The 144,179-nt window shown below is 35.3% G+C and overlaps 1 protein-coding gene across 2 annotated transcripts; it reads left to right on the top strand.

The window, feature by feature from the left end:
• The first annotated feature begins 32,410 nt into the window (after positions 1-32,410).
• On the top strand, positions 32,411-120,545 carry LOC129270881 (uncharacterized). Of its 2 annotated transcripts, XM_064106861.1 has the most exons (82): positions 32,411-33,511; positions 36,907-37,125; positions 40,004-40,132; positions 40,735-40,847; positions 41,209-41,330; positions 41,797-41,982; positions 42,819-43,055; positions 44,777-45,019; positions 46,415-46,651; positions 47,179-47,421; positions 47,673-47,912; positions 48,160-48,399; positions 48,978-49,217; positions 49,429-49,668; positions 50,256-50,495; positions 51,547-51,786; positions 52,855-53,094; positions 53,305-53,544; positions 54,604-54,843; positions 55,428-55,667; positions 56,720-56,959; positions 58,027-58,266; positions 58,477-58,716; positions 59,776-60,015; positions 60,227-60,466; positions 60,664-60,903; positions 61,482-61,721; positions 61,930-62,169; positions 63,209-63,448; positions 63,655-63,894; positions 64,474-64,713; positions 64,920-65,159; positions 65,739-65,978; positions 66,183-66,422; positions 66,604-66,843; positions 68,255-68,494; positions 71,205-71,396; positions 72,307-72,552; positions 73,135-73,359; positions 74,237-74,437; positions 74,872-75,063; positions 75,388-75,579; positions 77,270-77,461; positions 77,980-78,159; positions 78,604-78,795; positions 79,283-79,474; positions 79,947-80,129; positions 80,612-80,809; positions 81,291-81,482; positions 82,052-82,249; positions 82,737-82,928; positions 83,195-83,395; positions 83,872-84,063; positions 84,881-85,078; positions 85,329-85,520; positions 86,149-86,334; positions 86,568-86,753; positions 87,525-87,716; positions 87,925-88,107; positions 88,623-88,811; positions 89,033-89,224; positions 89,591-89,773; positions 90,270-90,458; positions 91,152-91,343; positions 91,536-91,718; positions 92,221-92,412; positions 93,359-93,550; positions 94,386-94,652; positions 95,623-95,757; positions 96,308-96,562; positions 97,499-97,611; positions 97,949-98,165; positions 101,702-101,821; positions 103,264-103,382; positions 103,958-104,104; positions 104,723-104,905; positions 105,343-105,726; positions 106,610-106,750; positions 108,066-108,190; positions 110,044-110,327; positions 113,642-113,708; positions 114,496-120,545. In XM_064106861.1, exons 1-82 carry the CDS (start codon positions 32,486-32,488, stop codon positions 115,082-115,084), a joined length of 18,150 nt encoding a protein of 6,049 aa, XP_063962931.1. In that variant the 5' UTR covers positions 32,411-32,485; the 3' UTR covers positions 115,085-120,545. The 2 variants fall into 2 exon arrangements, with proteins under 2 accessions (XP_063962931.1, XP_063962932.1); XM_064106862.1 differs by lacking the exon at positions 89,591-89,773.
• Positions 120,546-144,179: the final 23,634 nt, after the last annotated feature.

The following is a 144,179-nucleotide window of genomic DNA, read 5'->3' as shown; positions in this document are numbered from 1 at the left end:
TACAATCAGGAAGTATTTCATAAGACTTTTCTTGACTAATATTGTCTTTGAAATGATGCTTGAAAAGATGTGATATAGACTTCGAAAAAAAGATGAGAGTATTGTCATTTTTTTTAAAGAAATCTCTGTAAAGACGCGCAAGCGTATTTTGCAAGAGTATTTGAAGTCAATAAATTGACGCAATCTCACTCCTTTGCCACACCTCCTGGCGGAATGGATTTTCATTGGTTGAGTGATATGAGAGAGCTATAAAAGCGCATTTCTAATTGGATATTGATTAAAAAATAGGTGTGTCTTACAGAGATAAAATGAAGATAAAATTGTTCTCAGAATACCAATTCGGAGAGATTTTAAGGGTATTTTATCTCACTGATTTTAACGGAGATAAAATATTTTATGGAGTCAGAATACCACCCCTGCTCATATTGTACACTGCGCGCTGACGTCACAATGGATGAACAGGTGATTAATCAGCTGTAGGTATGAGCTGATTTTTCTCCTTATCTGCACTAACTGCAGATCCGATGTGTTATTTTATGAAGCTAATAAACTGGAATTATTCCATATGGACCATTTTTTTTCTTCAAATTCCTCTACAATTTCTAAATACTTTACTCTGTAGTGCTGCAAAGTATGATGAATATGACCCCCGAGTTTGAATGAATGGAAGAGTGGTTTGGAATTTTTCCTCACATAAAAAGCTTTTTGTGCTTTTTTGGGTGTTTTAAAAAGCACCATTGCTCTAATAAAAGTGCTGATAGTTTGAAAACGAGCACATGAACCCATATTTGTTAATGTTTGCACCCCTTGGGTATACCTTTCTCTACCACTTTGCAAAGTTTGGTGAAAATGACTTGGATTTTTAATAAAGTGCATCATTATTTTCTCCTACTTCTGAAGTTTATTGAAATTTCACATCTTTTAGGTTTAGTTTTTGTTATCTTTCGCGCAATTTCTAAGAACTGCGAGTGCTGTTAGACTTAAAAGAGCAAACGATAATAGCAATATAAATAGATTATACATCTTAAGGATACAATTATTAACTATATTGCAAAATTTAATGAAATTTTCATGAATTTTGACTGAGTAATAGAGCTTTAAACTTATTGTTGTGCTTTCGTGAGGTCTAAAAATGCCAAATTCTTTTGAATGCTCAATTCTTAAGAACATCCATTTGGGTGAACTTTGAAGCTCTATAGCAAAAAATCAAGCACATGGACCAATGTTAATTTTTGCACATTTGGAATATTCAGGTCCTTAAGTATCTATGCGCAAAGTATGATGAAAATGACATGGATTTTCAATGTTTGGAAGCATGACTTTTGCACGTTTGTACGTTTTCGGCGCATTTTGGGCTGTTCCAAGCCAACTCGCAACACTTTGCACATGGACCCCATATTTTTAACTTCCCTACACCTTTGCAATGCATTCCTCTACAAATTTGCCGAGTTTGATGAAAATGACATGGATTTTGAATAAAGTGCAGCTTAAACTATACTTGTTAATTTTCGAGTAGATTCACGTCTTTTGAAGATTTGTATTTTGGAAGTTTATGCACGATTCTTGTCAAATGAGGGCACTGCTGACTCTAAATATGGTTTTGCCCATTAAAAGATATTCTCCTACTTTGGTATCTACTAAGTTACATATCCTGAAAGTTTGATGAAGTTTGATGCGATATCGACAGAGTAAATGTGATTTGAACTCATTTGGTGAATTCATGAGGTCTGAGAGAGGCATAATTCTCTTGATTGCGCAACATTTCATACCATTCAAATACGGCGACTTTGAAGTCCCGTAGAAAAAAATAAGCACATGAACCTATATTATTTTTTTGCATTTTCATAATGCATACATACCAAAGTAATTCTCTGCAAAATTTGGTGAAAATGACATGGACTTCAATTTAAATGTGGAACGTCCTTAAACAATGTGGTATTTTTATTTATCTGTGTATGCACATGATTTCTTGGGAGTATTCCAGCTAGGCGGCCATTGAGGCACACTGAAAATTGACAACAAAGTCAACAATATAATTATTTCACATCCTACCAGGTACCCATTTAACACCTGGTTGGAAAATGGCAAAGAGTGGCTGACGCCTGAAAGGATCTGACGCTAGTCCACAGGGGCCTCGAACACAGTACACGACCCTGCCTTACAAGGCGAGTGTCAGAACCACTACACCACTGCTCTTCCGTGCATGATAAGAGTTGTATTTCTTCATGTCCTTCAAAATATCACAAAAACTATCATTATTCATATTATCATTATCATTAGTAGTAGTAGTATTATCATTGATATTATTGTTATTGTTATTATTATTATTATTATGATTATCATTTATCATAAGTACTATTATCATATTATTATCATTATCGTCATTATTATTATTATCTTTACAAACGTTTATAAAATAACTAATAAACGTGGCCTATACACAGTAGAAATGTTGTTAAATTTGTAATACAACGCTGTTTAATATAATCATACAATAGTTGTATTCAACGTCTTAAACAAAGTTTGATTTTAATGTTTGACAACTACACAACGGTCCATTTAGTAGACAGCGTTTTTATTATGTATGAAAAAGATTCCCCTTTAAGCTCTATATACAGTGTGTATAAAAAAACAGGACAGTTTTGAAAAGTCTATAAAAAATTCTTTCAAATTATGATATCTATATTTTGATGTTAATACATGCTCTGAAATCTTACATGTATCTTTGAAATGCCATTAAAAAAAATTAACTTTGTTCATGCTTGAGCGAACACGAGACAGTTTTGTCGGGGGTTCAAACAGAGGCTTGTGCCAAAATGGCAGAAATGAGAAATTTGATGATCAGACTTCTTGCTAATCAGCAGACTTCCTTTTCATTATTTTTGCTATGATTTTTGAATTATGCTGTCAAATTTCATTTACAAATTTATTTATATACTTGAATTATTTTGTTTTTTCATTAAAACTTTTTAATCTTTGAATTTTCCTTCATAAGTAAAAAAAGAAGACTTTTTTCAACCCAAGAAAGAAGATTTGCATTATTAATTGATTAATTAATCATTCAAATCGTATCTTATTATGTGAAACAAATTATGTTATGGTCCCTTTAAAAAAAACATGAATCCTATTTTCAAGGGGTTATTGATTCCTTGACCAAGTTTAATTATGTGCTTGACAGGGCAAACAGGAAAGGATTCATGTCTTTCAATGGCAATGGTGTATTGAGTCAATTTTGAAGGAGCTAGATATTGCAGATCGGATAAAATGTATTTAAAGTATAGATCCGAAGAATCAAAAGTATTTTATAATGACTTTATGTGGTCATCATTGTAAATAGTCCGGTCTGTTAGCGTCAAAAACACCCTACTTGTGGACACAGTGGACAAAAGCATGATTTTTTCTCCAGACCTTTGTTTATGTATAAGAATTAAAAATGGGGTATGCTCCAAAAAATCTGGCTGCAGGAACAGTGAAAAAATGGGTGAAAATGTCAGAATTTATGAGTTTAGATTGGTCTGATATATAGACTAGCGCTAGTGCAAAACTCAATAGCAGTGCATTATTTTGCATTGGTTTAGTTCTTGAATTCAAACCCTTTTTGAACAGATATTTTGTTTGTCCTCGCATCTCAATGCACTAAATATCTGAATGCAGATGCTAAACAAGCCGAAGGGTGGCGGTGGAGGGGGTTGAATGTTGGTGTGTATGTACATATTTTGGTCTTGGTGTAAAGATGTGCAAGACACATTTTTTGCATGTGTTGCCATGGTAACAGTGTATTATGGCAAAATAAGGTTACAAATCTTGCAGTTAGAACTTCTTCCTCTGTTTTCACCCGATTCTCATGAAATTTGGCACACACATTGGTCTTGAGGTGTAGATGTCTAAGACACATTTTGTGTGTCTTTCGGAAATTTTGTTGCCATGGTAACAACATAACATTTGGTGAAAATTGGAGAAAAAACCTTACAATTCAAACTGCTTCATCAGTTTTAAATCAATTCTCATGAAATTTGGCACACACATTGGTATTAAAGTAAAGATGTACAAGGCACTTTTTGTGATTGTTTCAGAAATTGTGTTGCCATGGTAACAACATATTATATGGCAAAATTTAGGTAAAAACCTTGCAATTTGAACTACTTCATCAGTTTCAAACCAATTCTCATGCATGATATGGCTCACACATTGGCCTTGAGATAAAGATGTGCAAGAACCTTTTTTTTTCATTTGTCAGAGAGTGCATTGCCTTGATAACCACATATAGCCAGAAATGCAGGGAAACCTCATCAATTGTGGATCAATCTACTTCTCAGTTTTCAGCCTGTGCTCAGAAAAGTTTACACAAATATTCATTTTGGGTAAAGATTCACATTCAGTGTTAAAGGGGAATCCAGCCTTGGTCATAAAATGTTGTGTGGAAAAGGAGAAAAATAAGAATGGTGAAAGTTTGAAAGCAATCGGACAAGCAAAATAAAGTTATGGCTGCTTTAAAATTAAGATCCCTAAGGCTACTAGTATGTAGATTTCAAATTGATAATGGGTAAGTAAATTATGACAAGGGGTGAGGCCGCAAGGACAACTTTCCCATTGGCCTTGTACTTTGATTTTTGGTTTTCTCCTAAATTTCGTTGGGGCCGTAATATAAACCTGTTAGTATAATGCTTTATGTCCTCATGAAAGAAAGATACAATTTGAATTAAAACTTTTGAAAAAGACATTTTAGTCAATTAATTATTTCTGTACATGGAAGAGTGGTCCTTCCCTTACATCATTATGACATCACATGTGCGGCCAATTTGAAGTCTTCATGGGTATATAGTGATTACCAATGTTTACAACTTTTATATATTCACAACTTTCTTATGGTTTGTCCGATATTGTTCAAACTTTGACCGTTTGTCTGATTTTTTCTTTTCCACATTAAAAAACAAGTGTTTATTTGGTTTGGATTCCCCTTTAACATCATAAAACAGCGCAGGGTATTCATGGTATTAATCACCTTCAATAATATTTATAGGTTCTTTTTTTTTTTTTGGGGGGGGCGGATGAGGTCCTTAAAAACTGACAACATAAAAATATAGAAGGTTAAAGGACATGGCCATTAGGAACTTAAACACTCTTAAAGAAAGCACCCCTTCCATTCTTTTTTTTTTTTTTTTTTTTTGGGGGGGGGGCCTTTAGAAAATTGCCACATAAAGAGTAAAAGGAAATAATTACAACTAGGAACTGACCCCCCCCCCCCCAAAAAAAAAAAAAAAAAGGGGGGAAGAAAAATCCTTTACACTTCAGCGTATTAATTTAAAGCCTAAAACATTCTGGTTTGATAAAAGATCATTTCCGGTGCCCAATTAATCAACGTTTTATTTATCTCCTTCTACTCAGTCTTTGTTCATTTCAGTGTTTACTCTGACTTTCTTACATCACTTTTTGCACTTTTTGCACTTTAGAGCTTTACCATACCTTCTTGTTTTGTTTCCTCCCCCCCCCCTTTTTCTCCCTCTCTAAGTACTTTTTTTTTGCTATTTTAATTCATTATTATCTAGCAACAATTATTCCATTTTGAATGCTTACACCTACACTGAAATATTATACCATGACATTTATTCTTTTCTTCATAATCTTCTAAACTCTATTTTGGCTACACTGTCCTAAATAATACTATTAGCTATATTTAATGTCTAGTTTAAAGAATTGAAGAAATGGCTGTCATGATATTATATTTCGGTAAAGGTGCATTAAATTCATAGTTGCAGCATTCAGAATGGAATAACTGTTGCTTGAAAAAAAATGGATTTAGTTGTTTTCCGAAAATCCTCTGTGAAAATTTTAGTTATATCACTGAGTTTTCCCATTCCTGCAGTTACCACCATCTGAAAGGGATATGACTAGAATATATGTAGAGAAATAAAAGTCATCATTTGCTCAATGAACAGTGAATACGTTCGTCCTTACTCCAATGCCAAATTATTTGCATTTTTTGTGACAGTCAGATCTTGCATCCAACAATTTTGCTACTGAAACATAATATTCATTTTTTGACAATTATACTGAAAAAATTAAATGAAATAAAATTGAAGGCAAAAAACTATTGTGCACATATGCATATTTTTGATATGGTATGCTATTGAGTCATGGATTTGCAAGTGAATTTCTAAAACAAGTGCAGAGATTTTTGTATATATATATATATATTTCTATAATTAGTTGCATGATTAAAGGTTCACTTTATAATATGTCAGAAAAAGTATAATTGGAGAGAAGAGAGGGTAAAAAAAGGAGAGAGGAAACATAAGATGGTATGGTGAAGCTCAAAATCAAGAGTGATGTGATATAGTTAAAAAGAAAGAGTAGGAATGGAATATGAATAAAAGACTGAGTATGAGAATATAAATAAACAATGATTAATTGGCTACTGTAAACAATTTTTTACCAAAGCAGAATGCATTAAACATCAAATGAATGGTCTGAACTCTGAAGTGCAAATGAATCTTCTTACCTTTTAATGGGGGGGGGGGGCATTTTTCTGCAAATATATCAGCCCCATTTGTTTGCGGGGGGGGGGGTTAAGTTCTTAGTCATAATCCTTTAACTTTTACTTTTATGAGGTCATTTTCTAAAGACCCCCCCCCAAAAAAAAGGGAGTAATGTCTCGCTTTAAAATACAAAGACCCCTGAGGGGCAAAGGCGTAGACTGGTTGAGCATAGGGAGATAGAAGTGGTATGGGGAGGGGTGCACATCTTGGGAAGGTGGAACTAAGGTTTGGAAAATCAGCCGTTGAAAGTAGAAGGGGTACACATTTTGTTTTGCTTGCCAGTGTTGGAACTCCTTTGCCAGAGCGGAAGGTTTCACATTCACCCAGTGTACCCCCAGCCTATGCCCTTGAGGGGATGCTTATTTCAAGAGTGTTAATTGACACCGCCTTTAACCTTTATTTTGAAGTCAGATTTTAAGGACCAATCCCGCTCCTCCCCCAAAACCTAGAAATATTACTGAAGGTGATTAATACCCCCACACTCATATATTTTAATGCAGTTTAGAATTTAATATGAATCTTTACCCAAAGATGTATATTTCTACCAACTTTAATTTATGAGCACTGACTAAAAAAAGGGGAAGTTGTTTGATCCACAATGGGTTTTCCTGCATTTCTGGCTATCATATGTGGTTACCATGGCAATATACTCTGACAAATGCACACATAAAATGGTTCTTGCACATCTTTTCCTCAAAGCAAATGTATGAGCCAAATTTCATGAGAAATGGTTCAAAACTGATGAAGTTGTTCAAATTGCAAGGTTTTTACCTAAATTTTGCCATATAATATGTTGTTACCATGGCAACACAATTTATGAAACACATACAAAAAGTGCCTTGTACATCTTTACTCTAATACCAATGTGTGTGTCAAATTTCATGAGAATTGATTTAAAACTGATGAAGCAGTTTGAATTGTAATTTTCCCCCCAATTTTCACCAAATAATATGTTGTTACCATGGTAACAAGATTTTTGAAAGACACACAAAATGTGTCTTAGACATCTTCACCTCAAGACCAATGAGTGTGCCAAATTTCATGAGAATCGGGTGAAAACAGAGGAAGTAGTTCTAACTGCAAGATTTGTACCTTATTTTTGCCATAATACACTGTTACCATGGCAACACAATTTCCAACACATGCAAAAAAATGTGTCTTGCACATCTTTACCCCAAGACCAAAATATGTACATACACACCAACATTCAACCCCCTCCATCACCACCCTTCGGCTTGTTTAGCATCTGCAATCAGATATTTAGTGCATTGAGATGTGAGGACAAACAGAATATCTGTTCAAAAAGGGTCTGAATTCAAGAACTAAACCAATGCAAAATAATGCACTGCTATTGAGTTTTGCACTAGCGCTAGTCTATATATCAGACCAATCTAAACTCATAAATTCTGACATTTTCACCCATTTTTTCACTGTTCCTGCAGCCAGATTTTTTGGAGCATACCCCATTTTTAATTCTCATACATAAACAAAGGTCTGGAGAAAAAATCATGCTTTTGTCCACCGTGTCCACATAATTCCGCTAACAGACCAGACTAAAAGGGGAAGTATTACTAATCAGATATATAACTTCACTTTTCAAAATAGTGATCAGAGATTGCAGAAATCAGCTCTCAAAAATGGTTTATTTTCATGCCATATTCTGCCTTCCACCGGTCCTCTTGCGAGCTCCAGCTGAGTGACGTCACACAATGAGCAGTGAGCAGCTGAGCTGACAGCAGCCCATTGGAGACGATCTTTCCAATCAGCGTTTTTTGCTCTTAGAATTGTTTATTCCTATTAAGATTGGTCTTGTTATATAGATAAAAGCTTGAATTTACTGAACAGTGAAAAAAAGTGCACATTTAACGTAATTTGGTAACCGATATTTAGCTTAGTTTTTTTTTTTTTCAAGAAATATATGTGAATAAACAAAGCATATTTTCACGTAGAAATCACACTTGCGTCACATTAATGTTATAATCAATATAAAGCATAGACATTCTTCTTTATGACTGAACAAAAATTATGAAATTTCATTAAGTAGCAAAGTCAGGAACCACAAAAAAAACACGGCAATATCTATCGCGAAATGACTGAAATTGCAGTTGAATTACCGAAGCATTATTAGGAAACAGCGGCGAGCGGACTTTCTTTCATATATCTTAAAAATGCCTTTCCGTAATGGTCTGTGGCCAAATGCGTTGGCCATTGTTTTGTCATGTGCGAGGATCCTGGTTCGAAACTCGGATTTTTTTTCTGGGTATTTTTTTTTTATTCCTTCCCCGTCCCTACCAATCTTTTTTTCTATTTTTATTTTCTTGTGAAATTCTATTCAGACCTGTATTTATCAAATCTTGCTTCTTAATTGCTGCTTTTGATTTTCAAGTTCTTGATTAGATTATTTCTACTCTTATTTGGGATGGGAGGGGTAGAGTTAAAAGTCAAGTCCACATCAACTAAAAATTATTTGAATAGAGTAATTTCCCTTGTTGTTTTTACTCAAAACAGTCATATACACAAAACAATGATATGCAAATTAGAGTTGTCACTCACATCACATTCGTTTCTATTTTTTGTGGCATTTTGTTTTTTATTCTTTGCAGATTTGACGATAGGAAACTCTTCATCTGATCACAATAGGTTATATTTACGGAACTGTTAAAATAGTAATTATATAAATTTGAATCAAAGTTCTTATGAAATTTCCTGCAATATCTTATTATTTTTCTTTAAATTCAAATGAATTTTTGATTGCGTGGACTTCTCCTTTACTCTTAATGTAGGGAATGCATAGCAAAATTTATCCAGAAACAAAATTGTCTTAGAATATGCAAATCAGTAATTGGACACATGTTCACTTTTCTTTCATCCAGGCCACTTCCTCACATCCACCAGGCTTTCAGTCTTATAACAAAAATGATGAACCATCACACAACAGCTCACAACATTCACAGTGCTTCACAATAAATATTTCACTTCTGTTCATACATGCAATAAATATTGTGGAAAACAAATAAAAGGCGTACCCATATTCAAATACCGTTTAAAAGGACAAATATATTATACCTTTCGAGAAAAATCAGCACGTTAAATATCTGATAACAAAACATAATTATGGGGCACTGCAAGAAACTTATGTTCAATTGCAAATCAAGCGTAAGTCTTAAATTCAAATTCAAGCGTAATAAGGTCGAGTTTCAATCGCAATTCAACTACATGTTTAATCAAAGGACTTACCCTTGATTTGGGACGTGTGATTGAGTATAACATTTCTCGCAAAATGCCCTAGTAACATTAAATTGTTCTTTCGTTTAAATTGTGTGTTATTATTTTTGACACGCTGTATTCCTGTCCAAGTCAAATTTCTTAGTTTTCTCCAAAACTGTGCTCAAAATTGTTTCCAAGATTGATAAAGAAATTTTTTCTTTTGTATCATTATCAGTCCACAACTTGCAAACCGTAGGTCCTGGAAAGAGTGAAGAAAAAAATGGCTATATCCAAATCATAGTAAAAGGACATGATGGAATCTCCCAGATTGAGGTAGCAAGCAGAGACCAGAAGTCACCAGAGTCAGTAAGTGTGCAGATCTGTGTGTAAAGGAGAGAAAAAAAAAATAGTTTAAATAATCAAATCAAAGTATGAATTTAATCATCGTGATGATTGATGACGTGCGGTGGCATGTAATTCCCGGTCAACAACAAATGATAGTAGGTTTAGACACCTGAAAAGTTCCACTCAGAACACTGGTGCTCTACCTCAAGTGATGTTTGTGTAGGCCCCACTCCACTTCACTACCGCTACACTTCCGTACATGTACGCCACACCTACCCGGGTAGGTGTGTAGCGTAGTGTAGGCTGTAGCAGTAGTGAAGTGGAGACTACACGAACATCACTTGAGGTACGGTGCTCTCTGAGTCTCTGTGTCATTACAAAGATTGCATTTATCTTCATTGTTGAAGGCATTACGCATACATATATGCAGCAACACTCTAATCAGAAAGAAACACCAGACTCTAATTTTGGCCCACCCAAGGGTTCATTACATGCCGCCGCGCACAGAAAATTCAAGCCATAGAAGTCGTGGACCCAAGAAGTGAGATCCCAGCACGCGCGACCCACTAGTTAGAAATCCACTGCCAAACGCGGTTCGTGGTGCGAGGTTAGTATACTAATACTAACCTCGCAATACGTGTGAGTGATTTTGGCCAGGAATCAGGGTAATCACTGCTGAAAATTTGTCTGGCTTCATGACATCGGCATCATGGTGATATAATTCTGTGTATAATAAAAACTTAAACATTCCTCTGAAACAGCAGATTTTCAGCCATGGTCCATACCAGTGCTCCTAAATAATTTAATCGCCTGCCTGAGTCCTGACCAGTTTTAGAAATCTGAAGAAAAAATCTGCTGGAATTGTGCAAAAACATTATTTCAAAAATAAAAACTTTTTAATTTTAATAGTAGTTATGCCAAAATGCATGATTCTAAACTTATATCAGATCTGTATCTGTCATCTGACCTGAATGCATCGTCAGAACAAGTACAGTTTCCAAACATGCTTACCTTGACTTTTGACTGGATCAAACAGCGTAGCCTGCAACATGCATCGGGAGCAAGTGAATGGGACCGTGCAGCTTGGAGTTTTTCAATAGTTAGTAGAGCAACACAACGAAGACTGTCGAGTGGACAAAATCGATCTTTCCAGTTCACAATTCAATAAAAAACGGGCAAAATAACACAGTTCTGGTTCCCTTATAGTCTGAAGTTGTCGAAAACAGAATTCGGATATCACAATACATGAAGAAAACGGTAAATTCGAAGAAAAATAGAGACCAGGAAGGTGAATCAGCTATTAGTGTAATGCTGGCTTGCACAGAGTGAGTCGATCATGTGACGTCATTATTCTCGACTGTTTTTGATCGCGTGACTGTCTGTCTGGGGGCGGCTGGGGGGCTGAGAAGGGTCTCTAATAATTTCATTTCTTGCATTTCCACGACATCAATAAGACTTTTTAGTGACATATTTGTGTATAAAAAGACAAGACCTTTCCATTCATATATAATTTGTCTATAATCATCACTTTCGTGAATTTTCTTTGGATGTATACTTTAAAAATGTATTTAAAATGTATTTGTGAGCGAGCGAAGAGAGCAAGCAAAAATTCCCACTTTTTTTAGATTAAAATATCAAATTTTGTGATAGATTTTGACATAATATTCAGAAAACAAATTATATTTCACTTTTTATCTTTTATTTTCTTTCCTTTTCCCTTTTTCTTTTATGGGGGGGGGGTACCCCGAGCCCCCGTCCATCTGTATGCCACTGTTCCAAGGCACCATTAACTTTGTAACACACAATGAAAGGATTTGAAAAAAAATACACGCTCTCCCATACTTCGGTTGAAATTGTTTTTGTTTTTGCTTGAAGAAGAAATATTGAAAGCTAAAAGAGAAAATAAGAAACAACAACAGAACAATTCAAGCAAATAAACAGATTTGAAAATGAATTTTGACCTCATAATTCGAAAATTATTGCAAAGAAAATGATAAGGTTATAAGAGGAAGTCTGCTGATTAGCAAGAAGTCCGATCATCATATTTATCATTTTATGCCATTTTGGCGCAACCCTCCTTTTTAACCCCAGACAAAAACATTCCGTGTTCGCTCAAGCTTGAACGAAACTAAATTGTTTAATGGAATTTGAAAGATAAGACTTCAGATCACCTGTTAACACCAAAATATAGATATCATAATTTGAAAAAAACAATTTATAGACTTATAAAATCTGTCCCGTTTTTTTTTTACGCACTGTATAGTCATGATAAATCTCGGCATATTTCAGTTAACCCGAATGTTTGCAAAAAGAATATATAACCCCTCATTCAAAAGACAGGAATTGTATAAAGCAGTGTCAGTGACTGGTAGAGCGTACCAGGATGGTTTGTCATCGGCTGATCGTGAAAGGGGGAATTGGAAGTAGAATTGGTAATCGTTGGGGCGTGATATGAATAGAACAATAATACATGATATACAACCTCATGAGAGTCGCACATGGGACTAGGGGGATTACTGGTATAAATCTGAACGCTTCAGTTCAAAACAGGCTTAAGAGTACATACGCCTGTCAGAGTGATCGCAAGAAAGTTGGATCACAACCTTAAACCATTTTCGAAGTATTGTTACCACATCAGTTTACTTTTGCTTCTCGAGAGAATATTTAGCCATAGTTATTTAGAGAGCTAGAGAGCACAATGACGGAGCAGTGACAATTAAAGTGGTCCTGAAAGATTCTTGAGGGCATGACTGAAGGCAATATTATAACCTTTGTTATTTTGGAATAAATGATGATGGTGTGCTAGAGATGAAGCCTTCTAAATGGTAAGTTTATATCGAATATTGACCAGGGACTCGTTCCCCAAAAAAACTTGTTTAGGATAACAAATTGACATGAATAGATATTTAGCTACGAAACCTGAAATAATTCAATTTGATTGGCTGATAGTATATAGGCCTATTTGTTACAAACATTAAGCACTTGGTATTAAAACAATCAAGCCTCTGTAGAAGAGGATCGTGTTGATTTTGATTAAGTTTTCAAATACTTGCCTAAAAACATAGACGTTTCTTAAAAATATATAATACATAGAGCTATTCAGAAGCTTGAATTTCAGGATATATTTCAAGATTTCATCAATATCTGATGGGGATGATACTTAATTCTCGGGAAAGAAATACCATATAGTCCGGGCACATAGTTTTCATTAATAAGCCTACCGGTACTCTATTTTTAATAGATTTACTGTCTGTTATTATTAATTCTTTGTTTTATTTTATCTATATTTCATTTATGATATTTATTATTATTAATATATAACTACTATATTGTTTTTATTTTTATCATTGTTCTTTTGATTACTATTTCGACTGTTATTACTCACTGTCGATATCATAATCAGTATTCATTAATTTATTCATCAATTTTTATGCATTTTTCCTTATAGGGAGGGGGCGGTGAAGCAAACAACTTTTATATATAAAAAAAAAACCTTGCAGGGGAAGACTAATGGGGAAAATTAAGGGGGAGGAGAGGATAAGAGTTTAATCTGATGAACATGCATACAATGATGGCTTCAAAAGCTGAGGCTCAGTTTTAATGCTCGCCCATTACATGACGTGAGACTTTGAAGGGAGCAAATGCTACTGCATGACTCTAGATCTGCTTTTGTCGTATTTTGTTCGACTAATATCTAATATTATTTGTGTAGAATGTTTTCCTCAGAACTACCCCTGGGCGATTCAGTGCTTTTGCTGCTATTCTCTGTTATTTGTGTGCCCCGTACGACACGATACACTTTTTCATTTCATTTTCATTTCAATTGTTTTTCATTTCATTGTTTTTCATTTCAAGTTAAATCTTGGTTCTTATGGCTACTTGAGGGTCACCATCAATCAAGACAATAATTTTTTTTCATGTTAAAAGGTGCAGAATTGCCTCTTTATGATACAGACTTCTTACAGTTTTTTATCAAACAAAACTCTTGTTATAACTTTCTTTCCATATCCACCTCACTTTCAGTTTCTTAAACGTCATCGTCGTCATCGTCGCCTTCATAATTTTTTCCTTATTGTTATTATTATTTTCATTATTATCATCATTATTAGTATCATTAATATTAGTATAGTAGAAGTATAAGTAGTATATATTGAAAGTAGGAGTAGTATACGCTAGTTTGAATGGTATACCATTGGGGCTTGAATGGTATACCGTTGGTGTATGGTGGGTGCTGTGCGAATGGTATTCCAATGGTATATCAATGGTGTATATTAAATGGTAGTCAATGGTATACCATTCAATTTTTTTTTATAAGGGTAGTAGTAGTAGTAACAGTGGTGGTTGTAGAAGTAGTAGTAGTTGTAGTAGTAGTAGTAGTAGTAGTAGTAGTAGTAGTAGTAGTATAAGTAGTTGCATTCTTTTTGCTTTTTTTTTCGACTCCTTCCCTTTTCTAATTCAGATTCTGAATAAAGACCAAGAAAAAAAAAAGAAATGGAAAGAAAATAAACATGGAATTCACAAAATTATCAATAACAATTATGCTCACTTGGTAAAAAAAAACTATTTAAAAGATAAAAACAAAGCAAGCAATATTTTTTCCAAAGGAAAATTTCCGATATGAAACAGCTCTCTATTGGAGTGTCGCAGGCAATGTTCTGCCCCCTATTTTGTTTTTAATATTCATAAACGATATATATGAATGTATAGCTGAAGGTGTTTGCAGCATATTTGCTGATAATGCAGTGTTTTTTGGTTTGCCTCAGACTGTAAATTGGAAAATGTTACCAAGAAATAAACAGAGAGGTGTAAAGGCATTAGATGACTGGTATAAACAAAATCGATTACGCATTAACACAAGCAAACCCCCAAAATACTAAATTACATCAAGCTCATCCGATAGATTAAATACATTTTCATGTAAAAGCGGCGTGGATTGCCCCTCCCCGAAATCGAAATGTATTTCTATCGCGATGACATGAATACAAGGAACGCGAACTATCTAAATGTCGTTTTCCCCAAACCCAACGTTCGTTTAGATATGCATTGATATGCGGCATTACTTTGGAATAAACTCCCTAATGATATCCGACTGCCTGTTCAGTCGTGAAGTTTCAAATATCATTGGTAAAAAATCTCGCTTAAATCAATAATCATTTTCTCTCACAGTAATGCACTAACTTTTATCATGAGGAAATATGCCAAAAAAATAATTATCGATTATCCCGATTTCCCTGCATGACACTGCTTACTAATGTTAATGTCGATAATTCGAAAATTTGAGGCCAATTTCTGTTTAATCTTGATTTCACATCGATGTATGAAATCTATTTTTGTCACTCCACATCTTTATCTCACACCATGAACACTGAGCTAAATCTTATCGTTTGATTAGTTTTGGTTTTCTTCCTGATATGTTCATTTCTAGTATGTGCTATCCTTTGTTGTGTTTTGTAATTTTACTTTTATTTTACTTTTTAACCTGTATATTTCCCTCTTTATGAAGGAACAGTTTGTGAAACGAGTTGATTAATGTTTAATCTTGTTGAAAGATGTTTTTAAAAGTAAACAAATAATAAATGAATAAATAGATAAATAAGTAAGAAAATAGATAAATACAATATTATTTTCTGCATGTCATGCCTAGGACTATCAGAAAAATTTGATTATTGTCCTGAAAGGTCAAAATTTTCCTCGCTCGCTTTGCTCGCTCACATCTTGTTTGCCCCATGTTCCATGATTAGCCCCTCGTTTTTTTCGGAGGGGGGGGGGGTCATTTTGTGCGTGTTAATAACGGATAACCAATGTTATCAATGTCCGACGGAACATCATAATGTCAGGATTTCCTTGGAATTAATTTTAAAAAGATTTCAAAGTATGCTGGCAAGAGGCTATTTTTTGCTAACCGCATGAGATCAAGAAAATATCACAATTTTATCACGCCATACTGGTTTAGACCAGGATACAGCATGGGTTAATATTCCAAAAGAATTGGCAAAGATGTACCTCTATTTAGGCTGATAAAGGCTTTTAATCATGCAGTTCCGTCAACGCCCATGGAATGTTTCTTCTTATTCATGTTTTTGAACAATGCTGTGCCCCTCCAATGCTTTGTCTCCTCCGGGTCACGGTCCGCCACTGATGATCACATAGATAAGAATAAAAATTGGTACGTTGTGAGCCATTCTTCATTGTTAAAAAATGATAAATGTATGTGATTCACATGATATTGGGTATTGTGTTTATTCTTGGCGGGGGGGGGGGGGGTGTTAACGCGGATAAATTATTTTCTTCAAAGAGATGTTGATGTACGGTCAAACTTCGACCTTTCAGCCATTGTATGCCGAGGCGTATTGACAGCCATTTACTTATTCAATATTTTTTAATTGAATAATTACATTCTTGATATCAAAAGTATGCTTTTTGTTAATTACACACAAAATTGACAAAAGCAGTATATTATAAAACAAGTGGAACGCCTCTGGCAGTCTCGCCTGCATTACGCGATTTAATATAGCAGCAGTGCTAACTTTGAAAACTACTATAAAATAATCATTCACAAAAACACCATTCATATAATGACATAATACCACGTTCATTGACCATAGATGACATTTGAACGGTGACTTATGTCCAAGTTTCATGAACTAGATCCATAAATTTTCAAAGTTATGATAGTAATTCAAAAAATATCCCCCAACTTGACCAAAGTTCATTGACCCTAAATGACCTTTGACCTTGGTCATGTGACCTGAAACTGGTGCAGGATGTTCACTAATACTTGATTAACTTAATGCCCAAGTTTCATGAACTAGGTCCATATACTTTTTAAGTTATGATGTCATTTCAAAAACTTAACCTTCGGTTAAGATTTTGAAAATAATTCTCCCAACATGGTCTAAGTTCATTGACCCTAAATGACCTTTGACATTAGTCATGTGACCTGAAACTCAGGCAAGATGTTCAATAATACTTGATTGACCTTATGTCCAAGTTTTATGAACTAGGTCCATATACTTTCTAAGTTATGATGTCATTTCAAAAACTTAACCTTAGGTTAAGATTTGATGTTGACGCCGCCGCCGCCGTCGCCGTCGGAAAAGCGGTGCCTATGGTCTTGCTCTGATATGCAGGCGAGACAAAAAACATTATGCTTTAAAAAAAAAGACAAAAAAATGTGAAAACTGCCTTTTATACTTACGTCAGCGTAATTTTTCTGGATGATACGTCCAGGTGCGACTATAGGGGGGCGGGCTCCAGGACATTTTGATAAGGGGGAGGGGGGCACCTAGCTAAAGGTGATATATTTTTTGTCAATCGAATCACAGGGTGATATAATGTAACCCAGCACATACGTCTTCTTTTGAAACACTTCTTCAATCTTTCACCCTTTTTCAAGTCATATATTTGATTATTTTTCTTGTAGGGTTAATTCTTCAAAAATTCATGGGGAGAGGGCCGCCCCCTGCCACCTCCCGTAGCGCCGCCCCGTGTGTGACAGTCCCCTTGAGTGTTTCGATGGTGTTTTTGTTATTAGTTTATTTCAGTGTCGGATTATCATGATTATGGTACACTGTAAATACGCTACTTGAATTCTTTTTTTTTTTTTTTACCCTGATGCCCTTAACCATGTTTACAGTCGTTGCTTATCATTTTAAACAAGTGTTTAAAATCTTAAACAACGTCTATTTTTTTTATAATTAATCTTCAATGAATTAATAATGATTGTTTAAACTGTTCAATAAGTACTACCTGTAATGTTCATATAGTCTACAGAGTTGTACTTTTTTTAAACAGCGTTTTTACTGTGTAACCCATGTGTTTTTTGAAATGATTTTGTTGGCCTTCTGTCGCTTTCATTTTAAGGACGTTCCACAGTTAAAGTGAAATCCATGTCATTTTCACCAAACTTTGCACATAGATACTTTAGAACCTTAATATTCGAAATATGTTAAAATTAACACAGGTCCATGTGCTTGATTTTTTGCTATAGAGCTTCAAAGTTCACCCAAATTGATGTTCTTAAGAATTGCGCATTCAAAAGAATTTGGCATTTTTAGACCGCCCAAGATTACTACAATGAGTTTAAACCTCTATTACTCAGTCAAAATACATGAAAAAGTCATAAAATTTCGCAAGAGAGTTAATAATTGTATCGTTAGAATGGAGAATCTATTTATAGTGCTATTTGTTTGCAATTTTAAGTTTAACAGCACTGTCAGTTCTTAAAAATGGCGTAAAAGATAACAAAATCCCAATCTAAAAAATGTGAAATTTCTGTAACAAACTACAAAAGTACAATAAATGCTGCACTTTATTCAAAATCCATGTCATTTCCACTAAAATTTGCAGAGTTGTAGAGGAAGGTATACCTAAGAGGTACAAACATTAAAAAATAGGGGTTCATGTGCTTGTTTTTAAACTATCAGCATTTTTATTAGAGCAAATGTGCTTTTTAAAACATCAAAAATGCGCCGAATGCATTGTATCTATGTGAAGAAAAAATCAAAACCACTCTACCATTTATTCAAACTCGGGGTAATATTCGTGATTCTTGGCAGCACTGCAGAGTAAAGTATTTTGAAATTGTAGATAATTTTTTTTGAATGGTCCATGGAATAATTCCATTTTTAGCTTCATGAAATAACGCATCGGATCTGCAGTTAAAGTGCAGAAGATGAGAAAAATCAGCTCATACCCGCAGCTAATTAATCACCTGTTCATCCATTGTGACGTCAGCGCGCAGAGTGTAAACTATGCGCAGATCATAATGCGCACAAACATAACTGTGGAACGTCCTTAACACCAATCAATTAATTTTTACGAGCTCACATTCCTTGACGTACGATTTTAATTTCGAGCATTGATCTTACAAAAAAAGTTCACACTGTTGATATTCCGCGAGATAAGCTCATTTTCAGATTGAAAAACACATTAGGGTCCCGTCTTACAAAGAGTTACGATAATTGTTCAAATCAACTCTATGGAAATCCATCAATGTCATAATTGTTTCTACAGGAAATTTGCACATTGTCCTTTGGAAACAAAAACAAGCACATTGAATTTTCAAGAAAACAATGAATGTATGAATATGTATCATAGTTAGAAAATATTTTGAACAAACGTGCATAATTATGTTGACGTTGCAGTTGCTGGCTTTCTATACACAACAAAAAAAAGTATGTCCCCCCTAAATCAAATTGCTGTAACTTTTGAACGGAATTATTTTGAGATATGATATTGTGTAGGTAGTTTTCTACACCCATTGAGCAACTCCTAGGGAAAAATGAGATTGATCGGTTGAGTCATGCATGAGTAATTAAATAATTAAATATTGAATTGAAAATGACCATTTTTGAAATTCACAAGAGTCGTTTTTCAGATTTTGCAAATACAAAGTTGGGCAAAAGTTATTGTTAGGTGAATTTTATGGTGTTAATGCCGTTTTACTATCCATCATTTAGCCACTCCACACACAATTTTGATATCGTATGTTCATGGTTGAGTGAGCACAATATTGCAGGGACCGCAGAAGCGGGGTAGGGCGGGGGGGGGGGGGGGGGGGGCTGGGGACCCCCCACTCTTTTCCAAACGCATGTACAAAAATTAAAAAATGGCCATACGATTGTGCTTTTTGCATGGTCAGCCCCCCCCCACTTTTGGCTAAGTCCCTCCCCCACACTTTGAAAACCGTTCCGCGGCCCCTGTATTGTGACGTATCATCATAGGGGGTTTGGTAGTATCCTCTACAACTTGTTAGGTCATATTAACATTTGAAAATGTTGGTGGCTCCCCCGATTATAGGCCCCTCCCCCATTTTTAAATTCTGGATCCACCCCTGATTTGTCCATAAATTAAACTCATCATGGGAAATTGTTAGGAAAGGAATACATTTATGCAATATAAAAAGTAATCATTCCTAAGTTTTCGAATGTGCCCGCTCAACCATGAAAATGTTAGAAGTTCGGAAAGTGTGTGGTGATAGAAATGATGGATGATAAAAACAACAGCAATTAAAGTCACATTTGAAACCGAATTTGCCCCCCAATATTCACCTTATTACCCTTTAAAATGAGTCTGTGACATTGAAAATACCAATTTTCCCACTTTGATGCGTGCTCACTCATCCATAAATAAACAAATCGATTTTATTTTTGCACAGAATTCTGCCCATAGGTTGATAAACATTACTGCCAAATGACATTGCTAAAGACAGCCTTGAAAAAAAGTTCCACCATATTGAATAAGGGGTTACTTATTCTTAAACATATGCATCCATAATGTACACAAGTCTATGAGAGATGAAGTCAAAATTTTAACAAATATGAAATAAGGGCTTGTTTCATGGACGGTTTTTTGTTACTTCTGCCGACAATTATTTCATGAAACTTCGGATATGGCTTCAGAGTAGGCAGTTTATAATCACTCGCGTCGCGTGCGGGTTCGTAATCACTCGCGTTTTGAATTTTTGGCGATTTTTTTTTTATTTCGGTGCGATTTTTTTTAACGGTGTCTTCAATAGGACAGACATGCACAGGGAAAATAAAATGAAATTGAAATTCGAGTTTCATTTTAAGCCGGCAATTAAGTGCCTTAAAATAAAATGTACTCGACTACTGTTTTAACATAACAAACAAGCAAATCAGCCATGTGGCTCAACTAACTTAGAATAGATCCGGACTTCTACTGTGTCTTATACGAGGACTCCGAGTCGGAACTTGCCATATCTGCCACATCGATATTACATCGTATCATTCCCATATGCGGACATGCCTGCATGCAATGGCCCCAAGGCGGCCGGACCCGGTCGCGGTCGGACACGACGTGCATCGGTAGCATGGAGCAAGCTAACGTGAGTCGAGCTGAGTTAGATCCCACGTTATATATGAGGCGCCGATTGTACCAATATCATATAGAACAATTATTTGTTATATAATGCATTATTCATTAAATAATAACTATTATTTATATATAATTTACATTCTATTTGTAAATAATTACTATTATATAAAATAACATTTCTAATTATTTATATATAATTCCAAGTAATACTTCATTACTTGTAAATAATAATAGTTCGACATTCCATTATTTATGAATAATGATTATTTGTTTTTCATTATCTATAAATAATAATTTGTGTGTTTCATTATTTATAAATAATGACACTGCATACTTCATTATTTATGAATAATTGCAATTCGTTTTTTTATTATTTATAAATAAGTTTGTCGAGTTTTCTATTATTTGTAAATGATAATTATCTACTAACAATGCCAGTGCACATTTCTTTATTTATAAATAATTTGTTGAGTTTCCCATTATTTATAAATAATGAAAATTCATCGTGTTTCCTTATTTATAAATAACATTTTTGTTTGAATATCCCATTATTTATAAATAATCATTATTTATAAACGATTTTTACAGTTTGCCATTATATACAAATAATCGTTATTTATATACAAATAACCATTATTTATAAATAATGAAAAACAAATAATCATTATTTATAAATAATGAAAAATAAATAATCAGTATTTATAAATAGTGAAAAACAAATAATCATTATTTATAAATAATAGAATGTCGAACTATTATTATTTACAAAAAATGAAGTATTACTTGGAATTATATATAGATAATTAGAAATGTTATTTTATATAATAGTAATTATTTACAAATAGAATGTAAATTATATATAAATAATAGTTATTATTTAATGAATAATGATTATGTAACAAATAATTGTTCTATATAATATTGGTACAATCGGCGTCTCATATGTAACGTGGGATCTAACTCAGCTCGACTCACGTTAGCTTGCTCCATGCTACCGATGCACGTCGTGTCCGGCCGCCTTGGGCCATTGCATGCAGGCATGTCCGCATATGGGAATGATACGATGCAGGGGCCGCGGAAGCGGGGGGGGGGGGCTGGGGGGGGGGGGGGCTTCAGCCCCCCCACTTTTTTCCAAAACCGTATACAAAAACGTAAAAATGACCATATGATTGTGATTTTTAGTATGGTCAGCCCCCCCCCCCACTTTTGGCTCAGCCCCCCCACTTTGAAAACCGTTCCGCGGCCCCTGCGATGTAATATCGATGTGGCAGATATGGCAAGTTCCGACTCGGAGTCCTCGTATAAGACACAGTAGAAGTCCTGATCTATTCTAAGTTAGTTGAGCCACATGGCTGATTTGCTTGTTTGTTATGTTAAAACAGTAGTCGAGTACATCTTATTTAAGGCACTTGCCGGCTTAAAACGAAACTCGAATTTCAATTTCATTTTATTTTCCCAGCGTGTTTGTCCCATTGAAGACACCGTTAGAAAAAAAAATCGCACCGAAATGAAAAAAAATCGCCACAAATCAAAAACGCGTGTGATTACCAACGCGACGCGAGTGATTACGAACGCGAGTGAATATAATAAGCCTCAGAGTAACACTATCCAAAAGGCGCGCACACCAAAATTCCAATTCGATACGGCACAAAGTGGGGCCAAGGCCTTGAACTTTCTTCTCATTTGCATAATTTTCGAATATTGTGTGCTCACTGATGCATTAAACATAGGGATTTTCATAAAAATCAAATCAAATGAATCATACAAGGAGGTTTGTGACAGATATCCATAGTTACAAATTGCATTTTTTCCAATAACGTAAAAAAGAGCTAATCACATTCCACATGTTCATTCAAGCGTGTATGTTTAATTAAACGCCTTTGAATAATTGAAGCATGTTAATTGGTCATGAACATAAAGAAAAAGTTGATGAAAGATCAATTTCAGTTCCCAAAATGAAACAATACTTGCCTATGATATTTGAAAATCGTATTTTTTGTTTTCAATAAATGTTCATTGAACCGTGAAATGATGAATATTGTTGAAGATACTCTTCCCAAAAATAATTGTCATCATATTCTATCATTTTTATTGATAAAAATGTGTAAAAACTCAAATTACAGCAAATTTGGACTTGTGTTTATTCAACCGTGAAATTTAGCCAAAAAAGTTGTATCGTCTTTTAGAAAGTACCTTTTACAAGCCTTCTGACTATTTTTCATGATGAGAATGCGGAATCAGTTCCATTAAAATGGAATCAAAGTCATGACATTTGGCTTGTGACTTTTGAAAAGTGACACTTTTGCCTTCTGACGGTGCTCACTGGAGCATGACGTAAAATATGTCCACAACATTTACTCAGATGGTAGCTTATAAAATTTCCTACACGCTCATGTAAAAATATATATAAAACTCGCATTGGTTCGGAAATTATTGATGTTTGTTCAAGGGGGGAATTACTTTTTTTGTTGTGTATATATGGTTGTGGTTGACAGGATCAATCGCAAGTCTTTGTAAGACGGGGCCCTGGTAACTCAACATGTTTAAAGGGCAAGTCCAGCCCAACAACATGTTGCTTTGAAGAAAAATAGAAAAAAATCAAACCTGCATAGCACTATAAATTTCATCGGTTGGTTGGTTGGTGTTGGAGTTAAGTTGGCGCTCTTCAATCTGGTAGATTATCTGCGCCATCGAAATCAGATGTAAAATAAGAACGTTATGACAATTCCAAGTTTCACAGTTATCTATGCACATGCTGGTCAGTATGCAAGTGAGAGGACTGGTGACGTCACCCACTCACTGTTTCTTCTGTATTTTATATGTGCAATATTTTCAATTCTCGCATCATTGTCCTGTGAAACAGGTTTATTCCTCCCTGGAATTAAGACTATGGTTCAGTTATGTTGGTCCTTAATGTAAAATCAGTAAAAACTGATATTTTTTATAATTCAAACAATAAAAAATTAATGTACTCTTTTATTTATTTTACTGAGTTGTGCGTATAATAAATTGCTTCAATGAAAAATAAGCGAAGATTTAAAATGTCATAACTTTCTTATTTTACATCCGATTTCGATGAAACTTTCAGCGCTACGCTTGCTTGATTTTCTCTGAGATGGATTTGACCTTTAAGAAAAAAAAACAATGGGTGGAACCACGAGCGAAACTATTATAATGAAGCATTTATAGAAGATGACATATATCCATCAAAATAGAAACCGTTTGACATAACATCAGACCAGGGACGTCACGTCCCTGATCAGACAGTGCACTCTTACAAATTTCGATCCCTTTTTTTATGTCCCGTAAAAGTTCTTCAAAGAAGCAGAAAATGGTTCTAACATCGTTCTTTAGAACCGTTTTTGGTCGTACAAGAAACCTTTGGGTTCTTTTTACAACCAATGGGACTCTTCATAGTGTTAAAATTAGTTGGGTTCTTCGCATCATTAAAAAAATACGACGTCAGTGTATCCTGACCAGTAGCGTACCTAGGATTTTCCACAGGGGGGGGGGGGGACAAAATCGTCCGCCCAAAAATTTGACAAGCAAAAAAAAAAGGTCTTCAACCACAAATAAAGGACTTCGTATCAGAAAAAAAAGTCCTCAACAGGATATAAAGGATATTTTGCAACAGAAAAAAAATTGACAAGCAAAAAAAATAAAAAAAAAGGTCCTCAACAGGATATAAAGGATATTTTGCAACATAGTTTTTTTTTACAATTTTAACTTCAAAGGAGGGGGGCTCTGATGGCTCGTCAGGGATCACTTGTGACTCGTCAGGGGGGGGGGCAGGGATACGTCCCTTGCATGGGTTGTGACTCGTCAGGGGGGCAGTCTGCCCCCCTGCCCCCCCCCCATAGGTACGCTAGTGATCCTGACTCAATCCCTTTCTTTCTCGGTTTAATGTCTCCTTCCCTACCATGGACCTAATATGTAATTCAAACACTGTACTCATAATGTTGTATATTCAATCCAATTCATCTGTTTACTTATATGAAATAAAAAACAATTGGAAGATAAACCTTACTGGAAAAAACACAGTGTCCCACAGTGTGGAACACAATAAAAGATCACCTTCAAAATGCTAAATTTGAGAATTTTAACAGTGTGAATCACACATATTCACATACATGGAGTCGACCATTGTGAACACGCTGTGAACACGTACACTATCAGACTATCGAGTTGTCCACAGTGTGAAGATATCTTCACACTGTTGAATCTGAGCATTTTAACATTGTGGATAATATTTTCCCATAGTCCACTATGAGAACACACTGTGTTGTTTCCAGCAGGGAGTTAATGTTTACTTGAAATGGAATTGAAGAACCGTGAAAGGGTTCCTAACCAAAAACACGGTTCCGATCGAGAACCTTTTCATTCTTAGCTTCCTTGAAAAACCTTAACAAGTAAACCAAATACCATGAATAAGGAACAAAGAAAGGTTCTGATCAACACCATTTTCTGGTGTGTGTATTTATTGAAATTGAAATTGAAGTGGTTTATTAAGAAAACTTAATCGCAGCTAATGGCTGAACTGCGAAAGTTTTTACAAAGGAAAAAGACAAAATACATACAATATCAATAATCATAACAAAGTGACATGTGAAAGTAATGAAATCATTGTTATATGGTGAAAAAAAAATAGAACAGAATAATTGTATATATATGGGATAACAATAACCTTGGATATTTGTAACCACAATATGATTCTATTGGAATAAAGTAAGTAGATAATTTATGTGCTTGCATGAGTAAAATAAACAAATGAAACGCCTCTGGCAGTCTCGCCTGCATTGCGCAATTCGATATAGCAGCAGTGCTGCCTTTTAAAACAGCTAATGAATAATTATTCACAGAAGAATACACTAATATGACAATAAAGTATTATGTCCATTGACCCAAAATGACCTTTGACCATGATCATGTGACCTAAGACATTGTGCAAAACAATAATTCATACTTGATTACCCTTATGTCGATGTTTCATGAGCTAGATCCATAACATTTCTAAGTTATGATGCCAATTCAACTCATACTCCCAACACGGCCAGAGTTCATTGACCTTTTTATGACTTTTGATCTTGGCCATGTTCCTGAAATGCGCACAGGGTATTCAGGGATACATTGCTACTCTTATGTCCACGTTTCATGAACTAGATCCATATTTAAACTTTTAAAGTTATGATGACTATTCCTCAAATAACCCCAACATGGCCAAAGTTCGTTGACCCTAAGTGACCTTTGACCTCGATCATGTGACCTGAAACTCAGGCAGGATCTTACAGTGTTACACTATTATCCTTATTTCTAAGTTTTATGAACTAGGTCCATATATTTTCGAAGTTATGATGACATTTCAAAAACTTAACCTTGGTTAAGATTTCAGTGTTGACGACGCCACCGTCACCGCCGCCGCCGTCGGAAAAGCAGCGCCTATAGTCTTGCTCTGCTATGCAGGCGAGTTAAAAACAGAATGGGTATTTCTTTAAATAATCGAAGATAATATTTAACTGTGCCGGAATAAGGTAAAAGAAGAATGAAAAGGATGTCGATAAGGTTGGTTGAACTACATAATGGGATTTTTTTAATGAGGTAAGCGAAATTAATCAGGTATACCTGACTTAAACGGAAATAACAAAACACATAAAGGTAATGATTGATTACAAAGTTTCCGGCTATATAAAAATGGAACTAGCATCTACATTTATACCAAGATGGATTGATGTGTGAACGCAACTAATCGAATGTGTGTTTTTCCGTTCCACATTGATGAGCGTGTATTATGCAAAGGTATTTACACAAATATATATATATATACAGTGCGTATAAAAAAAAAACGGGACAGATTTGAAAAGTCTATAAAATTTTAGTTTCAAATTATTATGTCTATATGTTGGTGTTAATAGGTGCTCTAAGGTCTTGTCTTTCAAATGCTATTAAAAAAAATTAGTTTCGTTCATGCTTGAGCGAACACGGGACGTTTTTGATGGGGGTTCAAAAAGAGGCTTGCGCCAGAATTGCAGAATATGAGTAATATGATGATCGGACTTCTTTCTAATTAGCAGACTTCCTCTTAACCTTTTCATTATCTTTGCCATAATTTTCAAATCATGCGGTCAAAATTCATTTTCAGATCTATTTATTTGCTTGAATTATTCTGTTATTTCTTTTTAATATGCTCTCTGTTAGCTTTGAATATTCCTTCTTCAAGCTAAAATTTTTCTTTACAACCGAATTATGGGAGAGCATGGATTTTTTTATTCAAATCCTTTCATTATGTGCTACAAAGGTTATGGTTCCTTTTGAACAAAGCCACACAGATGGGCGGGCGCTCGGGTTGCTCCCCCCCCTTAATTAAAAAAATCATGACCAAGAAAAAAGTGGACAGGAAATAAAAGGAAAGATAGAAAGTAAAATATGATATTATTTTCTGAATATTATGTCAAAATCTATCACAAACTTTGATATTGTAATTTAAAAAAGTGGGAATATTTGCGTGCTCACTTCGCTCGCTCACAACTTTTTAATACATTTTACTCGATCTGCCATATCTAGCTCCTTCAAAATTCACTCAATACATCATGGTCATTGAAAGACATGAATCCCTTCCTGTGTTTCCTGTCAAGCAATTAAACTTGGTCAAGGAATTAATGACCCATTGAAAAATCCTCAGTTACTTATGAAGGAAAATTAAAAGGTAAGAGAAGTTTAAATGAAAAAACAAAATAATTCAATTAAATAAATAACTTTGTAAATGAAATTTGACAGCATAATTTGAAAATTGTGGCACAGATAATGAAAAGGTCAAGAGGAAGTCTCCTGATTAGCAAAAAGTCTGATCACTGTATTACACATATTCTGCAATTCTGGCGCAAGCCTCTTTTTGAACCCCCAACAAAAACGTCATGTGTTCGCTCAAGCATGAATAAAATTTATTTTTTTAAATTGCATTTCAAAGATAAGACCTTAGAGCATCTATTAACACTAAAATATAGACATCATTATTTGAAACAAAAATTTGATAGACTTTTCAAATCTGTCCCGTTTTTTTTGATACGCACTGTATATATATATATATATATATATATATATATATATATATATATATATATATATATATATATATATATATATATATATACCTATAGACATAAGAAAAAGTTCCTCCTTGCTGGATATGGATAGCCCCACCAGCCCCCCCCTCACATGTAACCATGTAGTAATGACCCCTAAGTACCCCTGATGTAATAAACAATACACATGTACCCCTTCAGTAAGCCCTTTCATCTCTGTCAACCCAATGTTATACCCTAATGCACATGCTCTGTATACTTTATTCTGTCCCAAAATTGTGTTCTTCATACTAATCAGTCGCTGATGAGCCTTAGGGTGAAACAGTCTGTACGACTAGCTTAGTTAAGCAATCCAACCAATAAATTATTAATATATAAATATATATATATATATATATATATATATATATATATATATATATATACGATGAAATAACGAAGTATGTCCCCCGTCACGGAAAGAAAATAATAATCAAACTAAATGAAGAATAGTCAAAGAATGCTCAAATATTCCACTTTAACTATTTTCGTCTTTAATTCTTCAGAAAGTGAAATATTGATTCACAACAAATTCATACAAAAATTGCGCTCTAGCGCAATATACTAAGCATGTATACGCTGATGAGATGCGTTGCGTAGCAACGGAATCATTATGTTATCATCATTACGTAATTTACGTCATAATCTAAAACGCTATGCTCAAAAGACGTAATTTACGTCATAATCTGAAGCGCTATGATCAAAAGATATTTCATTATTATTTACACCCATTAAAAGAATTAATGGTTAGTCCATTTCCATTTTTATTCTTTACGAATAATATAATGTTAAGGCCTATTCAACTCCGGCTGAAATATGTCAATGAAATGTTTCTTTTATTTTACCTTCGTTTTCATTGTCTGTTTTTAATTTGTAAAAAGGTATAACTTAAATTCTGGAGTTATTCCTTTTGCACATATTGATATGTGTTTACTTACATTGAGAATTTGATATTTTTTCTCTCTCATGTGTTGACGGTGGAGGGTCGTTCTATTCCTCAAAATACCTCCTATTTCTCCAATATATTTTTTCCACATCCGTTACAGGTCATGCAATATATCAAATTCCGAGATGTGCATGAAAATGAATCTTTCAATTTGAATGTTTTTTTATTATCATTGTTTTTAAATTCTAACTTATCCGTAGTAGGCATATATGGGCACGTTTTACATAGTTTATTATCACATTTTTTCGTCCCTCCTTGTGATTTGTCTAACGATGCTTTTGTCAAAATTTTCTTCAAGTTAGGAACTTGTCTTTTGCTTGCAACATAATTAGTTTTATCAAATAAGAAAAGGCGTACATCATATTAAACTTTGAGTACAAAACAAGTTATTTATATAGAATGAACCTCCACCGTCAACACATAAGAGAGAAAAAAACGTAAATTACGTGATGATGATAACATAATGATTCCGTTGCTACGCAACGCATCTCATCAGCGTATACATGCTTAGTATATGGCGCTAGAGCGCAATTTTTGTATGAATTTGTTGTGAATCAATATTTCACTTTCTGAAGAATTAAAGACGAAACTAGTTAAAGTGGAATATTTGAGCATTCTTTGACTATTCTTCATCTAGTTTGATTATTATATATATATATATATATATAGGCAAATCACCTTGTATGATTATTCTTATTCATTTCCCCCTTTTTCCAAATCACCTCGCAAACCATAATCGATTTTGAATCGGATGCATGAACCCAATTGCATCATGTACTCCTATGATGATTTTTTAAAGGTATAATTTGATTTGTATTATTTTAATGATCAATCAAATCCGAAGAGGATGGCTAATGCAACTCCCTAAGTTGTTTATCAAAATCCCCCGTTTTTAACACTAAAACAAACTAGTACATTATTCATATCATTATTTAGGAAAAGTATAGTATTGACAAAATCGTCTGAAAGAAAAGCATATCAAATATTTAAAACCAAGGCATTAAATCACTAAGATGAAATGTATGCAAACGATCGTTAACATACTAAACATATATTGTTCAATGAATAATGTTGTTTGTATGAACTATATTTACACAAAAACCAATGATCAACATTGCAACCACATTAATCATCAATAAATATGCTTATACTACATGGATTCTGTGCAAACCATATTCAAATTTTGATCGAGTTCTCGCTACTAAAGCAATCGGTTGACTAAAGCCGTTGTTTCTTGTATCGCTCTCTTCAGTGTGATTGTTATTCTATTGTTATCAGTCACTTGCTTCAATCATATATCCTAACCAGGAACAAAATAATGTTAGAAGCTCATTTTAAGAAAAGAAGATGAGGAAGCGGAATTCATCAAAAACTTACATTTACAAGTAAACAATAGCATATATATTTTTTCCATATTTTATATTATTGTATTATCATTATTATTAGTAGTAGTAGTCGAAGTAATAGTAGAAGTAGTAGTAATAGTAGTAGTAGTAGTAGTTGTAGTAGTAGTTGTAGAGTAGTAGTAGTAGTAGTAGTAGTACTAGTAGTAGTAGTAATCATGGTAATAGCAGTATCTTTTCTACAGTATTTCTATTCCATTTTTTTTTGGGGGGGGGTAGGTGAATATTAAAACCATCTATAAAAATCACATCATTTGTAAACTCACAATATAGAGTCATATCTGCTAATATTTGTTCTGTTACATGAAATAGAATCTCATTCAAAGTCCACTTTACATCGTTTACACATGATAAACACACTCAATTAACACATTGCATTCTTGTGACGAAATCCTATAAACATAATCACAATTAAAAGATATATGCAAAATAGTGTCATGATAATCCTGAATACAGCAATAGTTGGTAAATATTTGAATAATACATGCCAAATGGTAAATAAATCGTATCTCTGAACACTGCAAAACACCGGTGTAAATTACACATCAGCCTGGTATCTATATCGGTCCACACCAGAGAGGTTTTGAAGCAACACCAGTCTGGCGTTAGGCTAACACCAATGTGTCATTTAAGCAACACCAATTAGTGTTATACCAATATCGGTTTGATTCTTATCTGGTGTTGTTTCAACGCATCTCTGGTGTTGACCGAAATAGATACCGGGCTGGTGTTTAATTAACACCGACGTGGATAACTCACTAAAGAAAATTAGGTTATTCGTGGTATAAACATACTATGAGGAGAATAAAAACCCGTCTTTTGGATCTCCAAAGGAACATTTTGCTCATCATGATATACATGTTATGAAAAGTTTGCATATTATCATGGACATAAAGGTTACAAATAGAAGTATTCCAAGCAACATAATATTGTGTTCTGTCAAACGGATTTTGCATGAAGGAATATGGGTACACGGTGAATACCGGTTGTCGAGCTTCTTCATTCACAAAAAAGTGTTACAAATGCCAGGATTTTTCTGAAGTACAAATGTTTGATCCGGTCAACACACTATCACAAAAGTTTTTCTCTCAAAAGGAATGTATGCAAATACTCAATTGGCTGCAAGAAAATAGAAGAATACTTTGTTATGGACCGAAAGAAAACATCCTGTATAATGGCAAAGGGGGAAAAAGAGATAATTATGCAGGGGCTACCTTGTCGGATTATTGACCGACTTTACTTTTCTCTAGCGTTTATGCATATTGTCACATTGGCCTAATTAACAATCTTAGATATCTTAAAATAACCATGTTTGTATCCGACCTGTACACGCTAACTATGGAGAATATGTTCATTTGTGAAAGAAGGGATCACACGAAATATTTTGAATGTTGTATACACATGTAGGCATACCTCAATGGTCTTGAACGCTGAGAGTGAGCTATTTATACCATTGTAATTAACATAATTAATGTTATATAATTAATATTACTTTCATTAATGTGTAGGGGCCTGTTGCATAAAACTTTTTACCTGAGAAAACTCTGGTAAAAACTGAAAACTAAGGTTAGTCTGATTTTTCCCATTGACTTTAACACAGGGCAAAAACTTAGGTAAAAACAACCTGAGTTTTCTCAGGTAAAAAGTTTTATGCAACGGGCTCCAGGTGTATTAGCGTGTAGTTTTTCTTAAAAAGACGAAAAAATCAATTAAAACGATAATGAAAAACGTATCATATAATTACCATACCTTTTAGTTGGTTAGGAAAAAAACAATATTTTCAAACCACACGATTTTTATCATGTATAAAGATGAATGTCTATTTCGGTTCGGGTAACTTCTTTTGATATTGTTCTTATTGCAGGAAATATTTGGTAGGCCTAATGGTCAATTAAAAGTTCTGCTTGGTCAGATACAGGCCTGTAGGGAGTATGATATATGGGCATTACGATGTCGCGATGGAACAGCCGGAAATCTGTAACCGAATTTTCCAAATTATTTATACGTTTAACTGTTGCAGGTCTGTCGTATCGTGGTGATAGACCAAAAAGGGACCCTCCTTCACCAGGGAACTAGGGCAGCTGAACCAGAGACATGGCTGTTGAGCAGAGGCCGAGATGGAGATGCTGCTTCAGAGCCTTGGTGATCACCATAGTGTTTCTAGTGGAAGGCATCCATGGTATCAGGCATGGCCCACTATCATCGTACCTAAGAGGGGTGTTCATGGTTGGACCAGACCTGGAACTCAATCAGATGGTGGTCGGTAATGACAGCGGAACTGCCTTCGTCTACCTCGGTGGACTATCAAGGCTATATCAGCTTGACTTGGATCTGAGCCTGCAACGACAGGAAAGCACGCTACCAAACGATACGGTCCTATGTGAAAACCCTGAATGCTCCTTTGAGACCAAGATTCTGGAAATAGCACCATCACCTATCGGAAAGCTCATCCAGTGTGGTGGACCAGAAGGAAGATGTGAACTGAGAAACTTGATGGATATATCAAGAGAACTGGGCTATATTAACATATCGGTTGTGAATGATGGTCGTTCAGTCGGGGTTGTTGCAATCACACCATTCGGTCCGCCAGACCAAGAGATATTTGTGGTTGCCACATCGATTGATTCAAACAACCCTGGACCAGTTGGTTTACCAATTTCACAGAGGATACTACAAGATAATATCTTTCAAATGTTATTTGAACAAAATAGGGCTATATCGGGAATCATTTCCACTGTCGATTACATCCAAGCACTTTCATGGACCCGAAATTCTGCACCCGACTACAACTTCTTCATTGTACACAGTGACTCGGAGTCGAGACGACTCGGCAGACTCTGTGTTGAAAATCTCCAGTTTGAGCTGAACTCATATTCTGAAATCATTTTGTCCTGTCAATTATATACTATTTTACAGTCAGCATATATCGATTCTAATGATACACTTTATGGGGTGTTCACGAATGGAACCCACTCTGCACTCTGTTCTTACGCCATGGATGATATTCAGGAGAAGTTTATAGATGCCGCATGTGGCTGTGTTACAAGCGACTATCCAAGCTGCAATGGAACAGCAATATCCTACCTGGCAACGAATGCGCTTTGTTCTCCTTCTCCTTCGGTGAGTATCCCTTCCTTATGAGCCTTCATGAAGATTAAAGAAGAAAAAAAAGACCAGAAAGAAAATTAGACCATAAATGATGTAGGATAAATGATGAAATAAAAATGAAGAAATCAGTAAAGCAATATACAATATATATTATAGGCCGTCTTCTACTACTACTACCACCACTACTACTACTACTACTACTACTACTACTACTACTACTACTACTACTACTACTACTACTACTACTACTACTTCTACTACTACCGCTGCTGCTGCTAGTACTACTACTTCTAATGATAATATTATTAATAATTACTTCTTATGATGGACGTTCCACAGTTAAAGTAAAATCCATGTAATTTTCACCAACTTTGCACATATATACTTTAGCACGTGAATATTACAAATATGCAAAAATTAACAAGGGTCAATGTGCTTGATTTTTTGCTAGTATAGAGCTTCAAAGTTCACCTAAATTGACGTTCTTAAGAATTGCGCATTCAAAAGAGTTTGAAATTTTTAGACCTCACGCGATCCCAAATTCGGGGTCATATTCGTCAAACTTTGCAGTAATGCAGAGTAAAGTATTTTTAAATTGTAGAGGTATTAAGAAAATGGTCCATGGAATCAGTGGCGTAGCTAGGATTTTTTTCCTGGGGGGGCACTGGGGGGTCCTTGCTTTTTCAGGGGGGGCACCATTTTTTCGGTGTGTGTGTATGTGTCACAAGGGCGGATCCGACTTTCGCCAATAGGGGACGGTGCCCGAAATTATCTTCACCTATATTTTCCCCGATCAGTCACTTCTTAGTTTTATTCTTATAAAACAACATTAACATGAAATAATCTCATAAGCCTTATAAAAAGTGCGAGCGCGAAGCGCGAGCGATTTTTTTTTTACTTTCATGTATTTTGTCCTGAAAATGTAATATTCTGGGCAATGTTATGTGTGATCCTGAACAAGATTCGTATGTAACTAGATGGTTACTGCGAACGCCAAGCGCGAGCAGAAATTTTTATTAACTGTTCTAGCATTATCGAAAAGGGACCTGTTAAGGACTGCTTACAGTTACCCACGAAGACGGTATATATTTCAATAATGCGAGCGCGAAGCGCGAGCAAATTTTTTTGACATTCCGACCTAAAAATGGTCATTCTAAGCACTTTTTGTATTAATAAATGGGATAGGTATGTAACTAAACAATTGATGCGAGCGCGAAGCGCGAGAGGTAGAAAATTGAGATTTCAGACCTAAAAGCGGGACACTCTGTTCATATTTTGTAAATCATAAATAGGATATAGTTAATTGGGTATCATTAATAATGCGATCATGAAGCGTGAGCAGACAATTATTGATATCCTGATGTGATACTAGATAATTTAAGTACATTTTAAATAAAGAACACGCAGGCTATCGCGCATGTTTTAGATTTAGACCTAGAATCTGGGCATTCTGAATACATTTGTTTATTGGAACATTATGGAATCCACCTAGACAATATGAACTTGGCAAATCAAACAATGTGACCACGCAGCGTGAGCTTAAAATGCTGATATGTAGACCATAAAAACGGACATTTTACATTTGTAAATGAAAAAAAAATAATGAAAGCTCGATGTCCGAGCTAATATATGTTTTGTATATAGACTTCAAAACTTGCTCCATATCAGCCTATTGAGCAAGATATGAATCTCATCGAACAGGCAATTCTGGCGCGAAGCGCAAGCAAAAATTTTATATGGTAACATGAAAGATTTTTTTTGCAAGTCTTCCCCTAATTATTTCATTCACTCGTCTTCCTCCTCTTATTTTCCTCTTCTTTGTTTTTCTTCTGTCTTTCTTCTTCTTTTCTTTTCTTCTTTCTCCCTTTTTTTTTTTGCTCTGCCAATTTTTCTCAGGGGGGGCACCTGGGGGGGCACACCAAATCTCAGGGGGGGCACGTGCCCCCCCATGCCCCCCCGTAGCTACGCCACTGCATGGAATAATTCCAGTTTATTAGCTTCATAAAATAAAACATCGGATGTGCAGTTAGAGTGCAGAAAATGAGAAAAATCAGCCTATACCTACAGCTGATTAATCACCTGTCCATCCATTGTGACGAAAGTGCGCAGAGTGTAAAATGTGCGCAGATCATGATGCGCACAAACATGACTGTGGAACGTCCTTAAGCGCTTTTTCAAAAGTTACAAAGTGCTGTACAATTGACAAAACATATACAATCGGTAAAAACGTAAATAAAACAACCCAAAATGAAACACTACTTGCAATACATATAAACAAATGAGATTTAAGCATCTAAACACGTCAATAAAATACTACTACTACTACTACTACTACTACTACTACTACTACTACTACTACTACTACTACTACTACTACTACTACTCTTACTACTACTACTACTACTACTACTACTACTACTACTACTACTACTACTACTACTACTACTACTTCTACTACCTCTTCTACTTCTGCTCAAACTATTACTACTACTACTACTACTACTACTACTACTACTACTACTACTACTACTACTACTACCACCACCACTACTACTACTATTACTACTGTACTAATGTGTGATATTTGTGCATAAAAGTATAATTCTTCCGTAATGGAAAATAAGTAATTTAAATCAATTTAGCTTACTTTTGTTCGGTCCCTCGTTGTCAGCAGGTCAAGTAAAGATATAGACAGAATATTTACAGACAGGGTAATTGAACTTTGCTTATAATGTTGACGTTTTAAGGCATAATGATGCATAATTGCCATTGTAAGTGACACCAAGCCAATTTCAAACTATAGAAAATTAACACACATACATGCACAACCACACAAATCATTATACCAATTTGGATGCCTAGAATCAGTAAATTTCTCAACTTTTCAATCTCGATCTTGATCTCCAGATTAATACGCATTAAATACCCAGCCTTGAAATTACAATTTTACGTTTTCTTCAAAGAGAAATCCCCCGTCATTACTGTAATTATTTGCTATGCTCCCCGTCAATTACAATAATTATTTTTATGCTCCATCTTCAAATCACGGAAAAGGTGATGATCTAAAAAGTTATTATTTTGTTTAGACCATGTTGACTTGCAAATTAATAATTAATAGATATTTTCTATCAATCTGTGGCAGACTTCAACACCGTAGAAACGCAGTTTAAAATTTTACCAAACGCTGTTTACCATATAAAGCTTACAGTAGTTGTTTAAAAGTTTAAACACTTGTTTAAAGCCATTTAAAATCTACAGTAAGTTTCATATAGTAAACAATGCTGTATAAACATTTTAAACAGCGTTTATACTCTGCACATCTTTATTATATATTCTTTCGCACTTTTTACTTCTGATTTATTTGAGTGCCATTAATAGTTTGTTATTTGTTTTCGTTTTATGAATAGAGTAACGAAACAAGGGAATCTATTTCAGGACAGCACCAGTGTGGGGATGACGACCTTCCACTCTTATTCAGTTATGCACAGGGTACTATACCCATTGAAGGAAATCTTCTTGAAGAAGCTTTGCCCGGGGTAGATTCTTCTATTGTTACCTTGGAGAAAGAGAATATCACCGTTGCCTTGGTGACTACTTCATCTGTTTTAAATACGACTCTCAACAAGGTAGTATATTTTATGCACTTTATAGTTATTAAGTGGTTTTGAATAAATGATTTTTTTTCCTTCAAAATTATATCTTAATCCCAACTGGAAAAAACACAGTGTCCAACAGTGTGTTCACAGTATGAACCCCAATCTGAAATCACTTTCACACTGTCAAATTTGAGCATTTCAATAGTGGGAATGACATATTCACATTGTCGGCCATGTGAACACGATGTGAACAGTCACACTGTCGAGGTGTCCACAGTGGGAAAATATCTCCACACTGTTGAAATAGAGCATTATAGGAGTGTGAATAATATCTTCACATTGTCCACTATGTGAATACACTACGATCACACTGTGTGATACTGTGTGCTTTCCAGCAGGGAATGATAGGTATCTCCCTTTCATTGACAACCATCAACTCCATCATTAAAAATGGTAAAGTTCAAAGAATCTTTTTCAATTTCAACGAATAGGAAAAATATGATGACTCCTATTCGAAAAAAAATAATTCACTGGAAATCTCGTAAAAGCATGAAACAAGAAACATACGGTATGTCAAACCACTTTCACGTCTTCTGTTTTCTTTATATATATATAAAGAAAGAAAGGCTTTGAGAAAGTATAGAGGGAATTATTTACCCGAGGTTGGACTGGCATTGTATTTATTGTATCCCTGAAGAAGACGTATGTTTAACGTCGAAAATTTGGAATTCAAAATAAACTGTTGGAACTAAGTACAATGCATTACCACTTTGCCTCATTAATATCTTCTATGTCCAACACGCGGAATGTAATATCGTTTTATATATAAATACATATATAAATACATATATATATATATATATATATATATATAAATAAATGTGTAAAGTTAAACATGTACAACAGCTTTGGCAACTCTTTTATTTAAATATTGTAAAGAAATGGATGAAGAGAACAATGGTAGGCGTAGCTTAAATCAAGGTTCCCCAGAGCTATCTACCCTTTGGAAAAATTGGTGATGCCGAAAAAATGTCTCTGCCGGGAATCGAACCCGGGCCCCGTACTTTGAACGCCGGTGCCTTAACCACTAGACCACAGAGACGGGTTAGTGGCTAGGGCGACCCCGATCCGATTGACCGTCAGATAGACAGATTTTCGACACTATACCAATTATAATTTCCTTTGTCGGGTGAAGGTGGGTTTCGAACAATGACAAGCCGCCATGCTTCAGCTGGATCAAAGCTATTGCTTTGATACAGTACACGAGAAAGTATACAAGTGTGTAAAGTTATACATGTACAACAGCTTTGGCAACTCTTTTATCTAAATATTGTAAAGAAATGGATGAAGAGAACAATGGTAGGCGTAGCCTTTTCCAAAGGGTAGATAGCTCTGGGGAACCTTGATTTAAGCTACGCCTACCATTGTTCTCTTCATCCATTTCTTTACAATATATATATATATATATATATATATATATATTTATATATACATTATATACCAGGAGGTCGGGGGTCCAAACCTCGGCCGCGTCAGACCAAAAGACGTTAAAAGATGGGAGTTGCTGCTATTGCTACCCTGTTTGGCGTTCAACGATTAAAGGGATAGAGCCTCGTCGTCGATCTGCCGCTGCACAGCGGCTGCCGGGCCCACGATCAATTGGGCAAAGCAAATTTTCGGAGTATTGAATTTCATCTCCATTTCGAACAATAAAATATGGATTTTCCTCATTTTTTCATATATACAGTGCGTCCCAGAAAAAAACGAAACCGATATTTATCAATGATTTATCATAACTTGATTATAAATACAATAGACAAATGACCTACCATTGTAAAGCTTAGATTCTCCTCTTTCATCTAAAATTACTTAGATTATTTCTCATTCACGCATGAGTGAGCAAAAACAATTTGAAGAGGGGATGCCAAAAAGTCATTTGGCGGGCTGTATCTGGGTTTTAAAAAAAAAACCACGTTTAAAAAAAAATTCAATGTCTGCTTTTTAATTTGATACCTCAATTACAGAAAATGGTCAAGAAATAACAAAGTTCTGGTAATTTGAAATAAGGCTTGAATTTCAATAATTTCATAAAATAAAGAGGTTTTACAGGCTAGCGTTCAAACTCACTCGACACTTCGTTTTGTTGACGACCAGCCATGCATTAAGTCTTTTGTTAACCATGCGATAGCTTCTGTGGGAAACCGGTCAAAACACGTTTATTTAATGAAATTATGGAAATACAAGCATTGTTTCGAGGAAAATAACTTTTTTACTTCTTGATCAATTTTTGTGATTAAGGTATCAAATAAAAGAGCAGATATTGAACTTTTTGGGCATGTGATTATCTTTTTGAAATTCAGATACCCCTCGCCAAATTAGTTTTTGGTATCCTTTCTTCAAATTGTTTTTGCTCACTCATGCGTGAATGAGGAATAATTTAAGTAATATCAGATGAAAGAGGAGATTCTATAAGCTTTACAATGGTAGGTCATTTGTCTATTGCATTTGTGATTAAGTTATGATAAATCATCGCTTAATCTAGGTTTCGTTTTTTCTGGGACGCACTGTATATATATATATACATACACACATTAGCAACATACACACCAGTACACATATTATTAAAATATCAGGCTTTGAGAAAGTATAGAGGGAACTATTTACCCGAGGTTGGACTGTCAATACATGTTTAACTATTTTTCCATCTTAGAAAATAGTAATACATGAGAGGGATAATTATTTGGGGGCATAATAATTGATTCATAGTATATCACTCAATGTTATCTTCGCCCTATTATCTACTTCTCTGATTAAAAATGTGAATATTATACAAAACATGGTAACTAAAAATGATGAAAATGGTAATAACTAATTCGAATAAAGTAAGTACAATATGGTTGCATTGTAGATCCACGTGATCTCGGACAACACAGGACGATTGTACGAGAGAGTAAGCTTAAATACGACAGGGAGTGTACTCACCGATGTCCATATTGATCAGGAGAAAGAAGAACTCTTCATACTTACCAACTATGAGGTACATATTACCCCCCCCCCACAAAAAAATCATCCTTAAAACCTCTGTTTACTTGAAATCCATCAAGTTTCACAATTTCCTCTTTCACTCTTGTCATTATTTGCTTCCTTGTCATAATTAGGCCTTGTATAATTGTTTTAATTATCATTGTCATCACAATTTTCATCATCTTCATTAGAGTTATTATTATTATCATTATTATTATCATTATTACTACTACTACTACTACTACTACTACTACTACTACTACTACTACTACTACTACTACTACCATCACTACTACTACTACTACTACTACTATCACTATAAATTTGATCATTTTCATCAAAATCATCATTTTTATTTTTATTAATGTCATCATTATTACTATTTTGGAGGTTCCGTGGCCGAGTGGTCTAAGGATTTTGACTAGACACGTGAAAGTCCGGGGTTTCTCGTTTACGAACAATTCATGTCCGTCAGCAATGCATTTAATCAACAGTGCTCTTTTATTTCTACATTCACATAAGTGCAAATACGCATTCTTGCTAATTATGTGGAAACTTGTTGAAAATATCATTATTTTGATTGTTTTGACTTGTCTAAAATCATTATTTGTTCAGGTAATGAAAGTGGCTGCCCTCAATTGTAGCCAATACTATACATTCCGTATGTGCATCGATCTACAAAACTCTGGTGGGGATCCTTTCTGCGGCTGGTGTACAGAAGAATATAAGTAAGTGATTTTTTCACATCAAATCCATCAGGATTATCTCAAAACAATCGAATAATCGTGTATGTGATCACGTAATCCTACTATTCGTTCATTTGTATTGCTATTTGGAGGGTGGGGGCGGAAGAAAAGCCGTTTTTCATGATATACTTTCGAGAATAAAAGTCACCCATATCGACTATTTCTGCCCCCACTTTAATAGCAACCCTGACCCCCTTGATTTCTTATAAACATTGAAATGGAGAAAGGGAATGATTAATATGAATATCATATATGGTTGGGCATGTATGCCTTTTTTAAAAGAGACCAAAGAAATGCCCAATTAAAGAACCACCATTAAGATTTATTTTCTATTGTCTTACAGGTGCAGTAGACTGACCGAGTGTACTAACAACGGTTCTGAATGGAGACAATACCATCAAATATGTACTTCCCAGGATAATGAAGTCTCCTGTCTTGACATAGCAGACCCTGGCGACGGTATAGGTGAGTCTTTAAAGTCAATAGCTTAAAAATGTTCCAAGATCAGCAGGGGGCAGGGGGAGGGGTAGCCAAAGAAGAAATCTTATGTTTATTCGATTTCAAGAACATTTGCCTTAATAAAATGATCAAACCAATGCTGACCATCACTAGGACAACCACTATCATCACAATCACCACCACCATCACCATCATCACCACCACCACCACAGTCACGATCACCACCATCATCATCATAATTATCATCATCATCATCATGATGATCATTATCATCATCATTTTCATCATCATCATAATCTTTATTAGCACCACGGCCACCATCACCACCACCATCATCACCGTCATCATGGTCATTATTTCATTATTGCGATACAATGAGCATCTCCCACATCATACTGGTATCACTTCTCGATGCATCGTGCTTCTAACCAGAGCATAATTCATGGTTTCGATTTTCATTTACGACGGTCAGATTGTACGGTGCCAACTTTTCCAGCCCGCCTGCTTACATCCTCAATGGGGTGTCTACCTGGAAGTGTCGTACCGTTTGGGACAGTTTGCAGTTTCTTTTGTGATCCTGGATACAATTTAACAGGGGCCGAGGATACTATAACCTGCATAATATACACTTCAGAATTCGTACTCCCAACTTGCCAAGGTAAGGGTAAAATGATTATTGTATATTAAGAAAATGATTAACATATACATGTTAGCACACAAATGTCATCTTTATTAGAATTAGATCAATAATATAAGAGAAGAACTCGGAAATCAGCTGGAAATATTTATAGTTTTTATTCAACGCAAAGTCTATATCCAACGAAATATCAGTATGAATGACAAAAACAAACAAAACCGCTTGAAACAAAGCAAGATATTATTGTACAGAAATGATGTTCCGTTTTACCAACTCCTATATGGGAAAGATACACATTTATTACAAATTGTAAAAGTTTTATAAAAGTACAAAAGACACTTGTATTTCAGTGTATTGACATCGATGCCAAACTTGCAAGTAGAGGAAGGGCTGGACTCTAAGGTAGGGAAAGTCTCTGTACGGCAAACACATCAAGATGTAGTTTCCTGAAATAAAAATTATTAGATCCTGAAGGTGTATCTCTTTTCAAATTCCAGAAAAGAATAGTGCAATGTTCCACACCCACACGATGCGCACACACACCTGTCCAAGAACACATACTCTCTCACACACTACACTCAAGCAAATACCCAAACACATACACATGGGCATCCACCTACAAGGCAGGCACATACACACCCTCACACACACACACACACACACACACACACACACACCCTACTTCGCACCCTCCATCTCCTCCCGCACACGCGCGCGCATCTCAAAATAGTTTACTGGATGTCGGTAACATTTTATTTTCCAGCGTATTTGTCGAAGCAAGTATTGCCTCATATTTATCTTTTTCATACCTTTTCTTCTTTTACTTCTTCTTTCTTCTATTGACTTGGATCATGCAGATGTAACTCCACCTAACATCATGTGTGCACCAAACATCACCCTACCAACATTACCCGGACTTAACTATTCCACAGTAACTATCCCCCAGCCTAACGTTTCAGATGAAGTCGGGACTATAGAATTTACTAACGCCACTTTAGAAGCTGACCTGATCATTGGACTTCATGAAATCATCTTTCAGGCCACAGATGACGCTGGAAATGCAGCTTTCTGTAGTCTGTTTGTATTGGTAGAAGGTAACAAAAGCTAAGATGGATGAGAGTGGTTTTATCAAACTATATTAGTCATCTTAAATCTTGGAAAAAAAATCTGCGAAAAGGATTACTTTAAATCGCGTCAAGTGCAATGCCCACTCGCATCATTGAAATGAGAAAACTTCCATGGATGGTCATACCTGAATAATTGTGAAGCACTTTGAGCAGTCGTAAATTAATAAAGCGCTAAATGAATGTCAATTATTATTATTATTATTCTCATACCATTGCGAATGTGTCGTGGTCTAGTAGTTCTGTCTCTTGTCTTTCAAGCAGAAGGGTCGCTGGTTCGAATTCAATTAAGCCACCTCGTGTTTTCCGAGCAAGAGAATTTCCTACATTGCGCTTTTTTTAAGATAGCACAACTATTTTCACAAATTCATGGTTTTATTATTTTTTTTTTCTTTCATAGAAAGATTTTATTCAAAATCAAACACGAAAGCAATTCAATTTACAAAAAAATCATGAAGCGAACATGTTTACAACAACTGTACATGCGTACTATTATCTATTGATAAAACAAAATAATGATGTTTTTGACTAAGAACCCTTTCAATTTCACAATAGCGTTTCAATACGTTCTTAAAAGAACTAAAACACAACCGATCTCCCTTACAACGTGTCGAAAAAATAAAATATAGAATATAACGGTTTACAGTAGAGTATTGAGCGTCAGGGCAACCAAAAATAAATTCTTATTCAAATACACGTCATTGTTCAAATAAGAGGTTTGGAAGTTTTGAATGAATTGTTGAGTTACAGGGCAGTCCCAAAACAGATGTGAAATGCTTTCAACAGAGGAAGAACAAAATGTACATAAATTAGATTTAGACAAGCCAATATCGTAAAGTTGTTTGTTCACCCCCATTATCCGATTGAAAAGTTTATATTGAAAGTAGCGGAGTTTTGTTGGTTTTATGTTAGCATGACGAATTATGGCATCACTGAGATCGCACAACCCGAAGCCTGTATTATTCAAACAATTAAAAAAAAAAGGGTCTGTATGTTTTTATGATACCCTCTACCAACTTTGATGGATTTAATTATGTTAAATGGACTATTCAAGATATCCTCTGTTACCTGAATACACTCGCATTCATGTAAGTTCGGGCACCATAGTTTCCAAACAGTTCCTTTCTCGACCATGTCAACCGTACACCTACAAAGGCTTATTTGTACATTGGTTAAAAATACCTTGGGTTTCATTTATGGTGATGATTAACATTATTTTTGTATAGCGCTTATCACAAAACATGTCTCTAAGTGCTTAACTTTTATGTATTGAAGAAGTGATTACCTCCCAATGACTTAAGACTATCTGAAATACATTTCTTTATTTTGCAACATCATATTCATACCATCATTGCAGTTCCTAGTACCACAGGATATGGGCTTTTGTGCGTGAATGTGCGTGTTCGTAAGAGTGTGGGGTTGGGTATGTGCCCCGGGTATGTGCGCAACTTTTTGTCCGATATGGTATCGCATAGAACTGCATGAATTAAACAAAAAACAAAAAAATGCCTAAAATACCTATCGAAATCAATCTCAAGTTAAGATAAGGAATAAAGCGAAATATGTTTCATGTAATTGTACATTCATTCCTAGAAACGCTGAACCTGCTGAACGATATTTTAAGTCGGTTACATCATTCCACTTTACATTTTCTTAATCATTTTTTCAAATACTTACTTTCGCGTTAACAGATCGGGAGTTACCGAATATCACCTGCCCAGATAACATCACTGTACCTAACGAACCTGGTAAATACAATGCTAATGTGACCTGGGATGAACCGATCATTAGTGACAATTCTGGTCAGTTCTCTTCATTTGGAACTCACGACTCGGGCACAGTATTTTCTGCAGAAATCACGTTAGAGGTGTACTACTATGTCACTGATTTCAGTGGTAACCTCGCCGAGTGCTCGTTCTTTGTGACAGTTGAAGGCAAGTTGTGATTTTCTTTTGCTCCTGGTATGACAAATTGTAGTCAAAGTTCCCCTCTATCTACCATCTTGGTACCTTTGCCGATAACACTATCATACCTACACCACATTGCTTCCAATTAATGCTTCATTCATGTATCCACAACTTTCAAATTGAGCTTCCGTGCATTCAATATCTGTATTTTAGAAGATACTGGGTATTAGTTTAAAATCCATCCATTCCTTGTTCTTATTTGATTTTCTTACTTTCTCACTCTCTTAATAGGCCCCATGTATTATCATGTATTGAAAAGGGACCCTTTGGTAATCAGTTTCTACATCACTGTCAATAGTTTATAAGACATTAATGAGAAAATTAAACAATTGATTTAATAAATATCATTTTCGACATTTCTAGACGAGTTTGTATAAAATTGTCAAACCTTAAGGCAATTAAGGACCCCGACTGGACATCAAATTGAATCTGACAAATCATATATAAATCAAAAGCTTATAAACTGCTAAACACAGTGATGCAATGTTTACCATGTTTACTCATTTTCACCGCTTATTGGCTGAGTATTTCTCTAAAGAAAATTTCCTTCGAAAGTATGCTTTATGTTTTTTTCACCGGCCTCAGATCCGTGATGTCATTCTGTGTAAAAAGTGTTGTGATTCCTTAGGGATGTACACACAATAATCGGCGAGATTTTTTCTTTCAAGATTTCATTTGGTTTTCTTTACTTCTTTCACATGTTTGAAATATCATATGTCTTTTCCTGCAATGTCAAATTGATGAAATGTACAGTTTTTGCCACATTCTATTTCCCGCTTATTTGGTGCAGCTTTCCAATTCTATTTACATTCAGATTGTGTGTAGATTTCTTTCTCAATAAGGGCCAAAGAAAGAAAGAAGTAAAGAGTTTCATGTTTCCATCCTTAAGATTACTGAATAATTATTGACAGAGCAAATTGAAAAAAAAAAACGAATTCATAATCTGTAAATTTGTTTTAAAAATCCTTTCTACAAACCTAAGGAGTCACAACCCTCCTGAGAGACCTGGCACAATGTGGCGCCACTCTATTCATGCAGGTTTCGTCAAGGAGCTCAATGAAGCCTATTAGAAACCTGTTTTGTTTTTCCTTAGCAAATTATTCAGCGGTCAAGTGGTAATATGCATAAAGATTACCATGCCGCTTATGCAAATTTAACTATCAACTCTCGTCTTGGTCCTTAATAAAAAGAAAAATATTGGCATTTTTAGTAGCGGGTTTTATAGTCCTTGTTTACGATTCACTTCATTGTTCGCTTTTGTGCACAAATTAAATTAGCTTTCTTCTTATACAGCAACCCTTATCCTAACCCCTACTCTCTATGGATATCCCATGGCTTCATTCTTATTGCTTGTTTTAATAGATGTAGAAGATCCGGTGCTAACTTGCCCCACAAATATAGCTGCTTTCACCCTTCCTAGCTTGCCCTATGCAGTGATTGTGGTCCCTTCACCAAACGTAACAGATAACTCCATTCCTGGAGTTCAATCTACCAATGATAGTGCATACACGTTAAGCATAGGAAGTTACTTCTTAACGTTTTTGGCTGAGGATCTTGCCGGGAACCAAGATACATGTAATGTCACAATTACAGTCATAGGTATGTAGGTTACAGCCTGAAATTACCAAGACTTTTTGGGTGTGCTTGGTCGTGATGTGCATTTGACAATGAATTTTCTGTATTCTTGAATCTGTCTTGCATCGTGGAAGCGAGAACTCCCTACTATTCACTAGGGACCTAGGGGTTCAGCTTTACGATCTTAGTATGTAATCATTATGTCCTGCTTTCATTGTGTTCAGTAATAGCTTTCTTCATCAATGTTTTGTCATTATAAATGTTGTTTTAGTTTTAGTTAGAATTCGCCAGACATCATTCTTTAAATACACTTCACCCATAAGGACTTGTAACATAAATATGCATCCATGGAATCTTGAGTTGATTGAACCAAAATGTAAGGCATTTAATTAATTTTATTTAAAAAGAATAGTTAGACGGATAATTACATTTATATGAAACCATGGATTTGACAATGTTTTTATATACGATTTGTGATACTGGCGGTTTATGGTACTGGCGTTCAGTATAACTGATCCCAAATCTGATCAATAAGTTATTATTGTTTGAAGATGCTGAACCTCCAAATATCACTTGTCCTGATGATATCATTCGGAATCAGACCAACGGCAGTCAAGTCACCAACGTGTCGTGGTCGACCCCGACAGCGGTGGATAATTCAGGAAGTACAACAAGCCCAGTAGCCAATCCCATGTCAGGATCCATGTTTCCAATTGGTACAACAGTGGTGAACATTACAACGAGTGATCTGAATGAAAACAATGCAACATGCCAATTCACAGTGACAATATTAGGTAACATCTTCAGAAATGAAAACTGTTTTAACAATATATGCAGTCATAGTCCTACATTTTATGATTTTAAATCCTCCCCAAAATCCTTTTAGATTGTAAAGCACTTGTTGTGATGTTGTCCTAGTGGAAGCATCTTGACCTTTGGAAAACAGAGGACAGAGGATTAATCCAGAAATCAGATGTTTTCAGGTAGCTCAAGGAAAATATAAGCATTGATCTGTAATTTTTCAAATATTTATTTTTCATTACAGATAATGAAGCCCCTATTCTTAACTGTCCAAATATATCTTCGACCACGGAGGCTGGATTCAATTTTTCAACTTCCGTTATGCTGCATTCAACTGCAGCTGACAACGTTGATGGTAATGTCTCTGCGGATTGCATTCCTTCATCATTCAATAATTTCCTAGTAGGGGACACCATCGTAAATTGTACTTCGACAGATACTGCAGGAAACACCGGAAGCTGTAGTTTGGTAGTGACAGTAAAAGGTGAGAATTGTCTTATTTATAAGAATCTTTTCAAAAAATAATATTTTCGTTCAACGTGGGAGTGTTTATTGTTCTAAATTTGGAGTAATAATGAGATTACCTTTTGTACATAAGAATATCATTTTAAAATCAGATGTTTACATCTGATTTACGAAATCATTTATTTTTCCAGATAACGAAACTTCTGAACTTCACTGCCCAAATATATCTTCGACCAAGAATATCATAATCCAATTTTTTTTTCCAGATGACAAAGCTCCTATACTCAACTGTCCAAATATTACTTCGACTACCGATACTGGATTCAATTTTTCATCGTCTGTCATCTTGAATTCAACTGCAACTGACAACGTCGACACTGACGTCTCTGCGTATTGCATTCCTTCATCTGAAGATGACTTCGTAGTAGGGGACACCATTGTAAATTGTACTTCGACAGATACTGCAGGAAACACTGGAAGCTGTAGTTTGATCGTAACAGTATTAGGTGAGAATTGTCTTATACGTAAAACTCTTCTCTATCGTTCTTTTCTTTTCATCAAGAGCTTTATTTCTCAATTTTCATTAATATTGAGATAACATGAAAAAAAATATCATATTGAATAAAAGCACATTACAAATTTTTACAATGATCTTATTGGAAATCTGTCTTGATGAAAACCTGATCATGTAAATGTAATTTACCAAAAAATATTTTAAGCTATTTGTGTTATTTGAATAAGCGACTTTAAACCATGTCAAATTTTATATATTTATAATGCAACAATTTTACCACATTTATCTTCCTGCACAATGACTTGGGGGAAACTGTGCTCATGCACATTTAAATAGAGTCTTTGTTCTATATAAAAGAACATTAGGAGCAATAAATAACTCCCATCAAAGAACATTTTCTTTGGTTTTCTGTATCTTCAGCTATATACATTGTTTTCTTTCTATTCAAATTGTACGTTGTATGTTTTTATATGAGAATTCGAAATAAATGAATGAAATGATATATTTACAGGTAGCTGAAGTTTTAATATGGAATTATCCTAAATTGTCCCAATCCTCTTTTTTTTCCAGATGACGAAGCTCCTATACTCAACTGTCCGAATATTACTTCGACTACCGATACTGGATTCAATTTTTCATCTTCCGTCATCTTGAATTCAACTGCAACTGACAACGTTGACACTGAAGTCTCTGCGGATTGCATTCCTTTATCTGAAGATGATTTCGTAGTAGGGGACACCATCGTAAATTGTACTTCGACAGATACTGCAGGAAACACCGGAAGCTGTATTTTGATCGTGACAGTAATAGGTGAGAATTGTCTTATTTGTAAACCTTTTTTCGAAATTAAGCATTGTTTATTTTTTCTCTGCAGCATCTTTTCATTCTTTATTTTTTTTTTACAAATATTGATATATCGTTCAAACTCAGAGTATGTCATATTTTAATCATACGTTTAAAGGTAACAAATTTTTGAATATTCAAATTATGCAAAATTTACACAAACATTCTTTTTTTTCAGATGACGAAGCTCCTATACTTAACTGTCCAAATATTACTTTGACAACCGATACTGGATTCAATTTTTCATCTTCCGTCATCTTGAATTCGACTGGAACTGACAACGTTGACACTGAAGTCTCTACGTATTGCATTCCTTCATCTGAAGATGACTTCGTAGTAGGGAACACCATTGTAAATTGTACTTCGACAGATACTGCAGGAAATACTGGAAGCTGTAGTTTGATCGTGACAGTATTAGGTGAGATTTTTCTTATTAGTAAACATCTTCTCGAACGTACTTTTCTTCTCATCAATAGTTTTAATTTATTCTCAATTTCCAATGATATTGAGATAACATGAAAATAAAAAATATCATATTGAATAAAAGCACATTACAAATATCTGCAATGATCTTATTGGAAATCAGTCTTGATGAAAACCTGTTCATGTAAGCGTAATTCTACAAAAAATATTTTGTGCTATTGGTGTTATATTTTGAATAAGCGATTTTAAACCACGTCAAATTTTATACATTTATAATGCAACAATTTTACCACATTCATCTACCTGCACAATGACCTAGGGGAAACTGTGCTCATACACATTCAAATATAGTCTTTGTCCTATAGAAAAGAACATTAGGAGCAATAAATAACCCCCATCAAAGAACATTTTCTTTGGTTTTCTGTATCTTCAGCTGTATACATTGTTTTCTTTCTATTCAAATTGTACATTGTATGTTTTTATATGAGAATTCGAAATAAATGAATGAAATGATATATTAACAGGTAGGTGAAGTTTTAATATGGAATTATCCTAAATTGTCCCAATCCTCTTTTTTTCCAGATGACGAGGCTCCTATACTCAACTGTCCGAATATTACTTCGACTACCGATACTGGATTCAATTTTTCATCTTCCGTCATCTTGAATTCAACTGCAACTGACAACGTTGACACTGAAGTCTCTGCGGATTGCATTCCTTCATCTGTAGATGATTTCGTAGTAGGGGACACCATTGTAAATTGTACTTCGACAGATACTGCAGGAAACACTGGAAGCTGTAGTTTGATCGTAACCGTAATAGGTGAGAATTGTCTTATTCGTAAACCTCTTCTCTATCGTTCTTTTCTTCTCATCAATAGCTTTAATTTCTTTTTTTTATAATGATTTTGAGAGAACATGAAAATAAAATATATTATATTGAGTAAAATAACACTACAAATTTTTACAATGATCTTATTGGAAATCTGTCTTGATGAAAACCTGATCATGTAAATGTAATTGTACAAAAAATATTTTGTGCTATTGGCGTTTTTGTTTCAACAAGCGATTTTAAACCACGTCAAATTTTATATATTTATAATGCAACACTTTTACCACATTTATCTTCCTGCACAATGACTTGGGGGAAACTGTGCTCATACACATTCAAATAGAGTCTTTGTTCTATAGAAAAGAACATTAGGAGCTATAAATAACTCCCATCAAAGAACATTTTCTGGACCACTATACCACAAATTTAACGTTCTTAAAATCTTTGACATTTACAATTTACAAATAACATGTTTTATGTATTTGTTTGAGCACCAGTTGCTTCTTTTAAATCAACTTAAAAAGTCCATTCATATTTAACGAGACAATCTAGCGATTTATATTTGCCTTGTTAAACGATGAATCTTCCAGAAAATCTGTACAATATGCTGAAGTTATTTTATGGAACAAAATACCTAAAAGAAATAAAAACATGGCCATCTCTCACTTTTTTGAAAAAAAGTTAAAACAAAATACCATATGCTTATGAAATAAATAAGAAAAAAAAACTTCAACTGCCTAACCACCAAGCCACATAGTATACTTAGATTTTTATAGTTAATTCTCTCTATGGTTTCGGGAGCCCAGCCTTAGAAAGGCCGTCGGCCTATATGCTGGCTCCCTCATATTCTCACTTATTCTCTATTGTCAATGCCTTTGTTTTTTCGTATCTTCAGCTATATACATTGTTTTATTTCTATTTAAATTGTATGTTGTATGTTTTATATGAGAATTTGAAATACATGAATGAAATGATATATTTACAGGTAGCTGAAGTTTTAATATGGAATTATCCAAAATTGTCCCAATCCTCTTTTTTCCAGATGACGAAGCTCCTATACTCAACTGTCCGAATATTACTTCGACTACCGATACTGGATTCAATTATTCATCTTCCGTCATCTTGAATTCAACTGCAACTGACAACGTTGACACTGAAGTCTCTGCGGATTGCATTCCTTCATTTGAAGATGATTTCGTAGTAGGGAACACCATTGTAAATTGTACTTCGACAGATACTGCAGGAAACACTGGAAGCTGTAGTTTGATCGTAACGGTATTAGGTGAGAATTTTCTTATTCGTAAACCTCTTCTCTATCGTTCTTATTTTTTCATCAAGAACTTTAATTTATTCTCAATTTATCATTAATATTTAGATAACATGAACAAAAATATGATATTTAATAAAAGCACATTGCAAATTTCTACAATGATCTTATAGGAAATCTGTCTTAATGAAAACCTGATCATGTAAATGTAATTCTCCAAAAAATATTTTGTGCTATTGGTGTTTTTTTTTAATAAGCGATTTTAAACCACGTCAAATTTCATATATTTATAATGCAACAATTTTACCACATTTATCTTCCTGCACAATGACTTGTGGGAAACTGTGCTCATACACATTTAAATAGAGTCCTTGTTCTATTGAAAAGAACATTAGGAGCAATAAATATCTCCCATCAAAGAATATTTTCTGGACCACTATACTACAAATTTAACGTTCTTAAAACCTTTGATATTTACAATTTACAAATAACATGTTTTATGTATATGTTTGAGCACCATTTGCTTCCTCCTCTATTTAGAAAATATCTTAAATCGACTTAAAAAGTCCATTCATATTCAACAAGACAATCTAGCGATTTATATTTGCCTCGTTAACGATGAATCTTCGAGAAAATCTGTACAATATGCTGGAGTTATTTTATGGAACAAAATACCTAAAGAAATAAAAACATGGCCATCTCTCGCCTCTTAAAAAAACAACCTAACAAACTACCTCATGCTTATAAATAAATAAGAGAAATAAGTTGCAATTGCCTTACCACCAAGCCACATACTTAGATTTGTAAAGTTAATTCTCTCTCTTTATGGTTTCGGAAGCCCAGCCTGAGAAAGGCAATTGGCCTATATGCTGGCTCCCCCATATCCTCACTTATTCTCTATTGTCAATGCCTTTGCTTTTCTGTATCTTCAGCTATATACATTGTATTCTTTCTATTTAAATTGAACGTTGTATGTTTTTTTATATGAGAATTCGAAAGAAATGAATGAAATGATATATTTACAGGTAGCTGAAGTTTTAATATGGAATTATCCAAAATTGTCCCAATCCTCTTTTTTTCCAGATGATGAAGCTCCTGTACTCAACTGTCCGAATATTACTTCGACTACCGACACTGGATTCAATTTTTCATCTTCCGTCATCTTGAATTCAACTGCAACTGACAACGTTGACACCGAAGTCTCTGCGGATTGCATTCCTTCATCTGAAGATGATTTCGTAGTAGGGGACACCATCGTAAATTGTACTTCGACAGATACTGCAGGAAACACCGGAAGTTGTATTTTGATCGTGACAGTAATAGGTGAGAATTGTCTTATTCGTAAACCTTTTTCGAAGTTAAGAATTGTTCATTTTTTCTTTGCAGCATCTATTTATTCTTTTTTTTTTTAAAACAAATATTGAGATTTCGTTGAAACTCAAAGTATGTCATATTTTAATTATGCGTTTAAAGGTAACAACTTTTTGAATATTCAAATTATGCAAAATTTACACAATCTTTTTTATATTTCAGATGACGAGGCTCCTATACTTAACTGTCCAAATATTACTTCGACTACCGATACTGGATTCAATTTTTCATCTTCCGTCATCTTGAATTCAACTGCAACTGACAACGTTGACACTGAAGTCTCTGCGTATTGCATTCCTTCATCTGAAGATGACTTCGTAGTAGGGGACACCACTGTAAATTGTCATTCGACAGATACTGCAGGAAACACTGGAAGCTGTATTTTGATCGTGACAGTATTAGGTGAGAATTGTCTTATTCGTAAACCTCTTCTTTATCGTTCTTTTCTTTTCATCAAGAGCTTTAATTCTCAATTTTCATTAATATTGTGATAACATGAAAAAAATATCAAATTGAATAAAAGCACATTACAAATTTCTACAATGATCTTATTGGAAATCAGTCTTGATGAAAACCTGTTCATGTAAATGTAGTTCTCCAAAAAATATTATGTGCTATTGGTGTTTTTTGAATTAGCGATTTTAAACCACGTCAAATTTTATATATTTATTATGCAACAATTTTACCACATTTATCTTCCTGCACAATGACTTGGGGGAAACTGTGCTCATACACATTTAAATAGAGTCTTTGTTCTATATAAAAGAACATTAGGAGCAATAAATAACTCCCATCAAAGAACATTTTATGGACCACTATACTACAAATTTAACGTTCTTAAAATCTTTGATATTTACAATTTACAAATAATATGTTTTATGTATATGTTTGAGCACCAATTGCTTTCTCCTATATTAATAAATTATTTCAAATTGACTTAAAAAGTCCATTCTTATTCAACGAGACAATCTACCGATTTCTATTTGCCTTCTTAAATTACGAATTTTCCAGAAAATATGTACAATATGCTGGAGTTATTTTATGGAACAAAATACCTAAAGAAATAAAAACATAGAAATCTCTTGCCTCTTAAAAAAAAGCTAAACAAAATACCTTATGCTTATAAATAAATAAGAAAAATAAGTTGCAACTGCCTAACCACCAAGCCACATACTTAGATTTTTATAGTTAACTCTCTCTCTTTATGGTTTCAGGAGCCCAGCCTGAGAAAGGCCATTGGCCTATATGCTGGCTCCCCCATATTCTCACTTATTCTCTATTGTCAATGCCTTTGTTTTTTCGTATCTTCAGCTATATACATTGTTTTATTTCCATTCAAATTGTACGTTGTATGTTTTTATATGATAATTCGAAATAAATGAATGAAATTATATATTTACAGGTAGCTGAAGTTTTAATATGGAATTATCCAAAATTGTCCCAATCCTCTTTTTTTTCCAGATGACGAAGCTCCTATACTCAACTGTCCGAATATTACTTCGACTACCGATACTGGATTCAATTATTCATCTTCCGTCATCTTGAATTCAACTGCAACTGACAACGTTGACACTGAAGTCTCTGCGGACTGCATTCCTTCATCTGAAGATGATTTCGTAGTAGGGAACACCATTGTAAATTGTACTTCGACAGATACTGCAGGAAACACTGGAAGCTGTAGTTTGATCGTAACGGTATTAGGTGAGAATTTTCTTATTCGTAAACCTCTTCTCTATCGTTCTTATTTTTTCATCAAGAACTTTAATTTATTCTCAATTTATCATTAATATTTAGATAACATGAACAAAAATATGATATTTAATAAAAGCACATTGCAAATTTCTACAATGATCTTATAGGAAATCTGTCTTAATGAAAACCTGATCATGTAAATGTAATTCTCCAAAAAATATTTTGTGCTATTGGTGTTTTTTTTTAATAAGCGATTTTAAACCACGTCAAATTTTATATATTTATAATGCAACAATTTTACCACATTCATCTTCCTGCACAATGACCTAGGGGAAACTGTGCTCATACACATTCAAATATAGTCTTTGTCCTATAGAAAAGAACATTAGGAGCAATAAATAACCCCCATCAAAGAACATTTTCTTTGGTTTTCTGTATCTTCAGCTGTATACATTGTTTTCTTTCTATTCAAATTGTACATTGTATGTTTTTATATGAGAATTCGAAATAAATGAATGAAATGATATATTAACAGGTAGGTGAAGTATTAATATGGAATTATCCTAAATTGTCCCAATCCTCTTTTTTTCCAGATGACGAGGCTCCTATACTCAACTGTCCGAATATTACTTCGACTACCGATACTGGATTCAATTTTTCATCTTCCGTCATCTTGAATTCAACTGCAACTGACAACGTTGACACTGAAGTCTCTGCGGATTGCATTCCTTCATCTGAAGATGATTTCGTAGTAGGGGACACCATTGTAAATTGTACTTCGACAGATACTGCAGGAAACACTGGAAGCTGTAGTTTGATCGTAACCGTAATAGGTGAGAATTGTCTTATTCGTAAACCTCTTCTCTATCGTTCTTTTCTTCTCATCAATAGCTTTAATTTCTTTTTTTTATAAAGATTTTGAGAGAACATGAAAATAAAATATATTATATTGAGTAAAATAGCACTACAAATTTTTACAATGATCTTATTGGAAATCTGTCTTGATGAAAACCTGATCATGTAAATGTAATTGTACAAAAAATATTTTGTGCTATTGGCGATTTTGTTTCAACAAGCGATTTTAAACCACGTCAAATTTTATATATTTATAATGCAACACTTTTACCACATTTATCTTCCTGCACAATGACTTGGGGGAAACTGTGCTCATACACATTCAAATAGAGTCTTTGTTCTATAGAAAAGAACATTAGGAGCTATAAATAACTCCCATCAAAGAACATTTTCTGGACCACTATACCACAAATTTAACGTTCTTAAAATCTTTGACATTTACAATTTACAAATAACATGTTTTATGTATTTGTTTGAGCACCAGTTGCTTCTTTTAAATCAACTTAAAAAGTCCATTCATATTTAACGAGACAATCTAGCGATTTATATTTGCCTTGTTAAACGATGAATCTTCCAGAAAATCTGTACAATATGCTGAAGTTATTTTATGGAACAAAATACCTAAAAGAAATAAAAACATGGCCATCTCTCACTTTTTTGAAAAAAAGTTAAAACAAAATACCATATGCTTATGAAATAAATAAGAAAAAAAAGCTTCAACTGCCTAACCACCAAGCCACATAGTATACTTAGATTTTTATAGTTAATTCTCTCTATGGTTTCGGGAGCCCAGCCTTAGAAAGGCCGTCGGCCTATATGCTGGCTCCCTCATATTCTCACTTATTCTCTATTGTCAATGCCTTTGTTTTTTCGTATCTTCAGCTATATACATTGTTTTATTTCTATTTAAATTGTATGTTGTATGTTTTTATATGAGAATTTGAAATACATGAATGAAATTATATATTTACAGGTAGCTGAAGTTTTAATATGGAATTATCCAAAATTGTCCCAATCCTCTTTTTTCCAGATGACGAAGCTCCTATACTCAACTGTCCGAATATTACTTCGACTACCGATACTGGATTCAATTATTCATCTTCCGTCATCTTGAATTCAACTGCAACTGACAACGTTGACACTGAAGTCTCTGCGGATTGCATTCCTTCATCTGAAGATGATTTCGTAGTAGGGAACACCATTGTAAATTGTACTTCGACAGATACTGCAGGAAACACTGGAAGCTGTAGTTTGATCGTAACGGTATTAGGTGAGAATTTTCTTATTCGTAAACCTCTTCTCTATCGTTCTTATTTTTTCATCAAGAACTTTAATTTATTCTCAATTTATCATTAATATTTAGATAACATGAACAAAAATATGATATTTAATAAAAGCACATTGCAAATTTCTACAATGATCTTATAGGAAATCTGTCTTAATGAAAACCTGATCATGTAAATGTAGTTCTCCAAAAAATATTTTGTGCTATTGGTGTTTTTTTTTAATAAGCGATTTTAAACCACGTCAAATTTTATATATTTATAATGCAACAATTTTACCACATTTATCTTCCTGCACAATGACTTGTTGGAAACTGTGCTCATACACATTTAAATAGAGTCCTTGTTCTATTGAAAAGAACATTAGGAGCAATAAATATCTCCCATCAAAGAATATTTTCTGGACCACTATACTACAAATTTAACGTTCTTAAAACCTTTGATATTTACAATTTACAAATAACATGTTTTATGTATATGTTTGAGCACCATTTGCTTCCTCCTCTATTTAGAAAATATCTTAAATCGACTTAAAAAGTCCATTCATATTCAACAAGACAATCTAGCGATTTATATTTGCCTCGTTAACGATGAATCTTCGAGAAAATCTGTACAATATGCTGGAGTTATTTTATGGAACAAAATACCTAAAGAAATAAAAACATGGCCATCTCTCGCCTCTTAAAAAAACAACCTAACAAACTACCTCATGCTTATAAATAAATAAGAGAAATAAGTTGCAATTGCCTTACCACCAAGCCACATACTTAGATTTGTTAAGTTAATTCTCTCTCTTTATGGTTTCGGAAGCCCAGCCTGAGAAAGGCAATTGGCCTATATGCTGGCTCCCCCATATCCTCACTTATTCTCTATTGTCAATGCCTTTGCTTTTCTGTATCTTCAGCTATATACATTGTATTCTTTCTATTTAAATTGAACGTTGTATGTTTTTTATATGAGAATTCGAAAGAAATGAATGAAATGATATATTTACAGGTAGCTGAAGTTTTAATATGGAATTATCCAAAATTGTCCCAATCCTCTTTTTTTCCAGATGATGAAGCTCCTGTACTCAACTGTCCGAATATTACTTCGACTACCGACACTGGATTCAATTTTTCATCTTCCGTCATCTTGAATTCAACTGCAACTGACAACGTTGACACCGAAGTCTCTGCGGATTGCATTCCTTCATCTGAAGATGATTTCGTAGTAGGGGACACCATCGTAAATTGTACTTCGACAGATACTGCAGGAAACACCGGAAGTTGTATTTTGATCGTGACAGTAATAGGTGAGAATTGTCTTATTCGTAAACCTTTTTCGAAGTTAAGAATTGTTCATTTTTTCTTTGCAGCATCTATTTATTCTTTTTTTTTTTTTTTACAAATATTGAGATTTCGTTGAAACTCAAAGTATGTCATATTTTAATTATGCGTTTAAAGGTAACAACTTTTTGAATATTCAATTAAGGAAAATTTACACAATCTTTTTTATATTTCAGATGACGAGGCTCCTATACTTAACTGTCCAAATATTACTTCGACTACCGATACTGGATTCAATTTTTCATCTTCCGTCATCTTGAATTCAACTGCAACTGACAACGTTGACACTGAAGTCTCTGCGTATTGCATTCCTTCATCTGAAGATGACTTCGTAGTAGGGGACACCACTGTAAATTGTACTTCGACAGATACTGCAGGAAACACTGGAAGCTGTATTTTGATCGTGACAGTATTAGGTGAGAATTGTCTTATTCGTAAACCTCTTCTTTATCGTTCTTTTCTTTTCATCAAGAGCTTTAATTCTCAATTTTCATTAATATTGTGATAACATGAAAAAAATATCATATTGAATAAAAGCACATTACAAATTTCTACAATGATCTTATTGGAAATCAGTCTTGATGAAAACCTGTTCATGTAAATGTAGTTCTCCAAAAAATATTATGTGCTATTGGTGTTTTTTGAATTAGCGATTTTAAACCACGTCAAATTTTATATATTTATTATGCAACAATTTTACCACATTTATCTTCCTGCACAATGACTTGGGGGAAACTGTGCTCATACACATTTAAATAGAGTCTTTGTTCTATATAAAAGAACATTAGGAGCAATAAATAACTCCCATCAAAGAACATTTTATGGACCACTATACTACAAATTTAACGTTCTTAAAATCTTTGATATTTACAATTTACAAATAATATGTTTTATGTATATGTTTGAGCACCAATTGCTTTCTCCTATATTAATAAATTATTTCAAATTGACTTAAAAAGTCCATTCTTATTCAACGAGACAATCTACCGATTTCTATTTGCCTTCTTAAATTACGAATTTTCCAGAAAATATGTACAATATGCTGGAGTTATTTTATGGAACAAAATACCTAAAGAAATAAAAACATAGAAATCTCTTGCCTCTTAAAAAAAAGCTAAACAAAATACCTTATGCTTATAAATAAATAAGAAAAATAAGTTGCAACTGCCTAACCACCAAGCCACATACTTAGATTTTTATAGTTAACTCTCTCTCTTTATGGTTTCAGGAGCCCAGCCTGAGAAAGGCCATTGGCCTATATGCTGGCTCCCCCATATTCTCACGTATTCTCTATTGTCAATGCCTTTGTTTTTTCGTATCTTCAGCTATATACATTGTTTTATTTCCATTTAAATTGTACGTTGTATGTTTTTATATGATAATTCGAAATAAATGAATGAAATTATATATTTACAGGTAGCTGAAGTTTTAATATGGAATTATCCAAAATTGTCCCAATCCTCTTTTTTTTCCAGATGACGAAGCTCCTATACTCAACTGTCCGAATATTACTTCGACTACCGATACTGGATTCAATTTTTCATCTTCCGTCATCTTGAATTCAACTGCAACTGACAACGTTGACACTGAAGTCTCTGCGGATTGCATTCCTTCATCTGAATATGATTTCGTAGTAGGGAACACCATCGTAAATTGTACTTCGACAGATACTGCAGGAAACACCGGAAGCTGTATTTTGATCATGACAGTAATAGGTGAGAATTGTCTTATTCGTAAACCTTTTTTCGAAGTTAAGCATTGTTTTTTTTTTCTCTGCAGCAACTATTCATTCTTTATTTTATACAAATATTGAGATATCGTTGAAACTCAAAGTATGTCATATTTTAGTCATACGTTTGAAGGTAACAAATTTTTGAATATTCAAATTATGCCAAATTTACACAATCTTCTTCTTTTTTCTTCCAGATGACGAAGCTCCTGTACTTAACTGTCCAAATATTACTTCGACTACCGATACTGGATTCAATTTTTCCTCTTCCGTCATCTTGAATTCAACTGCAACTGACAACGTTGACACGGAAGTCTCTGCGTATTGCATTCCTTCATCTGAAGATGACTTCGTAGTAGGGGACACCATCGTAAATTGTACTTCGACAGATACTGCAGGAAACACCGGAAGCTGTATTTTGATCGCGACAGTAATAGGTGAGAATTGTCTTATTCGTAAACCTTTTTTCGCATTTTTTTTTCTCTGCAGCAACTATTCATTCTTTATTTTATACAAATATTGAGATATCGTTGAAACTCAAAGTATGTCATATTTTAGTCATACGTTTGAAGGTAACACATTTTTGAATATTCAAATTATGCAAAATTTACACAATCTTCTTTTTTTTCTCCAGATGACGAAGCTCCTATACTTAACTGTCCAAATATTACTTCGACTACCGAAACTGGATTCAATTTTTCATCTTCCGTCATCTTGAATTCAACTGCAACTGACAACGTTGACACTGACGTCTCTGCGTATTGCATTTCTTCATCTGAAGATGACTTCGTAGTAGGGGACACCACTGTAAATTGTACTTCGACAGATACTGCAGGAAACACTGGAAGCTGTAGTTTGATCGTAACAGTATTAGGTGAGAATTGTCTTATTCGTAAACCTATTCTTTATCGTTCTTTTCTTTTCATCAAGAGCTTTAATTCTCAATTTTCATTAATATTGTGATAACATGAAAAAAATATCATATTGAATAAAAGCACATTACAAATTTCTACAATGATCTTATTCGAAATCTGTCTTGATGAAAACCTGATCATGTAAATGTAATTCTGCAAAAAGTATTTTGTGCTATTAGTGTTTTTTTTTAATAAGCGATTTTAAACCACGTCAAATTTTATATATTTATAATGCAACAATTTTACCGCATTTATATTCCTGCACAATGACCTAGGGGAAACTGTGCTCATACACATTTAAATATAGTCTTTGTCCTATAGAAAAGAACATTAGGAGCAATAAATAACCCCCATCAAAGAACATTTTCTTTGGTTTTCTGTATCTTCAGCTATATACATTGTTTTCTTTCTATTCAAATTGTACATTGTATGTTTTTATATCAGAATTCGAAATAAATGAATGAAATGATATATTAACAGGTAGCTGAAGTTTTAATATGGAATTATTCTAAATTGTCCCAATCCTCTTTTTTTCCAGATGACGAAGCTCCTATACTTAACTGTCCGAATATTACTTCGACTACCAATACTGGATTCAATTTTTCATCTTCCGTCATCTTGAATTCAACTGCAACTGACAACGTTGACACTGAAGTCTCTGCGGATTGCATTCCCTCATCTGAAGATGATTTCGTAGTAGGGGACACCATCGTAAATTGTAATTCGACAGATACTGCAGGAAACACCGGAAGCTGTATTTTGATCGTGACAGTAATAGGTGAGAATTGTCTTATTCGTAAACCTTTTTTAGAAGTTAAGCATTGTTCATTTTTTCTCTGCAGCATCTATTCATTCTTTATTTTTTACAAATATTGAGATATCGTTGAAACTCAAAGTATGTCATATTTTAGTCATACGTTTGAAGGTAACAAATTTTTGAATATTCAAATCAGCAAAATTTACACAATCTTCTTTTTTTTTTCCAGATGACGAAGGTCCTATACTTAACTGTCCAAATATTACTTCGACTACCGATAGTGGATTCAATTTTTCATCTTCCGTCATCTTGAATTCAACTGCAACTGACATCGTTGACACTGAAGTCTCTGCGTATTGCATTCCTTCATCTGAAGATGACTTCGTAGTAGGGGACACCACTGTAAATTGTACTTCGACAGATACTGCAGGAAACACTGGAAGCTGTAGTTTGATCGTAACAGTATTAGGTGAGAATTGTCTTATTCGTAAACCTCTTCTTTATCGTTCTTTTCTTTTCATCAAGAGCTTTAATTCTCAATTTTCATTAATATTGTGATAACCTGAAAAAAATATAATATTGAATAAAAGCACATTACAAATTTCTACAATGATCTTATTGGAAATCAGTCTTGATGAAAACCTGTTCATGTAAATGTAGTTCTCCAAAAAATATTATGTGCTATTGGTTTTTTTTGAATTAGCGATTTTAAACCACGTCAAATTTTATATATTTATTATGCATAAATTTTACCACATTTATCTTCCTGCACAATGACTTGGGGGAAACTGTGCTCATACACATTTAAATAGAGTCTTTGTTCTATATAAAAGAACATTAGGAGCAATAAATAACTCCCATCAAAGAACATTTTATGGACCACTATACTACAAATTTAACGTTCTTAAAATCTTTGATATTTACAATTTACAAATAATATGTTTTATGTATATGTTTGAGCACCAATTGCTTTCTCCTATATTAATAAATTATTTCAAATTGACTTTCAACGAGACAATCTACCGATTTCTATTTGCCTTCTTAAATTATGAATTTTCCAGAAAATATGTACAATATGCTGGAGTTATTTTATGGAACAAAATACCTAAAGAAATAAAAACATAGAAATCTCTTGCATCTTAAAAAAAGCTAAACAAAATACCTTATGCTTATAAATAAATAAGAAAAATAAGTTGCAACTGCCTAACCACCAAGCCACATACTTAGATTTTTATATTTAATTCTCTCTCTTTATGGTTTCAGGAGCCCAGCCTGAGAAAGGCAATTGGCCTATATGCTGGCTCCCCCATATTCTCACTTATTCTCTATTGTCAATGCCTTTTTTTTCTGTATCTTCAGCTATATACATTGTTTTATTTCCATTTAAATTGTACGTTGTATGTTTTTATATGATAATTCGAAATAAATGAATGAAATTATATATTTACAGGTAGCTGAAGTTTTAATATGGAATTATCCAAAATTGTCCCAATCCTCTTTTTTTCAAGATGACGAAGCTCCTATACTCAACTGTCCGAATATTACTTCGACTACCGATACTGGATTCAATTTTTCATCTTCCGTCATCTTGAATTCAACTGCAACTGACAACGTTGACACTGAAGTCTCTGCGGATTGCATTCCTTCATCTGAAGATGATTTCGTAGTAGGGAACACCATCGTAAATTGTACTTCGACAGATACTGCAGGAAACACCGGAAGCTGTATTTTAATCGTGTCAGTAATAGGTAAAAATTGTCTTATTCGTAAACCTTTTTTCGAAGTTAAGCATTGTTTTTTTTTCTCTGCAGCAACTATTCATTCTTTATTTTATACAAATATTGTGATATCGTTGAAACTCAAAGTATGTCATATTTTAGTCATACGTTTGAAGGTAACAAATTTTTGAATATTCAAATTATGCCAAATTTACACAATCTTCTTTTTTTTCCAGATGACGAAGCTCCTATACTTAACTGTCCAAATATTACTTCGACTACCGATACTGGATTCAATGTTTTATCTTCCGTCATTTTGAATTCAACTGCAACTGACAACGTTGACACTGAAGTCTCTGCGTATTGCATTCCTTCATCTGAAGATGACTTCGTAGTAGGGGACACCACTGTAAATTGTACTTCGACAGATACTGCAGGAAACACTGGAAGCTGTAGTTTGATCGTAACAGTATTAGGTGAGAATTGTCTTATTCGTAAACCTCTTCTTTATCGTTCTTTTCTTTTCATCAAGAGCTTTAATTCTCAATTTTCATTAATATTGTGATAACGTGAAAAAAATATCATATTGAATAAAAGCACATTACAAATTTCTACAATGATCTTATTCGAAATCTGTCTTGATGGAAACCTGATCATGTAAATGTAATTCTGCAAAAAATATTTTGTGCTATTAGTGTTTTTTTTTAATAAGCGATTTTAAACCACGTCAAATCTTATATATTTATAATGCAACAATTTTACCGCATTTATCTTCCTGCACAATTGCTTGAGGGAAACTGTGCTCATACACATATAAATATAGTCTTTGTCCTATAGAAAAGAACATTAGGAGCAATAAATAACCCCCATCAAAGAACATTTTCTTTGGTTTTCTGTATCTTCAGCTATATACATTGTTTTCTTTCTATTCAAATTGTACATTGTATGTTTTTATATGAGAATTCGAAATAAATGAATGAAATGATATATTAACAGGTAGCTGAAGTTTTAATATGGAATTATCCAAAATTGTCCCAATCCTCTTTTGTTTCCAGATGACGAAGCTCCTATACTCAACTGTCCGAATATTACTTCGACTACCGATACTGGAGTCAATTTTTCATCTTCCGTCATCTTGAATTCAACTGCAACTGACAACGTTGACACTGAAGTCTCTGCGGATTGCATTCCTTCATCTGAAGATGATTTCGTAGTAGGGAACACCATCGTAAATTGTACTTCGACAGATACTGCAGGAAACACCGGAAGCTGTATTTTAATCGTGTCAGTAATAGGTAAAAATTGTCTTATTCGTAAACCTTTTTTCGAAGTTAAGCATTGTTTTTTTTTCTCTGCAGCAACTATTCATTCTTTATTTTATACAAATATTGTGATATCGTTGAAACTCAAAGTATGTCATATTTTAGTCATACGTTTGAAGGTAACAAATTTTTGAATATTCAAATTATGCCAAATTTACACAATCTTCTTTTTTTTCCAGATGACGAAGCTCCTATACTTAACTGTCCAAATATTACTTCGACTACCGATACTGGATTCAATGTTTTATCTTCCGTCATTTTGAATTCAACTGCAACTGACAACGTTGACACTGAAGTCTCTGCGTATTGCATTCCTTCATCTGAAGATGACTTCGTAGTAGGGGACACCACTGTAAATTGTACTTCGACAGATACTGCAGGAAACACTGGAAGCTGTAGTTTGATCGTAACAGTATTAGGTGAGAATTGTCTTATTCGTAAACCTCTTCTTTATCGTTCTTTTCTTTTCATCAAGAGCTTTAATTCTCAATTTTCATTAATATTGTGATAACGTGAAAAAAATATCATATTGAATAAAAGCACATTACAAATTTCTACAATGATCTTATTCGAAATCTGTCTTGATGGAAACCTGATCATGTAAATGTAATTCTGCAAAAAATATTTTGTGCTATTAGTGTTTTTTTTTAATAAGCGATTTTAAACCACGTCAAATCTTATATATTTATAATGCAACAATTTTACCGCATTTATCTTCCTGCACAATTGCTTGAGGGAAACTGTGCTCATACACATATAAATATAGTCTTTGTCCTATAGAAAAGAACATTAGGAGCAATAAATAACCCCCATCAAAGAACATTTTCTTTGGTTTTCTGTATCTTCAGCTATATACATTGTTTTCTTTCTATTCAAATTGTACATTGTATGTTTTTATATGAGAATTCGAAATAAATGAATGAAATGATATATTAACAGGTAGCTGAAGTTTTAATATGGAATTATCCAAAATTGTTCCAATCCTCTTTTGTTTCCAGATGACGAAGCTCCTATACTCAACTGTCCGAATATTACTTCGACTACCGATACTGGAGTCAATTTTTCATCTTCCGTCATCTTGAATTCAACTGCAACTGACAACGTTGACACTGAAGTATCTGCGGATTGCATTCCCTCATCTGAAGATGATTTCGTAGTAGGGGACACCGTCGTAAATTGTACTTCGACAGATACTGCAGGAAACACCGGAAGCTGTATTTTGATAGTGACAGTGTTAGGTGAGAATTGTCTTATTCGTAAACCCTTTTTCGAAGTTAAACATTGTTCATTTTTTCTCTGCAGGATTTATTCATTCTATATTTTTACAACTATTGAGATATCGTTGAAACTGAAAGCATATCATATTTTAGTCATACGTTTAAAGGTAACAAATTTTTGAATATGGAAATTATGCAAATTTTACACAATCTTTTTTTTTCCAGATGACGAAGCTCCTATACTTGACTGTCCAAATATTACTTCGACTACCGATACTGGATTCAATTTTTCATCTTCCGTCATCTTGAATTCAACTGCAACTGACAATGTTGATATTGATGTCTCTTTGGATTGCATTCCTTCATCTGAAGACGATTTCATAGTAGGGGACACCACCGTCAATTGCACTTCTACAGATACTGCAGGAAACACGGGAAGCTGTAGTTTTGTCCTGACAGTAATAGGTGAGAAGAGTCTTTTCCATAACCCTGATTGCAAGTATAATATAGTTTGTTTGGATATAATGGCATTTATTTTTAGTTTATATTTGTATTGAGATAGCTTGGTACATCATCTTGAAATGAGATGTCTACACGAAACTGAAGTTTAATAAACATTAATATCCCCAATCTTATCCTTATCCAGATGACGAAGCTCCTGTCCTCAACTGTCTCAATATCACTTCGACTACTGATACTGGATTGAGTTTGTCATCTACTGTAATGCTGAATTCAACTGCAACTGACAACGTTGATGCTAATGTCTCCGTAGATTGCATTCCTTCATCTTTCAATAATTTCCTGGTAGGGGACACCACTGTAAACTGTACTTCGACAGATACTTCAGGAAACACCGGAAGCTGTAGTTTGGTCGTGACAGTAATTGGTGAGAAATATGTTTTAAAGAAACTAAGTTCTAAATCTATCAGTCCTGACCTTTCGTTGGAAGAACGCGAACGCTTATTTACGACGTTAGTTGATTTTGGAAGAGTTTTTTGGGTCCGTCGTCATAGTCTTAAAACTCTATCCTGCAATGCAAATTGTGTGACATGAGATTTTTTTTCGTTTCGCATCTGGATCGAAACATTCAATTTGCGTTTCGCGTGCAAAATTCTGGTTGCTACTATGGTAACAGCGATATATCCGATTTAGGAATACTTTCCAAATCCACATTTGGTTCCTCCCAGAGCTCGAGAGGCCGCCCGGGGGGCCCACTTTCATTGAAGAGTGGCTACCAGGCGTAACAACGCGTAAAAAAGGAAAGAGTGGGTAAGTACGTTACGTATAGGCCTATGTAACTTTATAAAGGTGTCAAAAACGATGATTAAAATACTGAAAAAAGGAATATATTTCCAATACTTGTAGGGTTTCACAAGCCAAATAATTGTTAAAAGATGCATTTTCACAATCTGGAAAAGACTTGCTTCCCTTGTTTAGGGTACTTTTCGAAACCCCATGGTCGTGCCTGGTATCCACTCATCAATGGAAGTGGTCCCCCCGGAATTTGAATCTAACCCCCCATTTCTGGGGAAAGTAAAACATAATACCCTTTACATCGTGTGCTAGAGGCGTATCGTTTGTGTAGAAGGAGTGAACAAAAAACAAAAGAAACCCGCGCGTTCAAACGTATTGCATACGCTGTGTACATATCAACGCATGCAAAATGGGTTCGGCTGGAGAGGTGATCTGACCCATGGAATCAATTGCCAGTCATCCACCAATAATCCACATTAAATGCAATATCGATTCGATGGATTGTAATGATGTATATCTAAGCCTTAATTTAGTAAGTTTTTCCTCACTCAATATGTACTCGATTTGTTTGAAAACCACTTTCTTATCCATGTCATATTCTATTTTAGGTCCTGCATTTCGAATATCTCTAGACATTAGTCGTAATACATGCATGTATGGCGCGCGGGTGTCGCGAGAAAGAATTTTGCACACGAAAAGCAGATCTGTAGGGCCTGTAACCCCCTTGTAACACACATCTTAGCATTGATTGTAGAGCAGTTTTCTACGTTTGATTCTATTGACTATAATGTACAATCAATCTTAAAAATCAAGTGTATGATGAAGCGTTAACTTTTGTGTTAGAGGACCCTAATATTAGCGTCCATGAGGATTGCGAAAGGTGGCAATTTATTCGTTTGTACACGGGGCATGTAATTTAAATTTGGAATAATGTAGAGATAACTTCGTAAATTCTTGAATATTTCCTTCAATTCAGATATTTGTATGTAGCCTAAGTAAAATTGTCATTTACCCTATATATTCCCAATCCTTTTTAATGGCAGATGATGAAGCTCCTGTTCTTAACTGCCCAAACATATCTGCTATTTCGGATGTTGGATTCAATTTTTCATCCTTCGTCATGCTGAATTCAAGTGCAACTGATAACGTTGATACTGATGTCTCTGCGTATTGCATTCCTTCATCTGAAGATGATTTCGTAGTAGGGGACACCATTGTAAATTGTACTTCGACAGATACTGCAGGAAACACAGGCAGCTGTAGTTTGATCGTGACAGTAATAGGTGAGAAACTTCATCAAAAACAAAATGTTTGAATGTTATAAGTTAAAAGTTCGTAAACTACAAAAGTAAACCTTTTTTATGTTGTGCGTTTATTGTTTTACTGTTCCGAGACTACTTGGTTAATCCTAGATTTCCTCCTTGGGCTCAACCTTTTAAAATCCAATAATATTTCTTTTTCTTATATACACTACTCAAAAAAAGTTAAGGACCACTTTTTAAAACGTACATAAAGATTTTATACAAGGTGTTTTATTTCTGGAAATACCTCAGTACAACTGTCCTAAATGTCCTTAAACACGCTGTAATCAATTTCACGCATGGGTGGTTTCAGTTGTTGCACAATGTCTCTCGCATCACTGCACATCCTGAAAAGTGGGCCCCGAGGGGTATCAGCTACCGACATGAAGTGGTAAAAACGAATGTCTGAGTGTCTTTCAGGCAGTTCAGTAACGAGTGTGACCACCTCCTGCAGCAATAACGGTTTCACAGCGCTGTCTCATGGAGCTGATGAGGCGATTGATGTCTCTGACGTCCAGTGCATCCCATGCAGCCTCCAGAGCCACACCCAGCTGCTGCAGTCCAAGTGGATGGGCTTCGAGCTGCTCGAGACTCCTCCCCATCATGTCCCAGACGTGCTCTATCGGGTTTAAGTCCGGGGACCTCGCTGGCCACTCCATACGCTCAATCCCCTGGCCCTCAAGGAACTCGGTCACCACCCTAGCTCGGTGGGCACGGGCATTGTCATCCATGAAAATGATGTTTTGTCCCACATTTTCTGCAAATGGCACCACTATATGTTCAAGGACCTCATCCCTGTACCTCACTCCTGTCATTGCTCCCCCTGGGACCACGTAGAGACGAGTACGGTTGGCGTAGGTGATGCCTCCCCACACCATGACGCTGCCTCCCCCATAACGGTCATGTTCTGCAATACAGGGGTCTGCAAATCTCTCTCCTGGTCGCCTCCAGACTCTCGAACGTCCATCATTGTGGTCAAGGGAAAATCTGCTCTCATCTGTGAACAGAACTCTACGCCATTGCTGTCTGGTCCATCTGACATGCTCCCGGGCCCAGTTGAGACGAATTCTTCTGTGAGCAGGGGTGAGTGGGACACACTGAGCTGGCCGTCTGGCATGCATATTGGCTCTGTGAAGTCGGTTACGGATTGTTTGAGTGGAAACAATCACTCCAGTTGCTGCAGCGAAGTCATTGTTGAGGCGGCGTGCACTGTGAAAGCGGTTGCGGAGGCTGAGATTCGTCAAGTAGCGATCATCTCTAGGGGTTGTCGAAACTGGTCGGCCACTGCGGGGTCTCTCGGAGTATAGCCCTGTCTCTCGGTGTCTTTGATTTGCTCTGCTAACGACACTGTGTGACACGCCCATCATTCTGGCTACTCTTCGCTGACTGAGGCCAGCTTCCAGCATCCCTAGTGCTCTGGCTACATCTGTTTCACTTAGGTGGTGTCTTGGCATTGCTGTTGTAGGCAAGTTGTTGATTGTACAGACTAAAGACGGAAAATGCTTTGGAAGACACTTGTCTTATGGCCCACTGCAATGATGCCAGAGACATCATGAAAGAACTGCATGTGTGAAATTGATGTCATTGTGTTTGATGGCATTCTGGACAGCTGTATCTTGGCATTGCTATTGTCAGCAAGTTGTTGATTGTAGAGACTAAAGACAGAAAATGCTTTGGAAGCCACTTTTGTACGGGCGCATTGCAATGATGCAAGAGACATGAAAGAACTGCATGTGTGAAATTGATTTCCTTGTGTTTGATGGCATCCTGGACAGCTGTATCTTGGCATTGCTGTTGTCAGCAATTTGTTGATTGTAGAGACTAAAGACAGAAAATGCATTTGAATCCACATTTGTACCACTTCACAATGGGCCCACTTTTCAGGATATGCAATAATGCGAGAGACATCATGCAACAACTGAAACCACCCATGTGTGAAATTGTTACAGGGTGTGTGAGGAGATTCAAGACAGCCATATTCGGGTATTTCTAGAAATACAACACCCGGTTTGAAAATTGTATACACACATTAAAAAGTGGTCCTTAACTTTTTTTGAGTAGTGTATAACAAATGAAATACAAAATCCATACAAACAAGCATCATGAGTAAATAAGATATTTAAAGTAGGACTACAATATATGCACCAAAACTACATTTTCATAACTATGATCATTTTTTTTAGGAGGATTATAATTGTAATAGAAAATCAAAGTATGCATATAGCTCTATATACCTGGCTGTGCCCGAAGATGTGGGGTGGAGAATTCCATTGAGAAGCGAAGCTTGTAGAATGTGGACCCCTCGGATAATAGCATCTTCCCTTTTCTTTGATATATCCCTTGGTTATAAAGGGTATTGGTCAATAAATCATGAATGAAATACAAATATTATGGGCCCATTCACACTATAATAACTAGTAGGAGTTGTGTATTGTAGTAGAAGTATTCGTATGATGAATTCCTGACAGGGAATGCGACGTGAACGCTCCTTCTTTGGCCCCTATGTTGTACCCTCCACCGGACAGGACTTGTGTAGTGACCCGAGAAGGAGAAGAAGACTATACTAAAAAAATAATGAGTGAAGATGGAAAGCGAGACAGGAGAAGAATAGGAGTGGAATGCAACATCATTTAATGTCCGCAGCATCTTAACATCTAATGATTAAAATATGCCCCCCCCCTGTTTCCCTCAGATCACCTATTCTGCCCGGAGAATATATCGACCATCGTAGATCCATTCTCCGAGACGGCCACCGTTGTCCTACTGTCGATCGGGGTTGGTGTGGTGACATCTCCGCAAAACGGCTCAGTTTTTATGCAAGGTTCCACACCAGTACTTGTCACTAGAGAAGAGGAGCAATGTATCTTCTACGTATATGTGGAACGTAAGTGTGTATTATGTAGGCGAGGTAGGATTGTGATTAATGCAGCTTTTCTGGGAGCTGTATTTTTGAAAGGTGTATAAATGCTTTGCGTGTTTGTTTGTTTTTACTCACTAAATTATACCAAAGTCGATACAGATTTGAGATCGTTGGGAGGTGAGAATGGTGTTAATGGCGAAGAAAATAAGTTTAACAGTACATGTATATACTGTTAGATAACAGGGGATTTTAGAGGGTTTAATGCTTGTGCCGTATTTGGAACCTTTAAGGTTTCCTAAAAAGCTTTAAATTACCTTAAACATTATTAGGTTCCTTATATCCATTTAATAATGTTCCGGAGCACGTAAATATTCTTATAGGAAACCTTTTCTCTACTAGGGTTACCAACGAATGAAAGAAGAAAGTGATTCTTTCACAGGTTTATATCTTCAAATCTAACTTGGAAATTAAACCTGAAGGGAAAACAATTATTATCGAGTGTTAAATGATTCAAAATTTTTAGTGTCACATTTTGTTTAGCCGTTATCATGCGGGGGTGTATTATTGAAATCTTACTGGTTGAATGCGATGGTTTCCTTATCGGTTGGTTCTTGGATTTCAAGAGAAAAAAAATCGAAACATTTTAATTCGAATTATAACAGCTGAATTTTAGCCAATTTGTTACATCAATGCAGTCAAACAATCATAAAAAGATTAACTATATCCATTAACCATTGGTGTAAATATATTGGATTATTGAGGTTAAGTTCGAACTGCATATATTAACATTTTATTTTCTATACGACCAATGATTTGAAAAGTTCAGTTTTATAATTAATTTCGGGCAGCGCTAGTAGTACTCTATAACTGTTAATAAGGATTCTACAAACATAGATGTTTCCTTACAATGCCATTTCTTCCGACTCGTCTACAGCTTTGTTAGAGCCAACCTGTGAAGATATTTTTCAGCTCTCGCCACTTTCGACAGTCGTCGTGATTTGGTTCGTTGAGGAGCCTACCCAATACTCACTGGAGACCGTTGTAGGAGGCGAGATGGCCTCGTACGTTCCCACGCTAAACATTGCCTTTATCGGAGTGAGCGTGCCTTCTGTGCTGGAAGGTGTGGTGTCAATAACTGATCATCCTGACTACAACTGCAGCTTTACTTTGTCAGTTTTTCGTAAGTGCCCTCATTATCACTTGGTTTTCTGATGATCCCTTCCATTGTATCGATCAAAATCCCACTAAGTCAGGGGCTCGCTCCTCGACCACGGCGCTTACGCGCAAGACATTTAATAAACAAATGATTGCTGTAATACACACTATCGCTATATGTATGCACTTGTTTAAGAGAAAATGAAAGCCATGTTTTATGTGCTTTATAAAATGCAATTTATATAAAATGTACATGGTGAATTCACGTTGAGCATCACCGAGTCCTCCAATTTAATTTTTGGCATTCTACAACATCAATTTTGTTAATATATTAGGTCTAGAATCATATAAATATCACACTTATGATAATTACGCTTTTTCATGCTCATAGTAAGCTTTAAGGGGATTTTTTTAGGAGACTTATATGCGCAAGGTTGAAATTGTACTTAATCTTACGCTTTTGATAAGTTTTCAGACAAGGCAACTGCTCATCTGGCGACATCTCGCCATAGATTCGATCCGACCTTATTTCATGGTTTATCCATTCGAAACTAACCTATTTAATCCAATACAAGTTTAATTCTCCCTTTCCGTTATTTTGCCTTAGCATATACTTGCAATGTGACGTCATATCCATCCGAGTATCTTACGGCTCTATCGGCAACAAACCAAGAATTTGATATTTCTCCTGAGGAACAGTGCTTCGGTGAGAGCATGATCACAGTCAACACAACGTGTATCTTCGGGTGCGACGTCGGGTATAATCTCATAGGCAATGAAAGCGTTTCGTGTCTTGAGGATGGGCTCTCAGACAGTCTACCAACCTGTGAATGTAAGTAAACGAAAGCTGTCACTTTGCCATATTACGTGATCCATTGATCAAGTTCGATTGATGTATAGAATAGAGAATTTGAATAAAAACAAATTAGTTTATTCTTATAAATTAATCGTAGAACTTTATGATCTGGGTTCGTTCGATTAGTCTGTATTTCTAGGTAAATTAATCCCATATTGTTTACTGTTTTCCAAATAATGTTTGCAAATAGAGTGAAATAATGTGATATTAGTGTCTAAAGTTTGGTAATATATATTGCTGTCATTGCACAAAGTAATCATACATTCATGCAATTTGAATCAAACCATAAAGAGAGCAATTTATATTGTAAATAGGCAACAGGCAACTGCATGAGCTTTGTCTGTAGATATATAAATTAGTTTGTAGTTCCTAACAATTAACACGAAACAACGCTGAAACCATTGGTTAAGACCCTTAATCTCCAAGACTCTTCAGTCCTGCGTTCGACGTTTTACATTCATCAGTATTCTTGTCGAGAATGTGCTAAAATGAACATTAAGTTTTTTATTACGCCGACCGTGATGCTGGTCCACGTTAGAATGGCTATAAGAATACAGGAATTTTCTTCTAGAGATATGCATCTTCTCCGTAACATGAAATGGCATTCCAAAATATTAATGAAGTTCGTGTATTAAAATGATTAAATAGACATGGGAGAGCTTTACATTTGTCATGCATGATTTGAGGAAGTCAGCTTTTCATAGTGGAAGACGTTATGCCAGAGAAGATTCCGTGTCATGGGAAAGGTAGGGGTTCTGAAGTTCCATTAATGACTTAAGACACGAATAATTGTCATGCTGGTAGGTCCATTGTTATTATAATATGAACACAATTATGTATTTCATTATCGCAGTGGTCACGTGCCAATTGCCTACAATGTTTTCAGCCTTCCTGCACACCACATCCACTATTAATAATTGTACGGAAGGAGAGCAGATCGTCTACAACTCATCATGTTCGTACGATTGTGAGGTCGGATATAACTTAACAGGGAACAGCACAGTCTCGTGTCTGGAGAACGGTGAATTCTCCAGTGAATTACCTAAATGTGGAAGTGAGTGAACTCCACGAGTATTGAAATATTTTCTAACAAATTTGAATTCGTTCATTTAGACATGTTAAAGTTGTAAAATCATTGATGCAGTTTGACTACTCTAAGACCTACATACAAAAATTGTTAAAGACTGTAAGACGTCATTAGAAATCTATTTTGATCAATGAATAGCACTTTGGCAAGATGAGCGTTAATTTAGAGCAACAAAAAAGTACAAATCCAAAACTAACCAATATTGATCGGAGCTCAGTTATTCAGTTACAAGAAAGTGTTGGAAAAAATCATACCGATGAAATAAAACTATAAATTAGCTTTATATTTATGAACTCGTTGTATGATTTAAATATTTAACTGGCTATAAATTTGCTGTGAATGCGAGATTGTTTATTTGTTATAATGAACCAACTCATCATACTTTGCTACAAATTTCTTAGTTGTGCAGTGCTTTGTGCCAAGTTTCTCAGAACGGCTGATCTCTCTTGAAAGCACTTGTTACGAGAGAATGTACATCAACTTTACTGATATCTGCTACTTCGGATGTGATGTTGGTTTTGATCTGATCGGTAATGGTACGGTGACTTGCGGGGAAGATGCCCTTCTGTCGTCGGAATTACCAACGTGCCAAGGTATAGAAGAAATAGTTTGTTTAACACATGATATAACATGTCACTGAAAGGTGAAGAGAGAATATTCCTAGAATGATTCATTAAATGCTTGACGTCGCAAGGATGCATCAGCAAGACCGTATGAGAATGAGCAAATCAATTCATAATAACGGTAACAATGATTAAACTGTACTTCAAGAATAATTCTAACTTTGACTTTTCATTTGTTTTGAGCGTGATATCACAATTGTTTTTTAAAATAGGGGGAGTAGTTGAAATTGAAGTTCACTGTCTTCCACACAAGTCTCTCCATTAAGCTCACAAATCAATTTCTTTTATTAACAGTTGTATCCTGTTCCATACCTGTGCTTCCACCACGTCTATCAACAATGACGACACAGTGCCACGGAGGGCTATCAATCAGTTACACAGATACCTGTTCATATTCATGCGATGAGGGATATAATCTTATTGGATCTGAATCAGTCACATGTCTAGCTAACACATCACTTTCTGATTTTCTGCCGACTTGTGAAGGTAATGCAATTTTGTAAAACACAATTTCAAATGTCCTGTGTTAAATAATTACCTTTAAGATGTGGTATAGTGTTGGGTCACACTTCAAAAATAAAATCCTTTCTATTTTTTCATTCTGTCCGAGAACATTGACACTCTACCCTGCTCTACTATAGGATATTTACTCTTGCAAATCCCATGTTCAAGAGGACTGTACAGCGCGTCCCAAAAAAAATGTCCCTCTGACATGGGGCTGAATTAATTCTAATATATGGTAGTATTCTCAAATAAATGCTCATGAGTAGAAAGCTCACTTCATGATTTAACTTCTATGATAATTTCATTGGTCGCGCTTCAGCGGTTTTGAATACACACTCTGGTACGTAACAGTGGTGCATTTTAGCCCATTCCAAGTTTGCAGCATTGATGCATTTATGCATTGTCTATGGCATATTACCCCCATTTTTACATCCAGGATCTGAGCAGGGACACTTTCTTAATCATATCCAGGCTCATCAAAACATAAACTTGGGCATGTTCAGAAGGGCAAGAAACATAAAAAATTAAGCTTGTTTGATGATTGATAAGGGGAATCAGTGCAATAACTTGGAAAGAAAATGCGAATGACGAATAAGTAAACTAAGCTGAAAAATAAAGGGGAATCCACAAATTAATCACCCTTTTAAAAAAGGAACTATACCAGAGAAAATCTTTACTTTTTTTTCTTTTAAAAAGTTACATTGAATCAACTTGACCACAGTAGCTTATTAAGTAAAAGTAAGTAATGAAAACAAAAAATGCAGTATTAGGCATGCATTAGGCATGAAACAGACATGACCCGTTGTCTTAATCATTGTGCATCTCCTGTTATCAAACATGAAATGAACTGTCAAATATTGTTTTTTGCCCTTCTGAACATGCTCAAGGTTGTAATTTGATGAGCCTGGTTAGATGATGGAGATTTCCCTGGTCAGATCAGGGAATTCCTTGGTCAGAACGGTCAAAGGGGGTTGATATGCTGGAAAGTGCAGAACACACAGCAGTGCTGCATGCACGCAAACTTGGAATGGGCTGAAAAGCACCACTGTTACATAATAGACTGTGTATTCACAACCACTGAAGCGAGACCAATGAAATTTGTATAGAAGTTAGAACATGATATGAGCTTCCTAGTTCTCTACATTTCCTTGAGAATAATTTTTAATTTTTGAAGTAATTTAGCCGCATATCAGAGGGACATTTTTTTTGGGACGCGCTGTATATTATAAAAAGCTAGTCCTAAATTTTAATATTAATATAAATTTTGATACTACACAGAATGTATTAGCCTAATACTGTATTTGTAAATTATAGGAAGCGAAATGTTTTTGAAAAAGAACTTGTTTTCCTACTTAGTGAAATAATCACTGCGGCACGAGTGATTAAAATGTGAATCAGTGGTTGCCATTTATTTAGGCCTATAACACAGGACGATGCTGCTCAGAATGTTGTTTTATCATGAATATGGGTTACGAACCTGCCGAATGTAGTTGAAGACTTAAGTTGGTACTGTAACAGGGCGTTGGTTCGAATATGCTTTAAATTTTTTTGGAAAATACAATATTTTTTTTAAAGGAAACTATCCGGAAATGAAGTAGTACAAAAGTTTAACTGAATTTCTTCCTCACAAGTCTCTCCATTACCATCACGTACTCTCTTCGTTTATTTCCAGTTGTTTCCTGTTCCATACCTGTGCTTCCACCACGTCTATCAACAATGACGTCACAATGCGATGGAGGACAATCCATTAATTACACAGATATCTGTTCATATTCATGTGATGTGGGATATAATCTAATTGGATCTGAATCAGTCACATGTCTTGCTAACACATCACTATCTGATTTCCTGCCAACTTGTGAAGGTAATGCAATTTTGTAAAACACAATTTCAAATGTCCTGTGTTAAATAATTACCTTTAAGATGTGGTATAGTGTTGGGTCACACTTCAAAAATAAAATCCTTTCTATTTTTTCATTCTGTCCGAGAACATTGACACTCTACCCTGCTCTACTATACGACTAATATCACTTTTTTATTTCGATATGCATTATCTTATATGAATTTTATCATAGGCCTACTCCTTACTAACTATGTATGATTTTCTTACACATTAACGTGCATTACCATTTTGCAAGGCCATGTGTTATGAATAAGAGAAAAGAAATATATGAATAGGCGTCTTATTCCAGTGTTTCAGGAACGTAAGGAGTCTACTTTTGTGTTTAGGTCTATATCATATTCTCATTTTAACCCGTCTCTCAAATGTCGAAAATATGAAATTAACTTTGAAGAATGAAAAAGGGCGTCAGTTACAGCTGAAGCATTGGATAATTATTACCAATGATACATCATGATTTTGACATCAACATTGTGATACAGTTGTGACTTGCAGCGTACCACAACTCCTACCACCTCTTTCAACATCATGTCCGATGGGACAAGAAGTGAACTACAACACGTCCTGTGAATTTTCATGCAGTCCTGGCTTCGATATTATTGGATCGACATTAGACTGCTTAGCGAATGGAACACTGTCCGGTGATATACCGATGTGTGAAAGTAAGCAGATGAATAGTATATCGAATGATAACCCATTTCACAATACAAATTATCATCTTTTCAAGTTACACAGACTAATTCAGAACATATTGGATTATTTATTAATGATTCATTTATTTCAATAAGGTGATAAGAAACATCAGCAAGACAAAATAAATTTAACTGAGCAGTAATTACGGTCACAATATGAATATTTAAGAGTACATTTCATAACAAAAAAATTGTATTTGGTTTAAGAAAATAGGACTTCCTATATGATGTGAAATAAATGCGAATTATTAATTCCTTTATGAGAGACTGATTAATTGCTAAAAAATCCTTTGCTCCCAAAAAGAGATGGGCAGCACTATGGAATCATTTGATATTATCTTCCCACCCTAAAGTTTCTGAAAATGTTGTTTTTATCACACCTTTAATGCATCGATCTTTCTTTATCAATTCTAGTTGTATTGTGTCAACTCCCTGAAGTATTCCACCCTGAACTGTCGGTGTTGGGAAACTGTAGCGAAGGAAGTTCTATCGACTTCAATACCACTTGTAACTTTGAATGTTCAGAAGGATATGATCTGATTGGTAGTGAAAGCGTCAGATGTCAGAGTAATGGCACTTTATCTGAATCACCGCCGACATGTAACGGTAATTTATCTACAACACTCTTCTGAATTTAATTTTTACACAATAGTACTTTTCAAGCTTGTTTTTTATTCGATTTTTTCAGCTATTTTTTCTTGGAAAATACCATGTTCAGGAAAGAAACTATGTAGTAATGCCAATGGAGTAGTAAACATATTTAACCAAATGTCTTCTAAACAAGTCTCTCCATTAACCTCACAAAACACCTTGTTACCATTTATATCCATGTAGAGTGATTTAGGGACTCCGGTTTAAAAGAAATCAACCCAAAGAATATCAACATTCTTTGCACCATTTAATTAATTTAGAAAAAAGTAATTATTTCAAACTTTTTTATGTATTGCATGTAATTTCAACCTCATCAGCTATTGAAATATACCCTGTTCTAAAATAAACCACTATCCGGAAATTAATTAATTCAAATGGTTAAAAAAAATCATCCACACAAGTTGCTCCATTAACACCACGAACTCCTTTTGTTTATTTTCAGTCGTATCCTGTTCCATACCTGTGATTCCATCACACCTATCGACATTGACGTCACAATGCGATGGAGGCCAGTCAATAAATTACACAGATTCATGTTTATATTCATGTGATGTGGGATATAATCTTATTGGATCTGAATCTGTCACATGTCTAGCTAACACATCACTTTCTGATTTTCTGCCGACTTGTGAAGGTAATGGAGTTAAAAAGAATGTGATTGTACGACTTTGAATTATCTTTCAAATAATAACCTTTGATAAAATTATGTAGAATATCAATGGATAAAAGATCAAAATAAGATCGTGGCTATCCTTCTGTCTACGAACCTTGACACTAATTTGTAGCGAGACTAAGCTTGGCCTACTCCCTATAGTACCTATGAATTGCTTTGCACAAGAACACGCGTTACCATTTTGCAAGACCATGTCTTATTTACCAAGCAAAATAGTCATATGAGGAAGGGTCTTCTTCTAGTGTTTCAGGAAAGTATTGCAAGGTAAGAAGTCTACTTTTTTGCAGTAGGGTCTTTGTAATCAGTCTCTCAAATGCGTAAAAACACTAAAAAATTACTTTGAAGAAATGAAAATGGCATCAGTTCAGGCTGAAGCATTGCATAATTATTACCAATGATACATCATGACTTTGACATTAACATTCTGATACAGTTGTGACTTGCAGCGTACCACAGCTCCTACCACCTCTTTCAACATCATGCCCGATGGGACAAGAAGTGAACTACAGCACATCCTGTGAATTTGCATGCAGTCCTGGCTTCGATATTATCGGATCGACCTCTTTAGACTGCTTAGCGAATAGAACACTGTCCGGTGATATACCAATGTGTGAAAGTAAGCAGATGAATATTATATCGAATCTTAACTCATATCACAATACAAATTATTATCTCTTCAAGTTACACAGACTATTTTAGAACATATTTTATTATCATGTATTAATAATTCATTTATTTGAATAAGATGTTAGAAAACATCCGTAAAGTTTAAAAGTTTAAATCAGCAACGCAAGATAAAATGAACAGAGCAGTAATTACGGTCACAACATTAATATTTAAGAGTACATTTCATAAGAAAAATATATGAATTTAATTAGTATTTGGTGTAAGAAAATAGGACCTCCTATATGATGTGACATGAATGCGAATTATTAATTCCTTTATGAAAGACTGATTACTTGCTTAAAAATCTATTGCTTCCAAAAAGAGATGGACAGCACTACGGAATTATTTGGTACTTTCTTCCCACCCTAAAGTTTTTGAAAATGTTGTTTTTATCACACTTTTAATACATCGATCTTTCTCTATCATTTCCAGTTGAAGTGTGTCCACTCCCTGAAGTATTCCACCCTGAATTGTCTTCAGTGTTTAATGGAAACTGCAGCGGAGGAAGCTCTATTGACTTCAATACCTCGTGTGTCTTTGAATGTTCAGAAGGATATGATTTGATTGGCAGTGAGAGTGTCAAGTGTCAGAGCAATGGAACCTTATCTGAATCACTGCCCACATGTAACGGTAATTTATCTACAACACTCTACTGAATTTAATTTTTACACAGTAATATTTTTCAAGCTTGTATTGTATTTTTGTATTTTCTATTTTCAGATTTTCTCTGAAAATAACATGTTCAGGAAAAAACTAAGTAGTAATGGAATAGTACGAATGGTTAACCAAATGCCTTCTGCACAAGTCTCTCCATTAACCTCACAAAACATCTTGTTACCATTTATATACATGTAAATTGATCGAGGGATTCTGTTTTAAAAGAAAGCTACCCAAACAATATCAACATTCTTTGCACCATTTCATTAATTTAGAACACAGTAATTATTTCAAACTTTTGATATGTATTGCAAGTTATTTCAAATTCATCAGCTCTTGGAATGTACCATGTTAAAAAAAAAACAATTGAGAAAATAATGAAGTAGTACAAATGGTTAAAAAATTCTTCCACACAAGTCTCTCCATTAACACCACGAACTCCCTTTATTTTCAGTCATATCATGTACTATACCTGTGCTTCCATCACACGTATCGACATTGATGTCACAATGCAATGGAGGACAATCAATTAATTACACTGATACCTGTTTGTATTCATGTGATGTGGGATATAATCTTCTTGGATCTGAATCAGTCACATGTCTAGCTAACACGTCACTTTCTGATTTCCTGCCGACTTGTGAAGGTAATGCAAATTTGTAAAAAAATAATTCTGCGAATTTCAAACATGCATTTGGTGTAAGGAAGTAGGACTTCCTATATTATTTGACATAAATGCGAAATTATTAATTCCTTTATGAGAGACTGATTAATCGCTTAAAAATCGATTGCTTCCAAAAAGAGATGGACAGCACAATACAAATAATCATCTGTTTAAGTTTACAGAGACTATTTCCGAACATATTGGATTATTATGTAGGTATGATTTTTCATAAATTTGAATACAGTGATAAAGGTACATACAACTGTAAAGTTTCAATCATCAGTACAATATAAACATTAACAGAGCAGTAACGACGGTCACAATATTGATATTTAATAGTACCTCTCCTAAGAAGAAAATATGGATTTAAGTTGTATTTGGTGTAAGAATACAAAACTCGCAACCTGATGGGAAATAAATTATCAATGGAGATGTACTACTTGATTCCAATGAGAGATGCACATCACTATGGTATCTTACCACGCTAAAGTTTATGAAAATGTTGTTTTCATCACACCTTTAATATATCGATCTTTCTCTATCATTTCCAGTTGTAGTGTGTCTGCTCCCTGAAGTATTCCACCCTGAACTGTCTTCGGTTTCTAATGGAAACTGCAGCAGAGGAAGCTCTATTGACTTCGATGCCACTTGTGCCTTTGAATGTTCAGAAGGATATGATTTGATTGGCAGTGAGAGCGTCGGTTGTCTGAGTAATGGAACATTGTCTGTGTCACTGCCCACATGTAACGGTAATTTTGATCAACATTCTATACCATATTTCGTTAATTTATAGCCAAGAAATATATATTTCAGACTTGTTTGTATTTAAAGTTTTTTTGAGGTTGTTTGTTTTCTGACGATACCATGTTAAGGAAAAAAAACATCCGGAAGTTAAGCAGAACAAATGGTATATAATTGTCTTCTACACAAGTCACTCCATTAAATCTCAAGAACCCCCTATTTGATTACCAGCTATATCCTTGTTAAGTGATCGAGGGGTTCCTGTCTAAAATCTACCCAAGCAATATCAACATTATTTTCACCAGTTCATTAGTTTAAAACACAGGAATATTTTAAAACTTTTCTTTTGTAATGCAAGAAATTTCAAATTTATTAGCTCTTGGAATATCTCATTCTTCAAAACAAATCTTGAAATAAAGTAGTGGAATTGATGAAATAAATATATTCTTCCACACAAGTCTCTCCATTAATCTCACGAATCCCTTTTATTACCAGTTGTATCCTGTTCCATACCTATGCTTCCACCACACCTTTCAACAATGACGTCACAATGCAATGTAGGACAATCCATTAATTACACAGATATCTGTGTATATTCATGCGACGAGGGATATAATCTTATTGGATCAGAATCGGTCACATGTCTAGCTAATACATCACTTTCTGATTTCCTGCCAACTTGTGATGGTAATGTAATTTTTGTTCATATTCTTGTGCGTATTTTAACGATCTTCTTTTGTATAATTACCTTTGATGTGCTGATTAATAATGAGTATGATATTGATAACAACATCAAGGAAATTAATACTGATGACTAATAGGCTAACATATTAATTTTATCCAGAAGAAGAAAAATAGGTAATAGACAAAAATAGGGATAAATCAGCTATAAAATAATTAGGTTGCTTCATCTTGGCTGATTTATAAAATAATATTGATTTTCATTATTGCAGTGGTCACGTGCCAATTGCCTACAATGTTTCCATCCTTCCTGCAAACCGCATCCACTACTAATAATTGTACGGAAGGAGAGCAGATCCTCTACAATACTTCTTGTTCGTATGATTGTGAGGTCGGATATAACTTGACAGGGAACAGCACAGTCACGTGTTTGGAGAACGGCGATCTCTCCAGTGAATTACCTAAATGTGGAAGTGAGTAGTAATACTGAGTAATATACCGGCATAATTTTTGTTGTTATTACTCTTGCAGTAAATAATAATAAATAAAATGCAACACTACTGTTTATCTAGTGCGATTTAGTTGAAATACTCTTCGTGATCAATAGAATACCACTCTTTTGATTGTTGATTAAGGTTCTGACAGGATAAGCTTTAAGCTTACAAAAGTAATTCACTCACAGGAATCTAGAAATACCTGTCACCAAATGAGTCTTACATTGGGGTTTTAATAATCTATAGAACATTTGGGGGGAAAACGAAAGCTTCATTTCCAAACACCTCTCCAATTGAGCAAAAAAGTGTCAAATGATGTTAATGAAACATTTCAAATGCGATTTCGCTTTTAAAAGTAAAATAATGCGCAATTATTCATTTGGCTGTCTTGGTCATGTTGATGCTACTCATGCTAGATAAATGAAATAAATAAATATTTTGTGACAATTTCTTAGTTTTGCAGTGCTATGTTCCAAGTTTCTCAGACGGGCTGATCTCCCTTGAAAACACATGCTACGAGAGAATGTACATCAACTATACTGATAGCTGCTACTTCGAATGTGAGGTTGGTTTTGATCGGATTGGTAATGATACGGTGACCTGCGGGGAAGACGCTCTCCTGTCATCGGACTTACCAACATGCCAAGGTATAGAGGCAAAATCAAATTTAGAACACCGTTACCCCATATAGCTATGCCAGTGACGTTTGTGTATAAACCTTCGATTGGGCGGGGAGGGGCCAAAACCACCAAGGATCCATGAAATGAAATAAAAAGGAAACAAAACATCATTAGAAATGATATCTGGATATAATTGCAAAGTTTAACACAAAAATAGATTTAATTTTGAAAAGGATTTTTCAAAGAGTGGCTGTGGGTATTTGCATGAGCGATATGTGTTGCAACGTACATCAGAGTGTTCAGTTTACATGTTTTAGGATTCCTCTTGGGGCAACTTCACAAAAACAAACCTGCCGAAATAACCCTGTTTCAGTTCAGAACACATTTCTGTGTTTTTAATTTGGTTCAAATATGACTCATTTGCACATTGCACGTCTTTCTCTTTATTTCATGCATGTACAAAAACCCATATATTTCGAAAGTGACAATTGTGTAACATTTATTAGTAAGAAACAAATGTAATTATATATTTCTTCAATCAATTGGCTTATGATCAATTTCAATTTGATACATACAAACTTGTTGGTGCATTAACTGTTTTATCTCGCCTTAAAAAAAGTTGTTACCTGTGGCGTGCCACGTTACCAGTATTTTCTCAATATCCAATATACTTTGTCTTATGAGTACGCTGTCCTGTAAATCAACTTGTTTATTTCAATATGATATTGAATTTATCCCGGTCTGTGATGCAATGGTATCACCACCTCTTACCAATTCACATACCCTGGTATTGGCTCCAAGATTGGGCACATGTTTTTTTCACAATATACTCCTTCTTTTCTAGTTGTGATGTGCCCACTCCCGGAAGTATTCCACCCTGAACTGTCTTCAGTGTTTGTTGGAAACTGTAGCGAAGGAAGTTCTATTGACTTTGATACCACGTGTACCTTCGAATGTTCAGAGGGATATGATTTGATTGGCAGTGAGAGTGTCAGATGTCAGAGTAATGGCACCTTATCTGAATCACCGCCGACATGTAACGGTAATGCAATTTTCAACACATCGATCATTATTATTTAAAAAGTTGTCATTTTATTTCGAGCACAATGGACTTTATACGTGTCTCGTTTATCACAAATATTCATCATAGTCTAATGTAATAACTAGTGTGATTTACTACATTAAAGAATGAAACCTGTTCAGATATGGATGACAACTGTTGGTAACTTTTTGTAAAAGTCTTTCATGTAAGTTTCTCATTTATATAACAAACTTTACTTTTTCATTCACAGTTGTATCATGTTCCATACCTGTGCTTCCACCGCGCCTATCAGCGTTTTTATCACAATGCAATGGAGGACTGTCTATTAATTACACACAAACCTGTTCATATTCATGTGATACGGGATATAATCTGGTTGGATCTACATCAGTTTCATGTCTGGCAAACACGTCACTCTCCGATTCCTTGCCTACTTGCGCAAGTAAGTATTTTCTACGATTTATCAAATAAAGGGGATTTTTCTTTTAAACGGAAAATACTCTCAGAGGAACCACCGTCCGATAATTGCAAAGCGAATTAAAACATTAATGATAATCGGGGGCGTTAATCTTTGAATAATTCGTAAGTTGCACAATGGCTTGATAATGACCAGCTACAATAGGGCAGATTTGGTAGGGAGACTATTTAATTCCCTAAAAATATAGAGATGTTAGCTCACGGTATCGTATATAACCCTTTTTCAGCTCCTACTCTGGCATGTCTGGGGCCGTTTTATAATGCTGCTCTTATAAATAAGTTAAGAGTGACTTTAAGAACGGCTGACGAACCTCTTGTTTAAATGATATTCACCATTTATTGTTCATTGATGATTATTTAGCACATAACAAAGGTTCACCAGTAGTTCTTAAAGTCGTTCTTAACTTACGAACAGCTTTATGAAACACCCACCTGGACTTTTAATATCCGTATGTATTTCTTTATAATTAACTATATTATTCAGGCTGAACAGAAAATAAGCAGAGATGATAAATGTTCACTTCATTTGATTTATTTACATATAGTTTTCATATATTATATTGATCACTACATGTTTTTACTCTCTTGTTCAGTTGCGACCTGTAACGTACCAGAGCAGCTCACTCCCAATCTTTCAACGCAATGTAATTTGGGAGAAAATGTTGAATACAATGCAACTTGTGAATTCTTCTGCGACATTGGCTACGACCTTTTGGGAGAGTCTTCTCTGGCCTGCTTAGCCGACGGAACATTCTCCAGTGATACTCCGACATGTCAAAGTAAGGATGATAATTCTTGCGTCACAGTCTTAACCATAGGGACTTACTTGCTCTCATGTATTATGAAATGCACAAATTGCCTGTTTTGAATATGGCAATATATGATCCTCTATGATGTGAAATTTCTAATATCTACTTGTATATGTTTTGGTAAAATGCTAAAACATAATCAGCAAGCTACCTATTCGACCTGAGACGAATGGAAGAAAAATATTATAATTCCTCTTTTTCAGTTGTAACCTGTCCTCTAGATGTCCCTTCTGCTGAACTGTCTCTCGGAAGCTGTAGTGAAGAGAGTTTCATTGACTTTGGTACCACTTGCACATTGGAGTGTTCCAAGGGGTATACATTGATGGGAATGGAAACAGTCACGTGTCAGAGTAATGGTACTTTGTCAGCACCGTTCCCATCATGCAACAGTAAGTAATATAAAATAAGCATCTCTGTGCTTAATGTAAACTTCAAAACACGTTTGAATAAAAAAGAAAACAAACAGAGTTATCCTGTAGGAAAGGATTCCTTAAAAACACGTTATTCTTTTTAAGATGTTTATGTGATTGGTGTGCACGAGAGTGATGACATTTCAAGCGTTGTTTCCCGGGGAACACTGAAATGCTATTATATTTATTTTCTAATGAAGCATTGTAATTTCTTGCAATACTTCTTTTTGCTCAATCTAGGATGAAAAATGAATCAAAAGTTGCGTATTTAATTGCACATTCGCACTCAATTCCTGGTTTATTTTTTAAACAAGAACAAATTGATTTGCTACATTTAGTATTAAGTTAAACTTGGTCTAGCACTATAAGATTTTCTATCAAATTTTGCAACTGATTGCGAATATTTTCTTTCAACACCCATTTAATTCACTTTTTCTTCAGTAACAAAGACTCCGTAATAGGCCTACTGGACTGTTTACTAATTATTTACTACAGACCCATCTATGTTTTGTACATAAATCTGGCATACTGTGACATGATGTGTACAAGAAATATATGATTCGGCCTGGCTTTGTTTCAATTAACCTAACAAAATACTGCTCTTTGTTTTAAATCACTGACAAGCAGTGTTAACTTTAATAATTTCTTATTATTCTACAAGATTGATTATTCTACAAATAATATTAACAAATGGTATTAATTTCAATAGATAAGATAAAATTATGATCACTTTTTTATTCTTGTTTATAGTTGTATCTTGTTCGATACCTGCACTACCGTTACGCCTGTCATCTATGACGTCACAATGCAATGGAGGACAATCTGTCAATTACACGCAAAACTGTACATATTCATGTGATACGGGATATAATCTGGTTGGATCTTCATTATTAACATGTCTGGCTAACTCGTCTCTTTCTGACAGCTTACCAACGTGTGAAAGTAAGTTTTAACCTTAGCTTTCTTCAAAATATTTTCGAGAAACCCGTACTGAGAAACAGGTGTGGAATTATACCATCCAATATAGATTTATAATGATTTATAATAAAAATGAAATTACATTGCCTACATTGCAAAGAATAACTTGATAATGAACTATTACTTTATTCAGTTAATTTCATGAATTTCGCCATCGAATTCTGTTTTAAAGTTGAGACGTGTGGCGTACCACAGCTGCTATCACCTCTTTCAACATCATGTCTAATGGGACAACAAGTTGCATACAATACATCCTGTGAATTTTCATGTGAAAATGGCTATACTCTACAAGGAATGCCATCTTTGACTTGTCTGGCCAGCGGAAACTTTTCTGATGAGATACCAACCTGCCAAAGTGAGTATATTATATGTTGCTTAGAAATTCCTATCTGGATGTGTATTACTCATGCACCTATTTAAAAAAAATAGTTATTTTATATTAATGAACAAATTCTTTGTGTGGATTCGAGGCAGCCATTCGGTAAATACTTTTGCCTGTATTCTGAAGTTGGGTTTGACTTTGAACATGGTCTAACTCTGTCCTAAAAATATGGGAAGCCAGACATGTCAAAATTCTGTCTATATTGTAAACTTGTCATGTTTACTGTGCTTTTTCGTAATTCTTCAATTGTGAAAACAGCTAATTTACCCTCCCCAGACAGTTAAGAATAATGTGAGAGTCATATGAGCTGATAGACTGAACCTCTAATGTTAGAGATTTATGTGACAATTCTGTCCATAGTTAAACCACAACTTTAGACCAGATGTTGAATTAAACCCGACTCCAGAATGAAGACATTTGGGCTGATCTTGCATTTATCTGTTAAGGTGATGTGTCATTTTCCCTTGCCTTTCCTGTTTTTTGTTCAGTTGTGACCTGTCTTCTTCCTGAGACATTCTCCCAAGAACTATCTTCTGTAGACTGTGACGTTGGAAGCTCCATTGACTTTAATTCAATGTGTACATTCGAGTGTTCAGAAGGATACGATTTAGTTGGAAGTAGCATTATTACTTGCCAGAGTAACGGGGAAGTATCCGCATCCATCCCTACCTGTTCAGGTAAGGTTCATCCAAAAATGAATAATAATAATAAAGTGGTGCACTTGGCCACAACGCTCTTTTAGAATTCATACGCTTTATGTCTTGCAGTTTGTTTGGAACTTAAGTTCTAACGGACATATTTTTATCACTTAATACAGAAATAAATCCATATTCATGTTAAACTTGCATATCAATTTCAATAAACGGGGTAAAATCATTCTGCTTTTTTCTGCTTATAGTTGTATCCTGTTCCATACCTGAGTTTCCATCACGCCTGTCATCTATGACGTCACAATGCAATGGCGGACAATCCATCAATTACACACAAACCTGCTCATTTTCATGTGATACGGGATATAATCTGGTTGGATCTTCATCAGTTACGTGTTTGGCTAACTCGTCTCTTTCTGACAGCTTGCCAACGTGTGAAAGTACGTTTGGACCTTGGCATTGCTAAGAATATTTTTAAGATCCCAATAATTAGCGATTCAAAGTTTGTTAACACAATAATCTGGTGGTATGACATAACCTGAGACATTTGCTTCTGTCTAAATATCTCAGAGGGTATAGGGTTAGAGTTATGATTTTCCATCGGAGCAGTTGTCGCCAGAGCAAATGTCTAGGAACCCTAAAATTTCTCTTAAATAATAACATTTTTGATGATGTACAGCATAGTTATAGAAATGACTTTACATTGCGTACATTGCCTATAATGATGCTCATTTGGTAACTAAGTATGCATTACTTTATAGGTGTTTTACCTGTACTGAATATTGTTATCGAATTGTATTTTAAAGTTGAGACGTGTGGCGTACCACAGCTGCTCTCACCCCTTTCAACATCATGTCCAATGGGACAACAAGTTTCATACAATACATCATGTGAATTTTCATGTGAAAATGGCTATATTCTACAAGGAATGCCATCTTTGACTTGCCTGGCCAGCGGAAACTTTTCTGATGAGATACCAAATTGCCAAAGTGAGTATTTATATATATATATATATATATGTTATGCTGTTTCAGTTTTTCTATTTGGTAACATGTATGTATTTAATGTAGGATATTTATTTGACGTAAGTCGATGAATCGTTGTGAGGAATCTAGGATATCATGATATAAATACTTAGGATCTATGGCCAGTATCCTGACCTCTGTTCTTAAAGTTTTGGTTTAACTATGGATTGCCAATTGATTGTGACAGGTATCTTAAATATTATTTCAACTCAATACTCGATTAACTCATAATTGACTGGGAATAAATATTGAAATAGATCCACTTATCTTGTTCATCATTTGAATATGAGGAAGAAACCAAGTAAAGACAGATGAAATGTAATTCAAGTTAAAAAGATTTGGCTTCCTATAACTTTAACACAGAGTTAGACCATGACCTAAGTTAAACCATACTTCCGAACACGGGCCTACGTTTTTATTGTATCTTTACACTTGCCTTTCTCCCATTTTTTTCTTTCAGTTGTGACCTGTCCACTTCCTGAGACATTCTCCCAAGAACTATCTTCTGTAGACTGTGACGTTGGAAGCTCCATTGACTTTAATTCAATGTGTACATTTGAGTGTTCAGAAGGGTACGATTTAGTTGGAAGTAGCATTATTACTTGCCAGAGTAACGGGGAAGTATCCGCATCCATCCCTACCTGTTCAGGTAAGGTTCATCCAAAAATGAATAATAATAATAAAGTGGTGCTTATATACATGTAGCTCATAATCAATCAAAACTGATCTATGCGCTTGGCATAATGCTGTCCAATATTACTTATACACTACAACACAAATAGATATGTTTTAAATGTCAATTCAGAGATCTTTAAATTCATCAACACCTTTAAAAATATATTCAAAGACTGTTATGTACAGTCACTGCTGGTAGGATCGCATTGTGTTCACATAATGGACTATGCAAAAATGTGATTCACATGATTAAAATGTTCATATTTAAAAGTGTGTGTCCACAGTGGACACCTTGGCGGTGTGAGTGCTGAATATGATATATAAATGGACTATTTGATATGTTTCACACTGTTAAAATACTCAAAATCAACAATGTGAGGATAAGTTCACCTTGTGGACACCACAATAATGTGGGTATTCATAGTGTGTTCACATAGTGGTCTTAGTGGACTTTCCAAAATGGTGATTCACACTGTTATAAGGCTGAAATTCAACAGAAAAAGGTGATTAATAGAACATGGTGATCCTTAGTGTAAACACACTGTGAACTCACTGTCGAACACTCTGTGGGAAACTGTGACATCATGGTGCTACCTAATGTAAAGTAAACTTGCATATCAATTCTAATGAATGGGGTGAAAATCATTCTGCTTTTTTCTGCTTATAGTTGTATCTTGTTCCATACCCGAGTTTCCATCACACTTGTCAACTATGACGTCACAGTGCAATGAGGGACGATCCATCAATTACACAGATACCTGTTCATTTTCATGTGATGCGGGATATAACCTGGTTGGATCTTCATCAGTAACATGTATGGCTAACTCGTCTCTTTCTCAAAGCTTACCAACGTGTGAAAGTGAGTTTGGACCTTAGCATTGACTTTAATTTAGCAATATAAAATAATAACTTTTTGGTGATGTACATAATAGTGTTAGGAATTACATTACATTGCGTACATTGCCTTTAATAATGCTCATTTGGTAATCAAACATGTATTACTTTTCAGGTATACCTGTACTGAGTATTGTTATCGAATTGTATTTCACAGTTGAGACATGTGGCGTACCACAGTTACTACTACCTCTTTCAACATCATGTCCGATGGGACAACAAGTTGGATACAATACATCCTGTGAATTTTCATGCGAAAATGGTTATACCCTACAAGGGATGTCACCGTTGAGCTGCCTGGCCAGTGGAAACTTTTCCAATGATATTCCAACCTGTAACAGTAAGACACACCCAAATACCGTTTCTAATGTGCTGTTCGAGCACGATGCTTTATATTGTATATTCTTTATTGTAGGTAAATTGTTTTGAAGTGGAAAAAATCCTAAATTTCTGTTCATTTATTTTAACTTCGTACGTATTTCTTCATGGTACAAATTTTCAGTCATGAATCATTGGAGGATGAGAATATCAGGAAATTGTGTGATTATATTGGCAAATCCTTGCATTTGATCTTACAATGAGCACTACCATTTCCAGCTTCATATAAACCAAATGTTGTAAGATTCCTGGTCGATATCATTTCGTCAAGTGCTTTCAATTTTGCATTTTCTAAAGTTATTTGCGATTGAAATGCTCAAAATGCATTTTGTTTTTGTAAAAAATCTGTTATGATATTTCAGTTTTTTCTAGGCATTGCTTGGTTTTGCAATACGTTGGGAGGGGGATCATAAAGTGTGATGCATGATTTATATTACTTTTTCTTTTGGTGTTTGTCTTTTAAGTTGTATCCTGTTCCCTTCCGGAGGTATTCTCAGAAGAATTGTCATCTTCTGTCAACTGTGATGCCGGAAGCACCATAGTGTTTAATACAACTTGCAGTTTTGAGTGTTCCATAGGATATTCTCTAATCGGTGTTGAGAATACCACTTGCCAGACTGATGGTCTTCTCTCAGCCGCAGTGCCTTATTGCAATGGTAAGCTTTTGTAAGACTTGCTTTGTATTTGGAGCACTCAATTGAAACGCTTGTAAACCGCAGATTGTGAAATTAAGAGCGTGAAATATTTGACCCTGAATAAACACCACTTATAGCAACATGATCAACTTTATAGCACGCATTCAAAAGCTTTTCCCATCACATTTCATTATATTATCGGCAAACTTGTAAAATGTGAATCAATGGTAAACTAAATCAACCACTAATGTACAAATGGGGGAGGGGGACTTGAATAGAGTAAGAGGAAAAGATAGAAAGTTAAAGGGAAAGGGTAAGCTATGACTCTTTTCCAAAAATAAATGACAAAATGTATCACTAAATTAGATTTTTATTTTGAAAAGTCAAAAAAATTTCCTTGCTTTAGACCTTTAAGAGATTTTGTCTCACACGTCATTTTATTTCCCATTTATATTTTTGGGTTTCGGTTCATTGTGCCACTGGAGTCGATAGTAATAGCAGTGACCCTAATTTTACTGTGTCCATACTAAATTATATTATTATCATCTTAAGTAAAGACCTATACATACCTTCGTCATGGGCATTACATTTGACTATCCATCTTGTGAGGATGTTTGCCTTTTATTATTTACCTGTATTGTGGTCGGATGCGCATGAAAAAGGACAATAGAACGGTGTGAATTGGATAGTGCACTGGACTTTATTTGTATTTTCCATTCAATATCAAACACAGGTTGTTTCGATACGATGTTGCACAGCCTAGAGAATGTTTAAAATTGGGTTAAATAAGAAAGTGTACATTGCTATATTGAATTATAGAGCATTAAGCGTTTGGAAACGTAATCATTCCTACCATTATCTATCCTAATAAGTTCTTCAGAGTCGTCCTACATTGCCCTTCTCATTGAAAATGTGGTTTGTGTAAAAATGATAAGTTCTGTTTTTTATGTCTTATCAACATCGGCAGTTGTGACGTGCAGCATCCCAATGTTCCCAGCCAATCTGACTACATCAAACACACAGTGTGGTGAAGAGATGACGATAGACTATAACACACTGTGCATGTATGAATGTCAGCCGGGCTATGACCTCATCGGAAACACCTCAATCGGTTGCCAGGCTAACGGTGAACTTTCCACTGATCTACCCACTTGCCAAGGTATAAAGACATGGGTTTAATTAAAAAAAAAAAAATCGTCAATCATAAATGCAACTGTGACAAATTTAATCAGCCACCCAAATGCCAAATTATAATGATCATCGAGGTTTTAGAATTGAAACGCGTTTTAATGAAACGGCATCCTTATCATACTGATTTTGTTGTGTTGGATAATTTCTATATTTCATTTCTGATTAGTTGCCTTAATGGTGTTTTGACATTCGTGTGCTTTGTTGCTTACTATATATTCCTAAGATTTATGGGACTGTTCATACTTTTATCTTTGCGCGTTGAAACATAATCATAAGGCTGGTTGTCATGAAGCCTGTTATAAATTGTACGTATTATTATTATCATTATTATTATCATTAATCTTATTATTATAATTTTTATTATTGTGAGTAGTAGTAGTAGTAGTATTGTCATGATCAATATCCCAAAATCTTGTTAAGTAATAATTATACATGGTTTCTTGAAGTCATATTTCCTATCTTAATACGAATGATGTAATTTGTAAATGAATAAATCAATATCAATCACGGTTTCAAAAAGACATTTTGCCCTGCAATATGCCGAGTCTTATTCATAAAAAATATACAATTTTTTGTTTGATATCCCCATAAGTCTATAAGATGTTAGCTTTTGACTGCTGTGTTGGACTGTCAGACGGAAAGGGGAATATTCAATCATAAAAGCGATGATGAGAGCTCGTATCTTATTTTCATTCCTCCATAACCATATCATTTGAACAGTGAGAACGGAGAAATCGTAAATGTCATATCCACAGAGTTGATTTGTATCATATAATCTCTCTTCTAATTGTATCTCATTCTAGTCATTGACATATGCCAAAGATTCTCCCCTTGCCCTACGGTATCGACATGCAACGGGGGCATCAACTCCTTCTCTTGTTCGTGCGACGCTGGATACACGACGGATGTCACCATAACGAGTGACACAACCACATATACATGCGTGAACATCAACGAATGTAACGCGTCACCTCCCGTGTGTGACAGCAACGCTCGATGTAACGATTTAAGTGGCAGCTACCTGTGTACGTGTATGGAGGGATTCTCCGGCAATGGCACATTCTGTGAAGGTACGGAGTATCATTCATGTTCAATGAATGTTTTCGAAATTGAAAGCAATAAATAATTCTGCTAAAACTTTCTTTCTTGTTTCCATGGAAACAAAGGTTGTAATTCTTGAGGAGTCTCGGTCGACTTAATGTCATAGTCAAAACGGCGAAACTATTTGTCATGGGATATGTAGTATGTAGGCCTTAAATCAATAGCCATTATGATCTTAACCTTGTTAATTTTTTAACTTGATGATATCCAAGTGTTTCTCAGTTTCTTATCATGTAACCATGGTTCTGACAACAGGAAACGGTTCAAGCTCTTTCGTGACCTTTTACGGTTGACCATTAGATTTTGTTTCATAAACCTGTGTGTAAAATTCTTTTTTCCCCAAACGAATTAATGAAGGAACTCTATGTTTGATTATGATCAACTTTCTAAACTCTATTTATATAACATGTAAAGTTCGCTCTCATAAGCAAACCATGGTAATGGTAAAATAAAGACACTTGTATTAAATAATGTTCGTTATCTTAGTGTCAATACATATTCTCTGGAATTTTTAAAATAAAGTTGGGTTAAATGTCAAAGGAGTCGACTTTTCTGTACGTTAAATTTTTGTGCAGGGAAAGAAATTATGAGAACTTAAATCATATAAATACTCTGCATACATTTTTAAGGCCTATGAATACCGCCAATGTGGTAAATACTACCCCATGCACATTAAAAGATTTAAGTAACCCAACTAAGTATCCCTGTCTTGATGGAGACACTTATACTACAGCACTCTTCGTGAATTTAAAATGATGACCAAAACTAATGTGTTTCCTTCAGTGAAATTATTGAAACTCAAAGTAGATACCTTTTACGCAATGCATCCTTGCCCAAATGGAGTGACTGGTACTAATATTATATGTTCCAAAATATTTCCAAGCTCCTTTGCAGTATTGATCTGACTGAAATTCACTTTACCTACAATTTCACCTACAGCTTTAGAACCTTGCACCCTATCACCTTGCCAAAATGGAGGAACATGTACTAATACTGATGACGGATCATCGTATGTATGCACCTGTCCACAATCGTTTACAGATGTTAATTGTAACACTGTGATTGTAGAACAAGGTGAGAAGAAGAATTCTGCCTAATTATCTTTTTTTTAAGGGGGGGGGAGAGCAGTAGTGGATGAAGATGCAATTGTGTAGTTGGAAGAGGAAAAATGTGTTATTTCAAACCCTAAAAAAAGAATCACAGTTTTACTTTTAATGATAAATGAACTGAATTCGTTTGTGCTAAGTCTATCCGTTTCGTTTACAAAGCCGTACACTTTACTCATATCTTTTTTCCCTCTAAAACGTTTGTCACGGGGGATCTGGCGCATATATATATATTTAATTTCTACTGCTTCGTAATAATAATAATAATGATAATAGTTACATTTACGTAGTACTTCATACTTTGTTTCTTATCGCTTTACATCGTAATTACAAATACCCAGGTCAATAGCTTTGATTGGGATGATGAAGAAGATGATGTTGTCGATGATTATTCACGCCATTTATATTACAATATAAACACTAGTTGAGCCTGCAGTATAAACTATATATATCATGTATTGAATAGTGACCTAGGATTGAATATGGTTTTTGTTTGCAATATCATATCTCATTTTTAGAGCCCCTTGCGGTTGTTACCAACCCCGTGTCTCAGATGGTTGACTTTGAGGATCGGGTCACCTTCTCGTGTTCTTTCCAGAACGCTCAGAGCTTCAGGTGGTTCAAGGATAGTGCCCCTATCCCCAACAGTGAGAACCAATCTCCATTAGTAATCAACCCAGCTCTTGCCGAAGATCAGGGATATTATTACTGCTCTGCTATCGGTGAAGATGGCACCACTGCTACAACGAATCAAGCCTTGCTCACGGTTAACGGTGAGTCATTGTTCTAACATGTCGGAGATTGAGTGATTTTGCTGTAACTCACGTTATCAAGAGTCCCTTGCCTGCATATGCGGACTCAGTCTCAAATAGGAGTTTCTGGATGAAAGATTGCACTTTAAAAGTGTGCTGCAAGGTTCCGTCTTCTTGTATAGTCTAATCGTGCTTCATGATTGTGTCTATTGAAATTCTCACGTACTCTGGCCTTCACGTCCTAAACTAAGGCAAACGTATTAAGATGATTGAGCATTGTTTCTGGGGCACCCGTCAGTTAAGTGAAAGTATGTGCTGTCTAAATTGTATCTGATTATTTAACCCCAGTTTCTATTACTGAGAAGCCGTTGTTGGAGGCTGTTTTTTTTCGCAAATCCACTCGAATGTCCAAGTCATGTAGAATCAATAGCTCGTACCCAAAATGGAGAAGCTGCAGAAAAAGTAGATTATCTTATATCTGCACCAGGCTTTAACTAGATTTGCGTCCGTGAAGAACTGTAACACGCAGACTTGTTCCATGTAAGCATCCACTCATCCATGCGCTCCGAAGTCTTACAAGATAACTCGTGCAACTGCTTTGAAGTTGCCAAAATGTTGAAATCTGTAGCAGTGTAGTGAGGTTTTTTTAAGAGCCGCAGCTCTTTACCCTTTCTGCGCCACTGAAAGTTCTGTACATTACTTACCGAAAGCATGCTACAATGTTAACTTTTCAGTACTTATCAGCTTGTGAATTGTATCCAAGGTTTACTATCCAATTACTTAGAAATAGTTTTAGTTTTCCTTTCTGTGCAGCTCTGCAATAGTTTTTTATAAGTTGTATGTCATCATTCAACTTTTCACCCACACCTTAAAAATGATAAACAAAAACTATATATTTTTCAATCATACATGGTAGGAGCAATTGATAGTGTATGTATTATTATTTTTTTTTTTTAGGTGTTGATAACTATGTAGTAATAGCTACATTTTTAACCAGGACTTTCAACAATAGTCTATTGGATAGAACATCTTCATACTTTATTCAGCTGTCCAATGAATTGATCAATTTCGTAAGTATGATTATGTAATATTTCATTAACTCATATGATGCGTTACTGCACCACCCGACTGCATTTTACTGTTTTGTTACTCTGAAATACCTTTAACTTTCATATAGTGCTGATCTATATCCTTATTCTGCTGGGGAAGGTGGGTGTTACTTGGAGGAAGGATCATAAATTTATGGTAGTAAGTTAAAGGGACGAATATGAAAGCTGTCCTTATCTCTTGTCAATATCTATTCACACAATTGCCAGTTCAAGCAACCGTACCATTTTGCTTTGTTTACCCTTCAAATATACAGTTCAACAAGCACTCAAACAATTGACCTTTTACTTGTTGATACAGATCACGACTCCTCTGCAGAATAACTTCGATTCCAGTGTTGCAGCAAGCGTGAATACCTTTTCTTCTGGAAGCGTTGTGGCGGAGTTTGGCGTCTACGTATACAATGGTTCAGTACCAGACAGTGAGCAGTTATCCATCATCCTTTCAACGATGACAAATCTTGCTGAAGATAATCCTGCCTTTCTAGATCCATCATCCATTCAGACATTCAGTGCAGGTAAAGATTATCAATATATATTCATGTGAAAAAATGACAACTTCCGGTTATATCTATACAAGGCTCCTACCAGCTGCTGACCAGAGCCGTGCACTGCCAAAGATCTGGTGTCTTTTAAACCCAAAGCTAGATCTTGTTCCCTCCACTGATCAGGACTTGTGAAGAGAACCAAGAAGAAAACGAATAAGGGCTTAAATCAATACAATGACATCCACGTCCATGGTCTTAGATGCCCTAGTGATTGGCTTCAATGTCCCTGTTACTTGCCTTGGATAATCTCTGTGCTCCTTTTGATTTTTCGTATTTGTTCTATGCTATAAAGCATGTCATTACAAAAAAGGCCTTGCCCTAAGATGAAGAATATCAAGGCCTGACGATATGCATGGGTGTATTGTTTGAAGATGTTACCCTATTCAGTGAGCATGTAATTAAGGAGTATTGGCACTGTATGGACATGGGTTATTTTTTGAGCCTATGGTGGGCGTGTTATATAGCTGCTCGCAAGTAACGAGCTACTTCACGAGCGACGTCACTGGTGATCCTTTCTTTGTAGTAAATTATGTGCGCCTAATTTCCATTGTTGATTTAGCTTGTAAGAAAGGACCCTCAATCGTTCGTAAAGTCGCTCGTAACTTACGAACATCTTTCTGAAACACCCACCAGGACAACTTCATTCAAAGAGAATAATTACATTCCTTAATATATATATATATTTTTTTTGCCTCCAATTAGAGGATTTATTTACACCATCGCAACATAACACATCATAAAAATGAACATACATGAGATGACATGACATTTTTAGAAATTATATCGATACAAAACAATTACATAATTATGCAATCATCCAAAAGTCTTACATGAGTTATAACATATTGAATACATCAGTGAAAACAAAAGATTTACTGAGTTTCATACGTATTCGGTAATTTCTCTGGGTAAATAAACATATCTTTTCCTGTGCCGATCTTTCATTTCTACTCTACTGTCTATTTCTCTTAAGAATATAAATTTCAGATTATCTCTCTTTTTTTTTCCGGATATGTTTCTTGAAACAATGACTTTGTGAATGCACCAAAGTGCAATGGTCAGAAGTAAAACCAAATTTTCGTCTACTTCATGTTTAAACAGAATTTTGTAATTGATTTCTAAATCTTTATGAAATGATTTTTTAGTCAGTTCTTTCAAATATTCAAAAAAATGATTTATTCAAATCACAAGAAATGAAAGCGTATTGGATATCTTCCTCCATTCCACAATGCGAACATAGGTTATCATTCACTAAACCCCATTTGTGTAGGTTTCTTCTTACGGGTAATAGGTTATAAAGAAGTTTAAAATTAAATTCGCGTAACTTGCACTCATGAACTTGATTTAGATTACGTTTAAAAATAACTTCCCAATCGAAATGAGTTCCTATCTTATTTTCCCAGTAAATACAACACGTATTGGTGTGCATGTAATCGGGACAAAGCAGTTTATATAAGAATTTGCTGCTACATTCACTGATATGTTTTTCTTTATCTCCAATGATCAAAAGTGGTATTTGTAAATGTGGAGCTAATTGCTTTGGCTGAGTATAGGGAGGCGAAGTGTTCCAGATTTTGGGTATCGATTTTCTTAATTTAGAGTAATCATACATTACATTACATTTTTCTTTTCTAGTTTTAAGCCTTAAAGCAATGTTTTCTGTAGAGAGAAAATTTCCATCACAAATTACATCCTTTACAAAGATTAGACCACTTTCATACCATCCTCTAAAAAATAGAGTGTTTTTGTTGAATGTAATATTTTCGTTATACCAAAGAATTTGTTTCAGCTTGTTACTTTCCGTTGCATATATTACCTCCAGGGGAGTGCTTGACCTGATTCTCAGCCAGGCTTGTAAAATTTGTCCGTAAAATAGCGGTACACGATTCTTTCTAACATGTGATACGATATTGTCATTATAATTGCAATTCAGTAAAAGAGTGATACCTCCCAGTTGATCAAACCAGTAATGAGTCATCTCTTTCCACATTCCCGGGTTTTCATTGAACAATCGGCCTAACCATTTCAATCTAAAACTAAATTCTTGTCTTTGAATATTTACCATTCTTATTCCCCCATCTGTGTAATCATTTGCTAGAGTATCTCTTTTCACTTTTTCTACAACAGAATTCCAAATGAAGTTATACACAATTTTATTTAGTCTTTTTAAAAACATCTTTGGGATGCAGTCTACAATGGTGGAATTAATTATTTGGCTGAGAGCCAGTGACTTCAATACTGTAACTTTACCGAATATAGTTAAACTTCTTTTCTTCCAACTAGAAAGTGTTTTCTCCAATTTATTTAGTTTGTTATCCCATTCGGTGTTAAGTGCTAGGTTATTGTCTGAATGAATAAAGTGCCCTAAATATTTTGCAGGTTTTTCGCTCCAATTCAGATTGTAAGGTTTAATATTCCAGCGTTTACTAGTGTCGCCTATCCACATCATTACAGTTTTCTCTGTATTGAGTTTAGGGCCTGCAAGTTTCCCAAAAGTATTCAGTTCCTTTAGAATTTCTTTTAAGGACGACTTATCTTGCACGAAAAATAATGTGTCGTCCGCATATTGTAATAAATTTAATTTAACATTATAATTATCGATTTTTATAGGTTTGATTGCATGGTTATTCATATTCTTATTTGCCATAAATTCGACTGATAAAATAAATAACAGTGCAGACAAGGGGCATCCATGTTTTATTCCCCTCTCTACTGGAAACCCTTCGGATATCCATCCGTTTACCAGAACTGAACTTGATATATCATTGTATAGTACTTTGATCCAAATTCGGAATGAATTTCCGAAATTATATCTATTCAAGCACAAATTAAGAAAATCAGTATTTAGAACATCGAATGCTTTACTAAAGTCTACAAGCATAATTGAACCTGTGGCATTGCAATTCATTAAATACTGAATAACATCTTTAGTGAGCCGAACATTGCATGCGGCTAAACGGCCTTTAATGTACCCAGTTTGATTTTCATTGATTATGTTACTAATAACTTTCTGCAGACGTGTTGCCAAAACTGCTGCAATTATCTTGTAGTCATTGTTTAGAAGAGTAATTGGCCTCCAATTACTTAGATCTTTCATATCTCCTTTTTTGAAAATGAGAGTGATTATACCATTTCTTTGTGTATTTGACATTGAACCATTTTTGTAACAGTCGTTCAATGCTTTTACAAGTATATCTTTTATTTGTTCCCAAAACATCTGGTAGAATTCTATCATAATCCCGTCCGTACCTGGGGCTTTTCTTTTTCATTCTCATTCCTTAATATAGTAGGATTGGTGTTGCTATTGTACGGATGATTATTGCCTTTCTTTATTTCCCCCCAAGTCTAGTGTTAGAAAAAAATTAATGATGTGTTTGGCGTAACTTGATATTTTTCATTTTAAATTTTGAAGCAGCCTAGATATGCGATTCTTTTTTCGATTTTAGAAATCATACGTCCAAGAACAGATTCTCAAATTTAAATGATTTCATTCGATTTCTTTACAGTGACCTGCCCAGCGGGATCTTACATTACAAGCTATGGTTATGAAGCCATGTTTGACACCGGAGACATCGGCAGCAGCGCTAACTCCACTGATGCCAATTGTCCTGATTATACCATTAATAGTATGTTTTCTCTCTTTTATGAGGAGGACTTTACAAAATACTAACTATAACGATATTGTTGCTTAATTATTTTGTGAAATGGTGACTTAACGAAATATCTTGACATATTTCAGCTGTTTGTGGTTTATTAATAAATGTAATTATACATGAAGATGCATACGGTCTTTTTGATATTTGAAAGAAAATGCCTTTGACATGTTTCAATTAGATGCATACCACATTGTTTTGGACATGTAATTTAAAATACGATGATCCCAAAATATTACAAATAAAAAATAAATTCATTCGAGAAATTTTAATTGCTTGGAGTTGTTTAACATTCTCTCCCAACTTATCTGATTTGAATATAAAGAATCAAGTGTTATGGAATAACTCATTGATCAAAGTAGATGAGAAAGTTATATATAAACAACTTTGGCTTAAAAATGGGATCATCAGTATTAAACATTTAATGGATGAACAAAACAAATTTCTCTCACATACAACTTTTTTACAAAAATACAAGATTAATTGTAATTTTCTTGAATATTATTCAGAAGATTTGTTGTATAATTTAAATACTGTTTTTAAGGTATGCAAGTTTATCCATAGAATTTCTGTTGATAAAATCTTAAAGTCCCTTACTTCGCAAACAAAATAGGCATCCATTTTAAATGAACCGGTTAATAATTGGAAAAGATTGTATATGATTCCTTTTAAATGCTGTCTTTCAACAAAACTCCGCTACCTTCAATATAAACTTTTCAATCGGATAATGGGGGTGAACAAACATCTTTACGATATTGGCTTGTCTAAATCTAATTTATGTACATTTTGTTCTTCCTCTGTTGAAAGTATTTCACATCTGTTTTGGGACTGCCCTATAACTCAACAATTTATTCAAAACTTCCAAACCTCTTTTTTGAACAATGACGTGTATTTGAATAAGAATTTATTGTTGTTTGGTTGCCCTGACGCTCAATACTCTACTGCAAACCGTTATATTCTTTACGCTAAATATTTTATTTTTTCGACACGTTGTAAGGGTGATCGGTTGTGTTTAAGCTCTTTTAAGAACGTATTGGAACGCTATTGTGAAATTGAAAGGGTTCTCAGTCCAAAACATTATAATTTTGTTTTATCATTAGATAATAGTACGCATGTACAGTTGTTGTAAACATGTTCGCTTCATGATTTTTCTGTAAATTGAATTGATTTCGTGTTTGATTTTGAATAAAATCTTTCTATGAAAGAAAAAAAGATACATATCACATTCAGACGTTGGCATTATAGAATGAAGAGTATTCTTCGGCGATCTGGCCAATTTCAAAGAAATAGTGACTTTTTTAGAAATTAAATAAGTTTTTGTTCTAATTGAATTTAATCTTGCTTTGCGTTGCAAATATGACACAAAATATAGCATTCGATTTGGTATTCTTCGTACTCTGTGTCTGTTTATACAGGGGACTATCGTATAGAAGCCATTTGTGTTGGTGATACAATTCGTCCCTGTGTTTGGGTACCCCTGATGAACTGTGGAAGGAATCTGACTGCCGATGAACTACTCAAGATTCTACTACAGGTTCGTTATGCACCGTCTCTTCAGGACAATAAAGCCAGGAATCTACGTTTAAATGACTTGATAAAGATATTCTTTCAGTAAAGAGTAGGACATATTTTGCATGGAGTAGGGAATGAGTAAAGTAAATGCAAAAATGAGAATAACTGTTTTATCTAGTCTATCATCCATGGTAAAACAGTCTTGCCTTGTGTAGTAGCAGCTGGTGTGTTATCGAAAATGCAATTGTTAATCATTAAAATGTCGAGGCAGTGATATATCCAATGTAGGAGATAGTCAAAATTGACTTCCATTGGGTTTATTAATATGATCCCTCGAGCCAGATTCCGCTAATAAGAAGCAAGTCTACTCATTTTTATCAAAAACCTTACACAATTAGCGATAATTCGTTAGCTTTGACATTGTACATCAATCCATCAAATTCAGAAGAGCACATTGCAATATTATGAATTAATATCAATAATGACAATCTTAACTTAACTGAAACTTTTTGCCTATTGTGACTATTCAGTGTTTCGGCCAATATTTACCCGAGTTCAAAAGTAATTTTGATTTACCATTCACCTTTGATTTGACAGGAGGAAGTTACCGAAGACAACGCAGAAATGGTGGTGGAGGAAGTGGCAGAAATTACGACCATGACAGAGACCATCTCAACAGAAGGCTTGGAGATCGTGGCTGATTTCCTAGAAGATATCGTAGAATTAGATACTAGTGACGTAGAGGTAGGTAGCCGAATAAGCTGACCAATGACTCTGGATACTATTAATTAATTAATGTTTAAGTAGACATATTTTCATCATCAGATAAACTGAGTTATCTCTTCTTGCATGATCTTTATAATAATAATAATAATAATCATTATAATAATAATAACAATGATAATAATAAAATAGTAATAATATTAGTATCATTAATATTATTGTTATCATTATTAGTATTCAATTCGGCATAATCAAACATCAACCTTAAAGAACATACAAGCATTAGAGTGTATTGAGTACATTTACATGGATGCCTGGAAGGGGGGGGGGGGGGCTAAAAACCTATAACCCGAAGATCTTTCCAATCTGCGTGACTTTCCCAAAACAAAATAGTAGATTGTAAAATACAATTATTAAAGTTCAATAAAATCATACGTTGTAGATTAATCAATTAAAAAAGGGAAAATAAAAAAGTATTTGGTACTATATACACAACAGAAAAGGAGCTTTAAATGTGAGTGTATGTACCCAAACTGACATGTGCAATCAACCAGTAAGATTCATCCTAGGACCACTCGCTAACCTATGAATTCAGAGGCTTCTCATGTTCTCATTGATTTGTACGATTATTGAAAACAGGTGACTGAATCGTTTGTGGCCATTGCCAACAACTACGCGGATGTAGCAGAGGAAACACGTGATATGGCTGAAGATGAGAGCGGTGCTTCAAGCCGTGTCGTAGTATCCTTAGAAACACAGCTCGCTGTAGTAGAAGTGCAGAATGACTCTCTCCGGATTATTGAGCCAAATATTGCCGCTGAGGTGAGAAAACTTGATACGCAGTTCGTCTTTGTTATTCTTACAGTGCTACTTGCTTAAAATTGTATTGCTGAAATTACAGTCATTTATTGTCATTACTATTATCATTATCATCTACCTAAGGGCTACCCTAACAGAGGGTATCGCTTTAGACAGAACGATGGGCTTATTCCTTAAAACAACATTCAGATGACGCCAATGAGAACCAATGCGGTCGGGGAGATTTTGAACAATGTTTGAAGAGAGAACTCCCCCTCCCTTGATGGATTTTTTTAATGATTATCACTATTTTATTAGTAATCACTGTTTATTTTGGTTATTATTACCACTTTTCTTGTTATTGTTGTTATTTTTATGACTATTACTATTATCATTATCATTTCATTATTATAAATATTATTATCCTTTTCATCCTCATTGCTTTTTTTTATTTATCTAAGGTACTTGATGTGACTGCGGACGAAATCAGTCAAGGCTTTACCGTTTACATGTCTGCTACACCTGACGGAGATAGCATTTCCGGTGATGACTTTCAGGTAGAGGAAGGCGATCAAACCACGCAGCTAGAGGTGCTTCAAGCCGAAGCCACCCTGTTGTTGCCGCCGACCTTAGGAAACAAGTTGACAGGGTCTACCGGCCGTTTGGTCATCACCATTCACCTGGACACAGCTCTCTTCAGGGACAGAGAACTGACAGAGTTGAACGAGAACCAAACGGAGTTTGGACGAGAGTTGAACTCGAGGATCATAGGTGCGGCGGTGGATAATGAAGAAATTGAAGACCTAGAGCAGCCAGTGGTTCTATCATTCACTCCGATCAATCCAGTGAGTTGGCTCTTTGACCCGTATTCTGGAATCTTAAGCCCTGTTTTACTTAGGGCATGGCCTTACTCTGTTCTAAAATTATGGGAAGCCAAATATTTTAATATTTAATTATGTTTCCTATCTTTACTGCCCTTCCCTCATGTTTTGATGATAACGAGAACCATGTTGGTAATTATTCCCGGTCAGTAATGACTTGAGTCTCAAATTGAGCTTGTCCTGTTAGGGATACCTGTAACAATGTGCTTTCCATAGTTTAACAACTTAAGCCCTGGATTTAAATTTAACCCTTGTTATAGTAAAAAAACGTAAACGTTTGTTGACCAAGGAACACAAGATATTAAAAGTAATAGATAAATCATAAAAAAATATACAAAAGGTAATCAAAATGAATGAATATATTGAGAGAGAGAGAGAGAGAGAGAGATAGAGAGAGGGGGAGAGGGGGAGGGTTAATGCGTGTGCGTGCCAGTTGTGCGCGTGTGTGTGTATATATGTTTGGGAGAGAATGGGGATGAAACTGGGGGAAAGCAGGGACTCCTATTCATATAAATATATATATAGTTAGATAGGCCTGTATTTGATGGAATGAAAAGAGACAAAGTAAATTTAGAGCATGATGTTCGTGTAGTTGATGGTTATGGCTTTTTTTGCCCGATGATATACCCCTGATAAGTAACATGAATTGCGCATGCTGCAGACTCCCCTGTTGACTTAAATGGCGTACTTAGGTGATAAAAAACAAATAACAATATTATATACTGTTGATCTTTGTTGCTAAAAAGGTAAATAAATTTATGAAGGAAGTGTAATATATATTGATATTGGGATAGTGAGAATAATGGTAATATTTCATTCGTCTTGTTTTTATTGCTTTCTATTCTAGAATGGGACGAATGCTACCTGTGTGTCCTACAACTTTACCGAAAAGCGATGGTCCACGAGGGGGTGTAGAAAGACGAGCAATGAAAGCACAGACAGGATTACTTGCGAGTGCGATCACTTAACCAATTTCGGGATCCTGATGGTTTGTATTATGTTAACTAAAGGAGCGGAGTGGGGGGGGGGGGGGGCGGGGGATGGTTACTGATGAAGGCCTATAGGAGAATAGCTGAACTCGTTTCGAACGGTAAATTTTTTTATATGTAGCACTTTTCCACACTCCCGAAATGGGGCCATATTTTTTATCTACTATCCGTTGCATTGCGATACCCATCATCCTCTGCTATATGCTGACACTATTAGCTCATTGTTAGGATACATAGTTCTATATTCTCACCATTTCTTGTGCGCCTCAGAATAGTATATTTCTTAGATAGATCGTGCTATATAAATGCATATCACTATCAATATTATTATTATGATTGGTATTAGTAATAATAGTTGTAATCATAATCTCAAACAAAATTAAATAGACATTATGTAAACAAAAACCGCTAAACTGATCATTAAAAATTGTAATCATGGAGGAAAAAATATATACGAATTAAACAAAATAGCAGTTACAACCGACTACATTGCGGCTGAGGTATCTCTTGTTATGGTTTATTGTTAATTAATTACAATAAAACAAAAGTGTGTGTGATGCCTTTATGATGGAAGTAAGTTTTTTGTGCAGGATAGGTCTACGAGACCAAATAAAAATCTACCTACGTCTTGTTTAATGCATTTTTTTATTCATTCAAAATACCCTTTTCTCGTTAAAATATTCAAATAATATAGACTTTTTTTTCAAAAATCGTTTTTTTTACTTGTCCAACATGATTAGATGTAAAGTGATCCATTATATTCGGCAAAAAAGTAGAATATTATGAATATGGTGTCAAGATACAACTTATCTGCGAAAGGATTCATCAACATTTTTCTTCTGACAAGTTATATGTGACAACTTTCCTTGGTTTTGATTGGCTGAGAAACACAGATCTCATTGTTGATTGTCGGGTAAAACGGGACTTGTCAGATAAGATAATACACTCTGAAAAATATTGGGTAAAAATGCTCCATGAGGGTAATTATGTGTCCAACCAACATTGGGCATTTCTTTTTAGGCATTTTATTCATCCAGTGTAATGAAAATTTTGCCCATTCTAAAGTAATTGTTGCTTACCTTTTAACTTTTACAGGACAATGCTTCCCGCATTGGGTAAAATGCTGCCCCAAATTGGTTAGACACATAATTACCCTCATGCTAGTTTTAATTTTACCCAATATTATTTACACTGTACGTCCGACAAATTCTTTCAAGAAACGCTCCCAGTATGTGCTGAGTAGGGAAGGCCTGGAATTTTTTTACATAAATCCATATGATTGGAAATATAATTCATATATTCTTTATCTTACAGGATATATATGGAGGAGAAGGATTGTCGGCTCAAGCTGATTTTATCCTCGAGATCATAAGCTATGTAGGCTGCTGCATGTCAATATGGGGCCTGGCTATTACAATTCTAACATATGCATCAAATAAGTGAGTATTACATTATGTAAAGTGATGGGCATGAGTAGTATGTTAGGTGGATGTGGAAAATTTTATAATCTGAGCGAGTCAATGTGAATTGTATAGATATAAAAGCAAAACATGCTGGATATTATTTCCAACTTGAAATTCTGTTAACGAAGTTAAGTTTGAGTCGTATCTGATGGATGTCAATCGTAATATTTTTCATATAATGATGAAAGATAAATTTCAGGCCAATATCTGAATCTCTAGGATTGTCGTATTGGCTTGCCTGACAGGTATATAATGATGCTCTCAAACCAAACGCTAATTACCTTATTCAGTGAACTTCCTTTTACAATAATATGATTGTAAAAGTATTTTCAATGCACGGGAACAATGGTCCTGATTTATGTCGGTGAGTCTTGTAAGTCTTTGAAGGGTACCTCGGGCTAAAAATATTTATATCTAAACAAAAGAGTGGATTTCACAGAACAAAGTGCTGAAAACCTCAGCAAAATTTGATTACAAATAACGAATTTATTGAATTTTTTATTTTAGTAATATTTTGTGAAAACAATTATACATGCACATTTTTTTTTCTTTCATAGAAAGATTTTATTCAAAATCAAACACGAAATCAATTCAATTTACAGAAAAATCATGAATCGAAAATGTTTACAACAACTGTACATGCGTACTATTATCTATTGATAAAACAAAATTAGGATGTGTTTGACTAAGAACCCTTTCAATTTCACAATAGCGTTTCAATACGTTCTTAAAAGAACTAAAACACAACCGATCTCCCTTACAACGTGTCGAAAAAATAAAATATTTAGTGTAAAGAATATAACGGTTTACAGTAGAGTATTGAGCGTCAGGGCAACCAAACAAAAATAAATTCTTATTCAAATACACGTCATTGTTCAAATAAGAGGTTTGGAAGTTAAGAATGAATTGTTGAGTTACAGGGCAGTCCGGCCAAAACAGATGTGAAATGCTTTCAACAGAGGAAGAACAAAATGTACATAAATTAGATTCAGACAAGCCAATATCGTAAAGATGTTTGTTCACCCCCATTATCCGATTGAAAAGTTTATATTGAAAGTAGCGGAGTTTTGTTGAAAGACAGCATTTAAAGGGAATCATATACAATCTATTCCAATTATTAACCGGTTCATTTAAAATGGATGCCCATTTTGTTTGCGAAGTAGGGGACTTTAAGATTTTATCAACAGAAATTCTATGGATAAACTTGCATACCTTAAAAACATTATTTAAATTATACAACAAATCTTCTAGAGTTGTTCTACTCTCAACAAGATGTTGACGAAAATGTTTCCATTCATTGGGTATTGCAGAAATCAATGAATAATATTCAAGAAAATTACAATTAATTTTGTATTTTTGTAAAAAAGTTGTATGTGAGAGAAAATTGTTTTGTTCATCCATTAAATGTTTAATACTGATGATCCCATTTTTAAGCCAAAGTTGTTTATAATAATAATAATAATAATAATATAGGGTATTTATATTGCGCACATATCCACCTTGTTAGGTGCTCAAGGCGCTCCTATATTACCCGGCTAAGCTAGGCGTTCAGTTATATATAACTTTCCCATCTACTTTGATCAATGAGTTATTCCATAACACTTGATTCTTTATATTCAATTCAGATAAATTAGGAGAGAAAGTTAAATAACTCCAAGCAATTAAGATTTCTCGAATGAATTTATTTTTTATTTTTAATATTTGCACATGGTCATGAATCATTAGGTTGGCTGATGTCATAGTCCACTTTCTTTTTTGTTATGTTATTACTTGAAAACATAATTCAGGATTTAACAGGTTGATTAAGACTGTTTTGTGCTTTGTTCTAGGAAACTTCGCGATCGTAAGCCCAACCAGATCCTGCTGTCCCTGTCCGCATCCCTGCTGTGTCTTTACATCGTCTTCCTCGTCATGATATCGGTCGATACGGAACGAGGGGTGGAAGAAATACCCCCTCTACCCTGCTGCATTCTTGCCGGCTTCCTCCATTATTTCACCCTGACATCCCTTTTCTGGATGGCCGTGGAGGGCTACAACATGTACATCCTCTTTGTGCGTGTTCTCAATACGTATCTCCCTCGTTTCTTAAGGAAGGCATCGTTGTTTGCTTGGGGTAAGATTTTAGCCATTTTCTAATAACTGAAAGACTGCTATAAAATGAGTAGGGAGAAAGCTATGTACCCTGTTAAGATACATAATATTAAAATGAGATGAAAAGTTAAAATCTCCCTCGCATCTTAAAGAAGGTATCGTTGTTTACTTTCAGCCATTTTTTTTTGGTCTCACCTGCATAGCAGAGTGAGACTATAGGCGCCGCTTTTCCGACGGCGGCGGCGTCAACACCAAATCTTAACCGAAGGTTAACCCTAAATAGACTGGGCTATTTTGATGCCTATGAAGACTGATCTCGGCCGTCGACCGCGCGATCGCGACGAAAATTGGCACGTGCGTTACCCATGGCACAATCTCCAAGACTGTAGGATCAAATCTTCCGAAAAATCTCATAATTCATTAATTATGCTAATTTATGCGTAAAATCAAAGATTTGTTCTAATTAGGTAAATAAGGCATCTTAACTGCTAATTTTTTATTCAGAGACTCTTTGTAGGATTCTGATCAAATGTATATTAAAAAAAATCAATATCACAATTCTTTTCTTATGTATTTTATTGTTTTTAAAATTTCTTATGTATTTCTCTGTTTTTCGACTTTTTGATTTATATTGTTTTTTCAATGGAAATTGTCCGGGATTTTATTCTGTCCATAAACAAGATGAAATTAATTGAGTTTGATTAGTAAAATTGAAAATAATGATACATTTATGAATTTTGGCTAAAAACACAATTCGCATTGGATTTGTACACAAATTCACGTTTTTGAGCAATTTTGGGTCGACATGCACTTACGAAATGTTGCGTAATTTCGGAACCACACGGTACCCGGGCGTCGCAAATTTGGTCTCAAAAGTTGCGCAAGATTTAAAAGGAAAAAGTCCTGGTACAGCGCGGCGCCAGCTTTTCACGTTACAGATTATCGCGAAAAATGTCGAGGGGGGGGGGGGCTGAATCAGCCCCCCAGTCTTTTTAGGGTTAAGTTTTTGAAATGACAACATAACTTAGACAGTATATGGACCTAGCTCATGAAACTTGGCCATAAGGTTAATCAAGTATTACTAAACATCCTGCCTGAGTTTCATGTCACATGACCAAGGTCAAATGTCATTTAGGGTCAATGAACTTAGACCATGTTGGGGGAATCAACATCAAAATCTTAACCTAAGGTTAAGTTTTTGAAATGTCATCATAACTTAGAAAATATATAAACCTAGTTCATGAAACTTGGACATAAAGTTAATCAAGTATCATGGAACATCCTACACGAGTTTCACGTCACATGACCAAGGTCAAAGGTCATTTAGGGTCAATGAACTTTGGCCGAATTCGGGGTATCTGTTGAATTACCATCATAACTTTGAAAGTTTATGAATCTGATTCATGAAACTTTGACATAATAGTAATCAAGTATCACTGAACATCCTGTGCGCATTTCAGGTCACATGACAAAGGTCAATGAACTTTGGCCATGTTGGGGGTATTTGTTTAATTACCATCATATCTCTGTAAGTGTATTGGTCTAGTTCATAAAACGTGTACATAAGAGTAACCAAGTATCACGGAACATCTTGTGCGAGTTAAAGTATTTTTCAAAGTCAGCACTGCTGCTATATTGAATTGTGTGATGCAGGTGAGACCGCCAGAGGCATTCCACTTGTTTAATTTCTGAATGACTTGAACAATTTGTGAGGAGAAAACTATATGTACAAGTACTTAATAAATTGGAGCATCAACTTTTTTGAGGTACTTTCTCCCAAAATGATATAGCGAAACAGCAAAACAATTCCATATAATGTCAATCAGTCAGTCAGTCAGTCCGTTATGTAATTTATTTTAGCCTCGGACTACGGGGGATTAACCGTGCACCACTAGCATACCTAAGGGGGGGGGGGGCAGGGGGGCAGACTGCCCCCTGACGAGTCACTACTGACCCCTGCCCCCCTGACGAGTCACAACTGATCCAGGGGACGCCCCCCCTTTTGAGACGCAAAATTAATAATTTGTAATGTAAAAATGCAATGAAAACAGACGTCTGCCCCCTCTTTTAAACTTGAAGACCTGTTTTTTTTTTCTCGTAAATTTTTTTTCTGGTACGAAATCCCCTTTTATTTGCGGTTGAAGACCTTTTTTTTTTTTTTTGCTTCTAAAATATTTTCGCGGACGAAATATCCTCCAAAAAATTTGCCCCCCTTTTGGAAAATCCTGCGTACGCCGCTGCCGTGCACTCGCAGACATCACTCTCGCCCCTCCAACACTTTGCTCTATTCAGTGTATCCTCCTCCCTCTATACCCAACCATCCTACTCTCATCCACCACTTGTTTCTTCCATGTCTTCTTCGGTCGCCCCCTTCCTTTCTGTCTAGTTACCTTAAAGGACAAGTCCACCCCAACAAAAAGTTGATTCGAATAAAAAGAGAAATATCCAACAAGCATAACACTGAAAATTTCATCAAAATTGGATGTAAAATAAGAAAGTTATGACATTTTAAAGTATTGCTTAATTTCACAAAACAGTTATATGCACATCCTGGTGGGTATGCAAATGAGGAGACGTCATCCACTCACTATTTCTTTTGTATTTTATTATATGAAATAGGGATTATTCTATTTTTCTCCTCATTGTCGAGTGAAACAATGATTAATTCCTCCTTGAACATATCTAATGAGCATTGTTTATACTATATCCTTTGGTCCATATTGTCAAATAAAAAAAAATGAAATATTGTATAATTCAAACAATAAAAAAAACAAAAGAAATAGTGAGTGAGGGACATCATCGACTTTATTATTTGAGTTGTGCATGTCACTGTTTTGTGAAAAATAAGTGTCATAACTTTCTTATTTTACATCCGATTTTGATGAAATTTTCAGCATTTTGCTGGTTTGATTTTTCTATTTTTATTCACATTTTTATGGGGTGGACTTGACCTTTAAGCTCTTCAAGCGTCCTTATCAAAACATGACCGGTATCCCTCCTCAACACATGCCCATACGAACGTAATCAGTACACCTTCGCCATCTGATCCACCGTCTCTTTTATTACCCCAACATCAGCATCAACACCTCTTCTCTCTGTCAGCTTCACACCACACCACACATCGCTCTCTCTCAGTCTTCAAAATGCCCATCTTACAAAACGACCATGGCTTAAGAAGTAAAAGTGCCCGAGGTCTTCTCAACATCCCTTCAGGTTACTTCAACAGGTTACCAAAATGAGTGGTAAAAGGAAGATTAATTATCTGTAGTTATATACAACTTATTTAAAAAAATCAAATAGATTAATTTCACTTTTGCTTTTTTTGCTTGGATACAGGGACCCCTATGTTGATAGTTGGAATCACAGGAGGGGCATCGAGGCAGTATTACGCACAGACGGACTTGTAAGTAATAATTATATATTTTCGAAGTTTGCTTAAAAAATAGAACAGGTGAAGAAATATTCTAAAAAGGATACATTTTTCATCTCTTTTTGTTTGCCACTCTCCGTTTTTCTGTTTCTTTCTCTCGTAACTTTGCTTTAACACTTGATAACTAAAAACCTGTAATGGGTCGAAGAATATTTTTAGGATATTTGTTTCCAAATTAATTTTTTGTTCCACAATCATTTTTGTATACTCTTTATCTCTAACGGACCTAATCAACCAACAGCGGCGTTATGATCCAAAAAATTGAAGAGACAAGATATGGCGTATGCGGCGAAATTCCTAAAAAGCTGCGGGCGATGGGATCAAGCAAATTATTATGATTTTATTTTTTAATTCATAAATCTAATTTTAGTTTTGAAATAACAATCCAGAAAAATATATTATGATATTCCATCATATTCCCTTTCCTTTTCTTTCTTTATATTCCTTCTTGGTCATGAAACTTTTTTTTTTTAGGGGGGGGGGGCATGACCCTCCAAGCCCCCTCCTATCTGTACGCTAGTGTAAACCATTGCAAAGTTAACGTTGAAGCCTTACTCCCGAATGGTGTAGGTCTACCGCGCCAATGCACCATCGTGTCAATCCACTGGTGGTCAACCTATTGAACATGTATGCGTATTTCTTCAAATAAAAAAAATAATCTCGCATGTACATCTATCATCATCACATCACTATATTCGTGATAAATCTATAGCAAAATACTTATGACAATGTTTTTTGTAAATATAATATTTTTATTCAGTTGCTTTCTCCGATTCTGGCCTCTAATTGGCGGACTTCTGATTCCTATTGGCTTGATCATGATCTTCAACTTCGTTATCTTCGTCCGCGTCATCCTGAGACTAAACAAAACCATTAAAGGGAAGCAACTTGATAAGACGGAGAAGCGCCAACGCCTGCGAAGATTCCAGAATGCAGTGTGCATCCTTATCCTCATGGGGCTGACGTGGGCTGTGGGTTACTTGAGCATCATCCAGCCTGCCGCTGAGGTTGTTCAGGGAGTCTTCACCATCCTCAACTCTTTGCAGGGCTACTTTATTTTCATGCTCTATTGCGTCCGCCAGCCTCAGGTTCGCCGCGCATGGCGCTCGCAGTTGAGCTGTTGCTTGCCCAAGTCCTTCGGGGCGTCGAGCGCCTTCACATCAACTTCCGGGCAGACAAACTCCACGTTCAAGAACAGCTCTGCGAGGCTCATGGCTCAGAGAAACCAGCAGAATAGGTTGTTGGCAAACTCTGAATCCAATGGTTTCCGACCAGAGACAATAATGCGTACACCACCTGAGAGACTGCCTCGAGCAGCTGCCTATGATAACGAAGGCGGCGACTGGTGATTGAAAAGTGTTTTTAATCTTGCTTATTTTTTTTGTTATACATGTAGAATAGTGATTTACATCTTACTCAGAGAATTTACATAGCTATCCTATATTCCGGCACATGGTCAATGGGAGACATAAAGTGAGCCAGATAGACACCATTCTTCCGTTTTGAAGCTGTTCCATGTAATAAAGCCTATGGGAAAAAACTAAATGAACAAAATTCGCTGTTTTTCGAAGGATTCCAGAACGGCTCCTAATCAGCTTTACAAAGGGAGAGAAAAAGGGGCCACAAAAAGACTCCAAAACATTTGTACAAAGCGAGAGAAAGGGGCTAAAAAGTGGCCACAAAATGGCTACAAAATGGCAAGTTTTTACCGCTTTTTCAGTAGTCATGCTCATTTCTCTTACGTCGGGGCATGCTTCACCTCGTTGACAGGAGGTCGTAGGTTCAGTAACCGACTGAGTCATACCAAAGACTTATGAAAATTGGACCTTCTGAATTTTAGCTAGTTACTCTGCATGTAGATTCGAGAAGTGTCGTAGTGATGCCAATCGGCTGTAAGGGCAGTTTCATGAGTTATACATATAGATACCATGGATGAATAAAAGGTCATTGAAATTATTCATATTTCAAAGTAGTTATGTCATGCGCAACAATAATATACAAATAGCGAATAGGCACCATTGCACGAATGAGAATATTCGCTATTTGTGTTGTACAACGCCTCGGAAGTTAGCGAAAATATGTAAAAACAAGAGTTTTTCCCTGCAGTAATCTATGAAAAGGGAGCAAAAAAAAATGAAAGCGAAAAGCAAAATCCCACAAGCGCACATGACCTTGGGCAGCAATGCGCATTGAGCCAGCAGGCATATACGCGTATCGCACCGTTATTTTACTGAGCGCAATGAATTAAATCGTATTATGACGTCACCTCCTAAAGCCGTGCAACGGTACATTTTGGACGGTACATTTTGGATGGTACGTCTTGTGTGCAACGGTACGAATGTTTGACATTCAGCCTCTCATTTCCTTGCGTACAACAAGCTGAGCAGGCGTTGTACAAATATCACAAGCAATATACAAATAGCGAATAGGCATGAGTGCGATGGTGCGAGATTTCGCATGAGGTGAAAGAAAGATGCTCTATTAAACGAGGCGTGAGCCGAGTTGAATAGAGCGTTTCTTTCTTTCACCAAATGCGAAATCTCGCACCATTGCACGAATAAGAATATTCGCTATTTGTGTTGTACAACGCCTCGGAATTTAGCGAAAATATGAAAAAACAAAGAGTTTATCCCTATAGTAATCTATGAAAAGGGAGCAAAAATGCCAAAAGCAGAAAGCAGAATCCCACAAGCGCACATGACCTTGGGCAGCCTTGCGCATCTAGCCAGCTGGCTTATACGCGTATTGTTCATTTTTACCGAGCGCAATGAATTAAATCGTATTGTGACGTCACCTCCTAAAGCCGAGCAACGGTATACAAATAGCGAATAGGCATGAGTGCGATGGTGCGAGATTTCGCATGAGGTGAAAGAAAGATGCTCTATTCAACGAGGCGTTAGCCGAGTTGAATAGAGTGTTTCTTTCTTTCACCGAATGCGAAATTTCGCACCATTGCACGAATAAGAATATTCGCTATTTGTGTTGTACAACGCCTCGGAGTTTAGCGAATTTATGAAAAAACAAAGAGTTTTTCCTGCAGTAATTTATGAAAAGGGAGCAAAAATATGGAAAGCGAAAAGCAAAATCCCACAAGCGAACACCTCGGGCAGCATTGCGCATTTAGCCAGCAGGCTATACGCGTATTGCACCTGCATTTTTACTGAGCGCAATGAATTGAATCGTATTGTGACGTCACCTCCTAAAGCCGTGCAACGGTACATTTTGGACGGTACATTTTGGATGGTACGTCTTTTGTGCAACGGTACGAATGTTTGACATTCAGCCTCCCATTTGCTCGCGTACAACAAGCTAAGTAGGCGTTGTACAATATTGCTTATAAAATATATTAAGCTTGTGAAATGCGTCTAAACTAGCTCTTTGTGAAAATTTTTTGGTACAATGTTGTAGTTCATGTTACCTTTGCTGAAAATAAAATTATATTGTGCTTATATCATTGTAACAAAGTACCAGCTTAACATGCTCTTATATCGTATTTTGCAGCTGTAACATGTATTCGATCTTATTGCTTATTATTTATTTCCTTTCAAGCATTCATGCCTTTGAAATATTCCAGTCTCATGTATTTTCATGTTTTGCATTGAATTGATTTTAGATTGTGATTTTACCTGGGAATTGGATCTTCGTTTGAGTTAACTGATAGTGCAGATGCTTTTTTCTGTGAGCTTCGTAAAATCAAATCGTCATTATTATTGGTCATCTTCTTTAATGTATTGTATTCCGCAATTCTTTATGTATATCCTTATATCTTCCTTTTGATTTTCTTTTGTTTGGTCAATGATGTTCATTGTAGACCAGTAAACAAAGAAACATTAATCAAATATTAAAGTTTCCATCGGCTTAAATTGAGTAAAATGAATAGAACAAAATCAATATTGTCTTGAAAAATTCATGAATATCAGATGAAAATTGAATAATGACGTTTTCATTTCGCTTATTTTCATACAAGAGTGATTTGCAATTGATAATCATCATGACAGATTTCGTAGTTTTGTGAAATATACTCTAAAGTTACACAACGAAGTCATGCTCACCAAATACGCATTTTAATGCACCGCTTGAACATCCTTTAGATAATAATCAGAACATTTGATCTGAGGAATCATTTATTTGTCACAAATGAAACTCTTATGTTAATACTACCCACTGTAAAAAAAGAACAATGTAAAGCAGTTCATATATAGGTAGATCAGTAGATTGTACCTAAGTGGTAAACGGGACTTGCTATTGAAATTTATGGTTATCTTACAATTAGGATAAACGGGAGAAAAAATCAATTGAAAACATCTTAGCAAAGGAAAGATGATTTATTGGGACTCTTAGGCCCGTATTCTGAATTCGGGTTTAACTTAAACTGAGGTTTAAAGTTGTGGTTTAAGTATGGACAGCCAATTGATACATAATTACTAACAGTAGAGATATCATACTTCAGCTCATTCGGCTCTCAAATCATTCATAATTGTGTAGGAAGTATAAATAGATGATTGTCTTCACCATCGATGAATCAGAAAAGAGCACAGTTAACATAGGAAACATACAACTTAATAATTTCTTTTATACTTTTGGCTTCCCATACTTAAACCACGACCTTAAACCTGAGTTTAAGTTAAACCCGACTTCAGAATACGGGCCTTAGTGTACAAAGGAGCGGGGTAATATATAATTGATGATTACGCTCAAACCACCGCGTTTTGAATGCCATAGCTTAGCTGCTGTCGCCAATATGCGATTTCTAGATCGCGCATTTTAGGATCAAGTATTTATTTGCCCCTTTAGGGCTTACCTTTCTCCGGACTAGGTACCTTTTCAATTCTTTTGCCCTTGATAGCTGGTGCTAGGGCTTTTTTTTTCATTTCAATATATTTGTGTGCAATATTAATAAACAAAGACTGAGCATAATTTTATGGTGAAGAAAGGGATGGAATGTTTCATATGTATTTAAATTATCCTTTCATTTTATTGAAATGTTGCTAACCGTAATTATAATCTATTCTTCAAAAGACTGGAATTCGTGATGAGTCTTTCAAATTTATAATACTGTATAAGTCTTTCATGTTCTTCTATTTTAGTACATTGTGGCAATTTTAGTTCTATGATATATTATGGAGTTGAACATTTTTTCAAGTGTATACTTGACACTTTTTATCATCATGAAATGAATACAAATATGCAATATCATTGATAGGCACTTACGTATAGCAAGTCTACATTTCTGGTGACATGTAAACCTCCTACATAGTTGTTTAACTGTTTAAACAACCTTGCTTAATTTATGGAAGATTATATATTGAAATCTAAACTTTGTTGCTTGAGGATAGACTTTTAAAAACTACTTTAAGACCAATGTACACGAAGTTTATAGCCCGATATACAGTAAGACGTTTAACCAGTGTTATTACTGTCTATTCATACTTTGAATTATTGGAAGTTTTCCATTGTTTTCATGTAAAGATTTTCTCATAATATAATGATTTCTCAACACAAATGACTAGTTTTGTTCCCTGATCATGTGGTTTGGGTGCAAATAGACCTATAAGCAATGTCTTGTTTATCTATTCATCATAATATTTAATGTAACCAACATAACAGAGAGACAATATATCTATTTAATCACATTTTATGATAACCATAAAAATAATATCATAATTTAAATCATGTTATGTTTTTTTTCTGAAATCTATTTATACGATACGCTTAATCAGGTTGAAGTGTTATTACTCCTTATTTAAGGACGTTCCACAGTTAAAGTGAAATCCATGTCATTTTCACCAAACTTTGCACATAGATACTTTAGAACCTTAATATTCGAAATATGCAAAACTTAACATAGGTCCATGTGCTTGATTTTTTGTTATAGAGCTTCAAAGTTCACCCAAATTGATGTTCTTAAGAATTGCGCATTCAAAAGAATTTGGCATTTTTAGACCGCCCAAGATTACTACAATGAGTTTAAACCTGTATTACTCAGTCAAAATACATGCAAAAGTCATCAAATTTCGCAAGAGAGTTAATGATTGTATCGTTAGAATGGAGAATCTATTAATAGTGCTATTTGTTTGCAATTTTAAGTTTAACAGCACTGTCAGTTCTTAAAAATGGCGTAAAAGATAACAAAATCCCAATCTGAAAAATGTAAAATTTCAGTAACAAACTACAAACGTACAATAAATGCTGCACTTTATTCAAAATCCATGTCATTTTCACCAAAATTTGCAGAGTTGTAGAGGAAGGTATACCTAAGAGGTACAAACATTAAAAAATAGGGGTTCATGTGCTTGTTTTTAAACTATCAGCATTTTTATTAGAGCAAATGTGCTTTTTAAAACACCAAAAATGGGCCGAATGCTTAGTATCTATGTGAAGAAAAAATCAAAACCACTCTACCATTTATTCAAACTCGGGCTAATATTCGTGATTCTTGGCAGCACTGCAGAGTAAAGTATTTTGAAATTGTATAGAGTATTTTTTTGAATGGTCCATGGAATAATTTAATTTTTTAGCTTCATGAAATAACGCATCGGATCTGCAGTTAAAGTGCAGAAGATGAGAAAAATCAGCTCATACCCGCAGCTAATTAATACCTGTTCATCCATTGTGACGTCAGCGCGCAGAGTGTAAACTATGCGCAGATCATAATGCGCACAAATATAACTGTGGAACGTCCTTAAGTTATGTTCTGTAGATTGTCTTGGGGATAATAAAGTTACATCCCTTATTTTAAGTTTATCTGTATTATTACCTAATGTTTAATATTATATTTTTACATGAATAAAATCAACGATGAAAATGGGAGCAATGAGTTTCATTCTCTAATTCTTAATTTATCCAAGAAAATGGGCCTGGAAAGCTGGGTTTTTCTAGGGGTACTGCGTATGTTATAGACCATAGGCAGCATTGAACCCCCCCCCCCCCTGGAAATTAGGTTGGTATGCTAAAATGTAAATATTTGACCCAAATGCCCATATCTATTGACGTACCTGCCAACTATTCCGATTTAGGCGTAATTATTCCTATCTTTTCATTATAATTCTGAATTCCAAGTTGTAATCATTACTAATATAATTATTTTATTATCATTTTTGGGGAGGGGGGGGGGGGCTTTGTTATACTAAACTTTGACACTACACCCTTCTAAAATGGCTATGCCAGTTATCGTTTAGTTTATTGCCATACGAATAAAAATAGGCTTTAAATTTTGCTTTTCGAACATTATACAGCTTATGACCCCCCAAAAAAGTGAGCTCAATCTTAAACGAGATCTTCATCCCTCGTTTAAAGCAAATGCTAACCAGCGGACTTACTAACACCTGGCCAGAGTCTGTACCCATAATGCTACATTCTGATGTAAGCAGTGTAGGTCAATAAAGGTCAATTCAAATAATATGAATTCAATATTCAAGACTTTCATACTGCAATAAGTATGCTTCCGAGTTAGAAACAACTACTTTTCCTCTCTAACACATTCTAGTTTCTTTATACAACTAAAAATCAATGGCTTATTTATTCTCTGTATTATTAATAGTTATCTAAAAATGCATAGATTAATACTAGCTAAATAGACTAAATGAGAGACTACACACAGTGGTGGTAATTTCGCCCTTTTAAAGGGATGCTCCGGGATGAAGACATTTATATCTTTATAAATAAAGTAAAATTCACAAAGCAATATGCCGACAATTTGATCAAAATCGGATAACAAATAAAGTTATTGAATTTTAAAGATTTGCATTATTCGGACGAATCAGTTCTATAGGCATGTCTTCATAAATATTCATTAGGTGGGCTGATGATGCCATATCCCTACATGTTCTTTGGTCATGTTAATATTTTATTATATGAAATTAGATTTATTCAAAAATGTTCTACCAAGAACTAAAACAATTGGATTGACAACTGATTAAAGTGCATTGTTATTTCTTGCTGCAACTTATTTCATAAAACTGGTGACACATCATTTACACATGAAGAGATGAAACAATTATGATTTAATGTGATAACATAAGAAAAAGGAACGTGGGGACGTGACATCATCAGCCCACCTAATGAATATTCATGAAAACATGCCTAGACTTGTTTCACCGAAATGATGCAAATCTTTAAAATTCAATAACTTCTTCATTTTTTATCCGATTTTAATGAAATTTTCAGCATTTTGCTTTGTGAATTTTACTCTATTTATTTAGATATAAATATCTTCAACATCCCTTTTAGTACCTCTCAACGTGAAACTTTCTTATTCTTACCAGTAAGGTTCATCATCGAGTTATAATGTATATAATATATCTATCGCCACGCATGGAAAGCATGAAACAAGATTAATATAGTTGAGCAATTATTTTTGTCATTTCTGTTGAGGGTTATTTAGCAAGTTCCAATACTATTCAAAATGACTGGTCAAAGTAACCATTAATAAATCATTTCTGACCGATAGCAATGATCAAATCAACCAGAATCAGTTTATTGGTTGAACTTTGGGGTTTTCTTTTAGTCAGTAAAACAATTTAACAACAGTTTACCTGTTTTACAATCATTTTAAGAGTGCAGTATGATTTATATTATATCATTTATGAATGCAATGGAAGCAAGGGAAAATTTCACAAAATTCACCCAAATTGTGCACAAAATCCTTAAATTTCATTTTGGAAAATGCAAAAGCGCCATCATGACAAGCTCGGTCGCTTCATCCCTTCAATATTTTTTGTAAATTTTACACTTTTTTTCCCCACCCCAGGAAAATATTTTTTCGCATGGCCGTATTTATATCAATTTTGGCCATCATCACAAGCCCATTTAACTTTCCTTTTTACTCCGTGTATATTACGTTCTTGCATTCGTTATTACACATTGCATTCTGGATAAACATATTTGTTTAAAAAAAAATTAAACCGGTTTTACTGCTTCTGCCTAATAAATCGTTGTATGTTCTAGATTTTTTTTTTTTATAACATCATTCACCTTTACGCTATCCGTCCTTCGTTTATGTAAACTAATGACGGCATACTAAAATTAAAGTCTCAACAAGCGTCATAAACATACGCCATAAATTCTTAAACGTGCGAAGTATTATCTAATCAAAGCCATACGTGCGGAAGAGGAAATTTTCTGGAAAAGTTTTCAAAAAAAAAGCTACCCAATGTTATTTTAAGGAATTAACGTCATTATTATAACATTTTTTGACGGATATTCTTGAAGTGAAAGACAATGTTCAATGTAACTTCTAAGGGTCGCGGCAGTTATTAGTTCATCCCTTCATTCAACAGTGACCAATTTTGCAGTGATAAACAGGTAAGAGTTTTCTATTCAACGCCAAGTAGAGCTTTTTTTTTTTGGGGGGGGGGGTTGCACTTAATATGTAAGTCGTGGAGGCTACCTCCATTTTATGATGTGATTTTCCTTATAAAAAAAAAAGAAACTGATCTTGATTTCATTCATAAGGGTTGAAATATATCAATATTAATTTAATCAGATTATATTTGCCATTTTAGATGCTTATAGTGTGCAATGATTGAAAAAAAATAATACTTCCATTACATTTTGTAAACGAAACAGAGAGGAACTAAACGTTATAAAGAAACGAACAAATAGAAAACTAAGACGATAAAAAGAGCGAGAAGTCGGATTTATGTATTGACGTGCATTGAGCCATATAGCTTAGGAAATTATGTGTAAAGTTCTGTACATTTTTTTTATCAAGACTTGCGTTGCTCAATGTAAAGGTTTAGAATACATTTTGAGTGACTGCGTATATCTCAAGTTCGATTTTTTTTGTCCTGAAAAAACCCCCATGCATTTCACGTCTTTTCTCTTTTAAAACTATCTGCCCTTTCACACGGTAAAAAGAAAATCGTAATTTGAATGATGATTCCCTTGAAAAATAAGGCTAATGACGAATATTTAGCACGTGTGAAATCAAACTAGAACATGATTAGAATCACGAACGCTAATCACAGGACATTGTGCACATTTTTCGTAGAAAAAAAATATGACACTGATGGATTTCAATAGAGTTACGATTGATCGGATCAATCGTAACTCTTTGTAAGACGGGGCCCAGATCTGCAGGTAGGGTGTGTTACAACCGATAAGCCACCTTTCGCAATCCTCACGGACGCTAATATTAGGGTCCCCCAACACAAAAATTAACGCTTAATCATACACTTGATATTTAAGATTGATTGTACATTATAGTCAATAGAATCAAACGTAGAAAACTGCTCTACAATCAATGCTAAGCTTTGTGTTACAGGGGGATTACAGGCCCTACAGATCTGCTTTTCGTGTGCAAAATTCTTTCCCGCGACACCCGCACCATAAATGCATGTACATTACGACTGATGGTCATCATCGTATATGCCCCCTGAGCCGGCGGCGAGCCTCTACTATGACAGCTGGCTGGAGATATTCGAAATTCAGGGCCTACAATAGATTATGACATGGATAAGAAAGTGGTTTTTCAAACAAATCGAGTACATATTGAGTGAGGAAAAAGTTACTGAATTAAGGCTTAGAGGAGGCGCGATAGCTCAGTCGGTAGAGCGGGGGATTCGTATTCCGGTGACCCGGGTTCGATTCCCACTTGGTGCGCTAGTGCCCTTTGGTAAGGCATTAATCCTCATTACCAGGTCCTTCGGAGAGGACCTTAAGCCGTCGGTCCTCTGGTTGCTTGCTTACAAGCATTCATGCTTTCTAAGCAATCAGGTAAAAAAATCCCCACCAATCAATATAGATCATTACAGTCCACCGAATCGATATTGCATTTAATGTGGATTATTGGTGGATCACTGACAATTGATTCCATGGGTCAGATCACCTCTCCCATGTCCCCAGCCGAAACCATTTCGCATGCGTTGATATGTACACGGCATATGCAATAGGCCTAAACATGCTAATCGCGTCTGAACAACAGTAAAATTTGCGGGTTTTTTTTTTCTTTTGTTTACTCCTTCTACACAAACGATATGTTTATAGCACACAATGTAATGGGCATTATGTTTTACTTTCCCAAGAAATGGGGGATTAGATTATAATTACCGGGGGGACCACTTTCATTGATAAGTGGATACATGGTGCGACCATGGGGTTTCGAAAAGCACCCTAAACAAGGGAAGCAAGTCTTTTCTAGATTATGAAAATGCATCTCTTAACAAGTTTTAAGCTAGTAAAACCCTACAAGTATTGAAAACATATCCTCCTTTTCAGTATTTTACACATCGTTTTTGACACCGTTATAACGTTACATAGGCCTACACGTAACGTACTTGCCCACTCTTTCCCTTTTTACGCGTGGTCGCGCCTGGTATCCACTCTTCAATGGAAGTTGGCCCCCCGGGCGGCCTCTCGAGCTCTGGGAGGATGTAGCTCTGGAAAGTCGTCCTAAATCGGATATATCGATGTTACCATAGTAGCAATCAGTTGTTGTTCGTGACATTTTAGAAAGAAATTATATTTCGTATTGTAACACCTATGAACAATACTGTACTGTATTACTGTATGAACAATAAGTTTATAAGCGATAGGTCCTATACCAATTTCCCCCGGGGGAGAGGGGAGCACGTGATGAGTTAAGAACACGTTGGTACGTATCGGGAGGGGTCAGAATTAATGCCCATCCCCGGAAAAAAAAGTGAAAAAAAATCTTTCTTACTGAAGAGTTTCACATAATTTAATAAAATGTGCACGAAATCATTAAATATCACTTAAGATTCGTTTTTCACATCCCCTCTTCACAGAAAAAAATATGCGTATGTATTTCTTAAAAAAAATACGAACATTACAATGTTTTACATGCATTAAAAGCCTATATTTGTTTCTCTTCTAAATAATGAGAGCCCCCGAGCAGTGGCGGCACCATGAATTTTAAACTGATGAGTGGCAAAGGAAAAGGGATAGAGGGGGAATAAAATTTATATTGCATGATTCACAAAATGGAGTGTGAAGCGAGCTTAGTGACTAGGGCGCTGGATCCAACTTGTGGGTCCCTGCTGGAGTCCAGGGGCAGAGCACGCATTGTTCTTGATACAGTATATAAAGCGGGATTTCGGCAAAATGGGTGGGGCACAGCATGTTTTCATTTACGTTTCCCCGATCGGCCGCTAAAAGCCATTTTTCTGGGTTTTTTTTTATAGAGGGAGCAGTCCCAACTAAAGACTGAAGTTTTAAGTACACTTAATTAGCTTTATTCTTACAAACAAGATAGGCTATCTCACATTGCCTAAATAGATAATAAGAGCGCGAAGCGCGAGCTCAACTTTTTGAATATTCGATGCATTGAGACCAAAGCAATGAACATTCTGAGCAGTTTTAGGCAGTATAAGATATGCGAGCGACCCCCCCCCCCTGCATCGGCTTATTATAATCACTCGGGTCGCGTTCGCGTTCGAAATCACTCGGGTCGCGTTCGAAATCACTCGGGTTTTGGTTTTTTTGCGATTTTTTTTTTTATTTCGATGCGATTTTTTTTCTAACGGTGTCTTCAATGGGACAAACACGCTGGGCAAATAAAATGAAATTGAAATTCTAGTTTCGTTTTAAGCCAGCAAATGCCTTAAATAAAATGCATCATCTTAAAGGCGCAAGTGCAATTAAAATGTAATAGAAGTCGCAAGCACGCGCGATGATTCGGAACATGTTATTAAAATGCTGTGGGGAGGTAACGTTTTCAAATCAATTTATTACTATCTTCAGAAATTAACTTTTGATAACCAAGAACAAATATAAAAGAAGCGGGGTCCGCTATCACCACGAGGTTGAAGAGAAGTGTATATCATCATAAAGGAGGTAAGAGAGTAGTGCAGTGATGTCCGTCGGTAATACGACCTTTAAAAGTTCACGGCGGCGTCCGCTATCACCACGAGGTTGAAGAGAAGATATCTATCCTCGTAAACATCGTCAGAGATAATACTGCGTCTTTCTCCCTGATTAATGCGACCTCTAAATAGCTAGCACCTCAAAAAAATCTTGAAATATGTTCTGAACGATCACGCACTGTAACTAGATCTACGCCGATATTTTATATCCGATTTTTCCTTCAAGGGGCATGATCGAAGATTGGCAGGTGATCGCGCCGATTGTGGTAAAATCGGGAGCCGATTTTAAAATCGGTTAATTAGAACAGGTACAATTACGATTTTAAAATTAATTTAAAATCGATTTCCAAAATCAATTTTAAAATCGATCTAAGATCAATTTTAGATCAGTTTTAGTATTAGTTTTTAAAAGCCCATTCACATTTTTACTGATGCTGACGAAAAGTTAGTTTGGTTGTCAGAGCATTATTTGTCCTGCGTCTAAATAACTACGTCCGATCGAAGGACCGTTTTAATTTCGGAAAGGTAGGAGAGACAGAGAGAGAGACTGATCCCCGTTCAGCTCAACGTATACGTTTGGCACGCGAGCACAAAGAAGATCAATTAAGCACATCACCTAATGCAATGTTTCGAGAATTTAGGTAGGGAATTTTTAGGTCTCCAGTTACTTAAAACATGATATGGCCATTTTATCTATAAAATAAGACAAATTTTATGAGAAATGGACAATAGTTAAGAGCAGAATTTTAAAACGCCTATCGGAAAGATCGTCCTCAAAGCTCATTGCGTATTAGACAGCTGGCAGCCGTCTGTTTCGAGTTTTTTAACATTTTTATTTCTCCTCGTACACAGACGGCTCGCTATGGTGCAACCATCATTACGGGGTTAACAATGCAAAATCCCCCAGACGGCGCTCATCGATTTTTGTCTTTATTTCATAAAAATATATGGAAAGAACTGTATCAAATAAATATTATTATTCCGTTTTGTCCTAAAATGCACAAAAAAAAGAGAAAATAAACTTAAAAGGGGAAAAACAGTAACTAATTGCTTCGGCTGTCAACTTCACTTCCCCGTTTTATTGGAACTTAATGCATAAACATATGGCCATTGAGTCCCTGTACAGATCGAGCTAGAACTTCGGTCTCTGTATTGGTGAGTGGAGCTAATGGAGTTCAGCGGAACAACGAACATTACAGACTGGAGACCGAAGCTTTTGGTCTAATTACGTATATATGCATTAAACCACGGATGGCTGGCTATGCATACCGCTGAATAAAATACTTTCGGACGAGCTGCAGACTGACTGGCACTGTAACGTGGGATCTAACTCGGCTGGACTCACGTTACCTTGCTCCATGCTAACGATGCACGCCGTGTCCGACCGTGGCCGGGTCCCGCCTTGGGGCCATTGCATGCAGGCATACATGTCCGTACATGGGAATGACGATGTAATATCGATGTGGCAGATATGGCAAGTTCCGACTCGGAGTCCTCGTATAAAAACAGTAGAAGTCTGGATGTATTCTAGGATAGTTGAGCCACATGGTTGATTTGCTTGTTTGTTATGTTAAGCAGTAGGCGAGTGCCTTTTATTTAAGGCACTTGCCGGCTTAAAACGAAACTAGAATTTGAATTTCATTTTATTTTCCCAGCGTGTTTGTCCCATTGAAGACACCGTTAGAAAAAAAAATCGCATCGAAATAAAAAAAATCGCCAAAAATCCAAAACCCGAGTGATTTCGAACGCGACCCGAGTGATTTCGAACGCGAACGCGACCCGAGTGATTACAACAAGCCCCTGCATCCGCACCTGCCCCACCAAACACGCTCTTAAAAAGACGTTCAGATGACAGAGCTTGCACAAATTAATAAGTGAAAACATATTTTATGTCTTATATTTAACCCGAGTCCTGAAGCGAATACCGCTGCGACATTATGCGTTAAGACTTGCGACGTTATGCGTTAGTAGAAAAGCTACGACATAATGCGTTGACTGCGACATTATGCGTTGGATGCTCTTGGCATAATGTCGCAATCTGCGACATTATGCATGGCGTGACATTATGCGTTGCTGCGACATTATCGGTTGTAACAGGGTGCTGTAAACTTTTGACCTCAGGTACCCCCAGACGAAGACAGGCAGACACTTCGCAGGGCCATGGCAGCAATGCTCCATCGAGCTCAGAAGTGCATCGAGAGAAATGGACAACATGTGGAAGACCGAGGGCGGGAAGCTTCGTCCAAGTTGTTGCCAAAATGACAATGAAACAGAACTTTTCTGTGAAGATATTGTATTGATTTACTGGTTCTCTTGTTTATTTTTCTTGATTAATAAACATATGCATAAACTTTACGCTCATTGTTTGTGTGAATGCTTTTGTCTCTGTTTCAGCAGGTAATCACCTGACTTGGCGCAAATTAGTTTTGACACTTTTTCAAACAACGGGTGTCGTGCACTCAACCATGGCAACAACACTGAAACAAATTTTACCAAGTGACAAATGAATATTTACTCTTTCCATACATGCCAGAAATTCTTTCTGAATCCCACATTTTTTTTAAAAAAATACTAAATTTAAAAAGTGTAACATTTTTTCTGACTCGCACTGTAGTTTGGTTTCACACGTGTTCAATATTCGTCATTAGCCTTATTTTTCACTGGAATCATCATTCAAATTACGATTTTCCTTACCGTGTGAAAGGGCAGAACTGAGTCACGTTATACGTAAAGCTGCCATTTATGTCATTGAATAAATGATAGCTTGCCAACTTTGCAATCATTTTTTGATCCAACAAGATAAAGAAACCTATTGATCAACAGAACAAACGAATGCTTACGTTCAACTGCTCACCCACCCACACACACCCACCCTCGTCCTTACAAACCAGATGGAATCGTAACGCATACAATCATCTGCATTACGTGATTAGGATAACATTTATTTTATAGCTAACTTGATTCCTTTCAGTGTAGGATAAGATCCAGCAGGATTAATAATGGGGATAACGCCCTACTTCATTCTACTGTTCATCCCGTTGACGGTTTGTGGTAAGTCTTTTGATTTCATTCAAATATAACATAATTTACACCCTCCATGAAGTATGTTCTAAATATTCAGAGCAAAATAACATTTTGCTTTTTATTTGCATAAATTTTGTTTGTTTAATCAATTTATTGATTTTTTTTTTATTGATTAATTGACTTATTTATGTATATATATATATATTTATTCATTTATTTACTTATTTATTTATTACAAGTAACCAAACAAGGTTGTTCTTCGCTTCAGATATATAAAAACCGCTTTACAGCACTCCACCTGTACAAAATAGGATATAAAGTATTACATAAAATTACCAAATATACACAAAACGATGTAAACATTAAATATTTGACTTCAAATATAACGCAAAATTATTATCTAAAGAGTTAACATAAAATCATAAAACAGGAGAAAGAATACCATAAAATAAGTTATGTTGTAATAAATGCTTGGCCAGCTAGTTGGCATCCTCGTTTAAGAGGATTTATAGGATTTATAGTTTGAACTGGAAAACGGGGTGTATATACATGTACATCGATCAATACTGCACAAATATCTGTCTAAGGTAGACAATTAGGTTTATTCTATCTGTATTCTTTTTCCTGCATTATTATAATGAACTGGTATTTTCTGAATTGGTTGGGAAAGATACGATGTAGCGGAGAAGCTTTATTTTCGGACTTATTGATATTTGAGGGTTTATATTTATTCTTATTCATTTATTTCAACCTAAAACAAATTGAAATATATGTTATAACAATTTATAATATTTCACGATGTGGGGTAATCACTAAAAGCTAAACTGCTTGTCAAGAGAGACTCCTGTTTTATATATATTTAAAAAAAATGCTCCTTGCAATATAAATGGTACATATGAAAATCGTAAAAAATTATAATTTTGAAGCACCGTACAAGTATACAGAAGAAGGATGGATACCTTTTAGTTTGATTAAAATGGAAGTTCATTCTGACCAAATGTTTATATTAAAAAAGCAGAAAAAAAAAATTAATAGAAAAATGTTGTTGTAGGTTTGAGGAAAATCCATCAAATATCAAGAAAGTTATCAAAATCTTAATTATTTGATTTGTGACGTCATATGCGAGCAGCTGTCTTCATCCCTACAATTCTTTTAAAAGATTGTGCCTCTACTTTCGCTCCAACAATTTCTGATATTGTAAACAGGAGCATAAATGAGGCCACTGTCCCATTAGCTTTGAAACGGCCCTTATTCGTCCTTTATTGAAAAAAAAAACATCTTCAGATTGTGAAACACTTACCGACCAGTAAGAAATCTTCCGTTTTTGTTCAAGATTCTTGAGAGGGTTGTCTTTTCAAGACTCACATATTATTTATTAGAACATGATATATTTGACCCGTTTTAGTCTGCCTACCGACCTCATCAGTTTCGAGACACTCCTCACTAATGTTTCTAGTTTCATCTTACAGAAAATGGACAGTGGATCTGTCGGCCGCGTTTGACACCGTAGAGCACACCCTACTTAATATTAACACTCTGACTAGTTTAGGTGTTCAGGGCAAGGCCCAACAATGGCTGAAATCTTATCTCTCATTCCATTCACAGTCAGTCCTCATAAATGGTTTACCTCTTTATCTAGGCCACTTGTCTGCGGCGTCACCCAGGGCTCTGTTGGAGGGCCCACTTTGTTTTCCATTTATTTGACAGGGCTTCAAGATATTGTTATACGCAGTGGCGTAGACAGGTTCGTACACCTGGGGGGATGACTGGGCTGCCAACGCTAGTGAGGGCGCGAAGCGCCCGAGCGAGGGAGCGAAGCGACCGAGCGGGGGGAGGGTGTGGGAGGGGGGTGTCCCCCCTCCGACGGTAGGGAGCTTTTGCAATTTTGAACTTGAAATCGTGCAATCTGATGCATACTTAATGAGGTAAAATAACACACACAAACGCGCACGCACACACACTCACACACATACACACACACACACACGGGTGCGCGCACCACACACATACTACGCCTTGAATGGACAGACATACATCGACAAGATCTACACACCGTGGCATACGAATACAGAATGGACTGACACATAGTATTGCATATTGAACCACACTACGTATTTATTTATCTCTGTGAATTTTGCTGTAGCACCTCTTCAGAAAAAAAAAACCAATATCAACTGTGTACACGCAGGTATAGTCTTTGTTGTCTTGATATGGGTATGTGGTTATGAATGAAAACAGCCTCTGTGGCCATTTGTGAATAGAACACATAAACAACAAACAAATAACAATATGTCTGTTCATTATAAAGCATAATGAATACGTACATACTATGCTTTTTTTTTACCTCAAAGAAACAGGCATAGTATCCATAGATGGATATTGGCTGGCGGCTCATTAACATACAGATACAAAAACATAAACAGTATCACTATGATCCATGGAGTAACAATACTGCTTTGTAAGTTTGTGAAGAAATCGGAACCATAACGGCATTGCATCGTTTCAAATTAGGGCATTATTTACTTCTGTTTGATCTCAGTCTTATAAAAGTAATAATAATAATAATAATAGTAATAATAATAATAATAATAATAATAATAATAATAATAATAATAATAATAATAATAATAATAATAATAATAATACAAATAAAAAATAATACTAATACAAATAATAATGCTAATACTAATAGGTTCCTTTTATCTCGCATTTCAAGACAGGGTAAATTCACACTGCGCTTTATTATTATTATTATTATTATTATCATCATCATAATTATTATTATTATTAATATTATAATTGTTATCATTATAATTATTACTATTATTATCATCATTATGACTTATTAAGTAACCAAATATCATTCCCCAAAACCTGGGGGGGGGGGGGATGATTGTACATGCCATCCCCCCACCTTGTGAGGTGGGGGGGGGGATGCATCCCCCTCATCCCCCCGTTGTCTACGCCCCTGGTTATACGTCACTCTGTTCACTATCATTTATATGCAGATGATATTCAGATTGTTGTATCGTTTTTACACAATCAAACTAGTGCCACACAAGCCCTGTGTAATCCTGAAAGATGCATAATGGACATTGACACTTGGTTGAAGACAAACTCGTTACTTTTGAACCATAGCAAATGTGACTTTTTTGTTTTTGGCTCAAAGTTTCAACTTAACAAATTCAACATTGATTCCATTTTTATCTCAGGCAATGACATCCCCTTGTCAAAATCATGTCGCAATCTTGGAGTTATTTTGTATTCTCACATGTCCATTTCCAACCAGATTACAATCATTTGCAGATCAGTTCGTTATCAATTGCGCCTATTTTAACTGTATTTAGTAAGCGCAGCCACATCACCCCTATATTGAAAACTCTTCACTGGTTGCCCCTGAAGGAACGCATAGTCTTTAAAATCCTTCTTTTTATTGTTCATATAGTCAATGGAAATTCCCCTAGTTACAATTGTTCTTTCATGCATAATTACAAACCCTCAATAAATTTACGATCCTCATCATCTACTCTCTTACAAATTCCAGTTGCTAAGAAATCATGCGGAGAACGGGCCTTTGCTCATGCAGGTTTCGCAATCATCACGGACGCTAATATTAGGGTCCCCTAACACAAAAGTTGACGCTTAATCATACACGTGATTTTTAAGATTGATTGTACATTATAGTCAATAGAATCAAACGTATAAAACTGCTCTACAATCAATGCTAAGATTTGTGTCACAGGGGGGTTACAGGCCCTACAGATCTGCTTTTCGTGTGCAAAATTCTTTCCCGCGACACCCGCGCGCCATACATGCATGTATTACGACTGATGGCTGGAGATATTCGAAATGCACGACCTAAAATAAAATATGACATGGATAAGAAAGTGGTTTTTCAAACAAATCAAGTACATATTGAGTGAGGAAAAACTTTCTAAATTAAGGCTTAGATATAGATTATTACAGTCCATCGAATCGATATTGCATTTAATGTGGATTATTGGTACATGACTGGCAATTGATTCCATGGGTCAGATCACCCCTCTAGCCAAACCCATTTCGCATATGTACACAGCGTATGCAATACGTTTGCATGCGGGTTTCTTTTGTTTCTTTTGTTCACTCCTTCTACACAAACGATACGCCTCTAGCACACGATGTAAAGGGTATTATGTTTTACTTCCCCCAGAAATGAAGGGGGGGGGGGGGGTTAGATTCAAATTCCGGGGGGACCACTTCCATTGATGAGTGGATACCAGGCACGACCATGGGGCTTCGAAAATTACCCTAAACAAGGGAAGCAAGTCTTTTCCAGATTATGAAAATGCATCTTTTAACAATTATTTGGCTTGTGAAACCCTACAAGTATTGGAAATATATCCCTTTTTTCAGTATTTTAATCATCGTTTTTGACACCTTTATAACGTTACATAGGCCTATACGTAACGTACTTACCCACTCTTTCCCTTTTTACACGTTCTTGCGCCTGGTATCCACTCTTCAATAAAAGTGGGCCCCCCGGGCGGCCTCTCGAGATCTGGGAGGAACCAAATGTGGATTTGGAAAGTCGTCCTAAATCGAATATATCGCTGTTACCATATTAGCAACCATAATTTTGCACACGAAACGCAAATTGAATGTTTCCGTTCCAGATGCGAAACGAATAAAAAATCTCATGTCACACAATTTGCATTGCAGGACAGAGTTTTAAGACCATGACGACGGGCCCAAAAATCTCTTCTAAAATCAACTAACGTCGTAAATAAGCGTTCGCGTTCTTCCAACGAAAGGTCGGGAATGTCGCACCAACGCATAATGTCGCAGATTGCGACATTCCCGACCTTTCGTTGGAAGAACGCGAACGCCTATTTACGACGTTAGTTGATTTTAGAAGAGACTTTTGGGCCCGTCGTCATGGTCTTAAAACTCTGTCCTGCAATGCAAATTGTGTGACATGAGATTTTTTTTTTCGTTTCGCATCTGGAACGGAAAAATTCAATTTGCGTTTCGTGTGCAAAATTATGGTTGCTACTATGGTAACAGCGATATATCCGATTTAGGACGACTTTCCAAATCCACATTTGGTTCCTCCCAGATCTCGAGAGGCCGCCCGGGGGGCCCACTTTCATTGAAGAGTGGATACCAGGCGCAACAACGCGTAAAAAGGGAAAGAGTGGGTAAGTACGTTACGTATAGGCCTATGTAACGTTATAAAGGTGTCAAAAACGATGATTAAAATACTGGAAAAAGGGATATATTTCCAATACTTGTAGGGTTTCACAAGCCAAATAATTGTTAAAAGATGCATTTTCATAATCTGGAAAAGACTTGCTTCCCTTTTTAGGGTACTTTTCGAAACCCCATGGTCGTGCCTGGTATCCACTCATCAATGGAAGTGGTCCCCCCGGAATTAGAATCTTACCCCCCCATTTCTGGGGAAAGTAAAACATAATACCCTTTACATCGTGTGCTAGAGGCGTATCGTTTGTGTAGAAGGAGTGAACAAAAGAAACAAAAGAAACCCGCATGCAAACGTATTGCATACGCTCTGTACATATGCGGAATGGGTTCGGCTAGTGAGTTGATCTGACCCATGGAATCAATTGCCAGTCATGCACCAATAATCCACATTAAATGCAATATCGATTCGATGGACTGTAATGATCTATATCTAAGCCTTAATTTAGTAAGTTTTTCCTCACTCAATATGTACTCGATTTGTTTGAATAACCACTTTCTTATCCATGTCATATTCTATTTTAGGTCTTGCATTTCGAACATCTCCAGCCGTCAGTCGTAATACATGCATGTATGGCGCGCGGGTGTCGCGGGAAAGAATTTTGCACACGAAAAGCAGATCTGTAGGGCATGTAACCCCCCTGTAACACAAATCTTAGCATTGGTTGTAGAGCAGTTTTCTACGTTTGATTCTATTGACTCTAATGTACAATCAATCTTAAAAATCATGTGTATGATTAAGCGTCAACTTTTGTGTTAGGGGACCCTAATATTGGCGTCCGTGATGATTGCGAAAGGTGGCAATTATGCCAAGAGCGTCCGACGCATAATGTCGCAGTCAACGCATAATGTCGTAGTTTTTCTAACGCATAACGTCACATGTTGCAACGCATAATGTCGTAGCAAACTTCTAACGCATAACGTCACATGTCGCAACGCATAATGTCACAGCGGTATTTTATTCAGGACTCGAGCTACAGATAAAGTATAAAATATGCTTTCACTAAGTATTTTGAAACACGAGAAAGAGAATTAAGTGATTTGGAAATCAAGATTACTCTTTGTATGGATATTTATCGGTTTATTGCCATTTCGTCTACTGCCTTTTTCCCCACTATCGCATGGTCTGATATCATTTCGTATACCATTAGTTAGTCAACTATCAACAAAGTCCAATAACCATTTCGTCTAATTACCATCTCGTCTAATAGCCAGTTGGTCTAATAGCCGTTTTTTTTATTATCATTTAGTCTTTTTTTCCAATTGGTCCAATATCCACTTTGTCCAATATCATTACTTCTTTTACTTTTTGTTCTATTAGCCAATTGGTCTAATAATCACTTGGTCTACTCTCATTTCGTCCATGTTCCATTTGGTCTAACTTCAGTTGGTTCACTATCACTTTGTCTAAACCCATTTCGGCTAACAATCATTATTTTGGTATCGTTGGCATGGGTCCAATCACCATCTCGTCCAATCATCATTTCGTCCAATAGGCATATTAGTTTCATCTTATAAGCACAATGGTCTACTGCCACTAGACCTCTACGGTGACTCTATGTATCATTGCCGACTTGTTGGAGTACTACTCCTGATTTGTGGTTCAGCTCGCGAGCGCAACAAAAAACCTTTACCATCCGCCGACAGGGCATTGGCGGATCCAGGGAAAGGCCTGGCTCCCCCCCCCCCCCGCATAAAAAAGGAAGGGGAACGAAAGAAAAGGGAAAAGAAGGGGAAAGAGAGGAGGGAAAATGAGGAAAAATAAGAGGAGACAGAAGAGTGAATAAGATAGGGTGAGGTGTAGACTTGGAAAATAAAATAATAATTTGTCATGTCTCAAAAGAGGCGCGATAGCTCAGTCGGTAAAGCGGGGGTTTCTGATTCCGGTGACCCGGATTTGATTCATAATTGGTGCGTTAGTGCCCCTTGGTAAGGCATAATAGTCATTATGCCTACCAGGTCCATTGGAGAGGACCTTAAGCCATCGGTCCTCTGGTTGCTTGCTTACAAGCATTCATGCTTTCTTAGAAACCAGGTAAAAAAAAATTACCATGTACTATATAGGCTAAAATTTCCGCTCGCGCTCGCATCCACATCCACTTCAGAATTTTCATGCATAGTGCTTGAAAAAGTGCTTAAATTTACACCTTTTCGGACTGGAATATGAAGTATTTTTAGCTCGCGCTTCGCTCTCGCTTTATATTTTTATGCTTTTTCGGTTCTGATTTGCTTTGCAAAGTGTACATCGATAATTATTACTATTATTGTTTTTACTATTACGAAGTTATATTTATGCATGTGTGTAAAATTAGGTAATGAAACTAAGTTTTGGGGCTGGCCTCACATACAAGCATTGCTTATTTTCTGCAGCCCCTCCGTTTTACTCTAAAATACTTAAAAAATCATTTAAATCAGCTTAATGTTATTAATTGTGTTTATCAAATCTATAGGCCTTATTATGTTTAATAAGATGTTATGGTTTGTTATATTCTTGATTTTTATGATATGTTCATTATATACAACATTGTGAAACGGAAAACAGTAAATAAAATGATTAAAACATGTATTCAAAATGCCTAAATTCTAGGTCTAAATCTAAAAAAAACGAGCACTCGAAATTATTGAGATACGCAGCTTGTTCTATGATTATTTATAACGTGCTTGAATTATCCAGTTTCAGATCAGAATATCAAAAAATTTATGTTCGCATTATTAACATTAATGTAGGAAGATACCTAGTTTACCCATCCATTTTACGATTTACAAAGCATTAAAAGAGTGTCCTGTTCTTAGATCCGAAATCTATTTTTTTCGGCTCGCGGCTCAATTTATTAGTTATGTACCTCGAGTCCTGAAGAAAATACCGGTGATTGGACCTATTGTTGATTGGACCCATGGCAACGATATCAAATGATTGTTAGCCGAAATGGGTTTAGACAAAGTGATAGTGAACCAACTGAAGTTAGACCAAATGGAACATGGACGAAATGAGATTAGACCAAGTGGTTATTAGACCAATTGGCTATTAGGCCAAAAGGTTACAGACGTAATGATATTGGACAAAGTGGATATTGGACCAATTGAAAAAAAATACAATTAGACTAAATGATAATAAACAAAAGGGCTATTAGACCAACTGGCTATTAGACGAGATGATAATTAGACGAAATGGTTATTGGACTATGTTGATAGTTGACTAACTAATGGTATACGAAATGATATCAGACCATGCGATAGTGGGGAAAAAGGCAGTAGACGAAATGGCAATAAACCGATAAATATCCATAAAAAGAATAATCCTGATTTCCAAATCACTTAATTCTCTTTCTCGTGTCTCAAAAAACTTTTAGAGAAAGCATATTTTATATCTTATCTGTAGCTTGAGTCCTGAAGAAAATACCGCTGCGACATTATGCGTTGCGATATGTGACGTTATGCGTTAGAAATTTGCTGCGACATTATGCGTTGCGACATGTGACGTTATGCGTTAGAAAAACTACGACATTATGCGTTGGTGCGACATTATCGGTTGTAACAGGGCCTAGCCTGTGGAATTTTCTCCCACAGAGTTTGAAAACCCAGACTTCAGTAGTCTAGGAGATAGGGGGCTTCATTCAGATATTTTGGTGGTGAAGGTTTTACAGGCTTTTCCGGGGTGAAATTGTATGCTGTTTCCAAAAATGCCACTCTTATTGATCGTACTCAGGCCATTTTGGCAAATTTTTGACCAAAAATGACAATTTTGACCACCCTTTGGAAAATGGTCCCTTAACAGAATGCTTTTGTAACAACATCCAATTAAAAGGGTCTATCCTATGAAGTAAAAATGCACCCAGATTCCAGATAAAGCGGTTTCATTTGCCAAATAATAATAGAAGTGGTAATTTTGGCCATGTTTTTACCAAAAATGACCTTTTATATGATTTTTTTTTCCAAAATGTGTTACAAATATTGATCAAAACTACGATTGGATGTCTTTAGAAATCCAGATTAATTTTCAAAATGTGCGCTGAATCATAACAATCAACCTCCAGGCTCATGTAATTTGTTACTTCAGTTTTGGCCTATGAGGGTCATTTTGGGTACTAGACAAAACTGACCATTCGCGCAGTTTTGCATTATAAACTGTTCAAATAGGCTGGAAATTGAGGTCTTCAGCATGTTTCATCTTCTTGTCTTGTCTTGTCTTGTCTTGAGTGCATTCAAAGGCCTTTCTTGTGTATAATTTTATGCTGATTCCAAGTATATCAATCTTAATGACCCTATTCAACAGCTTATGGTCATTTTGGCCACTTATGGCCCTCAAAATGACCAATAACATCAGTTCAATTTATCAAAAAATACTTCGAATGTTACCAGAATCGTTACAAGGGTGTGCTGTGACCCCTAACATTGGTGTTTTAATCCTTTAAATTGAACATCTGAAAAGTATTTTGACATTATGTAATTTATTTTATCAGTTTTGACCTATGAGGGTCATTTTGGGTACTTTAGACATAACTGACCATTCGCGCAGTTTTGCATAATAAACTGTGTAAATAGGCAGGAATTTGAGGTTTTCAGCGTGTTTTTATCTTCTTTCCTTATAAAATGGGAATGCATTCAAAGGTCTATTTAGACTATTTTAGACCCTATAAAAAAAGCTTATGGTAATTTTTGCCACTTTTTGGCTCCGAAAATGACCAATAACATCAGTCCAATTTATCCCAAAAAACTTCGAATGTTACAAGGGTGTACTGTGACACCTAACACAGGTGTATGAATCCTTAAAATTGAGCATCCCCAAAGTATTTTGAGCACCTTGGTCATTTTGGCCAATTTGACCCCTGCCCAATGTGTATTTTAATTCAGCCTAAAGCGAACTTGGTGAGGAGACATTCTGGATTGAGTTAATATTAGCATCAATTATTGTTAAATGGGGAAAGTTGGAAAGCCTTTGGATAAAAATCAATGCAATGATTCCATACAGACCAGTGTTATTGGCCTAATTATTGGACCCTGTAGTAATTTTGACCACTTCTTTTCATTAATGACCAGTGACCACACATGCTTTGTGGGTTCAAAAAGGGCTCAAACGTTAGTCAGTATCATCAGCATGAGCTACCAATAATCGGTGAAGAGTGTTGATAAATGTGGTAAAATCCTTTAAGGCCAAGAGCATTATGTTTAACATGGACATTTTTGGTAACAAGCAGATTTTTTCAGGATAGGTCCAGAAATATGTCTAAAATAACATACTAAAAGTCCTCATATATCCTCCTTGGGTTTTCCGTAATCCAAGATGGCGTCCAAAATGGCCGCCATTCACAGAAAATGGACATAACTCACTCATTATCCACCCTAGACATCCAATTTTGGTGCATATTGCATGGTTTATAAAGAAAGGGGTAAAATAGCAATTTATACACGTTAGATTAAACATAAGCAGACCAGTATATCTATAAATCCAAGATGGCGTCTAAAATGACCGCCAAAGCCTAAAAATCCACAATTCATCTATTACTTAATGTTAGAATCTTTAATTTCATTTCTATTCAGTGGTGTTCAGGGTCAAGTAGTACATTGAGACAAGTTCCAAGGGCAGTCAGTGGTCAAGTATGTCCAAAAATCTAAGATTGCTTCCAAAAATGGGGTCTAAAATGGCTGCTATTACTTACAAAAGGACAGAGTACATTTAATATCTTCCTGGGATATACGATTGTGGTATCTAAACCATGGTTCGAAGAGTCAAATAATACATTAGGACAGCTTAAAAGACAGTCAGTGGTCCATTATGTCCAAAAGTTCAAGATGGCTTCCAAAAATGGTGTCTAAAATTGACTGCCGTTACTGAAAAATTGACATAAAAATAGAAGACGGCTTGTAAAAATGGAGTCTTAAATTTACGTAGTTCATCTATTATCTGCCTGGGAGATAATATTTTGGTGACTAAAACATGGTTTAAAGGGTAATATAATGCATCATTACAGGTCAAAAGGACATTCAGTGGTCCAGTTTGTCATAAAATCCAAGATGGTTTCCAAAAAAGTGAGTCTACAGTGGCTGCTTTTACTTACAAAGGGACATTAGTCAAATTTATATCCGCGTTAGAGATATTATTTTGGTGTCTAAACCATGGTTAAAAGGGTCAAATAATATATCATGACCGGTTAAAAGGACAGTCAGTGGTCCAGTATGTCAAAAAATCCAACATGGCTTCCACAAATGGACTCTAAATTGACTGCTGTTACTGAAAAATTGACATAAAAATCGAAGACGGCTTGTAAAAATGAAGTTTTAAATTGACGTGGTTCATCTATTATCTGCCTGGGAGATAATATTTTGGTGTCTAAAACATGGTTTAAAGGGTAAAATCATGCATTAGGACAGGTTTAAATGACATTAAGTGGTCCAGTATGTCATAAAATCTAACTTGGCTTCCAAAAATTGAGTCTAAATTTGATGCTTTTACTTATAAATGGACATAGTTCATTATTTTGATATCTGCCTGGGATATATGATTTTGGTGTCTAAACCATTCTCTAAAGGGTCAAATAATACATTAAGAGAGTTCAAATGACAGTCAGTGGTCCTGTATGTCCAAAAATCCAAGATGGTTTCCAGAAATGGAGTCTAAATTGACTGCTGTCTAAATAGACATACTTCATTAAAAAACCACCTGAGAGATAATATTGTGGTGTCTATACTGTAGTTTAAATAGTCAAATAATATATTAGGAAAGGTTAAAAGGACAGTCAGTGGTCCAAGAATCGAAGACGGCTTCTAGAAATGGAGTCTAACATGGCTAATGCTACATACAAATAGACATAGTTCATTTAATTTCTGCCTGGCAGATAAGATTTTTGTACGTAAACCATGGTTTCTAGAGTCAAATAATATATAGGCAAAAGTTACAAGGACAGCCAGTGGTCCAGTATGTCTAAAAATCCAAGGTGGCTTCCAAAAATGAAATATAAATTGACTTCTGTGACTGAAAAATTGGCATAATTATCAAAAAATCCACCCGAGAGATATGATTGGTGTGTCTATACTATGTTTTCAAGAGTCAAATAATATTTTTGGACTTAACAATTATGCTGTTGTCCATTTTGCCTAAAATAAATCTCAGATGGCTTCCAAAATGGTGTCTAAAAGACTCCCAGCATTTAAAAATAGTGTTAATTCATGCAATATCCATGTGTGAGGAATAATTGCAGTGTCAACGCTTAAATGCATTGGGGAAAACTGATCCTATGGCTATGGTTTCAGGAGTAGGTATCAACAGGCATTTTGCAATCATTTTACCCCCTTGGATTTTTGCACATAATGAAAAGCTGAACATCCTTGTTACTTGTCCTATATTTGCCCATTCATTTCTCACAGTTGGATATGAAGTATGACAGTTTGTAAGTAATGGGAGTTTCACACCATTTTGGAAGCCCTGTTGGATTCTCATGCAAAATGGACAATTGCATATCATTGTGAGGAGTCCCAAAGTATAACATGTATTTGGCCCCTGAAACTATAGACACCAAAATAGTATCTCTCACGCAGATGTAAATTTAACTAATATCCCTCTGTAAGTAATAGCAGCCACCTTAGACTCCATTTTGGCAACCATCTTGCATTTTTGGACATACTGGACCACTGAGTGTCCTTTCATCTTCTCCTAGTGTATTATTTGACCCTTTAAGCAATTATTTAGACACCAAACTATTATCTCCCAGGCAGATATTAAATGAACTATGTCAATTTGTTTGTTACATTAGCCATTTTAGACCCCATTTTTAAAAGCCGTCTTCAATTTTTGGACATACTGGACCACTGGCTGTCCTTTTTACTTGTCTTAATGTATTATTTGACCTTTAAACCATAATTTAGCCACCATAATCATATCTCTCGGGTGGATTTTTAATGAAGTATGCCAATCTTTCAGTAACAGTAGTCAATTTAGACTACATTTTTGGAAGTCATCTTGGATTTCTGGACATACTGGACTACTAGATGTCCTTGTAACCTGTCCTAATATATTATTTGACCCTTTAAACCATGTTTTAGACACCAAAATATTATCTCCCAGGTAGATAATAGAAGAACTATGTCAATTTAAGACTCCATTTTTACAAGCCGTCTTCGATTTTTATGTCAATTTTCAGTAACAGCAGTCAATTTTGACTCCATTTTTTGAGGTCATCTTGATTTTTTTTGACATACTTGACCACTGGCTGTCCTTTAAACCTATCCTAACGTATTATTTGACCCTTCAAATCATGGTTTAGACACCACAGTCATATATCCAGGCAGATATTAAATGTACTACAGTATGTCCATTTGTAAGTAATAACAGCCATTTTAGACCCCATTGTGGGAAGCAATCTTGGGTTTTTTGACATACTTGACCACTGAGTGTCCTTTTAAGTTGTCCAAATGTACTACTTGACCATTAAAACCATTGAATAGAAACAAAATTAAAGATACTAACATAAGTAATAGATGAATTGTGGATTTTTAGGCTTTGGCGGCCATTTTAGACGCCATCTTGGATTTTTAGGTATACTGGTCTGCTTATGTTCACTCTAACCTGTATTAATAGCTCTTTTCATCCCTTTAAACCATGAAATATGCGCCAAATTGGATGTCTAGGGTGGATAATGAGTGAGTTTATGGTCATTTTCTGTGAATGGCGGCCATTTTGGACGCCATCTTGGTTTATGGAAAACCCTCAATGAGGATATATGATGACTTTAAGTATGTTATTCTAGACATATTCCTGGACCTATCCTGAAAAAATCAGCTTGTTACCTGAAATTTCCTTTCTTAAGCCTATTTTGGCCTAATGCTCTTGGCAAAATTTGCATCGAGCATTTATATGGTTATTTGACCATGCACTGGGTCATTTTCATGGTTTTAGCCACCTTGACCACATTGTAACTGTTTATGGAAACTTCAATGGGGCAGCAAATTCAGGAATGAGACATTTTATCTTCATTTTATGCTAGGACATATTTCTAAACTCTCTGAAGTAGATTAATGCAATGATTCCAAATATATCAGCCTTGATGACCATTTATGTGCTGGCGGTCATTTGAGTCACTTTTGGTCCCGACAATGACCAATGACATCTGCATGTATTAAAAAAGTATTCAAATGTTGATGTCGCTCTGTATTGTTGATAAGATGTACTATATCGATCATTATCAGTGACAAAAATTACTTATTGATTTCAATATAATATTAATAGTAGTATACATAATCAAAATGTTGTGACCATTTCGGCCACTTTGGCGATTTATCCAATGTATGACTTTTGTATATAAACATGAATGAGGAACAATTGTGGAAATGCGTTCAATCCCTTTCGATTGGAAATATGAAAAGC

Source organism: Lytechinus pictus, chromosome 11 (assembly GCF_037042905.1).
Source record: "Lytechinus pictus isolate F3 Inbred chromosome 11, Lp3.0, whole genome shotgun sequence".
Classification (NCBI taxonomy): Eukaryota; Metazoa; Echinodermata; class Echinoidea; order Temnopleuroida; family Toxopneustidae; genus Lytechinus; species Lytechinus pictus.
Note: the sequence above shows the minus strand (reverse complement) of the source record. Positions and strands in the feature narration are given on the sequence as shown.

Excerpts from the sequence above, each read along its gene's own strand:
- LOC129270881 (XM_064106861.1), top strand. The coding sequence starts at position 32,486 with ATGGCTGTTGAGCAGAGGCCGAGATGGAGATGCTGCTTCAGAGCCTTG. Across the intron at positions 37,126-40,003 it reads TAAATACGACTCTCAACAAG|ATCCACGTGATCTCGGACAA; the intron begins GTAGTATATTTT and ends GTTGCATTGTAG. Across the intron at positions 93,551-94,385 it reads TGATCTACCCACTTGCCAAG|TCATTGACATATGCCAAAGA; the intron begins GTATAAAGACAT and ends ATCTCATTCTAG.